Below are 144,179 nucleotides of genomic sequence, written 5' to 3'. Positions count from 1 at the left end.
GCTTGAATCTGTTATATGCTTGAGCTTTTACAAGTCATTGGGTTTGAAATGTGACATTTAAGGTCAAATCTCTGGACACAAATATTATGATAATAGTAAATAGTTGGCATTTATCAAATTCATCCATACATTGGGGTAACTTCTTTGCGTTTGTTATGTCATTTAATGATGACTCCTCCCAGCCCGCTAAAGAAACTAAGGAAAGCTCACTCCAGACTCCGGGGACTTCGCTGCATTTGGGTATATAACTCGACGCTGTAACATTTGGCCCTTTCCATTGACAACTGCCAAGAGGCTGAGAAAATGAAAAGAGCACATACCAAGATGTCCCGAGATGTCTTTAAAGCTTACTCATTGGAAACACTTTATTTCTCTAATTAAATTCATCACCTGAAACAGTATTCCTAGTTGAGTTTTCTTCATGGTGAACTGACTTGTGATGGGAGGTTGCTTTCAGAAACATTTCCTGAACACTCAACGGAATATCCCCTATGTGCAAAGGTATGTTCTTTCAGTGATAGAAAGATGAACAGTGACAAGCCTGTGCTGTCAAAGAGCTCAGAAACACGAACATCAGCACAGTGACCCTGCACATATAAAGTGCGACGTAGTTCCCCAATTGTAGCTCCTGAAGGACCCTTGAAAACCATCTCATCCACCCCGCCCATTTTATACACTCAACTCAACTCCAGGTGGTGCGTACAGTTCTCAGAGCTTCTGAATTCATGGGCTCCGTGGTTTAATATTAAATTTTAAACATCTACAACCTATCTTCCTTGTGTTGAGGGAGTAGTGTGTCTTGCCAAATATATGCAGTTTGTCAAGGATTTAAATTTTCATGGTTCATTTCACTCCAGTTTTACGTTTTTAAGAATACTGGGTCTTATTCCAGTCTTCCCTTCAGCAACCACTCCGTCCTCTGTCTCTGAGATGTTAGAGACACTGGGCATGGTCACCCCTCTGGGATGTCTCGGAAGCATCACCCACAAGAGGCAGCCAGCAGTTGTGAGGGCAAAGGAGAGACACGCCTCAGCAGACCAAGTCACATAAAACTTAATATTGAACATCATGGTTCAGAAAAGTCACTTGGACATTCCCTACATGAGGAATTACGTGGAAGAAGCAGTGGAATGAGCTGGGCCTTGAATAGCAGTAGGATTTATACATTTAGAAACTGGGGAGAAGGGAGTTTAGAGAGGAAACATTAGAAACAAAGGTAAGAATAGGGGCTGGGGCAGGAACAATGATCTCTCATGAAAATGCCTTTGCAGATTGTCCACCACTGTCCTTACACACTCGTCATCTGGCCACAGCAGGGGCCTGGGCTGGCTTAGGGACGGTGGTTTGGCTAAATGCAGGATGCATAAGTGAGTGCTGTGGATGAAACTTAGAGAGGAGGTTTGGGGGGAAATAATGGAGAACCAGACAAATTTAATTTCACTGTGTTTGTTAGCTAGATAGAAGCCCAGGAGGGTTTTTGAGCAATGGGGTGTCATGACTAAGCCTGGCCTGTTGGGAGATTAATCTGGGGAATCTGGGGGTAATATGTGAATTACACTGGGTAGAGGGTGAAGGGAGGAAGCTAGTTGTGGTGAATGATGGGCTGTGGCCCCCAAAATGAGGGGAATGCTGTGGGGGGTGTAGTTCATAGAGGGTCCCAGTTGTCAGGCTTGCTGTGGCTCGGCTGCCTTGGCCAAGCTCAGGGCCCTTGCACAAGCAACTCACATCAAGTGACTACTTTACGCAGGACTATAAAAGCCTGGACACTTTGTCCCAACTTGGGGCAACTCGGAAGGGTCATCCTGGCTTCTGAGCTTTCCGTGGGGTCGAGGCTGGGCTTAGGCTGTCCTTGGACCTGACTGGAGCTTGACCTCTCTCTGTCCACTCCTGCTTCCTTCTCCCTCCCACAGGTATCAATCCCGGAGGCAATTCTTAATAAATATCCTGCATCCTAAACTCCATCTCAGCATCTGTTTTCCAGGGAGCCCAAGCTGTGGTGCTCATCAGGACATGATTACACTAGTCTAGGTGATAAGCATTGAGGACATAAATTAGTGTCACTTGGAATAGAAAGGTCAGGCCTAAAAGAGTCAGCTCACCCTTTGAACAGATTTGCTGTCATGTGACATCCTTGGGGATGCTGTAATGAAGATTCACTAGGACCAGCTCTGTGTGACGGTAAAAATGATACAGCCTCGTCCATTCAAAGCATATGTGAAAACGTGAACGAGTGAATAAGTTAATGAATACATCAACAGATGGAACAGATGTGGTAAGTCCATTTATAGTTCCGTGAATAGAGTGCAACCAGAAATACAGATTCTACTGTTTGAAGGACGGTTGTAATAAGCCACAGAGAAGCTGACTGGCTGTCTTTGTCCTCGCATCTGATTCTGTGCTTGTATATACAAAGACTGTGACGAGGAAAGCAGCGCAGAACGTTTTCAATGAGATATTTACTGTGCTACAATTGCAAGTCCCATGAATGCTAATCAGGGACTTGAGATGCCCTAAATAGGTGCAGCTTATCCCGGTCCATGGCCAGCTGGGAAACCGGAAGTGGCCCTTTTCCCCATTCGAGGCACCAGCTTTATAAAAGGGTACGTTGAAGCTTCACCTAACCAGATCCAAATATTTGTAAGTGCAAAGCATCCAGGAATTTTTTTTAATCAACACTCTTATTTTGTGCTGCAGTAAAAATAAAGCCAGATGATAAACAGGCTTCTTTACAGTAAATGAACTTGCTCCATTAAAATGTGTCTCTTCCTACTAAAGATAGAGCACAAATAAAACCTGGATAATTTTAAACATTGCTAGCTGGGCACTGGCTAACTGACTTTTATCCTATTAAGAAAAGACAGTTTGGAGGGTAGCCTCATTTCTGCACTGATAGAGGCAGCTTTCTGCCCTGAGTATGTCCATAGCTCAGACATAATCATTCTTAAACACTAAAATACACTTAATACCCAAAGAAAATTCAGTTTTGCTCAATATGTTATCATTATCAAGGCCATTTTATTAATTCCACTAATATTTATTGAGTACTAAACATATACCCAATATCACGCTAAACGGGGTGATTTAAGTTTATGAAAGAAGAGAATCAGCCAAGAAGGAAGGAAGGAAGAGGGTGATGAGGAGGGAGGAAAAAAGAGAAAATGTCTAAGAGGAAGGAAGTTTTCCCCATTTTTAATGGAATTATAGTCAGTTTACAATATGGAAGGAATTTCTGACAGTGTTGATGTTCCTGAGGGTTCAAATACAGTAAGAACCGAAAAGCACCCATTAGGTTTGGTATCTGGCTCATTATAAGTGACTTTGGAAAAGCAGTTTCTGCTGGGAAGAGGCCAGAATGTAGTGGTTTCAAATTAAGGAAGGAAGTGGACACTGAAGGTTCTGAAGAGCTTTCGGGGAGCTTGATCTAGAGCAGAGGGAAAATGCAGGGGGTGACTTGGGGAGAGGAATCAAAGCAGGGGAAGAAGGTTTTTTCTGATGTGAGAGAACTGATCTCTGCTGAGAGGAAAAAACTACCGGAGAGGAAAAGGCAGAAAGCACACGAGAGAGACAAGATAAATGATAAAGCGAGATCCCCCGGAGGCTGCCTGGGATGGGGCTTTGAGGGTAGGTGTTGTGATCAGGCTTGGACAGCAGCCATAATGATACCAACGCTGGTAACTAGCAAGTACTGAGCGCCGCCCGGCACACCAGCATCAGTGGTACCTGGCATTTACTCTTCCCCACAAAAGGGTCGTCAGATGTGCGTAGGTATGACTCCACGCTTATAGCTGAGGAAACTGAGGCACAAAGAGGAGAGTGAAGATGTGGACAAGTTTTGAGGTGGGGGAAAGAAATCTGAGTGTTTACTGCTGGTAGACCTCACGTTGGCCCTCTAAAGCAGAAGGTAAGGGAACCCGCTGACAGTGAGGAGGAAGCCTGCACAGTAAGGGACGGGCTGGATGTTGAAAGTTGGAAATAGTTGTAAAGGAGCCGAGAGTGAGCTCTAACTAGAAAAGACAGGAGGCTTTCTAAGCAGAACCAGCTGAGGATCAAGATGATGGATTTTCACTAGTTCCAGTGGACTTAGCTGGGCAGGGCTGGCTCCTAGAAGCAGTCTTGACACCAGGACCACAGTCTTTCTCTGCACCTCTAAGAACTTCCAGTGTCCTGGGGGACCTCAGTGTCCACATGATAGGCCACAGAACAGGCCACCATCAAAGTTCCTTGACCCTCTTTATTCCAATTGCATTCCTTGCCACTTCATTTCACCCACTGACCCCATGCTTATTTCATGAACGTCATGAAGCTCACTGACATAGTATATGGACTGGGACCTCATTACGACTTCCAGTAACTTAAATTCTCTGTCTTCTCCCAAGCCATAAGGCCCTTCTCATCTGGTCCTGATCCCAGGTGGAATCGTTTTATTCAGTGATTGATGCTGCCCACACTACTGCCTCCGTATGTCCTTGCACACCCTCCTCTCTGTCTAGTATATATTTTCTATTTTTTTTTTTTTGGCTTGACAAAAGCTGTTCCATATTTCAAAGTTAGTGCAACATCAGCTTTTCTAGAAAGACTTCCAAGTCCCCTTGTTCCTAAGCTTTTTTTTTTTTAAAGAGTGGTTTTATTTTATTTTTTCATTCTATACAATTTTAAATTTATTTTTGATTTTTAACTTCTTTTTAAATTGAAGTATAGTCAATTACAATGTGTCTGGTGTACAGAGTGTGTCCCTGGTGTACAGAGTAGTGTCCCTCCCAGTCATGCCTAAGCTTTCTTTTAAGTTATGTGTCTCCCAGATGCATCCTCCCAGCTCTCTGCACAGCTTCTCACATCTTACCACACGATGATTAGTTTATCTTCTGGTCTGTCTCACACAACTAAATCATCAGGCACTTGAAGGCTGGGATTGGATTTTTTTAATGTCTGTATGCACATAACTTTGCATAGTGATTTATAGTTTATTAAGTAGTTGCTTAATAAACACTTGAAAGATATAACCAATTTCTTTTTAACATTCATTTAAAACCATACAAATGTTTCTCTACTCAGTATTTCCTAAACTGGAAAATAAAATTCTGAATCAGATACCCATTCATGGTGTAAGAATTTAATAAAACTAGACTAATATATTAATTTTCAGTAACTTGCACCAGAATTCAGGACTCTTGATGCTGCATTAACCCTCTTATTTATCATTTCTTAGACAATGACACATCACGTGCAATTCCTGGGAAAGCATCTCAATATTAACAGGAGCGATGGCTCTGGGCTGACAAAGTTAGTATACTTCAAAGGAAAGATTTTTTTCAGGGGAATTAGCTTTAGATTCTAACGCTTTGTGCTAACAATTATAGAGAAATTAACTGAGATCTGACCAGGGCTCAGCTTCGTTCTCTGCATTTTTTCTCTCTTAGTGATGCTCAGACCTGTCCTCAAAAGAGAAGAAACACTGTTCTCCCTCTCGATAGAACAGTTTGCTATTTAGAAAAGGTGATAAACAGCTGGTCTTTATTTATCTATTTATTTAATTGAAGCAGAGTCAATTTACAGTGTGTTAATTTCTGGTGTACTGCATAGGGATTCAGTTATATATACATACATACATATATATATATAGTTGGTCTTTAAAAGTTAACTTTCACTGGTGGAAGAGTTTCATAGCATTTCCAAGACAAAAAGTAACAGAATAGGGGCAACAACTTAGTACAAAAGTTTTGAGAAGTTTAGAGTTACATCATTCTAATCTGAACCTTTCTTACGAAGTCCCCGCTGTGTCGCTGCCTCCCTTTGTAACCGCTGATCTATGTCCAGAGTTCTCAGAGTGACAGTCCTTCTGACACAAGGACAGTCCAACTCTAATGTCACTGAGCTGCCTGCAGGTGCCACTCAGAGATGAGGCCAGCAGCTCTGCACCTGTCTTTTCTCTCTGGGTCACTATTTCCTCAGATGAAGAAGAAGAAAACTAACATTCTGTCATCCATTACGTGCCCGGCCTCATTTTAAGTACTTTATTTTATATTCTCTCATCTCCTCCTCACACAATACCACAATGCAGGTATTCCCTAACATTTACAGACAAGGAAACGGGGGGCAAGCCATGTTAATGAGAAATGGTGGGGCCCCTTGAAGTGAGCACCGGCTTTGGGTTCAAGCACTGATCATCACCATTTCTTAAGATATTATTGGAGGCCAGCTATTCACCCTTTCTAATCCCCAGTTTTTTAATATGCAAATGATGATGAGTAAATATCTCCTTTAGAGCAGGATTGTGAGAGTCAAGGTGACATACAGCGCCCAGCACAGTGCTAGGGCTACGGCAGTGCTAAGCGGATAATATGTTATTAGGTGTCAGCTCTGCGCATCTACTGTAGGGAAGTCAGACATCTCTGGCACTTACTGACCTGGTCTTGAACAGGTCGTTCTAAGTTTCACAAATTTCTGCCTCCTTAGTTATGAGATGGAGATAATACAGCTATTACAAAGCTACAGTGAGATCATTTGTATAAAAGTATTTGTAATAGTAATATTTTGGTGTTTTCCACCAAGATTACCATAACTTCAGTCACTCCTGCTATACCCCGTACGGTGCTTTTGTAACCAGGCCAAGAGCTTTCCCTACTCAATCTCATTTAAATTTCACTAAGCCCTTGATATAATGACCTTGATTATCCAGTATTAACAGATGAAGAAACGAAAGGGAGTTTAAATCACTTTCTCGGGGTAACACAGCCACTAAATGGTAGAGCAGTAACTCAGCACAGAAAGGCAGTTTACAAAGTAGTTTCCAGCGGAGACAGGACATGATGGCAGAAGTTAGCTGTGCCACGTAGCAGAATGTTTACCACTCATCAGCAAGCATTTGGAAATTTTCCCAAGAATTCATCCTGAAGCTTCTTACCTCTGAATTAACAGGAGCTGTGGCCAGAAATGAACATCCCATCATCACTCACCCTGGAAGGACACAGGCCCACTACTAAGGCAGCACAGGAAGGCCGCCACACACATGCCCAGAGCAAGGCGGGCCCGGACACGGATGGAAGAAGTGTTAGGTACTGGAAAGGGGCCCCTCCTTTGCTTCACACACAAATGGACTAGAAACCAGCTTTGCCAGCTTGTGGCTTTCACACGTTCGCATTCTGCACCTCATTTTTCATTATCTATAAATTAGAAATGACAATGTACATTAATGACTTCTTTAACTCGATAGTACCAACAGTGACTCATAAGCCAGAAGATCTGCATCAAAATAACTAGGGGGCCAGGGCATGTCTGCAGACCCTGACCAGGAAGGTACCATTAAAATAATCACTCGCTGCTGTGGGCCACCTTATGATCTGAATATCAAAACTGAACTGGGGGGCGGGGGAGGAGGGTACAGCTCAGTGGTAGAGTGCGTGCTTAGCATGCAGGGGGTCCGGGGTTCAATCCCCACTTAAAATAAACAGACAAACAAACCTAATTACTTCCCCTTCACCAAAAAACTAAAAATAATAAAAAGGAATAAAGAAAAAAGAACTGACAGGTTGGACCACACCAAAAATTATTATAAAAAAAAAAAAAACTGAACTGGAACTTGTTTCATGAAAGGCAGAAGAGCCAACACGAAGTGGGAAGCAAAATCACATACAGGTTGTAATCCGAGGAATGGGAACACAGAGCAATGCTGATTACTTAACAGCCCCCCAAGGGAGATGTGTTCAGGCTGTTGGGACGAGGCATGACATGACGTTTCCGTGTGTGTGTGTGTGTGTGTGTGTGTGTGTACATAGCGCTTCTTTTCTGGCTTCATTAACACATTGGCACATATGAACCCAAATCATTTTTGTATGACCTTGCTGTCATCTCACAGAGTGGAATGGAGGAGAGAGGGTCTTTTGAGAGGGAGCCTTCAGACAATTCTAGAATAACACCCAGCCCCCTTGTTCTGAGTCAAAGTTCACAGAGGAACAGCTGAGCTCACACAGCTCTGCCGACGGGGCAACAGTGAGTGCGTAGTAAAGAGTTCAGATACTTTACATCCCTAAGGTGGAGACTTTTCACAGGCTTCCAGCAGTTCCCCGTGCTGCTTGCCACCGGAAGAGAATGTGTTTGCCTTACATGGTCTGTCGCTCTGCACTTGTTTCCCACTGGGACACACCATCCTCTTGAGTCTGAGGTGACCCCCTGGGGGCACGGACCCAATGCTGTGTCTGGTCTACAAAGCAGAGCTATTTCCTCAGAAGGTGAGGCTTCCCCACGTACATCAGCCTCCGCCCACGCACACAGCGGGCACATTCTGGACAAGAGAAGTGAATGTGCTTAGGAATCGCCCGGGTGCCATGGAAGGGACTCTTGGACACTAATGTCAGCAAGTCAATGCCCAGAAAACTACGAGAAAATGTGCTCTTAAAAGAAATCCACTTTGTGGCCCCCGCAGGCCATGGGAAGGGGACCTATGCTAGAACTTCAGTGCTTCCCGTCGTCCCTCCCATGACCTTGTTTCTGCTTCCCGATTCCTCAGCGCTGGGGGATCCAGACTGAATCCCAGTGTTGCAAGAAAACTTCCTAACAAATTCAAATTGCACTTGAATGGCTTAGTCTGACCTAATCATTTTTCCGCTCTAGAAGCAACTGAACGTGAAAAGGAGCAGGACCTGTGGCCCCCCTCCCAACCCCTGCCTCTTATTTATAGAAATCTGGAGTCCCCCAGCCCCCCCGAGTCATAGAATAGCAGCCTCAAGCAGTCGGTTAGGACAAGCCTGCAGGCACTGGGTTGGGGGGGTGGCAATGACTCTGGCCACCTGTCTCAGTGATTTACTGAGATTATTCCTTCATTTCCCTTTAAAACTTTCATGGCTGAACAGAATCTTCGGAGATGGTATTTTGGAGGGGATGCTGGGCCCACCAGATTGCAGCCATTCTGGTTAAAAGCAACTTTCCTTTTTGTTACCAAGGCTGTTGCCCCCAGGATCAGACCCCTGCTCCCCCTCAAATAGAAACCAATTACTCTTATCTAAGTCTCAGGAGGCAGCTGCAGAGGAGAAACAAGGACTGGTTAGAATCCAACCCAAGGTGGTGGAGGATTTGACGTCCAGTGGACCCTGAGCCTCATCATATGCTCATTGTAATATATTAGCATGCGAAGTGACACACCTGCCAGCACCATGACAGTTGACAGTTGCCGTGACAACAACTGGAAAAGCCCATACAAGGACTGAAAAACTCAAACAGGGACTGACTGGCTCCATTACACCCGGAACGAGGACGTGACGGCAGAAGCCTCTCATAAAAGTCCATGTGGCCCAACCGGGGCCAGGGCTGTCTTTACCAGCCATCCTGGCTGACAGCGCCCCACTCAAGGACCTTCTCACTTGAGTGCTTTTTCTTCCCTTCTCCCTCTCTTCTTCCCTTCCATTTCCCCTTCTGAGCAATAAAGTGGCTCTTCACTTTGACCCTCTGTCCCTGCTGTGTGAATTCTTTTCAGCTGATGCAGGAAAAACGGATGTGGGGCGTGAGGAGGGCCATGTCCCAGGCTTCACTTGAGCCCCTGGGACGTGCCCCGCCAAGTGTGGGTCCTTGGCTTCGTGCAGGAAAGAATTCAAGAGTGAGCCACAGTTGAGTAGAGGTAGATTTATTTAAAGATACATCAAAAGTTAAGAGAAAGGCCATGAGGTGTGGGGGTTGGGTGCTCAGATTAGAACAAAAGTAGGTACACACTCCACAGACAGAGTGTGGGCCATCTCTGAAGAAGGAGAGAGAGAGGGGCCGCCATGAGGGGCCCTGTTGCCAGTTTTTATGGGCTTGGTGGCTTCATATGCTAATAAGTGGAAGGGCCAGTCTAACTAGCCTGGGGAAGGGGCTGGGATTCCCAGGAAGTTGGCCATTTCCCACCCTTTGACCTTTTGTGGCTAGCCTTGGGACTGTCATGGTGCCTGTGGGCGAGTTATTTACCATGCTAATATATCACAGTGGGCGTATAATGAAGCTCAAGGAAGTCAAATCTCTCACCATCTTGAACCTCAAGGCCTACTGAGGGTTGAATCTTTCGCCATTTTGGTGTTAATTGCTGTGTTATTTCTTGAATGACTGTGCCCTGCCCCCTTCCTGTCTCACAGCCAGCAGGCAAGAACCCACACTCCTAATTTAGGGGTCCCTCCATCCACCCACAAACACAGTGTACTCGTGTCCACAGCACAGCTCAGAACAGGAGATGCCCATCTGGATGAATGAGTGACGTCTTCTATTTACAAGGGATTTCATAACTTCAAATTCAGAAGAGCACAAAATAGACAACACATTCATGAAAGATCAGTTAGATACAATTTTCTCTTAAAGGTTGTCCCTCAATTACCCGTTTTCTTCTATCAGCTTGAATTCACTTATGTAAAATTCACTTTGAGTTATTTGAATTCACTGACATAAAAACATGACTAAATTCAACTTCCTGAAGACTCCCCAGAGGAGGCAGAAGAGATTACCTCACAAACCCCACAGTTAACAATTTAGAAGAAAAGACAGTTGACCTTTTTCAAGTCCTTTCTTAGCCAGGGACCCTGGGGCTAGAGGGAAGGAAGGGTTTTCTCTCTGTTCTTCAAGACACATCACTGGCACCTCGCTGATGCTCTTTTCCGTCCTTTCAGATTTTCCCTTGGGAATTTGAAATATCCCCACCCTTTCGGAGGATTTATTTCTCATCTCAAGAAACTTATAAGCAGATTGCCAACAGAGATTGGCTTTGCTGCATGAGGAATTCTTACACTAGGTCCTAAGAGACAAATAGCACTGTTATTTATTATGTAACAATGTGGAAAATATTCTTATTGTCATGTGTTATGCTACAGAGTGAGGAAGTTTTGTTTTGTTTTAAATTTAAGACAAATTAAAAATAAAGATAAACCACAGACTTCCATTATTTGCTGATTAGAGATCGGTCTAGGAATAGTACTCTCTACTCTTCTGTGGAATAGCTGGTTAATTATAATCAATAACTGAAAAATAATTTAAAAATCTACTATACAAGTCATAACCATTGATCAATAGTGATTCTGAAAAAAAGGAAAAATTACAATAGTTGGTGGTCTGTTTTGGAAAAATTTTAGCTGTGGTTGAGTCTACATCTCAGAAAGAAGACATTTGATTAAGGTTAGTCTATTTTGTTACTGGAATTACACCTTACAGATAAATGATTTAGATGGGATGGATGCCTTGATCAGTCAGGGTCCAACTGAGAATAGAGAAGCACTTTATCTCTTTTAAATAGAGTAAGTTAAACACAAGAAAGTGATTATACAGGGGTAGAAATAATTTTTTTTTAAAGCCAATAGGAGGTGGTGAGGCAATTTAGAGATTAGCAACAGCACGAAGGTAACAGGAGTCATTCCAGACTCTAAAAGCAAGGGCTGTTTGGAAGGTGCCAGAAGAAGGTGGAAGTTGCTAACTGAGACCTATAAACACAACTTTTTAAGCTGTAGAGCCGTGGTGAAGCTCTAACTGCTGCCAAAGTCCATAAGAAGCAGAGAGAGGGAAGGAAAGAAATAATCAAGCTTGTCCCTTCTTCCTGTCCTCTTCTTCCACCAATGACACCAGGTAGTCAAAGTGAGTGTGAGGCCAGAGGGAAGAGATCTTAAGAAACATAGGCAGGAAAGGCTAGGAAATGAATCTAAGAGAAAATGGAGTGTTGACCTGCATAAATGCTATTTTGATAATCTGTGCTATGAAGAGGCTAATAAGACATAAATTCAATGAAAAACATTTAGAAGGGACCTACTCATTAACTTTTTCTATTTGCCCTTCATCTGTCTCCTAAACTCTTCTTCACCAACATGGACTGAACAGACATAAGCAAATATTCCATCCAACAGCACCAAAGTACACATTCTTCTCAAGTGCATACAGAACATTCTCCAGGGTAGACCATATGTCTGGCCTCAAAGCGAGTCTTAGCAAAATTAAGAAGACTGAAATCACATTAAGTGTGTTTTCTGATGGTTTAATTATATAATCAATAAACATGATGCACCACATTATTAGAATGAAAGATAAAAATTATAGGTTCTCTCAATAGGCACAGAAAGAGTTTTTGGCAAAATTTATCACCTTTTCATGATAAAAGCTCTCAACAAATTAGGTATAGAAAGAACACACCTCAATGTAATAAAGGCTGTATGTGACAAGCCCAAAGCTAATATCATATTCAACAGTGAAAGATTAAAATCTCTTCCTCTTAGGTCAGGAACAAGACAAGTGTGTTCACTCTCACCATTACTATTAAACATAGCATGGGAGTCCTAACCAGAGCAATTAGGCAAATAAAATAAAATTTAATGTATCCAAATAGGAAAGAAAGAAGTAAAATTATCCTTGTTTGCAGATGACCTGATCTTATGTGTAGAAAACCCTAAATATTCCACCAAAAATTATTAGAGCTAATAAATTCAGTGAAGTTGTGGAATACAAAGCGAACATACAAAAGTCAGTTGCATTTCTATATCTTAATCACAAGCTATCTGAAGAAGAACAAAAGTTTTCTGCTTTCTTCTTAAATAGATAAGGGATACATTTATTACCTTGCTTGGAAGGAGACAAGAAGAGGAAAGCAAGGCCAGGTGGGGGAAATAATGGGCCACCTTTCTTGGAATGGAGGAGTTGGAAGTAGGTCCCAACATCCCCAATAATCTCCCAGGGAGAACGTCCTATTTTGTTCCAACTCAATGGATGCTAGTAACTACGAGATTCCTGGGGAATATGCCACATTTCTCTTGAAAAGGAAAAACAATCTAATAAAACATCATGTAGTTCCAAGCAGGGTGGATGCTATCAGCCCCCTACCCTCAAGCGTAGCTAGAAATCAGCTACCATATGCAAGCTGCCTTCATGATGCAGTGAAGCTGAGCTGGGCATAATGTCACCCCCGCCACCAGTGGCTGGAAATGGTCTTCATACCAAAGGGCTAAAATATTGGAAGGAATCAAGTTCTTTGATGTGAGTTTTAGCGACACTAAAAATTGGCCACTCCTACGGAAGATAGTCTGTCCAGTCTTTTGGGTTCCAGGATTTCTCTCTCTGCTGGGTCTTTGGACTCTGCCAGGCATCCTGTACTGTACCCAAGCCAGCTGGCTGGGACGTGCATTCTTCTCTCATTCCTGCCCCGCTTTGTTTCTTTGGACTCAGCTCTGTTTGGAGTATTCCATCGCTCATCTCAGAGAGAGATTATCCAGGGCATGTCTCTGCCGTCTGGTTGCCATGTCTTTCTCTGCTCTGCCCTCCTGAAGTCAAACCTTTGCTTTGTTTCTTGAACTTGAGGCTTTCCTTCTTGATGTGAACCCCAGTGGCCACCTTTCCTAGTATCAAAAACCTCTACCCCTGGTGGTACCTCCTCACTCCTGCTAATTCTCTCCTTCCCGGGATGAGAGAACTCGGATGGGAGCAAGGAGCTGAAATAGTTAAAGGATGCCCTGAGAAGATATGTTTTCTGCGGCTGGGAACTTCTTATACAGTGAATTATTCAATCCGTATTATCGAATCTCTACTCAAACTGATCTCATCTGTGCCAAACACCATGGAGGAGACACAACACATATCCATAGACCTGGACTCTAAAGAGTTTATGATCTAACTGAATAGATGTATAAACAAGTGAAAAGTCATTAAACCTTAGTTCCAACCTGGACTCTGTCACTAACAGCGTGACTTGGAGACTTCAGAGACAAAGCACTTTTCTTCTCTATAGCATATGAGTATAAAACTTACCTTTTTGGATTATTATGAAGATTAAATAAGAAGGCGAGGATAAAAAGTATGGAGCCTGACAGACACACAGTGAAACACTCCCATTTTTCAAGCATTGCCTCTGTAAGGGTCCAACCAGATAAACAGAAATCCCTTTGAGTTTTTGGAACAGGAAATGTAATGTGCACAATTAGTTACCCAGAAGATAGAAAACCTGCAAAGACCACGGAGGGAGGGGGAGGGAGCCTAGAGATTAGCAGCAGCAGGAAGCCACCGCCATCCTCTGGATGGAGGGAGAGGAGAAGAATCTGTGTTAAAGTCAGGGTCTCCAGTGAGAGATGGAGACACGTGGGCATGGGAGCAGGAGTCGGAGCCACAGAGAAGCTGCTCTTACTGCTGGAGAAGGAGCCCTTGGCACAAACCCAGGGAAAGAAATATCCTGGTTTCTCCCTTCCTTCTGCTCCCCGCCCAGTCTTCAGGGGATACCCCCCATTAGCGAATCCAGCTAGGTGGGGAGTAGGGTTTAGGGGTGTGTGTGCTGGAGACGGGAATGACATTGCTGGGGGACAGAAGTTCATGTCGGGGTCCTAGAGGGAGTCAGTCTAGGCCAGTAGCCAGTGATCATATTTAACAAAACCAGATTGAAGAGACAGGCAACAGGGAGTCATTGATTGTTGATTACTGAGCATGAGAAGTGTCAGCATGTGTGGTGATAGTGCCGAAGCCAGAGCCTTGGAAGCACTGATGGCATTTAGAGCCAGATAGATTTAGTACTTAAAATTTAATTGGTGGCTGGTCTTAATCTACTTGCTGGTCTTTCTGGGTAGTAAGAAACTAAATCCTGTATTTTTTTTAAGATTTAATTTTTTAGAGCAGTCTTAGGCTCAAAAACTCACACTTTTCATAGGAATAATATAAGAATGCAAAGGAGACTCAAGAGTTTTCATGATTTAGTCATAATGAAAATATACCTGAATTTACTCTACAAGTAGGACAGCATTAAATGGTTACTTACAGCACTTTTTACACAGCTGCTTTGAAAATTTATAATATCATAGAATTCAGCTCTCGTTTTAGTGAATTTTCTTATATGAAATTTCTTATATATCCCTGTGCAATCTAAACCCAGCTACCTCAAATGGCAGATTATGAATGCTTCTCCCCGCATAGCAAATTGGTAGCGGGGACATTTATACTGAAGAGTTTCTGTACCACTCTACAATGTTGCTTCTTTCCCATTTATCTTGCTTTCCAACTGGGCGCTGATGTATCTAATTTATTTCCTGATGCCCAGGACCTAACACAACGTGTGGCACACTGTAGGGACCAAGTGCATCTTTGCCAATTTGCGATCATTAAATTAACTGCAGAGTAGTCTTACCAATGAGGCCCCAAGGGGGTACAGTTTCTGTCTCTTGTGTTTCGCTGATGAATTTTCCAAATGGGACCTGAAGTAATGCTTCTGAAGAAGGGCGGACTCACGTGCTCTCTGACCTGCATTCAGATTTCCTCTGTACCATATAAAACTAGACTCTAGTCAAGTGAAATGGGCTTCTCTGACCTTAGCATTTGCACGTGTAAGGTGAGCTTCCCGTAATTACATTCAGAGAGCTGTGAAGGGGAAAGAAAATCACGTAGCTGGAAATGAGCAATAATTATTAAGCACCATGAGCCTGGCGCTGGGTCAGGGTCATCTGCGAGAATGTGACTTATTCCCAGTGGGCTACACTTTGGATTGCTTTCCGGGTGAAATGGAAGTCTCACTGAAATTGAAGCCACAACGTTAACCTCAAGGAAGCTGGCTAGGTTACTGCAGCTGCTTGGCTCAGTATTCGAGCTTACATGCCTTTAACGATTCTTTTCTTCCATTCATTTCCCACGGCACAGAGTCCACCTGGTTCTTCCTCTGAAACATGCCTTACATTTCACTCCTTCTTTCTATTCCCTTTCCCACCATATAACTTAGCCCCATGCTGGATTACTGCGATAATTTCCTCATCATCTTTTCCCATATATTTCTGTCCTTCTGTTTCCATACCCGCCTGCTTGATTCATCTTCCTGAATAATCTGCTCTAAACCTGGCTTTAATGAGAATTGTGGCTCCAAACTTTAGGATTTCAAAGAGTGTTTCCACTCAGTCTCAAAAACAGAACAAGAGAAAGGCTAAAAACTATTTTTACTTTTTTATTTAACATTTTTGTGCAATGATTTTGAAAATAGCAGGATAGACATCTTTCAGAATATAGGATGTTACATCAACTCAACAACTTTTAGTTACATAAAATTCATCAGTGTTTGTATTTTTGTCTTCTAACTGAGATCATTAAAAAACTTTACCATAGATCAGTATTCAAAAACATTAAAATATTTATGTCCTTTAACAGGTGTTTGGACCCAAGGGCAATCTCTAAAACCAAGCCTCAGTAAATAGTTGAGGAAGTTGGGGGTGGGAAGGCAGGATAAGTAATGAAAATACTTTCTCCCATAAGCTCTACTGAACTAGTCCTTTTTCTCCCCTCGTCCCTTCCCACCCCTCTATCCTAACAGAATGTCCCATCGTGCCACTCACCCGCTGCCACTGGGAAGATTTCCACCCCTCACTATCCCTGATCACATATACCTTGCCTAGCTCATCATTTGCATTGGGGTAAACAAAGATGGAAAGGCCATGTATTTCAGATCATGAGCTTTGGACTTGAGTAGCTCTGTGTTAGAAATCTCAGGTCTACAGCTTAACTGAGTGACCAGCAAGTTTCTTAAAATATCAGGGTAAAAATATCTAGTACACATAGTTCTTGATATATCAAAATGGCTCAATAATTGGCAACTCTTATATTATAACTTCATTTTAGGACATAAGAACAGAAATGGAAAAGGTGAAAGTGTTGTTTCAAAGCTGTTTGTAAGTGTTTAGTTACTTAGAAATAATTAAACATTCTGAGTCACCTTCTTTTTTTCCTTTCTCTTGAGCCATTTTGGCATTCCTTACTTTGTCTATATTGTACAGAGCAGAAACTATATTTCCTCTTACCAAATGCAGAGAATGAGTTCCTGATTTTTCCTAACATCTATGTTAATTGTCACCAGAGCTCTGACTTGTTAATGGAATATGTCACATCATTTCAGAGAAACAAAAATTATTTTAAAATTTGCCCTTAAGTATTAGTTCCATATATATATATATTATATATAAAAGCAAACCAAAGAGCCTGGGGGCAGGCAGATCTAGGAAATGAGAATCACAGGTCTAGTGGGGAAAATGCCCAGTAAATCCTCAGAGGGAGGCTGAAAGGGAAGCGGTTCTGCTTAAGCAGAATAGTAAAAGTCACCTTTGCTTATTCTTGCTGTTTCAGGGAGAGAAGAGGCAGACTTAAATATATTTGAGGGCTTAAAACAGAATGAAGTTGAGACTGTCTGGGTTATCTGACTGCTGGACTTTTTCAGTTCCACTGGATTCTAAACAGAGTCCATCTGTGTGAAGTGTTGAAAGCCCACACTGAGAAAACAGAGAACACAGAACCACAAAGACTCCGTGGAAAACAAACCAAATTGAAGACAGCTGATATGCAGGGTTTATGTCCTTGCATGTGTAAATGTCACCTGCAAATGTCAAAACAAGGTACATCCTGAGCCCAGAACCTTATGAAAGTTAGTTTAACTCTTCCGGAAAAATCTGTGAATATGTGAACTTCTGATACAAAATCTAAGAAAGCAAATTTTACATGGAAACATAGCACCAAGTTTCTATTTTAAATCTATTTTAGAGTGAAGAAGCTTGATCTAATATAACTGATCAAGTACTGATTTGTCCACTATCTAATTTGGGATATTTACAGAATAGTATATTTCTTTAAATGTGTGTGTGAGTGTGTGTCCCATACAGCATCTAAGTGCCTGCCAGCGAGGACTGGAATGATGTGAGAGATGTTGGTGGCTCATTCCCTCACCAGCAGGAAAGCTGCCAAGTGTGAAAAACAAGTCTCAGGAAAAGGGGCTGGAGTGAAGGCCAAGAGTGACCATCACGTAGATCAGATCATGAGCTGAACTGAGCTAGCTCAACCCTACGCCCTCTACTTTGCTGGAACTCTAGGTCCTTTGGATAAACAATGGGATCCTAGTTAAACCCAGGAAGAATGAGAGTGAAGGGCCACAACCAGAAGGGCAGCACAGAACTGTGAACAGCTTAGAACACTGCACTGGAAGCAGGTGAGTTTCAAGCCATCAGGCAAGTTGTGGGTGATGCGGAAAGGTAGGGTGGGCTTAGAAAGCATTTGTGATGTGCTCAGAGCTACCCACGGTGACTTGACGGTACCACTGCAGCATCTTCTTCATCACCTTTGATCTGTTACTGACAGAGCAGTGACCTCACCAGACACCCATCCCTGCCTATGAGCCAGTGAGGGCCATCCTTAAATCTTTCCCATCTTGAATCGTAGGGTATAATATCATCCTAAGATTTAGTTATGAAAATAATGGATAAGAAAAACCTAAGCTAGAGAGCTACAAAATGAAAATTTGATGGAAAGTTTCTGAGATATTTCTGTATTAGTATCATGGGAATTTGAGGCTGTTATCTAGGGAGGTTAGACCACTGAATTTTCTCTTACAATGTCCATGTAGCAAAGAATAAGGTTTTAAACGTATTTTTATTTGGCAGTTGGTTTCATGTCAAGGAATGACTGACCTCTGGAAAGCATTCTTAGCTTGGAGTTACTTCCTATCCATGAGCATGGAATATCTCTCCATTTGTTTATTTCTTTGATGTCTTTCCTAAGTATTCTGTAGTTTTCCTCACATAGATCTTGTACATATTTTGTTAGATTTACATCTAAGTATTTTTGGGAGGGGTGCTATTATAAATGGCATTGTTTTTTTTAAATTTCAAATTTCACTTATTCATTGCTGGTATACAGGAAAGCAGTTGATTTTTGTATATTAACCATGTATCCTGCAAATTTGCTGTAATTGTTTATTAGCTACAGGAGTGTTTTGGTCAATCCTTTCAGATTTTTCTGCATAGATGACCATCTGCAAACAAAGACAGTTTTATTTCTTCCTTCTAATTAATCTTTATACCTTTTATTTCCTTTTCTTATTTTATTGCATTAACTAGGACTTCATTGTGGACTTGAAAAGCATGATGAGAGGGGAGATCCTTGTCCTATTCCTGATCTTGGTAGGAAAACTGTTTCTCTTCTATTCCTAGCTTACTGATAGTTTTTTTTTTTTTCTTTTTATCATGAATGTGTGTTGGTTTTTGTCAAATGCTTTTTCAGCATCAATGATTTGATCAAGCGATTTCTTCTTTAGCCAGTTTATGTAATGACTTTTGAATGTTGAACCAGCCTTACATACCCTAGATAATCCCACTTGGCCCTGGTGTATAATTCTTTTCATACATTGTCAGATTCAATTTGATAATATTTTATTGAGGATTTTTTTTTTGTATCTATGTTTATGAGAGATAGTGCTCTGTACTTCTTTTTTTTCTTTTCTTGCAATGTTTTCTTCCGGTTTTGTTGACAATCTTCTGAATGAGATTGTAGAGAATTGGTATAATTCCTTTTTAAAATGTTTAATAGAATTCACCAGTGACCCATCTTGGCCTGGTACACTCTGTTTACAAAAGTTACTTATTATTTATTGAATTTCTTTAATAGACATAGGCCTATTCAGGCTATTTCCTCTTGTGTAAATTTAGGCAAATTATATCTTTCAAGAAATTGGTACATTTTATTTAGGTTATCAAATTCATGGGCATCGAGTTACTTATAGTATTTCTTTTTTTTTTTTTTTTAGATTGGTAATATAACATTTATTAAACTAATGCTATGGGTTAATAGAAACAGCAAGTAACCAAGGCATTAAAGTGCAAGCTATGTAAAATCCCAAGTAAAACCCCAAAGTATCTGGTCTTCCTACTCCACCATCTTGGTGACTCTCTCCTTTTTAACATTTCTTACAAGGCAAGTCTACTGGCAACAAATGCCCTCGATTTTTGTTTGAAACATTCTTTGTTCTTTTCACTTTTGAAGGATAATTTCACAAGGTATAGAATTCTAGGTTGGTAGTTTTCTTCTCTCAAAACTTTACATATTTCACTCCACTCTCTTCTTGTTCGCATAATTTCTGATGAGATGGATGTGATTTTTATCTTTGTTGTTCTATTGGATAAGATGTTTTTTCCTCTGGTTCCTTTCCATATCTTTTTCTTTATCTTTGATTTTCTGTAATCTGAAAATGATATGCCTAGATGTGGTTGTTTGTTTGTTTGTTTGTTTGTTTGCATTTATCCTGCTTGTTCTCTGCAATTCCTGTATCTGTCAGGGTTTGGTGTCTGACATTAATTTGGAGAAATTCTCAGTCATTTTTGTTTTAAATATTTCCTCTTTTCATTTCTCTCTTTTTTCTCCTGGCATTCCAATTACATTTACATTACAGCTTTTTAAATTGTCTCAGAGTTCTTGGACATTCTGTTCTGATTCTTTTCAGCTTTTTTAATGTTTGCTTTCATATTTTTGGAGGTTTCTGTTGAGATATCTTCAAGTGCAGGAACTCTTTCCTCAGCTGTTTCCAGGTTCCTAGTAAGCCCCTCAAAGGCATTCTCCATTTCCATTACAGTGTTTTCAATCTCTAGCATTTCTTTTTGTTTTTTCTTAGAATCCTCATCTCTCTGCTTACATTGCCACATGTTCGTGTATACTGTCTACTTTATCCATTTCAGCTCTTAGCCTAGTAATCGTATTTGTTTCCTGGTCTGATACTTCCAATATCCCTCTCATATCTGAGTCTGGGTCTGATGCTTGCTCTCTCCCTTTACACTTTTTGTTTGTTTGTTTTTTAGTATGTCTTGTAATTTTTTTCTTCAGAGCTGGACGTAGGTGTACTGAATAAAAGGAATGGTTGCATATAGACTGTCAGCAAGGTGGTGGTGCAATGTGGGGGAAGAGGGGTGCTCTGTAGTCCTACAGTTAGGTCTCAGCCTTTCAGTGAGCCTTTACCTCTGCTATGCGATCTTCACATGGGCTTCTTGATTCTCCCACTTCTTAGGCCTTCCCCCCAACTTGGGTGAGGCAGGATGACCGGAGTGGAATACGTTCCCTCATGCAGAGGCTAGATGGGGGTTGAGTATTTCCTTTTCTCCACATGCAAGACTAGATCCAGCTGGAGTCAGTACTTCCTTTCCCCCAGATCAGTTTGGCACTGATAAAGCCCCAATAGTTTAAGCTCTGGTTAACTAGTTTCTCCTGAACATAGACCTTATTAAGAGGGAGAGAATACGCTAGAATATTTGAGAAATGGTTTCCTTTCCTCTTCCCGTGCAGGATGCACTGGGGCATTTTCTCCTATATTCACTGTGAGAACCTGGTAGAGTTTCAGAGGGTAAAATTCATCAAAGTGTGGCAGCCCCCTGGTGACTGAATTCCCTGGAGTTTTCGCCTCTCAGACTGCCCACACCAAGCCACCAGCAATTTGTTAATTGAAGTTTTCCTACCCAACCACTGGTTTCCATGGAGATTTCTGCTGCAGTGGGTATTCGTTCCTTGTATTTGTTCCTTGGTCTCTCCAATTTAGGGGGCAGCAGTTTGCCTGTGACCTCACTTCTCATGGATCTGTTAGGCAGTTTAATAGAAATGAGCCCCAGGCAAGGGGAGAGGAAGGGGGAGGGAGCAACACAGAAAATAACAGTACTCCTGCACTCAGGATTAGGGGCTCCAAAAACTTTTACTTTCTCTAGATGAAGGCCAGCAAAGAAGCAGGCTAGGATCCAAAGCTGTGGCTGCACAGTAGAGAGAAGGAAGCTGCTTAACTTGATCCAATGCTAATTATAATGTAATTAACATTGCAGTTTGAGCCCCCTCCTGTAGGTTTCTCTGTGTGCATCGTGGGTAAGAACATGTGTACAAGAGGTGGACGTGCCTGAGCACAAGGAACATAAGCTGTCAGTCAGCCTGAGCGCTCAAAAAACATGAGCCGTCAATCAATCAATCACAAAAAACATCCCCTAAGCCAGGATATAAGAACAGGAAAAACAAAGAAGCAGCACCATTTTTCCTCTCTTGGGTTGGCCTGCCCCCAATTCCTGGTACTATAAATATATACTATATTTTACTACCTTTTTGCCTTACTAATAAAATCTTCTGTTTATATCATGCTGTCCATCTTCCATTAAAAATTCATTTTTTGGGGGTGATGAGGAACCGTAACTTTTATTCCCCTCCTCCCTGTAACGGATCTAAGAAAAGTTGTGGATTTTTCACTTTGCTCAGCTTTTCACTTGTTGTTAGGATGAAGTGGTTTCTTTCAAACTCCTTAAATGCTGGACCAGAAACTGGAAGTCTCCATACATTTTAAACAAATATATTGGACAAATAATATTGGACTGAGAACCACTTGGACTTGGATAGAGTTTGAGAGGGTGATCAGAGATATACAGATACATAAAATTAAAAAGAATTTTTCTCGAGGGGAGGGTATAGCTCAGTGGTAGAGCACGTGCTTAGCATGCACAAGGTCCTGGGTTCAATCACTAGTACATCCATTAAAAAATAATATATAAATAAAAAGAATTTTTCCAAAAAATGAGCAAAACCAGATTCTTAGTCTAATTTACAGACATTTAATGTACTCACAGAGTTTACATCCCTGTCTGTTTTCACTACTTACAGCAAGAGGCAGTAATCGCCCTGGAGGGGCCCACTGGAGGAAATGTTGTGTTATAAAAATAAACTTTCCACCTTTTTATTTTCTCTGTGACTGACAGAAACTGAGTTATCTTTGGAGCATAAAGCCTTTTAAAATGTATTTCAGGAATATTTTGGTATCATTCAGCTGGGAAAAAACAAATTTTCTCTCTCCCGATTTCCCTCCAATTCCCAGGGGCCTTCTAGGGCCGAATCACAGACTAAAAATAGCTTAGGCTAATTTAGGCTCAGTTAGGCAAGCTATTTATCCCATTGCACATAGCTGCTTTCTCTTTTTCCTTTTTGAACATCTAGTCATTCTGTTAATGCTGTGAAAGCATCTATGTGGAATGAACCAGACTGCTGTACATACTGAGTCATTTCTTTGAAAGTAACTCTCAGAATTCAGCTTTCGTTGAGCATCTATTATTTGTCTCTCCAATTGCATTTTGTTACACACTGTTACCACATTATGACCACAAATCCTATATCCCCTGTTTAATTACTGAACATATTCAATTACACAAACAAGCGCATTCTCAACATCTAAATACATTGGTTGTAACTGAAGAAAATTAGATAGTTTTCTACATTTTCCTTTCTTTGATTTCTAGGTTTCATGGTTCACTTTATATTGAGTATTTGCATCTAGATGTTTCTTTAGTTTTTTTTCCACATATATACAGTTTATTTGAGTGAAGATGCTTTCTTCATTTCTTCCTTACACAATGTGATCTTTATTCATTAATGCTTCATCCATACTTCGGTTTCTTACCCATTGTATCTTTCAAGTTCTTCCTTCTAATTTTCTTCAATTTATCCGAAATACGTCCATCGTCTCTAGTCCTTTATATGGCTTTTTATGAACATTCAGTTTGTGATTCTCTCAGTGTGTGGGATAGCTGGAAAGACCAATGGCAAGTGTGTACTTTCCATGGGGAGGTACTTTCTGGTTAAGTACACTCTTAACCACATTTTAAGTTAACTATTCCATCTTTTAGCAACTTCTGAGGTCCTGCCTCACTTCATCACTTCTGCCCCACAACAGGTTCTGGGGTGCATTATATTTTACCAAGTTAATAAAGGTTGAAGTAGCTGAATTAGCCAGACTCCAGGCATATTTTTGATGTGGCAAATAATCCTTGAGTACTAACTACATGCCAAGAATTATTCTCCAGGTACTGAGAATTCCCTGGAAAGATAGAAGAAGTCCCTGCACTCAAGGATCTCTTACTCCAGTCAGAGGAGGCAGCCAATGAGCAAATTAACATTAGGCGCTCTGAAAAAAAATGGGAAAAACAGGATCAAGAGTGATGTCTTGAATTTCTCTTTCGCTGGATACACATTTCTAACTTTGATATTCAGGGAGGGCTTCTCTGAGGAGGCAACAACTAAACAGAGATATGAATGAAGGCCAGGAGTCAGCTGTTCAGACATCTGCAGAGAGGAGCATTTCAGATGGAGGGAGCAGGGTGGACCAAGACCCAAAGGCAGAAACACTCTTGGTATATTTGAAGAAGAGCAAGAAAGGAAGTGGAAAGGCAGAACCACATTTGTGAGTCTCTGAAGGGATCATATCTGTTTATACCTCCTCGCCAACCTCAGAATCAAAGGGTGAGAAAATCGACTCCACCTCTTTAGTGGGAGAAACTACAAAGTCACATGGCAAAGGGCATAGACAGAGAAATGGGTGAAAAATTGAGATTATCTTAAACAACCTTCACCCACACCCATGTTTATTCACTTAGAACAGAAACAAAAACCAGGAATTAAGAGATGAATGATCTTTTCAGTTTTTTTTTTCTTTAAAGTATCAATGCAGCAAATAGCTTGTTTGATTTTTTAATATTAAATTCTCCTTAAATTCCTAGCATAAGGTAAATTTGCCCATGACGGACATGATATTTAGGTATTTATGGTTTTGGTTTGCTTATATGTGTTTTGGCTTCTGGATGGACTTCTGGAGATTCATGAATGCATAGTAATGAGTGAGACTGTCCTGTAATTTTTTATTTTTAACATTGTCTAGTTTGTTTTGATATTAAGACTGTGTTGGTTCTATGAAAGTAACTAGAAAGTACCCTCTTTTACTATTATGTAGATAACTCGATGTAAAACTGAACTCTTTGCTTCTTGAAATATTTGGTAGAATTTCCAGTGAAGTCATTTTGGTACCATTTTCTCTATGGGACAGTTTTAAATGCTGATTCAATTCTTGAATAATATAGAACTAGGAAGAGTTCCTGTTTCTCCTTGTGTTAATTTTGATAAGATGTATTTTCTAGGATTTTTGTAGCTTTTATATGGTTATAACCTCATTTATAATATTTTCCCATTGTTAGTGTCTGTAAGATGTACAGTGATACTCCCTTTTGTAGTTCTGGAATTGCTTTCTTTTGCCCTTTTTTTTTCCCCTCAATAAGTCTTTCATTAGGTTTATCAATTTCATTAGTTTTTAAAAAGTAATTGTATTTTTATTGTATATTTTTTACATTGAATTTTATTCCTTTATTTTCTGCTCTTATTATTTATCTTCTACATTTCTTTGGGTTTATTTTGCTTTTGTTTTCATTACATCTTGAGATGGATTCATTGATTATTAGTTTTTCACCACTCTCCTTTTGTAATATATGAATTTAAAGCTGAATTTTCTAAAATGTGCCTTAGCTTCATATCTTAATTATGAAATGTATTTATGTTAGTCAGACATGATGGGCTATTAATCTGAATGGCGGTGGCTTAGCACAGTAAAGATTTATTTTTCACTCATGTATGAGTCTAATGTGGGTCAAGTAGATCTCATGGGCCAGTCCCCTCCAGGTGGTCACTCAAAGATCCAGGCTCCTTTCATCTTATCATTTGGCCAACCAAACCTCCTGCTCTTGGGAAGAGAATTTAGGAGTAAGAGATTTATGGCTAGCTATTGGAGTGGCATATATAATTCTCACCTCTATTCCATTGGTTAGTGTTCTAGTCACCATTTCCGTATAACAAACTAGCCCAAAACTTGGTAGCATGCATTCACCATTTTATTACATTCACAGATTCTGTGGGTCAGGTACTCCAACAGGGTACATCAGAGATAGCTTGTCTCTGTCCCACTATTTCTGGGGCCTCAGCTGGTAAGACTTGATAGCTGGGAGTCCCTTCAAGACTGAGGGCTGAACTCATGACTGTCTCCATGCACGTCTGGCTGTGGGTGCTGCTTGTCAGCTAGGAATTCAGTTGGCAGCTGCAGCCAGAATACTTACATGTAGCTGGCAGTGTGGTCTGCGTTCTTCACAGCATGAAGGTCTCAAGGTATTTGGACTTCTAATAAGGTCACTCCAAAAACAAGTGACCCAAGAGAATTAAGTGGAAACAGGCCATTTCTTACCTTGCTGCAGAAGTTACACATCATTATTTCTGCTGCATTCTAATGGCTATACATAAGTCATTAAAGTTGATCCCAATTCAAAAGGAGGGACATAGACCCTGTATATCAATTGGAAGAGTGTCAATTAATGTACAGAAATGTTTGGAACCCCTCACAGCCAGTTATAGGCCCTTAAATGCAGAAGAATCTGACAAATGTCATTTCCTTACATGCTCAGAAAGAGGAAAATGAAACAGAGTTTGGTGAACACATCACAAGTAAATGCAGTAGCACTTTTTAATCATTTAGTGAATAACCTCTTCTAGTTTCCATTATGAGCTCCTCCTTGACTTTTTTTTGTTAAATATTGATATTTTAATATTCCAGGTGTGTTTATAAAGGGTATATTCTACAGTACATGCAGGGTTCAGCAAACTTTTTCTCTAAAGATCCAAATAGTAAATATTTTAGGCTCTCTGGACCACATATGGTCTTTGTAGCACATTTTAATTTATTTCATTTTTTCACAACTCTTTAAAAAAATGTAAAAACCATTCTTAGCTCACATTTCACTCAAAAACAGGCCACAGGCAGAACCTGACCCAGTTTGCTGGCCCCTGCTCCAATTCATTGTTCTATATATGACTCATAGGTCAAGTTTGCCAGTTGTGTTCAACCCTTTTATATCTTTCAATAAAGACAGATTTCCCGTATCAAATATGAAACGAGGCATGTTAAAAATCTCTGAGATTGTGGATTTATTTCTATTTGTAGCTCTGTTAGTTTTTGCTTTATACATTTTGAGGCTTTATTATTGACAATTATTATATAAATAATTTCTGCTTAACATCAGTAATATATCCATGGAAAATGACATTATACACAAAAACACTAATGGGGAGCTTATTTATCATTTTTTAATGGAAAAAGTATAATACAGCCATGTCAATGGCAAACTCTCAATTTCCTAAAATGCTATGAAAACACAGTAAAAAGCTTATTTGTAACTAGCTACATGGCTATAGACTAACATGTTAGGACACAAAATTTTCAAAACACCACTTTCCTAATCACCAAAAATCTAATTCATCTGTTAACCAATATCTACTTTGGATGAAGTAATAGAATCTCTCTTAGCACCAAGAATGTCTCAGATAAACATTCCTTTTGTTGACACTCTAAAAGCTTTTCAAAACATCTACTTTTCTAGCACAAAAATAATGCTACAGATCAACATCTCTTGTAAATATGGGTTCAAAAAGCCTAAGTAAACTATTAACAAACAGAATCCTGCACCACATTTAGAACATAATATATAATGGTCAAGTGGGATTTATTCTGGTACTGCAAAAATGGTTCACTATTAAGATATCCATTAATATACTGGACCATATTAATAAATCTAAGGGGAAAAATCATGATTGTCTCCATAGTTACTTAGAAAGCCTCTTTAAAAAAAAATTTTTTTAAACCTTAAGAAAATAGAAATTGATGGACATTTCCTTAACGTGTGCATGCACACACCCACATTTATGTATATTTATAGTTAATATATATAATTATTTTATAGTGTACTGGTGGTATTAACCAATGCAATTAGGCAACAGGAGACACCTAGAGTCATAGGAATTTGAAAAAAATAGTAAATCTATCTCTAGCTCAAATGACATGATGGTATTCCTAGAAAACTCTAAAGAATCAATGATAAACTGAAACAATAAAGGAATTCAGTAAAGTACCAGATATAAAATCAACCTAGAAATCAATGGATTTCATGTAAGCAGAAATAACTATTTAGGTAATCTAATGGAAGATAAACTATATTTAAAATAAGGTGATAACATTTTAAAACCTGGGAATGTGCTTAGAAAGAAATGTGTGAACGTTTTATGAAGAAGACTTTAAAACAATTTTGTAAGACACAGAAATAGATATGAACAAATAAAAAAGGCCTCTCTTGTATTTGACTATAACTCAGAGTCATAAAGATGTCAGTTTTGCTTAAATTAATTCAGAATTGTAATGTGACCCCAATAAAAATACCAACCAACAGTTTTTTCTGGAGTTAGAAAAGTCGATACCAAAGTTCATATGGAAAAATAAGCAACAAAAATAGCTACGAAAACACAGAAAAGAAAAGCTAAGAGAAGGGACTAACCTTACACTATATTAAAATATATTATAAATCTTCAGTACTTAAAACAGTTTGGCACTCACATATGAATAAACACACATTAATGGAATAGAATAACAAGTCTGGAAATAGGCGCAAGGACACACGAAAATTAATACATAATAAAGGTGGTATCTAAAAACACTGGGACAACAGTGAAGTTTCTACTAAATGGTGCTGGGGTAAGTGGATAGCCATACGGAGGAAGATAAAAGTTAATCCATATCTCGTACCATCCATGAGAATAAACTCCAAGGTCAACCAGATATTTAGATATAAAAGTAAAATCATGCAAGTGCCAGAAAGAGTAACTTCCTCCACACCCATACAATCTAACTATGACTCAAAACCCAAATTTGGTAAGATTTAAAGAAGCTGTACCACTGTCTTCTGGCCCTCTAGGGAGAACTCACTGGTCAACTGACCTGTTGTTTCCCTGTGTATGTGTCATTTTCCACTGGCTCCTTTCAAGACTCTCTTTGTCTTTAGCTTTCAGCAGTCAAGCTGTGATGTGCCGTCTTCCATATCACAAATTAAATTCCTATCAGACTCAAACCCGCCATATGTGGCAACTGATATCTCTGGACAAAATACAAAAAAAAAAAAAAATACACAAAGGCACTTCAGAGTGAATGAGTAATTCACTCGGGATTTCTTAAGAAGAGTGAAAATTTGAAAGAAGAGGTTCACAAGCAGTAACTTTTCCCCTCGTATAGCTTTTATCTGAGAACAGGCCAAAACAGCCACCAAGTAGGTTGAGTAAACCTCCAATGGAATATTCACAGTGTTTATGTCCTGTAGAACAGAGAGCAGAATTCAGGGCAAACTCAGCTGCTGGGAAGTCAGGGGACATTCCTGAAACAGAGAGCCAGAGTGGGTAATCCTCAAATTATGTGCCTAAACTCTGGCCAAGTCTTCAGCTGGCCCTTGAACTATGCATACACGGAGCAGACTCAAAGGAACAACTAAATATAAAAGGATGAGTTAAGATTTGCGCTGCCACCCAGGAGAAAATGTTTGCAATTTAACTTCAATCAAGTAAACTGCTTTCAAAACAAAAATATCAGGCTTTTTTCCAGCATCTCCAAAACATAATGTTCACACTTTCCGGGATACAATCAATAACTGATTAAAAAAATAATGAACCAAGAAAATGTGACCCATTTTTAAGGGACAAGATAATGAACAGAGATGATCCAGATGCTGGAATTAGTAGGCAAGGGTTTAAAGGAGGTGCTATCCCTGGGTGCAGTGAAGTAAAGGGAAATGCTGATGGATTTACAATAGAAGGACGCAGTATCCGAAGTTTGAAAATCACTGGATGTTTTCAATAACGAAATTGAGATGACAGAGGAACAGAGCAGAGAACTCAAAATAGACCAAGAGACTATATCCAATCTGAAGAACAATAGGAAAACAGATTGAAAGAAAGTAAACAGAGCTTCAAGCATTTGTGGGACAATATTGAATAGAATAACACACATGCATTTGGAGTCACAGGAGGAGAGGAGAAGATGGACAGAAAAAAGTAGTTGAACATATAATTGCCTAAATTTTATCAAAGTCTAGTGAGGCACAGGTTTTTAGATTCAAGAACCCTACATTTGCTTTTGATACACAAATCCTGCTGAAAGGAATTTACCCTAAAGATGTACCTTCAACAAGATGAAAAATACATATGTGTAAGGTTATTCATTACAGCATTATTAATAATCAAAAAAATCAGGGACATTCCATACATTCCAAGGACAGCGGAGGGGTAAGGAACCTCTTATTGCCCAGGGCCAGCTTAACGGTCACCTGGGAGCCACATCCTCCAACAGAAGAAACCCTCTTTTATCTCTGCCACCAAAATTAGTAACTAGAAGTGGAGTGACTCTGCAAACAAAACAAACAAACAAACCAACCAACAAAACTAGACTCCGTGGCATTTTCTCAGATGCCAGGTGGTGCCTGACAAGGAAACTATTAGCAGACGGTGTTATGTGGTAGAAAAAAAAAATGGCAAAAACCGTCACCTTTAATTACTCGGAAGACAGACAACATTGTTTTCTCATTAAACCTAATGAGATTTTAATTGTAAAGAAGAATTGAAAAGATGAATATTGATGAATGTTCATAGCAAATGTTGATTGCTGTTGGCTGTATTTGGCAATTTATGCAAGAAAGAGATGAGCTCTGAATAGTACTGGAAAGTTTGCAAGCAAAATTGAAAGAGAATAGTCCTGAAATTCAGAGACCTGTAAGGGTTGCTTTTCATTCCCATACAGTAAAATATGGAATTGTGAAATTATTTAAGCCCCTAGACCCACAAAAATCTCAGTCTTACATCAAGGACCAGCCTTAAATCCAAGGTGTGGCGGAGATGCTCACTGTCAAAACCCTGATGGATTTAGGTGGCATGGAGTGAATCCTTTCAAGGGAAGGAAAGGGCTAAGGGTGTGGCCCTCGCACTGCAGCCTGATCTGCGTGAGGTGTCTGCTCTCCCAGGAGGTAACAGGAGGGAGTCCCCGGGGTGAGGGTGCAATGAAACACGGCCGACCTAAGAGACGTGACCAGAAACAAATGAGGGTGATCACTGGCACATGAAACTGACTGGAATCAAAGGGAAAGAAATTTCCAAATTCTGAGAAGAGTGCTCTGCCAAAGGAGCCATGAGTCCACAGAAGAGCTGGAACTTTTGGCTGCTTCCTCTTTAAACACCCCCAGGGATGAAGCGGTTTGGTGGGTGGCATCAACTCTCTGAGCTAAGTATATATTGACATATATTAAGTTTTTGCTTTTATTAATCAATCCTAGAAATTGTTTCTTTTATTTCAACTGTTGGTGAATGCTTAGGCTGGCACTATCCACCTGAAGAGTATATGTATTTTTAAAAAGTTCACCTAAATCTTTCTCTGGTGGGTTTTAGGGCTTTTAAAATTACATACAATTTTTTAATGCCTTCCATTTATTTTGGCAAAGGTGGAGACAGAAATCTCTTACCCAGTTCCACTTATTTAATATTTCTTCACTTCCCTCATTGAATTAAGATGTGTTGTCACACTATAAAATCTTCTATGTCCTGAGGTCTTTGGTGAAACGCTCTATTATATTCTTTCAGAGTTTCTATTTTGTGAATACCAGTCTATTTGTTGCGCTTTAATTAAGTCATTTAATGTTTAATAGAGCAAGTTCTTTTCATTGATTTTTTTTTTTTAAAAAATTGTCGTACTATTCTTAGAAAAAATGAACAGTAGAGAAAACTTTTCCCTAGAGGGAAAGGTAATAGTGAAAACACTACATTCTGTCTATTAAGTTCTACATTTTAATGCCAGTTTCATCACATTACCAATGAAACATATTACACAATTTGACGTGGGCCTCGGACTCATTTTAAAATTTGGTCTTGGCAAGGCTTTGCAGTTTTCTTTACATAGGTGTTACGGTTCTTGGTTAAATTTGTTTCTGTTTATTTTATATTTTGTAGCTTTTACTATGTTTTGACTGGCTTATTGCTAGTACATAGGAAGACGACAGATGTGTCTGTTTACCTTTAGAGTCTAACGCTGTTCCAAACACATTTCTTACCCTGTAGCTCTAATAGTTTTCAGCTAAAAATCTCGAACTTTTTACCGCAGACAATTACATCATCTGTAAACTAACCGTTTTATGTTCTTTTTCAAAGTTTTCCCTCTTATGTATTCTGTTTTATTTAGCTTATTGTAGAAGTTCTTGGCCAATAGATAATAGTAATGACAGTCACATCTCTACCTTACTCCTTACACTGATGGAAGCATCTCTGGTATTTCCCCATGTGGGTTTTATTTGAAATAGATCTTCTTCACCATGTTAAAGATAGGCCGGTTATTCTTAGTTTACTAACCTTTTCTGAAAAAAAAAAAATCAGGGATAGATTTTATCAATAGTGTATTTTGGATCCATTGAGATGATGGTGGTTTGTAAATTTCAGACTTTTTTTTTGAAAAAGATCTTATGTTCATTTAATTAGCCATAAATACATTCATTCATTTTATAGCATACGTGAAAAACTGAGGTCTGGGCTGCATCTGAACATGTCCAGTGACAGGAAATTGATTACCTATAAAGCGGCTCCATCCTTTCTTGATATGTCTCCATTTACATAGCCTGGTGACGTTGATCCTTAAATCAGATCAGCAGTCTTCTTAACAGTCTTCCTACAAATCATCCCCCCACTACCCAGTCCACATTTTTCCATCTTGCTGAGGAATATATTACACCATGCCCTTAGCCAATAGTTTACTGAAAGCATTCTAATAATTCTATTAAAAGAGAGAGATTAATTTAGTCAAACACAGCTTGTTCTACGCGAAACCATGGTAATCACAAGCGATTACAAAATACCCATATGATAATGTTAGAATTGTGGATATCTGCTTTAAGCTCAAATTAAAGCGAATATTAAAATAGGTTGCTGTTTTAACTCTTCTGTTTCTAATATTTAACATCATGAAGTTTTAATATCCATAGTAGAGAAAGTAAATGTAATTATTACAACCCCTTTATTTTAAAAATTAAACACTTAAGGTTCAAATATCTGGTATCGCCTGCACTGTTTCACTCAAACTACAATATACAGGGGACCTTTATTGACAGACAATCAGACCTTCTGAAGCTTCTAGGGTATTTTGGGTTTTTCCCCCCATGGATTCTACATGCATTAGAAGTCAGGGCTCTGGGTCTCCATGCTTTTGAGTTGTCTAGATGAATTTCTGACTAAACTATTATTTGTAGCTCTTGGCCAACTAACCCCAAATTGCATTTCCCAGAAAAGCTCTTGTGTCAGTGATTTCCCATCAGCAACAACATCCCATAAACTACAGATGCCCAAAGTCTTCCATGTAACGCCTTCTTCCTGAGTCATTAAACACCTAACAATGTTTTCTCAACACTTTGTCTCTGATGCTGGTAGCAATGTTGTTTTCTTTCCCTTTGGGCTCTTAGCCTGAGACCTTCTAGAGCGCAACTCTTTTTCTTTACTCATTTTTTTTCAAAATATTGTGTTATCGTAAAATCAATCAATCTAAAAAACTGCAGGTACATATAAGGAGGCAATAGTCCTCTCTTAATGGTGTCCCTCCCTCTCCCCACAGAGACAGAGACACATAGCCCACCTTTATCTCCTCCTCTTGAACTTACAGCTTGGTGTTTTTTTAAATACCATAAACATACTACATACACATAACATAAAATTGCATAGCAACTTTTAACTGTGAAAATGATCATTTCTTCATTCATCCAACAATTTTTTTTACTTTTTTAAACTTCATTCACCCAATTTTCTTCATTACTCCAGATCCACTCCACAATGCCACTCTTGATTAAAAAAATATATGAATTGGTTGAAAAGTTGTTTTCATTTCACTGTTTTTTTTTTCTAATGTAATTGAAGAGATAAAACTGCATAGGTAAGCATAGAACACAGAAAGTTAGAGATTGAGGGGTACCTAGTAATTATATATCCACTTACTGATTAATAAAGGAGGCAGAGAGAGATTAACTGTCCTCTCTGAAATCATACAGTTTCAGTTAGGAGAATGGTTAGAAGCCAGGCTTTCAGGCTTCCAATCTAATGCTCCTTCCACTTCATCATATCGTAAACTCATTCAGAATCCTCTAATCCTTGGTACACCACCCTGTCCCTTCTGGGGAAATGTCCCTGGGATTTATTGGTCCAATACTAACTATATTTCAAATAACAGAGAGAAGCATGTCTTATCTTGCAAAATGATAAGTTGATGTCACATTATAAGTTTACTGTAATAATTTTTTCAGTGTGAAGGTTGTGAATGAAAAACAGTGTTATAAGAAAAGGCACAAATAGCTCAACTCACTATAACAACAACAATATTAATTCTGTCTCAAGTTTTGTTTTTAAGTTAGAGACTAACACATCACTAACACAGCCAGTCTCTTCTAACTTTGCTTTAACTCACAGAACTGGAGTCAGGTTGAGAACATCTGAATATTCCTTCCCCCACTAAATTGTTTCCTATACTTGATGTTCCCAAACAGATTACCTTGGCACAATTAAATTAAATATTTATTAACTGATTCATTCAACCATCAAAGCTACCGAGTTCTTACAGACAGCAATTGTCATAAACAAATTTCAAGTAGTGTATGTTATCGCTATGTATAATTATCAGGCAACAGTAAGAATTTTAAACTATGGCTTCACATCTTTTTGATAAAAAAATCAAAAAAAGGGACTCAAATGGGGAATAGCATACCACAGAATGATGGTGGTTAGTCTTTCAGGGCAAATGTTCTCTTAGTGGCCAAGAATGTTTTCTCATTTTTTCTATACTTCATCCATCCATCCATTCATTCACTCATTCCACATACCAGTGACAAATACAGACAGCACTAGGCCCTCAGAATACAGTGGTTCTTGTCCTCCGTGAGTTTTGGATCTTAGCATACGGGCGAAGTCAAATGCTCTAAGTTTGTGACCTCTTTCCTCCTCTATCAGGTTGATGACTTTCACATTTCCAACATCCATTTTATTGTGCACCTGTTTATGGGAAGCAAAAGTACTTTTATCAACAGAATTTCAGACTCTCTGGCTTTCCTCAATCCTATTGAGTGGGTTTCTGATCTTTTCACGTCTGGTTCCTTGCCCCGTCCATCTCCACTTAACTAGCACCTGCTTGGAAAGACCTCTTTTAACCACCAATGATCTACTTAGATAGTCTCCTTACTGTCACATCAACTTGGCTTATTTTTATTGTAGCTTTTGTCTCTGATACTTTCTCGTTTGCTTGTTTGGTCTCTGTCTCCCTCTCTTCCTTGAAATCTCTCCAAAGGCAGACAGGGCCTTATCTGGCTAGTTTGCCTCTGAATCCTAAAATGGTGTTTGGCACACAATTGGGATCGATTAAGTTATTTGTTGAATGAATGAATGGATTCCTAATTGACGAGTTCTTGAGCTACTACAGATACTGATTCGTCCTTGTTGAGAAGTTTGGCACTTCGCACGTGTATGAAGATTAAATCAGAATTTAAAACTAAGTCTTAAAATTAAAAGCAGTGCGGAAATGTGGGAACCATCTGGCAGAGAAATAATTCCGGCGTTTGCAGTGACGGTTGGAAAGTTTTTCTCTGAAGTAAGCAGGTTGTTGGGCTCCATCGGCATTATCGGAAAATGCTTGCCTATTTTGGTTGATTTGCTCAGAAACTGGGAACATCTGGCACTGGGAACACAGAACGTTGTTCATTTTGAAGTGAAGAATTGCGATAACTTAGGGGATTGGCAGTGGGAGACAAAAATGCCCTAAGAAAATGAAGGCAGTCTGGAGAAATGAGAGGCTCCTGTCTCTTGGGGAAAAAAACCAAACAAACAAAACAGGTTTCCTGGGTTCTTCGAGTCTTACTTAAGGGAAGCTTCCTAGAAAGTTCTTAATTGGTATGGTTTCTAAATAAGCAGGACCAAAAATAAAAATAAAAAAGCGTGTGTGGCTCCACCTAGTTGAGGTTCATCTTGGCCCTCAAAGTTGTAGCTACCCTGGCTACACCACAAGCTTCGGTTGCTTTCGGGAACGTCGCTCCGATCCCTTTAAAGGTGGGATCATGACGGAGGTTGCGGGGGAAGAAGGCGGGAGCCGAGGGCTGGAGAGTCTCGGTTGACATAGTAACTCTTCAGCTGCGTCTCCCTCGCTGTCGGCTCTCAGGCTCCGCCGCCACCCGCCGCCCCGCCTGCGCTCGCCCGGCCCGGGAGCCCCGGCCGCCTCCTCGCCGGGGTCCCCTCTGCCGGACGCGCCCAGGACAAGGTCCCCTTTGCGATCCCTTCCGTGGTGACTTCTCCGGGGCCGGCGGGAGAACCGCTCGCAGAGCTCAGCCCGCCGGGCGTCCGCGCTCCTTGCCTCTCACCCTCGCTCCCCGGGCACCCGTCTGTCGCCGGGCCGGGCCGGGCCGACGGGGGACGCGGACCCTCCGCAGCGGGTCCCCGCTGGAAGTGCCAAGGCGCGTCTCCCGGGAGCGGGACCCAGGCCTGTCGGGCGTTCGCGCCATGAACCAAAGTGCAGCGTTCGGGCCCCGGAGGGGCGGCTCTCCCCGGGTAGCGGCCGGGGCCGGCGCGCGGCGCAACGACAGCCAGGACTACCTGCTCATGGACTCGGAGCTGGGGGACGACGGCTGCCCGCAGCCCCCGCTGCCTCCCTACGGCTACTACCCCTGCTTGTAAGTGCGGGCGCCGCGGGCCGGGCGGCCGGGCGGGCGGGCGGGAGGTGTGCGCTCGCGGGAGAGGACCGGCGGCTCCGCGCGCGTCCCCACACGCGTCCCTCCCAGGGCCGCGGGAGCCGCGCTGGGACCCCAGTCGCCCGGGCGAGCACGCGCGGGTAGGTTTACCCAGGAGAGTGAGACCGCGGGTGCCGACGCCACTGCAGGTGAGCGGGGGTCTGGCACTTTTCTCAGCCTGGAAGTCATCCCGCGTCCTCGGAGACTGAGTCGCTGCGCCAAAGGCATGATCTGGTGGGAGACTGATGCACGTTCGCGCCGCCTGTGTCACTTAGCCTCTGTGGGAGCGGTGACCAGAACTCTTAAGAGTCCCGGGGGCTGCCCTGGCGCCCGCCCGGGAACTCGGGGACCAGCGCGCCCGCCTTCCGCGCGCGGCCCGCCGTAGCCCTTCGGGCGGCGCGCTCAGGTCCTCAGGCCGCGGGACCGCCGCAAAAGTTAGAAGATGCGCGTGTGGAGGGGCGGGGGATGGACTTTCCCTGAGACGTCCTCTCCCCCGCCTGTTTCACTGGGTTAAGTCGGAGAAATAGAACCTCTAGGCTTCCCCACCCGCGGCGAGAAGCCTTTACAAGGGCCTAGCCTGTTGCAGGTGCGGAGAATCCTAACTGCAGAAGCCAAAGAGGGTCGTTTGTTGAGGACTCTGAGTAACTACGAGATTTTTAGAATCTGCAGTTTCTTTATGGGAGGGAAGAGGGTGGCAGGGGCAGGCAGAGAGCTGAATGAGGAAGAAGTCTCTCCTCCCCCACACGCCCGGGACCGCTAGTGCAGCTGGCAGATAGCGCGCCTCTTTGGCCCTTTGATTGGGCAGTCTGGGTTCTTCACATGTCACATCCATCCGCGTGCGGTTTCCCGAGGAAGGCAGTTCTCAGCAGCGGCTCTACAGCAAGGAGCTCTAGAGGGTGTGGGTGGGTGTGTGTGTGTGTGTGTGTGTGTGTGTGTGTGTGTGTGTGTGTGTGTGTGTCTTTTTCTCGGTTTCTCTGTGTCTCTGTCCCTCTGTCTCTCTGGGGAGGGCAGGGCAGGATGCATGGGTGCGTCTTCAGATCACTGGTCAGGGCTCCCCAGAATCAAGGCCTGCTGTGGATCTCGTTCGCAGTAAGAGGTGAGCTACGGGAAATGGTGCATCGAATTTCCTCCCAAGATTTAAAAGAAAAAAAAAAGGAACTGGTTTCTATCATCTATGTGCTGCACAGTTTGAAAGCGTTTACTTTTACTTATCTTTTTCTCCTTTAAAAAAATGAAGATATATTTCACGTACCATAAAATTCACCCGTTTAAGTTGTGAACAGTTCAGTGGCGTTTGGTATATTCACAAAGTTGGTGATCATTCTAATTCCGGACATTGTCATCACCCCCAAAAGAAATCTTGTATTTTATGTTAAATTAGAAAATGTTTCTGTCTTCTAGTACAGAGCTTCTCAGACTTGGATGGGCACATGAATTACCTAGGGATCTTGTTAAAATGAAGATTGTGATTCCGTAGGGTTGAAGCTGCCCAAGATTCTGCATTTCTAACAATTTCTGAGTAGATGTGGAGGCTGCTGGTCCATGGACCACACTTTGAGTAGCAAGGAGATAATATGCCAAGAAAAAAACAGAAAAAGAAATCAACTCTGGGTATTCTGAATGCAACTATTTCCAAATTTACTCTGAGGGTATATGTTTAAAACATAAATGGACTTTTTTTTTTAAAAATTGGCTTAGACTTGAGATCTTCTAAGCCTGAGGGTTATGTTTGATAATGTTACCTGCGGCAAATTAAGTGACTTATGAAGGCTATTTTTTTTTTTTAAACTTAGACTCTCCCATAGACAATATCTTTTCTTTGTTCTTTTTATCACTTGATCATTCTATGATCACTTGTTGCTGTGTGGGGGAAATAATTTGATTTCAAAAACTTGTGGTTATATGTTACTAGTGAGAGAGACTAAATAAAGTAATAATTCCAAGTTGTCCTGAAAACGTTCCCCAATGCTTTCTTCACATGTGGTTTACTCCCTTACTGATTTATCTAGTTTTTACATTATCTACTATTTAGAGAATAGGTAGTTTTCTCCCTTAGTTCAGGAATCCCAGATAGAGCCTGGGCAGCAGAGAGATGGATAGAAATACTTTAATGTACTTCAATTCATAATGAGCACCCCTGTGCCACTTCAGAGTTACGATAATAAATTTAAGAGTAAGCCATGTTTCAGAATAAGAGTTTGGTCTTGTCTATATCTGTTACTTCCAAAAGATTCTATAGTTACTTTTCATCACTGTTTACTCTGGCTCGGTTTTTATTTTTTCCAGTTGAATAATCAAGGAACTGAAACATTTCGATCAATAAACAACAGTATTTCACACCTATCATGTATGAGAAGGAGCTAAAGAAAATCACTTCACTCTCGTGGAGAGTGCAAAGAACGCCTTCCATATGCTTTCGACCTGTGACTTAAACAACTGCATATATTTTCCTAGGGGGAGGCAGATTGTAAGCGAAAGTGGCAGTCACTGGTAGCTTTAAATATGGGGATAGCCATTATCTCAAATCATTGAGGTTTTTCCATTATAAGATCACAGTTTTCTTTCAAATTGCCATTTCTGTGGGGACAAATTCTATGACTCTTACTAAAACATTCTGTTTCATAGTTCACTTGTATAGAAACATTTTTACATGTATTAGTCTTTTACAACTGAAAATTCTGACAAATTATCTTGTTTGAGACCAGTTACATATTCTCAGGCCTCCACAGTGTAAGAAATAACATTTTGAGATGGTCTTTAGAAGAAAAAGGTTCAAATTCTCCCTTTTTTCTGCTTTTAATTAGAAATCAGTTAATACAGTCTACTGTGATCAGTTTGTAATGGTGATTAGCAAGAAATGGTCCATGTCCTGCCAGGATCCCAGGAGATATATCAGAGAGTTACTTCATTTAGAGCTTAAAAATATGTCTCAGTCTGTCACTTCTGAACATGGAGAAGAATTCTGTACATAAAAAAAATGTTAAGAGTTTCTAAATTCTCAAGATCGGAAACACAGTCCAGCTGAACTTTCTGCTTGGAAAAGACTGACTAATTAAGAATAACAAAACAGTTAACTGTACACCAAAGCTCTGGCAATAGAGTAGACTAAATATTAAAAAAAAAAGTTATGGTTTCAAACAGCTAGCAATACTGGATAAAATATTTAAAATGACTTTAACATGTACCCAATTTTACAAAAAATAAAAGAGATTACTATGTACCAAAAGCAAGGAAGTTAAAAGCCAGAGCTTTTAGCCTGTGTACCATTGCTGTGGTTGCCCCAGGAATTAAGGATCTGGGTGACCAGGAGGTTGGAGTCTATCGTCCATATGAGATGGAGAGAAGCTAGGGCCTTGTTCCCAAATGCTACAAGTTGGAACTGAGACATCTCTGTCTCCTGCATAAAGCCAGGACCCATATTTTAGTGAAAAGTTAGGCTAGAATAATATGCCATTAGCCCAGGGTGAGAACAAGAAACTCTGTGAGTAAGAGGAAAAGAATCTTCCCCTAAGAATTTCATTCTTTAGGCCTGCCCGTCACGTGACTCTTTGTTTTTTGCTTTTGTTTTTTACGCTATGTAACTGACCTAGAGATCTTCAAGCTGAAAAACACCCTGAGGCTCCTAGCAGAATAAAACAGAAAACCATCCTGAAAGAATTGTACCCACCATCTAGACTGCCAAGGATTTCCAAGAAAACAGCAAGCCCTGTGAAAGATACAGCTGACAAATACCTGACAAAACACACAGAAAAACAGTCAACAATACACAGAAAAACAATCAGCCAAGAATGACAGTTGGCAGACAGTACAATCCATGAGCGAGCGCTAACATGAGACTTAACAGCAGTGTTGGAACCTTAAGAACTTGAGATAATACAGCAACATGAAAGAGAATATAAAATGGGTATATGTAACATGTTGACAACATACATGGAGAAATTAAACCCTAAGAAAGAATGACTTGTATTTTCTTAAAAAAACAGACAAATAGAAAACCTGGTAATGAAAAATGTAATTTTGAAATAAAAACACAATGGAAGGGTTAAAATTCAGATTAGCCCTGGTATAATCAATGCTAATACCCAGAATGCAGAGAAATAAATGGAAAATATAAGCATAATTGAGTCATGAAATCAGAAAGTAGGAGTTCCAGAAGGTGAAAATAAAGGGAGGAGAGAGGTAATATTTGAATAGATAATAGGTGATAATTTTCCAGAAATGATTATTTATCATGTTTATGAAGTACAACAATATTAGTGTGATACAGAAACATAAACCCATTTAAACATATCATATTGAAACTGCAGAACACTAAAGAAGAAATATTAAGAATGAACCAAAATTATAAAATATTTGAATAAGCTTTAAAATTCAGAATATATATATATGGAAATGTACTCATAATATACCTTCATACCTGGGTTATCTAATGTGTAGCTGGTAAGAACTATGATTTTTCTTTTGCATAAAGCGCTGTTTATTCTCTAGTTACTAATGTAGTTTTTTATACAAAGTCAGTGCTCCATTGCTGGTAGGATCTCTTTCAACATGGACATGAACAAAAAAGGGATCCAAGGGTCTTAGGAGAACCCAAAGAGATTTGTAACAGTATCTTTTATTTCACATGATGAAAACAAAAATGACCTTTTAAAAAAATGTTTTAATGAGTGAGGGATCTTTTAAAACTTTTATTGTTCTCAGGATGGTTTTATTCTTTCCTTTTTTAATTTTTTTGGGGACAGGGGTAGTAATTAGTTTTATTTATTTACTCATTCTTAATGGAGGTACTTGGGATTGAACTCCAGACCTCATGCGTTCTAGGCATGTGCTCTAGCACTGAGCATTATCCTCCCCTGATCTCAGGATGGTTTTGGATGAAACCCATCTATGAGCCCTAGGACCCGGACTTTGAACTCCTGATTTAAGAGAAGAGAACCTCACGTCAGAGACCACAGATAAATAAAATCCCCCAACACAGCCTTCTTTTCTCCAGGCAAATAAAATATGCGTTCAACTCACTTATGTATTAAAAGAAAGAAAAATTCAGACTGCAGACTAGAAAATGTTTTCTGACCTTAATTGCTGATAGAGTACATGGTTGAAGAGTGAAGTTAGGGTATGGACTCAGATCTGAGAATTACATTATACTGTTATATTCTTACTATCCCTCCACCATTTTTGCTTCTGTATGTTTGATAAACATATCCACCCAGACCTCGGTTACACTTACTTGTTCACGTATCACTTTGTAGCGAACTGTGTCCAGCAAACAGAAGGCATACATTAATTTATTCTTCAACAAAGACATGATCCTCTCCCCAGAATTTATTCTAATAAGGAATAAAGTGAGGCCGGCTCTTTTCATAAAATAGTGTCTGAGTCCTTTAAGGAAGGCAGAAGGCTGAATGTCCTCATGGACAGAGATACCCAGATCTTATATTCCAGCTGCCTGTCCACTGAGACTCACCTTCTTCTGAGGAATCTGTCTGTCACTAGTCACAATGCCGCCACCATGCTGCTCTCCTTTTAGCTCTGCCCCGGGCTCTTGTGAGGCTGTCTCTTTATCAGTACTTGTCAAATGCTTAGGGATAACCAAAGAGAATTAACATACAGAGAAAAGCTCCTGGCTGGCTATAATTGTCTTCCAGTTCAGATACTGAGTCTCCTAAGGACTGGCCCCTGCCTAGCTCCAGGCTTCATCCAGCTGGCAGAGAGCTTCCTTCCCTCCCTCTCTCAGATGATCCCAAACAATCGACCCCTTAAGTCAGTCTCAGCCCAGACAGACAAAGGAATACTGCTCCCCAACTCCTCTATTCAGTGTACGATATGCCTTTCAAGCTCCATTTATTTTCCTGGCATCTCCTTATTTCCTGGATCATTGACAATTAGGTATGTCTCCTTTTTTAAGCAGAGACCCTGCCACTTACCCACAGAGGTATAGCTTCACTGTCTGACCCGGAGGGCAGTTACTTTAGAACATGACCGACCCGTGGCAGTATAAGGGATTTCCAAGTAAAATCAAGAGGCTCATTTCCCTATAAGAATGTACTTACAGTGACAAATAAAATCAATCAAAGGGAGCAGGTGTGATAGCCTGATTTCTTACACATGGGATGTAGTGGTTTAGAATTCAGAGAGAATCCTGGCATTAGTGTGTCCTTGGGAAAACCTAGCATCTCTACCCAGAAAGCAAAGACCTAGACCTTGGTTAAGGGTTCGCAGTCTGGAAGCTGCTGCGCTAGCAGGGGAAAGCGAGTGTGAAAGTCACCTTTGGATCTGCTTCTCCTTCGTTTAGGAATTAGCATCCCCGAGCCTCCATCTGGGTAATGACGGGTCTCCTTTAATTGACCACTTCGAAGGTCTGTGCTCTGCATGACAGAAACCACCTATTTCATTTCCAAACCTCCTCAGGCTTGAAGTGATCAACATCTGCTGATAACGATTTATTATCATGAAACATCTTTTTTAGGGAGGGCTTCATGTTGTAGGTTGTGGAGCTCTTGCCAGATGTGCTGAAATGGCCACATTTATTCTGTAATGGAATGTTTGTTTACATCAAGGAAGACACTGCGTAATTTTTTTTTCTCTAGAGAGTCATGTTCCTTGAGTTATAAGAAGTAACAGCTTCATGAGACTGTTCATCTTTGTCTCTTAGAGAGCAAATCACAAGAGGAAAACATTTTCTTGTGTCCATTCTTGTTTTTCTCTTTCATAAAAAAATGCTAAATATAATTGGATCCAGTTGGGGAAAATTACCATTTGTGATTGCTCTTTGTTTAGGAATCTTCTGCTGGCTTTCAGCACATGAAGTGCTCATCTATATGCCAAATTTCAATTAAACTTTGGCATCTAAAAGTTTGTATGCTGTTTAAGACTCAAGCTATTGGAATGGATTGAGTCACATTTCTCAGAGAATGTCCATTTGGAGCAGTATATAGAAATGAATGTTACAGATACCCAAACAACATGTATTAACTGCGGCTTAAATGTTCTCTACCTAATTCAGGTAACTCAGCCAGGACAGAGAGGAGCAATGATGCTGATGAGAGTTACTTACAGTTCAATGCAGGTTGCTGTTTCTGTAGAGGATTAATCCAAAATACTGGCATGTGTTTTGGGGGGACTAATAGTTTTTGAATACCTACTCTGTAGCAGGTCCTTTCTGAGATGTCATACAAATGTAATTTGCTCTTCAAAGCAGCCAGTTGGCTATTTTTAATGTCCATTTTAAAAATGACCATGCTGAAATTTAGAGATGCTAATTAAGCCATGTTCAGAAAGTTACATAGCTGGTAAGTTGTTGTCAAGTAGACAAAACCAATTCATTTTCAAGACTGCAGACTGGACCGTGTGGACAGAAGGGCTGGCAGAATGAGGGGCCCCTTGCTCTCTCAGCGCCCCATTCAGCCGTGCTCGTGCCCCCGCACGGCTGGATGCGTGGCTGGGAGTGCTCTCAGGGAGCACACTCATCACCCCTTCTCCTCTGTCTTCTCATAGGTGTTGCCAGTGACCAGGTTCTTGTCTCGCTGCGGAAAGAAATCAGCCACAAGACGTAGCGGTTAAAAAGAGTAAAGTGAGGATTTGTTAAGGGATGGATAGTACACTCTTAAGGGGAGAGCGGGCAGGCTCAGGTGAGCGGCTGCCCTGTGTTTCTTTGGCAGGTTGGTTACATAGAGCATAAAAATGAATAGTGGAACATTCACTGGGGAGGGAAGGGTCTGGGGTCGTATTCCCTGATTTTCATCCCAATTCCACTTTCCCGAAGGGAGAGGGATTTTTGTCCTTATTTAGTCGTATCGGAAGTGTCATGGCGTCGGTGCATGATGGGTACTTCTGATCTGCAAGGCTAATTTTATTGAAATGAGGGCATACTAAGCCAAAGGTTACATTCAGACACTGGAGATTCCTGCCTTTTCTCACCTTTCTTTGTCGGCCTCCAGGCCACTTGTCACCCCAAAGTGTGTGACCGCTTATCAGCCTCGAGGTTCCTGCTTTTCTTTCTCTGCCCAGGGACCCCTGGTGCTCACATGGTCTATGGTTTCCCCCATTTGGCCTGCACCCCTCCTTTCTGCCCAATTCCTGCCATTTGACCTGCGTCCCTCTTTCTCTGCTCACATCTAGCTATCTGCCTGCTCTAACACCTTCTCTTTCTATTGAGATCTTGATCATCTATGAAGGTCAAGTTATACATTCTACTTCTTTCACTAATTCATTAATCTGTTTATTCATTTATCTTTGTTGACCTTACATAATTATGTCAAGTCACAATAAAAATAACAGCTAGATTTATCAGGGGCTCCTGTGTGCTAGGCCCTCCTCTGAGTGCTTTATAGGTATTGCAATCTAACACTTCTAATAAATCTATGAGGTGTGCACTTTTATAATCTCCATTTTACTGATGTTTTACTGATAAGAAAGAAAAAAAAAAAAAAACCACAGCAAAGAGAGGTTAAGTGACTTGCCGAGGATTACACAGCCAGTGGTTGATAGAAATGAGAAGAAAGAAAGGAGGGAATGGAAGATTCTTTTATCACTTATCTAGGTAAACAGTGAAACTAGGTTTTGAAAAACGGCCAGTCTTTGTCACCAAAGGAAGATTAAGGATCTATCAAAACTAATTAACCTGCAGATTACTTACTAATCTTACCAATCAATCTTACAAATTGATGGGACTCTTGAAATCTTGCAAAAGACAAGTCTTTCTCTTTATCATGTGGATAAAATTACTTCTATTCTATAAAGCAGGTTGTGGCAGAAGTACTGACCTGACTTGAACGGTAGCGTGGAATGGAGATTTCATTGCAGGGTCTGCGTGATTTTTGAAGCATTTTATGTGGTATTCATCCAAAAGTGTATATTGCCAGAAATCAGTGACTGCACAGACAGTCATGTTAAAGACTGATTGCCTATTCAAGGCAGATTTCATGTTTCAGTTGCAGAAGCTTTGCAGCACAAAGAGCATTTTGTCCTGGCGTGTAGCAGGTCAGCACAAAACCTGCCTTGCAAACTGGGAAGAGTTCTCTTCATGGGAATTCCTAACAAAATTATCTTGAGTTATAATGAGAATTGGAAATGACATGATTTCTAAAGCTTGTTAAAAAATCCTTTTGGGCAGTTAAGCTGTTTTAGATCAAACTCATTTTTATTATTTCTATGTTAACCTCTTGGAAACAGACTTTTGTGTTGGATAGGATGGAGGATGGCGGTGGTGGCTGATTCCTAGGCACTGAGAGAGTCCTCTCTCTTTCCCAGGAAAATGTTTTCTTCAAGACCTGTTTCTTGGAGGGGTATTCAGAAAAACTATTGAAATAGCTCTCTATACTTATTTAGATATCGATTTGGGTCATATATAACTCTTGTGCACATTTAAAAAAAAGAAAATCTGAACAGGATACATTTGGTGAAGGTGTTCCTAAGGCTTCTTCACATTCAGAGATGAACGTCCCTGAGTCACTTCTCAGCTCAGAAGTTTCAGTGTCCATATTTCCCCACACCATCTGGTCCTCTGTGCCAAAAAGACATTGGTGATGCAGCATTTCTTTAAAGAATCCAAAGAACCCATGATAGATCACAAAGCTTTTGGTGCTGGGTAGTTAAGCTGGGTTTGCAATTATTTAAAGCCAGCCTATTTTGACTTAGGAGTTTCTGAAATTTGCTAAACAAATCTGATTCACCACTGTTCCCCGTGTATGTGCCAGTCTCCCGATACACACATGCACAAACACACATGTATCCGTTTTTCAGGCTTGAAAGGAATGTTTAGCTATTGTTTCCAGGGTTTATTCTCAAGCCATTGTCATCCATTCTGAAACTTTGGCTGCCACTGCTTTAAAGCTTGCACGTGCCCTAGCAGTTGAAAACTGTCGTGATAATGACTGACACCTGACTGGAAGTGATCGCAAGAAGGCTTAGATGACGAGACATGCCCTGTTTCAGAGAAGTTAAAGTGGGAGAAATATGTGTCCTAGAGTCAATGACATACAACATTTGGTGTGCTAGAGTTGGGGTAAATGAAAGAGAAGATGAGATATGAAACATTACAAGGCAGACACTATCCTTCATTATCTGTCCAGAATTTGGGAGGTTTGAACTATAAGACTATGCTGGTCTTTTGCCTTATTTAATTTCTATTAGCTCATTTGATCCTCAGAGCAAACTTGTATGATTGGTGACATTACTTCTCCTTGTAAATGAGGGAACAAATTCAGAAAGGTTAAGTAACTCACCTAGGACTTTATGGCTCTCAAAAATCTGAACCTGTGCTTGAACTCGTACTTGACTGCTTTGTTTGCTTGTTTGTTTGCTTTTGAACCTCCTTCTCTGTGCTTCTCGCCTTCACTGGAATGGCAGCCCCAGGAGGTCAGGGCTACAGTCTGGAAACAGTGACTAGCACTTGGTAGGGACTCAGTAAATGCTGGATGAATGAATACCATGTCTTCCTTATACAAAGTGATTCCAGTGGATTGGAATCAAGTCTCTAAAATTCTTTTCTCTCTAAGCCTCATACAGTTTTGTGAGACTTTGCCTTTAGGGTACCATGTTTTTTCATCTTAACCTTTTGGTAAACACTAGAGTATTGAAGTTTTGTATTCTTGCAGCTTAGGTCAATTAATGAATTCTAAGAGTTTTGTGATATGTACTTGATTCCTAAAATGGTGCTGGTTAAATATTTTTAAATAATCCTGCAAATAAGAAAATTTGAGTGTAAACTATTTCTTTTTATACATTGTGTTGATAGAACACCTATGGGGATTAATCGTTTTTGTTTTTGCTAAAATGGCAAGACGAAAGGTACTTGACTTTTTATTTAAGTTGAAAGAATCTGTGAAAACTGAACTTGCTAAGACCAAAGCTCATTACATCCAGGAAAGTCTTAAATACTTATATGAAATAATCCAGCATAAAATCAAGAGAGAAGAATGGTTAAGGGAAAATGATCGAAAAGTTACATATTAGTGATAATGTAACTTTGATTTAGATCACGATGTGTCTGAGCAAAACTTAGAAAACCATTTAGCTGATTTTCATGGCGATCTGTCTTCTAGAAATTAGCAATTATTTTCAAATTGTATTGCAATCCCCCTTATACTCAGAGAGATTTAGAAATTATCCTCACCCTCCTTCTTACATGCGAGAATCTGATATACCCACACTAGAACACTGCAGTGAGATATTACTAAAGGAAAAGTGTTGCACATTGACTGATGTAAACACAGGAAAAAAAAAAAAAAAACTAGCAGCCTCTTGTCTAAATATGGCCACCAGAAAGTTGGGATTAAAAATGTGTTTATGAATGGTTTGAAATCTGGCTATATATTAGAATCACTTGGGTAGTTTTTTTAAAACATAGATTCCCTAAGAATTATGAGAGTCCAAATAAATCAGTATTTCTGGGGGTATGGCCTAGGAATAGTATTTTTTTTAAATTTCCCCAGTTGATTCTAATATGTAATCAGTTTTGGAAACCTATTGTTTCAGCTACTTTAGAGTCACTGTGAAAACCAGAGTTAGGAATGGAACCTAATTTCAATCAAGAAAACTATTACTGTGTATTCATTCATGCACAAACATATGAGATTAAAAATTCACTTTTCTATCTAAGATCCAATGATCAGATATTATGGGATAAATTGAAAAATAGTATATTTTAATTCAGCAAATTCTCATCAAATACTTGCTATACACAAGGTGCTAGTCCTGATGTATTTTGGGAGAATAAGCGATTTGTCTATGTATTATGCTTGATAAGATGCCAGAGAGTAATGTGTAGTTTTATGAGAAAGTAGATAACAAAAACTACCTTTCCGGTTTGTTTCTTAAAACATGATGCATAATTCTATATTTAAATTAGAGGAGAAGGTGATTTGTTTGAGTTTAACTTTTATCTTAATGTTGACCTTCTTTCTGATTTGAATTATCTGTATTTTCAGAAAAGATGGAGGAAATTTTTCTTTTTAAAATCATCCAAGATTTTATGGGTAAAATTTTCCAAAAGAGTGAAGATTTTACTATGAAATAAGCTTATTATCATGTAACTGGGCTTCTTTTTCTGAATATTATGAGATTTTTGCAAAACTTTTTGAAATTCTATCTCCAGTGATATTGTAGAACAGATCATTTTTGATGGTCATCCTGTTATAAAACAACTTGATTCTGCATAAAACATAATTTATATTTCTTTGCTTACAGGAAGTACTGGAAATCTTCAATCCAGCTCCTGTATATGTACACAAGCAAACACACACATGCCTAAGTCATAAGGTTCTTTCAGAGCTGCAGTGAATAGTGAGCTCTCTTGAAAGGCAGAATTCCATAAATCAGGTGCTGATGTCAGCATTGTGGTCAGGAGATTCTGCCTTGGACCTAATAAACCTCAATTAATCCTGGTCCCCTAGGTTCTCTACAAATTGGTCATCTTTGATTGTGGGTATATATTTAATTTACTTAAACACACAAGAAAACAGCCACCATGAGTGGGAGTCAGCAGAAATAATAAGCAATATATAAAACCCTTAAGGATATCAATATAAATATTAAAGATAAGGACATAAAAATGTTTGAATTGTATAAAGACAAAAAGATGGAATCCCAAAAGTGAACAAGCAAAAGAAAACTATCAAAAATGAGCAAGCAAACTGAAAAACAATGATAACACTACAGCTTTCAGAAATTAAAAACAATACTGTTGAAATAAAAATATTAATGGACCAGAGTTATTTGTGGAAGGTTAAGTGCAGCTAGCAAGAGAATTAGTAACCTAGGAGGTAGAAACTGAAACGTTTCTCAAAATGAAACAGAGAAAGACAAGAAATGTAGACTATGAGAGAAGTTAAGAGAAATAGGGGCTAGAATTGGAAAGACCAGTTTACAAATATTCAAAGTACCAAAAGCAAAGAATAAAGGAAATGGAGTTGAGGAAACAATTAGAAAAATAATGGCTGTTTTTCAGAATTGATGAAAGATAAGAAGCTACAGAGCTAGGAGCCACAACACATATCAAATAGGAAAAAATAAAAATAAATCCACACCTAGATACAAGGAACTGAAACTATATAACACCAGATTCATTAAGAAGACCTTTAAGCAGCCAGAGAGAAGAATAAAGATTATGTACGTAGAAAAGAGAATTTTTTTCTAGCAAACATCCCAGCAGTAAGAATGGAAAGCAGAAGATAAGAGAATGATGTGTCCAAAGTCATTTTCATTATTTTTGTACTCAGGAGCATTCTCTTCCAAGAAAGAGTTTGAAATAAAGACATTTTCAGGGGAAAAAATTAAGAGTTTATCCCCAATATACCTACATGAAAAGAATGTATAAAGGATACACTGCACTTCAGAAAGATGGAAACTTACCAAGGGGATGGTCTGCAATATTAAAGAAATTAGAGCAATGAAATTGATAAATATGTGGGTAACATTAAATGTTCTCCTATAATATAATAATTATGTCTAATTTGTGGGTTTGAAAAGAGGACAGAACTAAAACAATTTTATGTAAACTGGGAGGGAATTATCAGACTTTAAAAATTCTAAAGTCCTTATGTTGCTTGGAAAGGAATGAGACTTTAGCTCTACATTGTAAAATTTCAGAGAATGTCTATACAAAAACAGAAATAGAGTATTTAACTGTACAAACCAGTAGAGAAAATAAAAAGAAAGAGGAAAATGAACAGGCAAACAAAGAACTGGGGAAAAAAAAAAGAAAACAAGAAAAAAGAAGCTTAAAATTAAAAAGGATAAATTCAAGGCAAAAATAAGATGCTAGAAAAACAAGTTCATATATATAGGTTAAGATTATAAATATAAACTAACTAAATTCACGGGGAAAAATCATCAGAGATTTACAGAATAGATTTTTCTCAATCCATTTATTTTTCATATAAATATAAGGCATACGTAAACCATAAGGACATGGAAAGACTAGAGACTGAGAGGAACAAAGATGTATCTGGCAAACGCAAAGAGAAATATTGGTAGGTATAATAACATCAAACTAATGTTTTAGAACAAAAATCATTAGTGGGGAAATAAAAACAACAGTAGTATAATAAAAGGTATAATTCATTTTGTAGGTATAGAAGTTAAAACTTGCATAGCCGTCATAAAGCAGTCTTAAAAACATAAAGCAAAGATCAAAGGAACTGTAAGAGCGAAATTGACAAGTCTGCCATTAGAGTGGGAAATCCCAATTTTTGGTAGGTGGAACAAATAAAAATTTTTAAATAAGGAAAACTTGAAAGTAAAATTATCAAACATGATTTGTTGGATATATATAGAAGCTGGCTGTTCAAATAATATCTATTTTTTTCAAGCACACGTGAAACATTCAAATTAACTGAGATTAGACTTTATGGTCTAACACATACATTTTACTAAAAGAATATGTATCTCGTAGAAAGACTGATCACAATACAATTGAATTAAAGGTGAATAAAAAATAAAATTTCCATAAACTTAAAAATTGTGTGTATATTTTTATATGTGTATCTATACATACACATACACACATACACACATTTCATGGACTAAAGAAGAAATCATAATACAAATTTTAAAATACTTAAAAAATAAATTACAATGAAAATATTACATAGGAAAGTGTAGTAGTGGCAGTGAGATTGGTACTTAGCCTTACATGCTTAAATTAGAGAAAACAAAAGCTAGCAAATAATTTTATTTTTATAATATTATTTCTCTGTGTTTATTCTCTTCTGTGCTCTCTCTTTTCGTAAATTGAACACTTAACTAATGAATAAAATTTTTAAAAACAACCAAATAGTGGGGATCAACAAATCTAAAAGTTTATTATTTTCAAAAACTAAGAAAGTAGAAAAGACTTTTTCATTACTCAGCATGAGAAAGAAGGACATCCTGCCATTTGCAACAACAGGATGGACCTTGTGGGCATTATGCTGAGCGAAATAAGCCAGAGAAAGACAAATACTGCATGGTATCAATTTATGTGGACTTAAAAAAATGTCAAGCTTATAGAAACAGAGTAGACAAGTGGTTGTCAGGGGATGGGGGTGAGGAGACAGGAAGAGGTTGGTAAAAGGTATGAACTTTCAGCTATAACGTGAATAAAAGCTGAGATCTAATGTAAAAATGGTGACTATGGTTGATAACATTGTATTGTATAATTGAAATTTTCTAAGAGAATTTAAATGTTCTCACCAAAAAAAGGAAAGATAAACATGTAAATATGTGAAGTGATGGATGAGGGATGTGTTAATTAACTAAATGGAGGAATCCCTTCATAATACATATGTATATCGTATCATCCTGCCGTACCCTTTAAATACCTCACAATTTTATGTGTTAATTATACCACAATAAAGCTGAAATAATGGGGAAAAAGACTGCCATTAGCATAAGGTTGTCTATATAATAAAGCCCCCAAATTCCATAGACAAATATTAGAAATAATAATAGAGTTCAGCACATTGTTATAAGATCAACATAAAATCAAATGCATTCATTTTTTATCAGCAATGAACTGTTAGAAATCACAGAAATTATTATTTATTGAAAAAAACAATACTTAAGGCATTGGGAATAAATCTAGCCCAAATGTGCATGGCTTTAATGGAATAAAATTTAAAATGGTACCGAAAGATATTAAAGAATGTTCATGTAAATGCAAGTATGCTAAACCATCCTCACAGATATTAAAACTATTTTAAAGATGTCAGATATTTTCCTAAATCTATAAATTTGCCATAATTTTGATCAAAATTGCTAGACCTTTTTCTTTTCAGAAGATTGACAGGTTGTTTCTGATATTTACACAGATTTGCAAAGAACCAAATGATAGCAAGTTTAGTCCTGAAGAAAGAAGCATCTGGAGGGAATTGTATCAAATATCCGAATATATCTTAAGGGTATGATAATTAAGCCAGTGTGATATTGATGTGATAATAGACTCGATTGCATTAAACGTATATAAAAGAGGTGTCTTGGGCAAATCAATGAGGTAAAAACTGATTTTTCATTAAGTTGTGACGGAGAATTGGACATCCATAGGGGGGTGGAAAAGCAAACACTGAATCTCTGCCTCACATCCTACACAAAAATCCACTCCAGATGAATTTTCATTTAAGAGGCAACACATCTGCTTTCATTTTCTTCTAAAATTTTTTGTGACTTTGGGGTAGAAAAAGATTCTAATGACACACCAAAAACGTCACAAAACATATATTAAAAATTGATAAATTTAATACATAAAAATTAAGAAACTGCGCTTCCTAAAAGATACTATAAGTGGAAAAGCAAGACAAAACTATACTAGAAAAAGATAATGACAATATGCAAATACTGCCAATTTATAAATTCCCTTAAAAAAAAAATGGGCAAACGCACACACAGCTTTCTCACAGATGCAGAAACACAAATGACCAATAATCGTCCTTAGTCATGTTAATGATCTGGAAAATGTTAAAACAATCACAAAGAGATGCCATTTGACATCCACCAAATTGGCACCAAAAAAAAAAAAAAAAGAGCTTGTTAATATGGAGTATCCATGACGAGGTACATCAGGGAAACCCTACACCCAGTTGGTGGGAGTACACATCAAAGGGAAACAACCTTGTTAGATAAACATTTGGCAAAACTTAGTAAGGTGAAAATGAGACTATCGTGCAATCCAACAGTTTCACTCTCGGACATACACCTAAAGCAGTGGTCTTGACTCTGTTCATGTCTGTTACCCTAAAAGAACGTAAGAAATATACACCACCACACATCTTTAGTTTAACGTCTGATACTTTTCATCATAAGCTTAAATGGTTGCAAAGAATGTAATTGCCAATTATTGTGAAAATTCCCATTTATAAGTAAAAGTGATCCATCACTTTTAAGATTGTATTTTCATCACCATTAATTTAAAAATGTGTAAGTTCTTTAATTAAAGTTTTTTAATTCCTTTTACTTGAAATCATATTTCACATAATGTAACCATCATGTTACAACATATTTTTTTCTTGAAGCCTTTTTATTGATAAACCTATAAAAGTTTTCTGAAACAAAAGCAAATCTATGTAAAATTTTTAAAGTAAAAAAATTCTGAGTTGTTATTACAATTAATAATCACAACAACAATAACAGCACATACAGCATTTCCTATGTTCCAGGTACAGTGCTAAACACTTTACATATATTAACATATACCACTTAATTTACATTATTTATGTATATCATTTAATACTTAAAATAGTCATAAAAGGAACTTATTATCGTCTGCATTTTACAAATGAGAAATTTGAGGCACAGGGAGATTAAGTAACTTTCTCAAGATTTCACAACTTGTTGAATAGTGAGTTCAGGATTGAATTCTAAACGTTTTCCTCCAGTTTTCAGATTTTTTTTGATCAAAACTTCACACATTTTGATCAATAATAGTTTTGTTTGTTTACTAGTGACTAGAAATGCATTTCTTAAAATGATGGATGGGAATATTTTTGGTACTCTGATTAAAAGAGTTTAAACTTTGGGACGTCTATTTAATGTTAAAAAAAGTCTTTACATCTTTGGGCACTAAGAATGGGTGAGAGTAATGCCTTTCCTTTGTAAAGTGAGAGAAGGGGGATTATGGAAAGGGAGGTGGAAAAGAAAAGCCAGTATGACAAACTGACTACAAGAGTGTTCTGGGGGAAAATCCAAGGGAAGTTTTAGGAAAGAGTCCGTACAGATATGTCCTTGCACAGCTTGGGGTGCTCCAGTTTAAAGACAGAAGCTTGTGTGCTGAGCATCACCTGGGAACTTGTTAGCATTTCAAACCATCAGGCTTTACTCCTTTACTCCAGACCGACTGAATTGGAAACTGAGGATGGAGTCCAACAACCTGTGTGGCTTTTAATTTTTTTTAATGTACAGCCTGATTTTGGACCCCTTCGAATTGCTGTGGGCTCTGCACAGCTCTTGGGTCATGGTGACACTTTGTACTGTGGTTACTGTTACCTCCATGGTAACTTAAAGCCCAATTTTAAAGATCTTAAAATGTAAACAAAGAAAGGGTCCCTTCGACTGAATGATGCCTGGTCTTGCCTTGCCAGGAGACTGGCCCTACCAGCGGGCGAGCATCGTGGCTTCCCCCTGCGGTGCTGCTCTCACCCTTTGGTACTTAGTCACGCGGGAGGGGTTGAGTAAAGACTTGCCGAGCACACGTCAACAATGGGCTGCTTTGTTTGTCGCTTGTTCTCTGGGTTCTTACTTTTCTCTTCCCTTCTCTGGCTAGACAGAGCCTCATCCTGAGGAAACAGTCGACGCGTAATAGGCATCTGTGGATTCACTGACTGACTATGAAAGGGGCAGTAGGCTGCAATCAGGAATTGGAGCCAGTTGGATCCAATTGAGTAGGAATTGAGAACTTGGTGGTGTCTTTGGCTGTGCAGAAAAGGGAAGTAGCTCCTGCTTCTATCCCTGGACCACAAGAGAGGGGATGAGTGTCCTTTGCTATGAGAAAGATGGGGTTAATGTCAAGACATAAGGAAATAATCAGTCTTTGATTGACCAGTATTTATTTGTCTCTCTGTTATCTGAAATCATGTTGTTTATCTTACTTTTTCCCATTGTATCCTCACAAGTGTATAATCTCAGTGAATAAGGGACCTGGAGTCCCTTTCTACCATATTTCTAGTGCCTCACATGACACCTGTTTCCTGGCAGGTAATCAATAAATAGGTTTTGAATCAATGATTGAATAAATGCGTCAGCTGAAGTTTAAGTAAAGCCTGAGAGGAGTTTTTGTGTTTGGAAAATTTTTTTTACAATAATCAATTTTTTTTTTAATAAATTGTGGGTTTCTTTTTTTTTTAACATTTTTTATTGATTTATAATCATTTTACAATGTTGTGTCAAATTCAATAATCAATGTTTTAATCGATGTTTTAATTTTATTAAATAAAATGTATTTAATTTTACTTAATTTTACATTGAGTTGCAAAATTTAAACCCTAGTGTTTCTCAAGTTTTTATTTAAAAATATTGATTTTTACCAACTTGTGGTTGCCACGAGGGCAGGGGATGGGAAGGGACAGACTGGGATTTCAAAATGTAGAATAGATAAACAAGATTATACTGCATAGCACAGGGAAATAGATACAAGATCTTATGGTAGCTCACACAGCGAAAAAAAAATGTGACAATGAATATAAACATGTTCATGTATAACTGAAAAATAGTGCTCTACACTGGAATTTGACACAACATTGTAAAATGACTATAACCAATAAAAATGTTAAAAAAAATTTACCATGAAAAAAATTGATTTTTATTGAGCTATAATTGACATATAACATTATATTAGCTTCAGGTGTACAACATGATTGGCCATGTGTATATACTGCAAACGGGTCACCACAGTACGTCTAGCTGACACCCATCACCACACATATTACAAATCTATTTTTCTTTGATGAGAACTTTTAAGATCTACTCTTTCGCAACTTTCAAATATGCGGTATAGTATTATTGACCAGTGACCATGCCGTACCTTACACTCCCAGGACCTATTGATTTTATAACTGGAATTTTGTACCTTTTTATCCACTACACCCATTTTGCCCACCCCTCACTCCCTGCCTCTGGCAACCATTCATCTGTTCTCTGAGTTCAGTTCTTGCTTTTGTGTTTGGTTATTTTTTAAGATTCCTCTTATAAGTACAGCAGCCTGTGTTTTAACAAGCTCTCCAGGTGACTCTAATACATATGAAATTTTGAGAGCCACTACCCAAGAGAAATTCTTATCCATGTGCCCCAGAACATATGGGAATGTTCAAAACATTGTTTCTAATATTGAGCAATTATGCAGCATTCCTGAGAAGAAACTGTAGGCTGCCTGTAGGTCTGCCAAGTCAGAAAACAAATTAACAGCAGAGGATATTAGCATAGCCTGAACCTCTCCATTTCTCTCACATTAGTTTCCTAATGGGGAGGGTGTATGTGTTGGGGGGCGTTCGTTGGCCCCTTGCAATGTGTGCATGGATGGGCATTCTCCATGTCTATAGCTCCAGGCAGTAAACATATAACCCTATTTTCTCCCAGGCCACCTTTTCCTCACTCTAAATGTACAGTAGAAAGTGGAATAAAGGAGAATACTTACTGTGAAGCTGGCTGAGCATCCCTAGCAAAAGGATGAAGAGACCCAATCCGCTCTCACCTTCTCTCTACATCCTCTCCCTGCGCACCTCCTCCTTACGCTGCGCCACCTCGGCCCCTCCTCCCATCCAGCGCTTCTCTTTCCCCCTCCCTTGAGCCTCATTTCTGGGTACCGCACCCTCCCCATCCTCACTCCACGCAGATTTGACTTTTAAAATTCATCAATTCAATGGCTATATGGTGAACGCCTATTATGCAGTGAACCTCGCAGTAGGAACAAGAAATAAAAAAGATGAACAAAACATACATGGTGTTGGTTTATGGAATCTAGATTCTAGTCCTAGAGATAAACAATAAACAACTTTAAAATTCTGTACTGTTTTCCTACCTAAACTCTGATCACTCTGCAAGTCTCCTTACAATTCATTTCCCTGATACATCAACCCACCCCCATCCTCCAGGACACATCTAGTCCACGGGGATCTGTCACTGGATGTGTAAGCACTGCCTGACTCACCACGTTCCTGTCTTAATTCCATCCCCAGTGACCTCTGTTGTTGTTACTATTATTATTATTGCTGTCAGTTTCTATCGCAGCGCTGTGCGGGGGAGCTTCCTGCGGTGGTGGAGGTGGTCTGTATCTGCCCTGTCCAATAGGGCCCTTGAAATGTGATTAGTGCAACTGAGCAATTAAATTTTAAATTGCTACTTGTGGTTAGAGGCTGCCGTATTGGACAGTGCTATTCCAACACCTTTACATAGGTTAATTTTCCAGATTCCTGGCAGAGGAAACTTTAAAAAAGAAAACACACTACGTGCCCAGGCACTGTCCTAAGCGTTTTACAACGATTAACTCACTTAAACCCCACTCTGACCCTGTGAGGTAGGATTTAATGGACATGTTTGCAGTTTAAGATGACACGTTTCTGGTATGATTTGTATTTGCCCAGTCATTGATTATGCTGCCTTCTCATTAATTCTTTTGCTTCCAAATCAGATTTCATTCTTTTTTAAGATTTTTATTTTTTTTAACAGAGGTACTGGGGATTGAACTCGGGACTTCATGCATGCTACCATTGAGCTATACCCTCCCCCAAGATGACAGTTTTAAAACATAATTCTCTCCTAATGATGACTTGAACCTTGCCACTCAGTGGGAGAATCAGCAGAACATGTAGCATCTTATTTGGAACTGACCTTCTTTGTTTAATTGTGTTCCTGTTTATTTTTAAATTTCCTTTTTTGCTTCATTGGAAAGATAATGCTTAGTTATAAGTAAGTTTTACACATTGTGATAAACTGTGTACACAAAAAGGTGGGTTTTTTTGTTTACACAGATTTTTTTTTTTTATGAAATTACTATCTATGTGACTTTTTCACAACCACTCAGGTGGAATATTCTGGGTCTTTTATCATAAATACCCAGAAGGCACCGCCTATTTTTACTTTTATTGTATTTTCCCTCTGAGCCACCCCTGATGCTCGGCACGTCCCAGCCCATCCTCTCCCTGCCTCTCCCTCAGGACCCACACCTACAGCCCCCCACACGCCCACAGTCATGTAACATACCTTGCAGGCTCCGACTGCACCATATTTACATTTCCCAGAAACCACACCTCCACCCACTAACTCCGTGGAGATTAGGAAATGTAAGCCCAGGACATCTAAAATAATTTTCTTAAAGTCACACATAGGTAATTGGCAGAGCTGGGATTCAAACCCAAGCAGTCTGACTCCAGAGTCTACAACCTTGAGATAAGGTATTTTTTAATACCCACTTCCAATATCCTATTCCAAAGGGTCAGAAACAAGGACAAAGGAATGTTTCCTATTATATTTCAACTCAAATAGGTAGGTGGCTACCTACTTATGAGTGTGAATTGCATTATTTTATTTTGCACACTAGGATTTTTGGTAGGACTACCTGGGACCAAATTTAAGCCACTTATTCTAAAACTTCAGGTTGTATAGAAAGAAGCATTTTCATGAAAGAAGTAAAAAGGAAAGAGAATAGAGAAGGAATTTTTCAAACATAATTTGCAAAGGGATTTACCCTGGCAGCATTCTGGGGCTCAGGATGAAGTCGTGAGCTTCTTGAATTTAGGGACTGCCTCCAAATGACAGTTCCTAAATATATAACTGCTCATTCAAATCCTTGCAAGTCCCATTGAAATTGGGTGATTTCCCCTGGTTTCTTTTCCTCTTTGCATCTCTTTCTTTCTTCAGTTACAACCTTAATTTTTTAATTCCATATTTTTCCTTTGCCGTGTCTTCTATGACCTGGCCTATCTTATTTCTGGAGGATTAGAGGAGGAAAATAAATTAGAATTAGGAACCATAGTCATAGTCATAGTCAAAGCAGGTTTGGAATTTTCACAACTCAAGATATTCATTTCACTACAGGTTCACTTCACTCATCCTGGCAACTGAGACCCTCTTTTTGTGATGCTGTGGCATATGTTAGGCATTTGTGAGGTGTGCCTCCAGGCAATTCATTAAGAGAAAGACTTAAAGGACCCAAATCTCAAAGGAATTTGATTTTTTTAAAAATTAAAATTTAGGGATTTAAGGTAACCCCTGGAATCCCCTGGTATGTTTTTTCCTGAATGGAAGAGAGAGCGGAGGGAGGTGTGTGTTGAACACAGGCTGCACCTTTTATTTCCAGCCCAAGGAAGCTCCTCTCCCTTTTCGTATCTACCAGATCCGTTGCAGAGCGGAGGGATAAAGGGATGTGAGCCCCTGTTCCCGACTGTACTCAAGAGTCTGCATGAAAATTAAAAGAAAAAAGTGGCAGTGGGGTGGGTTTTGAGTAAATAAAAGAGTTGGCTTGAAGCCCCTGCATACAATCCTTGAGTGCCACTCCCAACCTAAATAAAAGACATATTGTACGTATTTGTAATGAGTTTGCACCTGTACTTTTAGCCCATGGCGTATCAGAAACAACACTTGAGAAGGGGGACACAGTACTTGAGACTTCTTACTTTTCTGTTAATAGCTTTCAGTTTGCCTAACAGGTTTATATTAGAAAAACAAAAAAGATGAGTTACTCAAATAGAATATTATTAGTGTAGGAGAAAAAGTCCCACTTATCGCATTGATATTTTATTGGCAGCGTTGTATAATCGTGGGCATTTATAACGCTATCCTTGAGTCATCAAAAGAAACTTGAACTGAGCATTCTGAACATAATTTTAAAAAGGGAAGATGTAGGCAATGCATTTTAAAAAGATTTAAAATCCAATATAGTTAAGAAAAATGTTCATGCTGTGAGACATGAGCATAAACTGTTAATGTCCCTTTATGTGGACTAACTTGTTGACACCCATCGAATATAACCTGAGCCCTCGCTGTGGGACAGCTCGGTACACAGGCTTCTGAAGTCTGACTTCTTCCTTCCTTTTCCGTCAGCTCTCCTCACCTCCTTCCCGTTCGTCGTGCTCTCACAATAAATGAACGGATACTTTTGACTGCTGCACCTTTCTTTAGGTTAGTCACTCTGCCTACATTACCCTTGTCTTCTTTTTTATCAAATGCACCCTTCAGGCTCCTTCCCCGAACCCTCGCCTCCCCTCCGGGCTGGGGTTGCTTCAGCTCAGAGCTTTCATCATGTTCTGAGCAGGTCGCTTTCATTGCTTTTGTAACACCACGGTTCAGTGCTTCATTCCTGCATCTGCTGTATGGGACTTCTGGGTGTTCCAGGGCAGGGGCTAGGGCTTACTAACATACTTGCTGGTTGAGGAACAGTTGTACACGATATCTAAAAATGTCTGAGGCATGGAAGGCTGGTTGAATGAATCCATGTTGCCAACTCAAATGCCGAGGCACGTAATGAAAAGAAGCGAAGCAAGTCTGATACCGTAGAGGCAGGGAGTGTTGAGGATGTAATGACTTGAGAGGATGCCTCATATGAAAACGGCAGTCTTCACTTAGCCCTGGTCATTGTTACCTTGAGGCACTACAGGCTTGTGTTTCTAAATCCTCTGATTTTTAAAAAGAAGCTAGGAATAAGATTTTATATGTGAAATGTTCTAATTTTTTAAGCCCTAAAAGGTCCAGAAGGACTATAGGCCAGATCTAACTCCCATACTGACAATTTTTAAAGATTTAGAATGAATTCAGGGTCAGTTTCGACGAAACCTTAATTAGAGATTGAATAAATTTTGCTTGTTAATATACCACGGTAATGAAACCTAACCACTCTATTGATCCAAAAAAAAAAGGAATGTTATTATATCTTGATGACATACAGGTTTTAATTTTATGTTTCAGCTTGGACTTACAGAGGTCACTTTTCCACAAAATGGCCAGATACTGCTTTAAAAAGGAACTGTTTAAAAAAAAGAGTGAATTGATGCTTTTGGATAAATAAATCATGAAAAATTACTGTCATAAAAATATTTCCAAATTATCAATAAATTCTGTTAACTCCCTGGTAAACAACAGTTCACCTTTACTTAGAGGTACATCCATAGTATGTCATGATTATTAAGGTGTAAGTATTTGCTCTTAAAATCTTTAAAGATAACTCTATGGAAAACCACTCCCTAGGGAATAGCTGGGCTAGTGCTCCTCAAAGTTTTATGAATAAAATTTTATTTATATAATATTTTCAATATTTTATATCCCCAACCACGGGGAGGGGGGGAAGGCTAGTTCTCATACAAATCTGGTGCAGCTCACTGTAAGCACAAATACTCTTTGACGTCTGTTTTGCATTAAAAGTGTGCATCTTATTCCATAATGTTCCCATCTTCATCTGAAAAGAAAATAGCTTTCCACGACCCCTTCTTCCAAAAAGACGTAATACATTTGTCCGTAGCTTTGTGTGGCTTTGGGTCTTGCCACATGCTCGGGGGAGCTCAGTGCAGGACAGGGAAAGCCCACAATTCACATCTGTGACTCAGCAGAAAATGTCAACCCAACCCCTCCCCGAACTCAGACCACGAGCGAGTACGCTGAGCACACAGGCACTTCCCAGACAGGAAAAGGTAGCTGGGGGAGCCAAGAGGAAGGAAGGATTTAAAATAATGCAAGGAAAGGAAGGTCCATTTCAGCATGGTGGAAGATGGCAATGTTGAAAAGAGAGGTGTTCGGAACGGAAGAAAGAGGATGAAGCCTCCCGTATGTTCCATGACCAGTTGACACCAAGCGTAAGGCATCCTGCCGTTGAAGGTTAGGTGAAGAAAGCCGATTTCTTCAACAAGAGAGTCAATTATATCACCCAGGGAATGCACACTCCACATCCATAGCCTGTCACAGAGGATGCGCCCCAGAGACAGGGCTTGGCACAGAGCGAGTGAGTATCAGTGAATATCAGGTCTCACTGTGCTAACACTGAAAATCACAAACAGTAGGAAACAGGAGGGAGTAAATAGTAACGCAGCCTGGAGTAACCTGAATCTGTGGAATAGAATCTTTGTGGCTTGTTTTAAGGCTCCATAGTACGGAGATCAAGACAAGCTTAGAGAGGGCAGTAAGGGGGGGGAGCAGGGTGGGTAGCACCCACACCCAGGGCAGGGAAGTAGGGCTGGGATCTGTTGGGCCTGTTGAAGGAGCAGCCAGCTTCCGTGGCTGAGCCAGCTGCTATCTGAGCTTGGAGATTAAAATAACTTTATTTAATTTTTAGTTAATAAATAATTTTTGGATTGCTTGTATTTCATTTTTGTTTTCAACTTCTTCATCGCTGTTTGGGTGAGGCAGAAGAGAGAAGCAGAGAGACAGATAACTTGTCTCTTCTCGTTGCCTGGCCCTGGGCAGCCGCCAGCGGAAACTGGCAGGGGTGTGGGGGTACTGTAGAGGTCAATGTCCCTCTTTGGAGCCAGGAAGACCCCCATGTACCCAAGCCATTTATATTTTATAGTTAGAGTCATGCAGGCATGGGAAATATGAAGGATTCCAGTCTACTCAGGCCATTGTTTAGTCTCTTTTTTTTGTGGGGGAGGGCAGGGCAGGTAATCAGGTTAATTCTTTTCAAATTTTTTTTAAATGGAGGTACTGGGAATTGAACCCAGGACCTTGTGCATGCTAAGCACACACGCTACCACTGAGCTATCCCCTCCAGCCCTGTCCCCTGGGCTCATTTTCTTAATAGGTTAACTTTCTGTTGTTGCTCAACTTTTAGATAAGCTTAGGTGTCTAGTTAATATACCAAGCATAAAATAAATGAAAACAAAAGTTTTGAAACATGAAAATATGCAAATCAAAACTCTTTGGGTGCAGCTTCTCTGAAACTGACCCCATGAAAAATGCAGAAGTAAAAACGAACAACTTCCATTTTCAGTTCTTCCTGTTGCAATGACACAGTATAGAGTCTCCTACATCCCTTCCATTGCATAAACTGGTCTGCCTGCGTCAAATGCAAACCATCTTCCTTCCTCTTGGTGTGGACAGCTGTCACACAGAATTGGAGTCTAGCTTTGGTTAAATAGCTTGTTTCATTTTTGGACAAGTTACTGAATATTTTTAAATCTCAGTTTCCTCATCTGTGACATTAGTATAATATTTCTTTTCTTAGGCTGTTGGGAAGATGAAACGAGGTGGTGAATTTTTAATGCCTGGTCTATAGTACAAGAAGAGAAGGAAGGAGAGAACTATATTAAGAAAGCCTACTTTGTTAAAGTTCACTTGGATTATGGTTGGTTTTATAGAAATCCTATGTGAGCCCCATTTCTGAAACAGTAGCTTGAATGTGTATGGCGAGGCTTCTGTGCTCTGAATAGCCTTAAGGAATCTTAAAGTCATAATTGGCATCTCCTAGACACAGTTTATATGTGAGAAGTATGTGTGAATATATTTGAATGCAGCCTATTTATTGACATAACAGTTTTGATGTTGGGCTTGGCTAGAAGTCTCATTTTAGTGCCTCTTAGTTTGCTGTGTAATCATTTATATCAGAAATGAATGAATCGGGGGAGGGTATAGCTCAGTTGGTAGAGTGCATGCTTAGCATGCAGGAGGTCCTGGGTTCAATCCCCGGTACCTCCATTAAGTAAGTAAATAAATAAACCTAATTACCTCCTGCTTCAAATAAATAAATACTTTTTTTTTTTTTAATGAATGAATGGGAAGAGAGAGGCAGCAGGCTAGGGGCAGAGAGTGCTTACTGAGACCAAAGAAAATATAACTGTGTATTCCTGTTCCCTTCTCCTTGTCCCTTTATTAGTGTAGGTCTGGCCTTTTCGCTGTCTCTTAGGACACAGGTCAGAAACACTCACAGAAAGATTACCACCTGGGTGCCTGTTCGGAGAGCCTGTCTTCTGTACAAAGCTTCTGATAACTCACTGCTTTCTAAATTACAGACAGGAAGAGATATTCCTAAAATGGAGCTGTGACAGTAATTGATGGGCCCCCAGGGCTATGCTTGCCATCACTGCAGGGATCAGAAATCCTCCTTAGTCTGAATCAGTGAGGTTCTGGGGATTTCTAAATCAAGTACTAGGATCCTGAAAAATGTTCCTGGCATCAGAGCTTTTGTTCCCTGTCATTCATCCCATGTACACTTTGGAGAACGTGCGCTACTTTGTTATTTCCCACATCAAAAAGGAAATTTTTACTGTGGTAGTTTGTGAATGCCTGGGAATCTAACCCCCCTCCCCCCATCCCCCCCCCCCCCCGCTCCTAGGTATAAAGATATTTTGCGGATATTGAGAACACTGGATGTAAAAGGCCTCTGTGAGTCTCTTTCTTTGCTATCTCTCTACCTAGGACCACAGCCCTGAGACTCTGTCTTATTTCTCTTCTCTTAGCTATTTATTCAATCACTTATTTATTTATTATCCCTTTCACATTCACAGTGGTCACCCAGTGTTTAGACCCAAGTTCCTCCCTCTGAAGACTACATTTTAAAAAGGAAACCTGACAAACACATGAGTTACGCAAACAAAGTAATTTTAAAGAGTGGTAAATATTACTTCAGTAAAATCAAATTGTGCAGTGGGATAGAATATTGGATGGAGAGCTACTTTATCTGGACTGGGCAAGGATGTGCCGTCCGAGGAGCAGAGAGCTACATGTCAGTCTGGAGGGAGATTCATTCCAGGTAGAACAGAGAGGCTCCGAAACAGGAGTGGGCCTGGCATATTCCAGGAACAGCACTGACAACAAAGCCACTGTCCCTGGAGCAGAATAGAAATTGGGGAGAAGCGAGAGCCATGTATACTCAGACTGCCAGTTACCTTTTTGATTTTTTTTCCCCTGATCTACCTTGGGGAAGACTTTGACACTAGTTGAGTGCAGTGGGAGACTATTAGAGTTTGTTTGTCTTTTGCTAAAATAAATACATGGTTTGATTTTATATTTTGAGAAAAAATTTAGACCTCTGTGTAGGAGGCAAGAATAGATACACAAGAGCAGTTAGGGAATTACTGTAGGAGATCAGGGAAGTGGCATTGGGGGCCCAGACCCAGATTTTAGGAGTAGGAACACTGATAAGTACTGGATGACAAATATATTTTGGAGGTAGAAATACCAATAAACTTACTGATGTATAGCTATTAGATGTAGGGAAACAAAAGAGATTGAGGACTACTCCAAGTTTTCTGGTCTTAGGTGGATGGTGGGGCTATTTGCTGGGTTAAGGAAGATTGAGGAACAAGAGAAATGGAATGGAATGTAAGAGTACCACTGATGCAGGAAAAACGGATGTGCGGCGTGAAGGGGGGCCATGTCCCAGGCCTCGGTGGGGCCCCTGGGACGTGCCCCGCCAAGTGTGGGTCCTTGGTATCACGCAGGAAAGAGTTCAAGAGTAAGCCACAGTTGAGTAGAGGTAGATTTATTTAGAGAGGTACATTGAAAGGCAAGAGAAAGGCCATGAGGTGACGGGGCTGGGTGCTCAGATTAGAGTAAAAGTAGGTACACACTCCATGGACAGAGTGTAGGCCGTCTCCAAAGGGGGTGGGGAGAGAAAGGCGGCCATGAGGGGCCCTGATGCCAGTTTTTATGGGCTCAGTGGCTTCATATGCTAATAAGTGGAAGGGCCAGTCTAACTAGCCTGGGGAAGGGGCTGGGATTCCCAGGAAGTTGGCCATTTCCCACCCTTTGACCTTCTGTGGCCAGCCTTGGGACCATCACGGTGCCTGTGGGCGTGTTATTCACAATGCTAATGTATTACAATAGGCATATAATGAAGCTCAAGGTCTGTTAGAAGTTAAATCTCCCATCATCTTGAGCCTCAAGGCCTCCAGGGGTTGAATCTTTCACCATTTGGATGTTAATTGCTGTAGCATTTCTTGAATGGCTGTGTCCTGCCCCCTTCCTGTCTCACCATGTTGGTCATATTAATTTTAGATAAGCCTTTTGGGCATCAGGAAGTAAGATCAATGAGACTGGAGCTCAGGGATGAGGCCAGATCTGGGGATATTGATTTGACGTTTAGAGCCAGACACTGGATGAGCTCTTCCAAGAAGTGAGTAGAAACAGAGAAAAGAGAAGGGAACCACAACGAGGACCCTGAATGTTCGTACACTTAGAGGTCAGGCAGAGGAGCATGGACTGAAAAGGAGAAGCTTGTAAGTTAGGAGAAGAACAGAGGGAATTTGGTATCTCAAGAACTTAGAGAAAGTACATCTTTCAAGAAGGCGAAGTTCTTGTTTGTGTCCTTGATGCTGGGACAACAAGCAAGCCAGGCGTAGCTGAACTGACTGTTGAATTTTCCGGATAGACACCAATAACAACCTTGGTAAAAAGTGTTCACGGCACTAAGTAGTTGAGTAGCCAGTCCTGGTTAGAGTAAGTCGAGGAGAGTGTAAGTTTGAAAGGATGGAGAGAATAGGTCTGTTCAAGACTTTTGAGAACTTTTGGTCTCTGGGGGAAGTATTTTTAAACCAAACTTTCAATGTCCCTCTCTTGCGTCTTTCCTACATTAACTTGTTGAAAATACAGTAAATCCCTCCTAAAGGGACTAGCAGTTAATAGTTTAATTAGAAGAGTGGATTGAAGCAGAGGATTATGAAAACTGCTTAAATTTAAAACATACACTAGGACTGATTCACCAGTGTTTAGGTGTGGCGTCCAGGTTTTTCCTTGAGCGTATTCATTACTCTGGGCCGCTGATGGGTGCTTCCTGTCTTTCTCTGGTCAACCACGCTAAAATGCGTAATTTTTATTCCAGTATCAGTGAGACATTACAAACCACTCCAGAGCAATCTGAGCATAGGATTCTTCTAGAGCTTTACAATTTTAGATCTTTATGCTCAACGTACTTGTTCAGCAATTTTATCTATTAGACTCTCCCTTATGATGCTTTCCCAGAGTAGTCAAATTACCCTACAAAGAGTCGACAAATCTTACTTTACGTTCCTCTTCTCTTAATAAACATACATGACTGATTTTTGTTGGGGCTATTGGAGCAGAAGTGCCATGTACTGTAGCCACAAGCATTCTGTGCGCTAAGAGCATCAGTGAGTTTGTTTTCGAAATGGAGGGCATTGGTTAACCCAGAGTTTATATAAGAGGAGATCAGTTAAGACAATATCTTGCACATGGATGTTGGATTGCGCCTTTAAATTGGAGAATTCAGATGGATTAAAGAACATAAGGATTTGGAATCCCACTAAAAATGTTTGACTGTGGTTTTATGTGTTTGTAAAAGAAAAGGAACATTAATCAAAAGCAATTAAGGTCTAAGAGTAATGATAATAATTATATTTCTGTTCTCATTCTCTAGTGAGAGACATATCACTTATACAGACGAATAAAACGTATATGGATAGTTTACATAATAATTGTAAAATGAACTTCATAACGTTGCAAAAACCCAACAAAAGACTCCCATGGGCCTCTTTCCTACTGGACTTTTATAGTGGTCATTTCTTTGTTTCTTTTTGTCTTTTAACACCTATGTATTTATTCTGAAACAATATACTTTGTTTGAACTTTATGTAAATGGATTATGCCATTTGTATTTTATTTCTTGTTTAATTTGCTTATACTATGACTTTGAGATTCATTAATTTGATTTATAGCTCTAGTTAATTCATTTTCATTACTGTATGATATCTCATTGAACAAATGTACTATATACACATTTATACAATGGGGTAAATATATATATATATATACCCTATACATCTATTATTAATAGGTATGTGTGTTATATCTAGATTTGGACTATTATAAGAATACTGCTATGGACATTCTAACTTTTTTTATGTTACATTATTTTTTGCATCTCAGTGTATGTTTATTAGAGTGGCAGTTAGGTCAACTATGGCAAGCATTAGAGTGACAATTTACATTTAAATTAGTTAAGATTAAATAAAATTAAAAATTCAGTCCTTCAGTTGCATTGGCCACATTTCACGTGTGCATTAGCCACATGTGACTAGTGGCAGTAGTACTGGACAGCACCATTCACAGAACATTTCCGTCACTCCAGAAAGTTCTATTCCACAGCCTTACCCTAGGATATATAATGTGCCCAGGAGTGGAACTGTTAGGACCTGGGATGGACATATCTTCAGCCTTACCAGATGGTGCCAAACTGTTTTTCAAAGAGGTTATGTCCTCGTCATGTATTCCACTCAGCCATATATGAGAGGCTGGGACATTGTGCTGTGCACCAGAAATTGACACATTGTAACTGACTGTACTTCAGTTAAAATTAATAAATAAATGAGAACCCCACTCCTGACTCTTCCACACCCTCGGCAACACTTGGCTTAGGGCTCAGCACCTAACGCTGCCGGAATGAAGCACCACAAATGAGGCGGCTTCAGGATCAGGCATCTGTCCACCGGTGCTAGTGCTGGAGGCTAGAAGCCCGAGGTCAAGCCGTCAGCAGGCTTAGTTCCTTTCGAGGGCTGTGAGGAAAGAGATGTCCCGGGCTTTTTCTGGTTTGTAGATGACTGTCTTCTCCAGGGGTCTTCACGTTGTACTCCCCCTGAGTGTGTCTCTGGGTCCAGATGTCCCCTTTTTATAAGGACACCAGTCATATCAGGTTAGAGCCTACCCTAATGGCCTCATTTTAACTTGATTATCCTTGTAAGGACCCTATGTCCAACTAAGGCCCCATTCTGAGGTCCTAGGGGTCAGAACTTGAGCAGATGAATTTGGAGGAAAGGGGCACAGTTCAGCCCATCACAGGTATTTTAGATGTCTTAATATTTGCCAATCTAGTAGAAGTACGATGGTATTATTTTGTAATTTTAATTTTACTTCCCTTGGTTACTGAAGAGGTTGAACACATTTTTGACATATTAGTGCCCATCTGATAATCTTCTTTTTGGTCAAGTTTTTTACCCTTTTTTCTATTAGGCTGCGTACTTTTTTCATATTTCTTTTCCTATTCTGGACACTAGTCTTTTTTTGACTGTAAGTGTTGCAATTATATTCTTTTACTCTCTAGTTTGCTTTTACTTCATTTTTTTAAATAAAAATAAGTTCTTAAATTTAGCATCTAATTTAATACACATTTCCTTTATGAACGGTACTTTTGTGTCTTGTTAAGAAATTCTTCCTTGCCCTGAGATTATGAATAGTTTTTTTTTAATGAAAACCTTGTAGTTTTATTCTTCTCATTTAGGTCATTTTTCTACCCGGGATTGTGTTTTGTTTTTGGTGGGTAGGGGTAAAATTTTATTTTCTTTTTCCAGTAAAGAAAATAAGTTTTGTCAGCATCCTTTATTGAAAGTTATTTTCCCCCAAATATTCTATATTAAAAAAATGTCCATAGGTATGTTTATACTACTTTTTTTTGTTCCTTTGGTGTGTTTTTCTACCACCATATATCACACATTCTTTATTACAAAAGGTTTACAATAAATCTTATCTGATAGTGAAAGTCTTTCTAACTTGTTCCTTTTTCGTCAAGAGTTTCCCATCTATGATTGATATTTGCATTTCCTAGTTTTTTTATAGCTGTCTTCTGATAGACTAAGTTCCCTTCTATTCCTGTTTTGCTAAGAGCCTTTTTTTTTTCAGTCATACATAGAAGTTAAATTTTATCAAACATTTTTCCTGCAGCTGCATTTTACTTTTTTTTGAAAATCTCCTGCTTCCCAAATGATGTGCTAGATGCTTTATATACATCGTGTCTAGTCCTCAAATCAGTTTTGCAAAGTAAGTATTATTCTTTCCAGCTTGTAAATGGGGGGGATAAAAAAGCTCAAAGAGGCTAAGTAGTGTCCTTAAACTTCTAGGTACTAGATGGAAGAGCTGAGCTTCTGGCCACTTTATTCACTCATTCATTAATTTATCAATGTATTTCATCAGAGACTTGTCATTGAGGAACCTCTGTTTTCCCTTGAAATCTTTGCAGTTCCCATCTTATCTCCTTGTCACCTGAGTCTGAGTACAGGCCTACCTTGGAGGTATTGTGGGTACGAGTCCACTGCATAAAGCAAACCACACAGATTTTTTGGGTTTCCCAGTGCATATGAAAGTTATTTGTATACTCTACTGTAGTCTATTAAGTGTTGAATAGCATTATGTCTAAAATAATATAATACCTCAATTAAGATACCTAATTGCTAAAAATACTATCATCTGAGTCTTCATAATCTTTTCATTGGTGAAGGCTCCTGCCTCCATGTTGCTGATGGTTAGGGTAACTGGTAATTTTTTAAAAATAAGACAACAGTGAAGTTTCCTTCATCAGTTGACTCTGTCTTTCACGAACCAGTTCTCTGGAGCAGGCAATGATCTTTGACAGCATTTTTCCCACAGTGGGACTTCTTTCAAAATTGGAGTTGATCCTCTCAAACTGCTACTTTATTAACTAAATTTATGTAATATTCTAAATCCTTTGTTGTCATTTCAACAATCTTCACAGCACCTTTATCAAGAGTAGATTCTATGTTAAGAAAGTACTTTCTTTACTCATCCATAAGAAGCAACCCATTAAAGTTTTATCATCTTAAAGTTTTATCTTGAGATTGCAGCAGCTCAGTCACATCCTCAGGCTCCACTTCTAATCCCAGTTCTCTTGCTATTTCTACCCGATCTGCAGGTACTTCTTCCACTGAAGACTTGAACCCCTCAAAGTCATCCATGAATTTTGGAATCAACTTCTTAAAAATTCCTGTTAATGTTGACATTTTGACCTCTTCCCATGAATCACAAATTGTCTCAGTGGAATCTAGAATGGTGAATCATTTCCAGAAGGTTTTCAATTGACATTGCCCAGATCCTTGAGAGCAATCACTATCCATGGCAGTTAAAGCCTTGTGAAATGTACTTCTTAAATAAGAAGACTTGAAGGTCAAAATTACTCCCTGATCCATGGGCTGCAGAGAGGCTCTGTGTTAGCAGGCATGAAAACAACACGAGTCTCATTGCACGTCTCCATCAGAGCTCTTGGGTGCCCAGGTGCCTTGTCACTGAGCAGTAAAATTTTGAAAGGAATCTTTTTGTTTTCTTCTGAGCGGTAGGTCTCAATAGCAGGGTTAAAATATTCAGTAAACTGTTCTGTAAACAGATGTGCTGTCACCCAGGCTTGGTTGTTCTATTTACAGAGCACAGGCAGAGTAGATTCAACATAATTCTTAAGGGCCCTAGGATTTGGGGAATGGTAAATGAGCACTGGCATCAACTGAGACTCACCAGCTGCATTACCCCCTAACAGGAGAGTCAGCCTGCCCTTTGGAACATTGAAGCAGGCATTGACTTCTCCTCTCCAGCTATGGAAGTCCTAGAGGGCGTCTTCTTCCAAGATAAGGCTGTTTCATCTACACTGAAGATCTGTTCACCCACGGTCTGAGCTAGATCTGGATAACCTGCAGCTTCTACATCAGCCCTTGTTGCTTCATCTTGTACTTTTATGTTGTGGAAACAGCTCCTTTCCTTAAACCTTATGAACCAACCTCTGCTAGTTCAAACTTTCTTTCTGTAGCTTCCTAACCTGTCTCAGCCTTTGAAGAGAGTTAAAGCCTTGCTCTGGATGAGGCTTTGGCTTGAGGGAATGTTCTGTCTGGCTTGATCTTCTAGCCAGACCACTCAGACTTTCTCCCTCTCAGTAATAAGACCATTTTGCTTCCTTATTATTGGTGTGTTCACCAGAGTAGCACTTTTTATTTCTGTCAAGAACTTTTCCTCTTCATTCACAACTTGGCTAACTGTTTTGTGGAAGAAGCTCAGCTTTTAGGCTGTCTCAGCTTTCAACGTGTCTTCCTCACTAACCTTAAACATTTCTAGTTTTGATTTAAAGTGAGAGACATTCAATTCTTCCTTTCACTCAAACACTTAGAGGCCGTTGTAGGATTATTTATTGACTTAATTTCAATATTGTTGTGTCTCAGGGAATAGGGAGGCCCGAGGAGAGGGAGAGAGAAAGGAAAATGGCTGGTTGGTGGAGCAGTCAGAACACACCCATATGTGTTAGTAAAGTTCGCTGTCTTACATATGTGGGCGTGGTTCATGGTGCCTCAAAACAATTACAATAGTAACATCAAAGATCACTGGTCACAGATCACCTGAACAAATATAATAATGATTAAAAAGTTTGAAACATTGTTAGAATTACCCAAATGTGACCCTGAGACACAGAGTGAGCCAATGCTTTTGGAAAAATGGCACTGATAGACTTGTTCCATGCGGGGTTTTCCACAAACTTTCAATTTGTAGAAAACCATAATATCTGCAAAGCGTAATAAAGGGAGGCGTAATGAAATGAGGTCTGTCTGTAGAAAGAGTTCTAAAATGTGATGCCAAATCCATCACTCTTCTGTTTCCTGTGAACTCCAATAATTTGTCTCCACCTTCTGTGGCTCTCCATCACCCTGTTCACAGAATGGAACGAGTTGATAATCGCAGGCAAAACAAACAGAGTCCCATGTGCTTGCAAACTGGGTGGTTCTGGGGGTGCTCACATACTTACAGGGCTGGATGATCTTCATGAATCAAAGCTAACAAGTTCCTAAAATGCTGTTTGATAAGACAGAGTTTCTACATACAGCAGACTACTGGTGCTTCCACTCCATTCCTTGAACAGGTCAAAAAGTATCAAGTGATTTGAAAGCCACTGGGCAAATATCTGCTTTCCACATTATTTTATGGCTCTGGACATTGAGGTATGGAGTCTAGACAAGCCAGTCACTTGACTTTCCTTCTAACATTGCTCTTAATCCTAAACATGTCATTTATTGAAAAGAACTGTGTATGGTTCATGGGACATGTATACGTTTCTAGCAAAGTTTGAGCAAAGTAAATTCCCACAGCATTTTAAAGGATCTCGATAATCCAGTTGGCATGGAATTAATTTTTGAAAAACTTTTATTGAGTTATAAATTACATACAATAAAGTTCACCCCTCTTAAGCATACAGTTCCATGAGTTTTGGCAAATGTATGCAGTCATGAAACCACCACCAAAATCAAGATATAGAACATTTTATCATCCCCAGATGTTCTGCTTACCTTTTTGCAGTCACTTTCCTCTCTTGATCCCACCTCCCTGTAATCACTGACCTATTTTTTGCCCCTATAATTTTGCCTTTTCTAGAATGTCAGCCACACATTAGCCTTGAAGTATGTGACTCTCATAAGAGTTATGCTTCTGAATGAGAAACAGGTTGTACTAGACTTTATTCACATCCATAATCACACAAATGGAATCACACATACCTTTTGTTTTGGGATCTTTTAGCTCAGCAGAATATTTTTGCCTGTTACTGCATGTCTCAATAGCTTATTCATTTTTATTGATGAGCAGTATTTCATTGGATGAATGTACCACAGTTTATTCATTCTCCAGTTTCCCAGATCTTATCAATTATGAGTAAAGCTGCTATGAGCATTTGCATACAGATGTTTGTGTAAACATATATTTTTATTTATCTTGCAGCAGGATTGCTGAGTCATAACTTTATAAGAAACTTACAAGGTGCTTTTGAGAGTGGCTGTATAATTTTGCATTCCCAATAGCAATGTATGAGTTCCAGGTGCTCCACACCCTCGACAAACTCAGTATTGTTGGTCTTTTTAATCATCCATTGATAATTAACTTGGCTGATTTTCCTTTCAAGTGCTTAGTGGTCATTTGTATATTTACTTTGTTAATGTGTCTTAAATCTTTTGCCCATTTTTTTTTTATCATTTGTCTTATTGAGTTGTAAGAGTTCTTTATATATTAAAAAAACAAGGTCTTTATCACATACATAGTTTTAATTATTTTCTCCCTATCTGTAGTTTTTCTATTTTCTGAGTGTCAAAGAACAGAAGTTTTTAATTTTGATGAAGTATAGTTTTTCAATTTTTTTTAATGGTTTCATACTAAGAAATCTTTATCTAATCTAAAGTCATGAAGATTTTCTCATATGTTATGTTCTAAAGTTTTATTTCTTATGTGGAGATCTAATGTCCCTAGTATGTTTATCTATTTAGGTTTATCTTTCATTTCTACTTTTTACCATTTATGATTATACATATATTACATTCACTAAGTATAATGATAGCTTATATAAATCTGGCTCTAAAGACTTGTTCAACATTTGTTTAGACAGTATTTACTGGCCCCAATAGCAAAATATTTTTACTTTTTAGTAGACACTGTTCTTTCTTCGGTTATGTTTTGTGTTCTTCTGAATAGTGTGACTTCCTAGGACTCGTAATAAAGCGTTTAAATTTTAGCTAATGAAGCACTCTCTCAAGGTGAAGCTCATGATAAGCATCATTTGGTTTCTGACTATCAGCCGGGTGTGACTGCCGACCTTACTGGTGATTATCAACTAGTTGAAATCAGTGTTTACACAAGACAGACTTATAAAACTACCCAACAAAGCTAAATCTGTCCCAGTAAGATGTGTTTTTAAAGTTTCATTTAAGAGGACTATCTTCATCAGGAGAATGGAATAGTGACCATTTTACATCTTTCAGTCATAAGGAGTTAGTTGGCAATATTTATGACTGATCCAGTATTAATTTGTTCCCTGTTTAGCTGGGTGGCCCATCAAGTGCCAGTAGACCCTGTACTTCTGTTTAACTCTGTCCCAGCTGATTGTGCCCTCGAATTACAATGGTCGAGACACTAGAGACCAAGACACTAGATACTAGAGATAATCAATAAACCGAATACAATAATGGCTCCAATTTCAATTCTTTTAAGAGTTTCTCTAGGGATCTGTCTTCTCTTTCAGTAGAGCATCCACCAGCCAGTCTGCCAGTAACATTTTAGACTGGACAACTGTCGATCCCGATCTAAATAGTCCCAGAGTTGCACGATATTTTCAGATACTCCAGACTTCGAGATACAGTATATTTTTCAATGTAATAGAAACTACATGAATGGCTCCTGGTCGGAGGAATTCTGCTTCAGGTCCTCCCTCTCGGCCACTGGAGAACACATTGTCATTAACAACACTAACACACGTGTGTTAGCACGCTCTAAGCTTTAGTTCTTGGATTACTGAGAATACTAACAGGGTAATGCTGTTTCTCTCCTGCACGAAGTGGTAACTGGAAAAGGCGTTCTCCAGCCCAACATCCTCCAAGGTGTGTTTTGCAGTCCTTGGCAAAAGTAGTCATGCGTGGAGCCCCTGATCTGAAATTGTAGGTGAAGAATTCCCTCATCATATCCCGTCCATTCAGCCTGCCCCTGGCCTAGGCTTTCGGTCTCATATATACCACAAGAAACACAGCCTTCTTACATATGGCAGCAAAGTTAAGCAAGAATTAATTTTATCATGCTCCAAACACATATGATAAATTCAGACACTTCACACTGCATATCAGCCCGGGGAAAATGCATATGACAAAAAAAATGTTTAAATATGTATTGTAGAAAATACCATGTCTTCCCTTTGTTTCATGTCTTGAAGAATTATAAACAGATATACATCACTATATATAAAACAGATAAACAACAAGGACTACTGTATAGCACAGGGGACTATATTCAGTTTCTTCTAATGAGCCACAATGGAAAAGAAACTGAAAAAAAATATATATATGTATGTATGTATATTTATAACTGAATCACTTTGCTGTACACTTGAAACTAACATTGTAAACTGACCACACTTCAATTAAAAAATAAGAATTAAAAAAAAAAGAATTATAGACAGTAAAAGATAACTGCTTTAAGTGCCTAAGTCTACTTGGTTCCCTATTTTGTTTTGTTCCTTATCTTCTCTCCATCAGCTGACAGGTAGCCTTCCTGCCACAGCCGGGGAGCAGAGGCCTTAGCCGGCCTTCCGTGTGTCTCCCCCACGGTGTTACTTCATTTCCACTGCTGTCAACTGTTTCAGCATTTCCCAGAAAAACAGGAAGTTTTACACATAGGCATTGCTCAGTGCTCAGAGGAACTAGAAGAAGTTTTGAACAACTGTTTCACCTTATATAACTCGCTTGATTCCTTGCTGTGTTTTGACATAACTGGAGGCTTACAGATGTTTAGTATTTCAAATATATAATTCATCACAGCAAAGTAAATGATCCCACTGGAACTGCCCTGATTGACTCGGAATGGGCCGTTGCCTTTACCATCTGCCAGTTTCTCAGCATCGATGTACCTAGTCGGTAATATACACGCGGGTCTCGCTTCACAAAACCCCAAATTCATAAAATGGATAGTCAGGGCATAATTAAATATGCTTTCAAGTAACTCTTTTTATGGAGTAACTTATTACTAAATTTCTTTACAAGAGAAGCTGCTACTGGGTGATTGAAATATGCCCTAATTTTTGAGTCTTATTTATAAGAAGTTTTTCAAATGTATGTCTAGATTAGACCCAGAATTCTGAGGAGATGGTGCCAGCAGAACACACCTGATATTTTAAGTGTCTTTGAGTTCCCACATGTAAACAACCAAGGCAACTATTTAGCAAAACCAAAAACCAGTGGACAACATTTACAACAAAATTGATGACAAAGTATCTCCACAAACCCCAACAATGCGGGCGGCTGGGACAAACCAGCACCAGCCACAGGGCCCGCGTGTTACCTGTGTCTGTCCTACAGGAAGCAGAGGAACGCTCAGCGTGGCATCTGAGAACCTGAGAACATGTGAGCTCCCAGCAGCCAGCCGGTGTTTATCAGAAGGTCCGGGCCAGTTTGAGCACCATAGCTGCACCTGGGAGGGTTTGGCTCACTCCTATAGTGGGGAGTAAGGGGCTTAAAGCGAATCCTAAACGCAGGGGCAGTCTGGCTTCTGTGAAATCTCAAAACTGAGCTTCTTGGGGGACAAGACCTCCCAGTGAAGAGTGGAGTCAAAATCGAGCATGGTAAGGATGACAGAAAGGAAAAAGAAAGGTCAGATAAAAATGAGTGAGCCTCAAAAAGACATGGAGGAAACTTAAATACATATTGCTAAGTGGGAGAAGACAGTCAGAAGAGGCTACACACTATAATGTTACTATATGACAATCTAGAAAAGGTCAAACTGTGGCAATAGTAAAAAGAATCAATAGCGTCCAGGGGCTAAGTGTAGGGAGAGAAGAATGGGCAGAGATTTTTAGGGCAGTGAGACTGCTCTGTATGATATTATAATTTTGGATATATGTCATTATGCATTTGTCTAAGCTCATAGAATATGCAGCACCAAGAGTGAACTCTAATGTCCTTGGGTGATTTGATGTGTCACTGTGGGTTCATCTGCTGTTAAGAAGTGTACCACTCTGGCAGAGGATGAAGATAACAGAGGATGCTGTGCATGAGTGGGGGCAGGGATGTGTGGGAAATCTTTGCTCTTTCCATTCAACTTTTTTCATGCACATAAAACGGCTCTAAAAAGTAAAGTCTATTTTAAAACATGAGTGTGTTTCTTTTCAATTATGGCCATAAAATATTGCCACAAATGTAATTGCTACTTAAAGCAACGTAAATACGTAATCTCAGAGTTCTGTAGGTCAGAATTCTGGATTCTCCCTTCTGAGCCTGAACCCCAGGGATCAGGTGTTTGGGCTCCTATGGGGAGATTAGAGGAAGAATCCACTTTTCTTTATTCAGGTTGATGGCGGAGCTCAGTGCCATGTGGTTGAGGACTGAAGTCCCATCTCCTTGCCATTTGCTCCAAGGATCGTTCTCCACTTCTAGAGCTTGCTGGCATTCTCTGGTCCCTGGCCCTCTTTATCTTTAAAACCATCAACGGTGGCCTTCTTATGTGGGTTGAGTCCTTCTCCTGTCTCTAGTCTCTCTTGTCTCTGGTCCTGCCCCATCTTCCTGCCTCCAGCCAGAGAAAGTCCTCTGCTTGCTTGCAGGTGGCTCATGGGATTAGATTGGGTGTACACAGATACTCCAAGATAGCTCCCTGGATTTTAGTTTGTGGCCATAACTTTAATTACATCTGCAGGTGCCTTTTGCTGTGTAACATACGGATTCCAGAGATCAGGACTCCGACAGCTTTGCGGGATCATTCAGCCCTCCACTGGGGGAGGGGCATAGAGCCTGGAAATCTCAGACACAAGATGCTGTACAAAATGACAGAAGAGGGAGCTCTGTGACACTAAAAATTTACCGTGACCTGTGCCTCCTTCTAATAATTCAAAGAAACCAAGCTCACATAAAAATGGAAACAGAAAAATATATGCTTAGCCTTTTATTTCAAAAACAAGCTAAATGAGTTTCAAATTCAATGTAAGATCTGAAAGAACAATATTCACCAAAGAAAATTTCAAAAAGAAGGTAACAGAACTGAGGTATTAGAAATAAAAGAGAAACAATTCAATACAAAAGAGAATAAACACAAATGAGTGCACCTTAAGAGAAATGGACAGTGGAAAATGACAACATATTAAATATTTAAAAATAAAGAAAAAAATTAAAGGATTAGAAAGAAAGTTAAAAACACTGATAACAGGGAATGAAGATTTGATGTAAAGGTTACTGAGCTCAATGGAAAAATTATAAACAAAGAAAGAAAATGGGAAAAAACCCCACTAACAATAGTAACTCAAGATAATTTTTCTAAGAATATGCATATATTTGAAATTCTATATTGAGAGCACACTGAGTACCTTAGAACATCCACCTAGAATGACCAACATCAAGATATATTCTGGCAAAATTACTGCAGTTCAAAGGGAAAACTAATTTGGCATCTAGACAAAACCAGCAGGTGATGCATAAGGGAAAGGTAACTGGGTTATCATCGGACCTTTCTTGACAGCCATATGTTAGGGTAACTAACAGAAAATGGAGTAACACAAATTTAATGTACTCAAGGAAAGAAATGTTAGCCAGGGATTTTATAGTCATCAAACTGACCTTCCAATAGAAAGAAAGTAGACAAATTGAATAGCACACAAGAACTCAGAGAATTCGTCCCCAAGATTTCTTCCTGAAGAAGCTTCTAGAGAATGTGCTCCTGACTACAGAAATGACCAGAGGAAGAGCAACATAAGACCACGTGGTGGCAGTAAGTGTATAGGTACTTACAGGGCTCGGACTAAATGATGCTGAAGGGGAGAGAGTATCATATATAACGGCTATGTGCCTAGACAGAATATTGTCCAACTATCAAAAAATAGATGGAGAGTAAAAAGCACATATTAAAAAAAAGAAAGAAAAAATAACCCATTTTCAGTAATTATATAGCTAACTAGTACTATTAATACTGCTCTATTTTGAGACTTGTGTGTAATGTGGGGAAATGCAAATGAATATATATGGGATATGCTGTTATCCCTGTGTCCTTGAGACACAGGATTCTTGGTGCAGATGAAAGAGATAATATAAGAGACGTTAAATGAAAAACTGTAGTCTTTTTTTCTACCATTTTTTATTGATTTATAATCATTTTACAATGTTGTGTCAAATTCCAGTGTTCAGCACAATTTTTCAGTTATACATGAACATATATATATTCATTGTCACATTTTTTTCTCCGTGAGCTACCATAAGATCTTGTGTATATTTCCCTATGCTATACAGTATAATCTTGTTTATCTATTCTACAATTTTGAAATCCCAGTCTATTCCTTCCCACCCCCTGTCCCCTTGGCAACCACAAGTTTGTATTCTATGTCTATGAGTCCGTTTCTGTTATGTATTTATGTTTTGTTCGTTTTTGTTTGTTTGTTTTTGTTTTTTTAGATTCCACATATGAGCGATCTCATATGGTATTTTTCTTTCTCTTTCTGGCTTACTCCACTTAGAATGACATTCTCCAGGAACATCCATGTTGCTGCAAATGGTATTATGTTGTCGTTTTTTATGGCTGAATAGTATTCCATTGTATAAATATACCACCACTTCTTTATCCAGTCATCTGTTGATGGACATTTAGGCTGTTTCCATGTCTTGGCTATCGTAAATAGTGCTGCTATGAACATTGGGGTGCAGGTGTCATACTGAAGTAGGGTTCCTTCTGGATATAAGCCCAGGAGTGGGATTCCTGGGTCCTATGGTAAGTCTATTCCTAGTCTTTTGAGGAATCTCCATACTGTTTTCCACAGTGGCTGCACCAAACTGCATTCCCACCAGCAGTGAAGGAGGGTTCCCTTTTCTCCACAGCCTCTCCAGCATTTGTCATTTGTGGACTTTTGAATGATGGCCTTTCTGACTGGTGTGAGGTGATACCTCATTGTAGTTTTGATTTGCATTTCTCTGATAATTAGTGATATATAGCATCTTTTCATGTGCCTATTGATCATTCGTAAGTCTTCATTGGAGAATTGTTTGTTCAGGTCTTCTGCCCATTTTGGGATTGGGTTGTTTGTTTTTTTCTTGTTAAGTCATATGAGCTGCTTATATAGAGAAAATCCCTTTTAATAGGACTAGAAACAAATTTCCTTTAAATAACTAGTTTATGTTAAGGTAGTAGCATCTTGGAGTGAAAATGAGTCAACATTTCAAGGTTATAAGCAACTGTTTAACGTTGGGCAAGTTACTTCAGGCCTCAGTTTTCTCATGTAGAAAGTAACTAGATGATTTAAAAAAGTAATTTTTACACATTTCCTCTTCTAGAAAAACTTAAGGCTGGTACCTGAAAAGTGAAAAAGTTGAAAAAGCCAATTTCTAAGTGCCCTTCTGACACTTCTAGTCTGGGCTTCTACCATTATTGCCCTGGTGGATACAGAAATGTGTCCACACATTCAGACGTTTAAGTAATTAGCATTCACTCAGTGACTGATGGCATTAACAAAGAATCGCAGAGTAGGATGCAGAGAGGAAATAGGACCCTTTGGCAGGGTTCTCAATTTTAAACTTACCAGCAAAGCAATAAAATACAGTTAATAAAAAATGGTGTGAGTTACGTCTATAAGAACTGAAGTTCATTTTTACCATAAAAGAAGAAGGAAAAGATAAGAATAACTTCTCTGTGGAAAAGTTGAGCCTTATTTTTTTGTTTCACAGTAATAAAAATAAGATTTAAAAAATGAAATATGACATCTGCAAACCTCAGTTTACAATCTTGCTTTACCATTTGTTATTAGTATGAATTTAAGGAGTGTTCTATATGTCATAACTAGTTCTAGGTACTGTGGAGAACTAGAAACATTTTTAGGGTATTCAGGCTTAACTTTTTTAGTAGCTATATTAAAAAAAAATACAAAAACAACACTTTTCTGCATATATACCATTCCTGATCCAGATCCCCGAACATCCCTTCACGTGTAAAGTGGAAGTAACAAAGACAACTTTACCAACTGAAAATTAAATTAAAAAATCAGTAAAGTGATTGGCACAGAGAAAACCTTAGTAACTGTCAGTTCTCATCCTCCCAGTTCTAGTCAATTTAATATGTACATTCATGAGAGTTGATCCAATTATTTTATTTTATTTTTTGTTGGGAGATAGTTGGCATATGACCTTGTGTTTACTTTAGGTATGGAGCTTAATGATTTGATACCTGTATATCTTACAGAATGATCACAATAAGCTTAGTTAACATTCATCACCACACATGGTTACAAATCTTTTTTTCTTGTGATGGGAACCTTTAAGATCTACTCTTGGCAACTTTCAGTTACCTTGTAATTGGTAGCTTGTAACTTTTGACTAGCTTCACCCATTTTGCCCACCCCCCTCCTTTTCCCATTGCCTTTGGCAACCACCAATCTGTTTTCTTTATCTGTGAGTTCAGGTTTTTTGTGGTTCTGTTTTGTTTAGGTTTCACATATAAGTGAGATTATACAGTATTTGTCCTTCTCTGTGTGGCTTATTTCACTTCGCATAATGCCCTTGGGGTCCACCCATGTTGTTGCAAATGGCAGGATTTACTTGTCTTTTTATGGCTGAATAATATTCCACTGTATATGCATATCAATTTCTTTACCAATTTAACTGTCAATGGACACTAAAGTTTCCATGTCTTGGCTATTGAAAATATTGTTGCAGTGAACACAGGGCCATAGATATCTTTTTGAAACAGTGATTTCATTTTCTTTGAATGCATACCCCTCAGTGAGATCACTGAATCATATAGTAGCTCTGTTTTTAATTATTTGAGGAGCGTCCATACTGTTTTCCATAGTGGTTGTACCAACTTACATTCCTACTAAAATTCACATGTGTTCTAATTTTATTTATGTAAATTTTATATAATTTTATTTATAAAGCTAGAAAAATAGTTGTAAATATGTAGTAAGCTTTACAACTTTACTTGGCACGACTGGTATGCTCAAAATCAGACTCTACCAAGTTGCCATATTTCATTCTCGCTGAGGGTGGGTAAATATATTTGAATTTATAACAAGTAAAATTATTTTTAAATACAGTAGAATAACAATTAAGACTATTTACTGAGCTCTTATTATTATCAAATAATAAGTACTTTTTATTATCTTTAGGTCAATGAGAATCATAAGAGTACTTACTGCATCGGGTTGTTAAGATTACTTGAGTTAAGACTTATGGAACACTTAGTATCATGTCAGGACTACAACTGGTATTTCCAAATAAAATACATACAATATTGTAACCCTCCCAACAATCTTGTGAATTAGGATTATTATAATCCTTATTTTGGAGGAAGCCAGAGTCATCAAAAGGGCGGATCAGAACCTGAATCCACGTCTGGTTCCCCTAGCATTTGTGCCTTAAACCACTGTGAGTCTGAGGCATTTGATGAAAATTTATGAATTTGGTCACAGGATGAGGGAAAAAGTGAGCAGTTTTAAAAAGTCAGACATTATGCTGCTAGGAATGGTGTAAAGGATAAAGTTATATAGATGAGTTTCGAAAGTCATTGGGGGCAACATTCAATATTTATGATGCTTTGTAACACTTTGCCCTATATTTCAAAGGAACCAGCCTATTTTAAAGAGGGCATTGTGAATTACTGGAAGATCTTAGTTGTATAAGTAAGAATGTAAAAATTGCTTGATTTAGTCTTGTGACCATTTTAATATTCAGGTATAAAATCATTTTAACCCACGGATTCATGATCTAAAACCTGGTGTGTTATTATTCAGATTACATCCTTCTGGGCAGGAGAAATCCTAAATGAATAGATTGCCATTTTGCAGGAAGTACAGCAAATGTGGTTACGTCTACAGAGTAGTCTGTCTGCCTTCCCCTCAGCTGACTGAATGATGCAGGAACTTGATAAAAAGTCACCCTTACTCAGTAAATACAGGAGACACTTCTTTTCATAATTTAACTCTCTGACAGCACAAGAAGTTTGTATAGTATGGTTGTTACACATTTGGTGATTGATGCTAAGTGGCATTCTATCTGTATAGTAAAAAAATAAGTTCTTGATATGGAATAAAATAGTTTGGGAAACTCGTAAGAATGTGATGAAGCAGGATGCTCTCCATCCATTTTTCTCTTCATACTCTTTTCTTTCTATTACTTACTCATTCACTTGCAGATTGATAGACATTTTGTCTTGGCTTGTGCTTGGCACTGGAAAATGGAGACGAGTTTGGGTTTCAGAGCACATGTGTACAGGGAGGGGAAGGGAAATTCACAATAAGAGGTTGAAGAGAAAAGGGTGGAACACAGTCTAAGAGCAGAGCAAGCAAGGCTGAAGTGGAGAATATACTGAAGACTTAAAAAAAAATTAAGGCAATGAAAATGCCTTTTTAGCCATGTTTCTTTACAGAGCAAGGAGAAAAACAAGGAAGGGTCACTCTATCATCTTGGGCACGTGGTGCAAATTTAAAAGATGGCATTGGGGGAAAAGAAGCCATTTAATGACTGCTTAGCTTCCCCCTTGTTTACTAAACAAAACATACTTAAACTGGAGAGCTTTGAACAATTATGGTTTAGAAGATTGAAGTCCATAAGAGATGAGGCTGAGGCGCTGAATTACCATAAGCTGAATTTCATGAATCACCAATTTTATAGTAACCCTGCAAAGTGACTACTGTCTCCCCGCCAACTCATCTGCCCATTTCACGGCTAAGGGATCTGATGCTCAGAGAGGTGGTCCAGCAAGTAGGTGGCAGAGTCAGGATTCCCAATAAAGCCTGTCTTTCTTCAAAGCGATGTTCTTCCCCATATTTCCCAGAACTCCCCAGAGTTGCCCCAAGCCCAGATCCCTAAGGATTCAGTTTTCAGCAACCGTAAATCTGTCCTTAACATTGTAAACTTGAATTATATAAGCTCCAGACGTCCCAGAACAAAACCCCTTGAGCTGGCGACCCAATAGTTGAGTTCCGAAGCTTGAATCTCCTAAATCGGAATCCTCAGCTCGTAAGGAGTTACCTAAATTTCCATCTTTCTGCCCTAAGGTATAAATCCTAAGAGTTGAGCTGAGATCAACAATGGAACCCAGACTCCAGCTTCTATCCCTGAGCCCTCAACCTTCAGTTAAAATTAGCCAGGAATAAGAAGTCCCTTGGGGGAGGGACATTCGAGCCATGATGGACATCTTTCCATCTTCTCTGGACCACTGACTTACACAAGTATGGTCCTCTTTGCCTGGGGTGCTTTTTCTCCTCTTCCGTCCCTTCTGCTGACTTCTTCCTCTTTCTTACAATAAGTCAAATGTCTTCAGAAGGGTTTCCCTGACCCACAGATTGAGTTGAAAACTCCTTGCTATACATTTATGTAGCACATTACGCCTTTTATTTAATAATATGCATCACCTTGTAATCTTTCATTTACTTCTCTCCTTTCTGCCATGCCTTACGTGTCTTTCCTTGCTGTATCCCCCATGTGCCTAGCATAGTGCCTGGAACAGCAAGTATTTGAACTGATGGATGAGTGAACTGTGACGATCCTGATGGTGGAGGTGAGGTTTGACACTGGTGTCTAAATTCATGCTGGATTAGCAAAGAAAGACATTCCACAATTTTGGTTTCTAAGTCAATTAACCTATGCACTGCATCCTCGAATCATCTTTCTCTATATTTGTACTCGGTTTTACATTCCAAGTGCATACAGGCTTAAAGCCCACACTGTGAACAGTTGGATCTAGCCCCTGCGGAAGGTGCTGGAAGCATGTTTCAGACCTATGATTGAAGTCTGTTTCTTCAGCGCTGTTATCTCCAGCAGTCAGCAGCTTCAGCTTGTGCTGAACACGCAATTAAAACAGCTTTGCATGTTTTTATGACATCACATTACCCTCCTTCTCACCCGCAGAATCAGAGTTGTTCATCCTCAGCCTCATGTGAATATTAACTTAAATGCGGATGGATGAATCTTAGTTAAAGGCTCATTTTTTAAGATAATGGACAGCCTGACATTGAATGTGGGTGTCTTTCCTGACAGATAGTTTGTAGAAGGGAAAAATAAGCTCAGTAAGGTGTGAACAAATGATGCATCAGTGACTCACAATGAAAAATCATACACTTACCATTTTCCCTGTGCATATGTGGTTTCTGAAGGAGATAATAACGGCAAAGTCAAATTCACTTAACAGAGCATGTGTTGGGTGTTGCTGGCTTGGCTTTCATGGTCCATTCTCCACCCTTTGCACCCTGCCCTCTGCCTGGGGATTGGCATGAATGCAGACCAGTGTGGCCTGCTTCAGTGGGCTCCTTTTTCCCCAGGCTTTGGGTTGGGTGCAGCCCATGGGAAGGGGCCCTATGGGATGTCAGGGGGCAGGAGAGTTAGGTCAGTGTTTCAGTTCCCCTGGCTCTCTCCTTGAAGGTCGGCTGTTACCCTCTACCAGTGGCCCTTGCCTTACAGTTACCCTATTTAACTGCTTGTAATTGCTTCCTCCTTATGCCCCTTCAGACCTAAGCCTACACTGCATGGCGCCATGCTGGATTTCCCTAAGTCCTGCCAGCACATCCGTAAGGTCTCCTCATTAAAGTCCTCTAATTACCCAAATTAGATGATCTTTTTCCCACCTGGAATCTGTCTTATACAGAAGTTATTTGTGGAATGGGAAACATGCTTGTGTAATACATAGGACCACAGTAGCTACTGATAATAGAAGCAGAAGGTTTAAACCTCTTTCTTTGATCAGATAATTGGGATATGTTTCCCTTATATTACACATAAACTTCTTAATACTCCCAAGAGTACTCTATCAAAATAGATCAAAGTAAATGCGTGTGCCCAGAGAGCTGCCAAGGAGCATCGCAAAGAAGGAAAACAAGACACGTGAAATAAATTAAACCACCAACTGGAGGCTGAAAAGAAACAGTGACATTTCAGACCTAGTTGTTTTATAAAAAATTAAGTTTCTATAACGTATTTATCCATTATTGACTCATGTTTTCAAAATTCTCTCACATAGGTGGGCTTCTAATTTATACAGACAAGATTATCAATTGGCGATAAAAAAAAAACAAACAAAAAATATGTAACATGCACAAGACATTTTTCAGTCACACTTTTGCTGGCTCCCAACTGAAAGTTCAGTCTTCTTTCGTTTTGCTTCTCAGAGTGATAAGGCGGTGGTGCGATGTAGTGTGACTGATCAGATCAAAAGTTAGAATTTGATGAAATGTGAGGAGTCCGTGGGGAAAATCGAAGCTGATTGAATCAAAATAAAGAATTGTTATCTTGAAAAACAATCTGGATGTTAAGGGGATTTGGTAATGCATTGTGAAGATGGGTGGTTATGCTCCATGTGCGGTGTCAAGGATAGACAGAGAAACCAATAGATGGGAAAGAGTATTAGTGCTGCCCTTAGGAAAGAAAATCTCCACTTCTGAACAAGTTACTAGGATGCCATTTAAAATAGAGCATTTCGGCTTCCTTCATTGCCTATTTGGCTTGCTTCTTATTTGAATGAATACAAACTGTTACATGTACTATAGGACACATTGTGGTTCAATCTTTAAGTTGTGTTCCTTTTTTATGTATCATAGTGGTTTGCTGTTGGCTTCTTAGGGAATGAACAGGCTTTGATTTTCATTCCTTTAATAAGAAGGACTCATGCATTTGATGGTTGTGTCTGCAGTGTTGGGGTGTGCCTTTCTCCTAAACACTGGGGATCCAGTGGTGAATAAGGCAAAGCAGTTCTTGCTCTCCTGGGAGGAAGAAGGACATCTACTCTAACTGTTTATTGCTCCCTAACCCAGAGGAAGGACCAAGGGTGTGTGGGCAGAGAAAGTTGAGTAGAAACACTGTCGTTGTCATAAAATTAGAATAAAATTACTTTTTATCATTCATCCTCTAAAGTAGTAAGCAAAATTGCTAGTTGTTTTGTTGGTTAATCTCTAAATATCCAAATCTAATTTTCTCCATGGATAATTGTGCATGTAGTAAAATACACACTCTGGAATTTTCTTTATTTTCATCTTCCTAGGATGAATCTGTAAGTCTGCTCTGTGGCTCTTCCATGCCGTGTGGAATAGTTGTGTGCCATTTATGTTTTCAACACTCCTGCTTTAGTGGAATTGTGCTTTATTTAAATATTTCAAGGGTTTGGGAAGCAAAAAAAAAAAAAAGTGAAGCTAGATACTTAATATGGAGCTTCGTTTGTATAGGAGCAGTTCCCTTTGACAAAAGTGCATCATATTTGAACAGGATGTAGAGGAAATTACTGCATATGCTCTGGCCTCAAGTTCATTCGACTCAGAAGCCAATATGTGTTGCTGGCATTTTCAATAGAGATGCATTATTCCTGCTCTCAGTATCTGGGGCAGCAGGCACTACTTCATCAGCAAAAAGAATCAGGAAAAATGAGGTATGTGAAAACCGTTGTTTTCATGACCTAGTCAGTATTTGGGTGCCATGGGGGGAGTGGCTAGTTACACTCTTTCTAGGACTGGTACTTGTGTGTATTGTGTAAAACAGATTGTGAAAATGCAGACGTGAAAATGCAGGTTACTAAACATTCAGCCACAGCCACTATGGCCAAGGGGATGAGGAAAAATTCTTAATCAATATTTTCCTTAACTAGATGAGCCAGCTTTGCTAATGGGGGCCTGGTATTTGGAATGAAAACGTCTCTTTTGTTGACACGGTGCTTGGGGCTGTTGTGCCTTGTTCTGGGAGAGGATTTTTCTAGGTGACATCTGCTGTTAACGAACAGTTCTACAATGCAGCTTCGTAAAATCCCCTCTCAGGGTGGTAATATGATCTGACAACATCTAGTTATCTTTCTTGAACGGCTTCAAATGTTTGTCATTTAAAAAGTAGTTTTACACATTTTGCTTTGTAGTTGAAAGTCAGGGATTAAGCAGCATGACTTGTGACCAAATACTGTACGTAGAGCCTTTCGTTGCTTCTTTGGAGACAGCAAAGCGTATATGTGTTCTGTCAACGGGCAAGCAGATTTCCCTGAATCTCACTCCTCACGCAAGGAGTATGGCCAGCACCTCGCGTGGAATACTTATCCTCCTAAAGCCACCTTAAATGTCTCTGTAAACAGTCCGTATCCAGCTTTCCTGTTGACAGAGTGCTAGAGAGATGATGACAACCCAGGCCTTTTTATAAAAATTTGTCTTAAATTTATGTCATTGCATATCATTTAAGATTTGTAGCAGCAATGACAGAGATAGGAGAAGCTTTAAAACTTAAGAAAGCCTTTTCTCTGGAAATTGCTGTTTCTTCAGAAGGATGGAAGTCATAGGTATAGAAGCCATAACAGTTTAGAAGGAAACAAGATATGTCCTTAGGATTAGTGGCTTGACAGGCTAGAACTTGCCATTATTCAAATTAATAGCATTGAAATCATAAATCATTATTTTAAAATACTAGAATTAAAGATGTCATGACTCAGGCTTATCTGATCTCACTGTAAGTTTAGAAGTGTTACAGGAAAAAATTAAACATTGGACACTAGATTAAAAACTGAGATATGAGTAAAGTTACTAATTATAATTTTTTTCCTTCTATAAAAAGACAAAACCCAGTTACAACCATTATTACTGCAGTCCTTGGCTTTGCATGGGTCTTCTAAGTGAAAAATTATGATAAAGTCAGTGTCCTTCTTCTTCATGTAAGTGTATGTTCCTGTGGCTGTAAAAATGAAATCCAAATGTAAGTGCTTTCCACATTTATAATTTCAATTGACCCTAGAAATAATTCCGTGAAACAGACTGGACAAATCGCATCTCCCAATCTTAGGGAAGAAAAAAAATGAAAATGGGCTTGGTTCTTGGTCTTTTGGTAAATTGGTAGTATTTTGTGTCAATTTTGTCTTTTTTTTTTTTTTTTTTTTAGTTACACAGAAATAGTTCCACTCCCAGTAATTTCCTCTCACTTTGATAAATCCCCTAACCCTCACTCTTTTCTCCTTTAATTTTGTAGTTGTTCTTTTTCAAAGCATTTTCCACCTTCAGCAGGTGCTTCCCCTCCCCCTCATCTTTGAGCTTCCTCTTGTCCACAACAGGAACTGTGGAAAGTAATAGATGCAGAAGACAAGAGAGGAAGTGGGAGGCTAACGAGGTTATTAGAAGCCAGAAAAGTGACAGAGAAAAGGGATGAGGGTTCAGAATTTCAGAAGGAAGATGATAGATGATTGTTACTGCAGCGAATCTTGGCGACCTCTTGTCTCTTCCATGTCATCCATCCTGTTAACTCTGAAATAAAGCTGCTCTTGTGGAAACTCACCTCTAAATCAAAAGTCACCTTTTGCCAAAATCAACATTAGATTCTGGCAGATTCTTATAAAAGAAAATTACATGCTTTTTGGAAAGACAGTAGAAGTAATATTTATTTTTTTTAAAGGAAAGGAATATCTACTAAGGATCACTAGTTATTTGAGGAAAAACGTTAATATAAAATATAACACAGGCATGAAAAATAAAAATATTTTTAAAATTTAAAAACCAATTTAGGAGTAAATTCTCTGAAATGTTCTAAGCTGTGTAGAGTTTTTATCACTCGTGTCCCCAGAATTAGATAAAATATTGTGTCTTTGAAAGCAGAAAAGATATTATAAAAAGAATTTGAAGAACAAAAAATGTTTTAAAAATTAAAAGTGTAATAGCAGGAAAATTTTTTCAAAAGCTATGCCAGAGGATAAAATTGAAGAAATATCTCAGAATATAATGCAAAAAGGTAAATAATTGGAAATGAGAGAAAAGATAAGAAAATTTAAAGATAATTCCAGAATGGCCAGCATCAAAAAAAAAAAAAAATAAGGCATTAACAAACACAAGGAACACTGTAAGCAGGAAACAAAATTATCAGCGAAAGAAAAAAGCCAAAAATCTTTCTCAGGAAAGAAGGACATATTTTTCCACATTAAGAGATTTATCGAGTATCCAGAATGATAGAGGGAAAGAGATTCCTTCAATTAAAAAAAATCATGTAATTGCAGGGCACCAGAGACAAAGAGAATTTCCAGAATCCTACTCCTTGATAACAACTAACAGAAACAAGAACCTCAGAGAACAAGGCTTTCACACTTATTTTCAGCCTAGAATTCTCTACCCACCCAGCAACCAGTGAAGTTTGGCGATAGGACAAAGTCCTCTTTAGACATGCAGTATTTCAAGAAATTTACTCCCTACGCCTGTTTCCTCAGTCAGCTACTAGAGGATGTGCTCCACCCTCCAGGGGTAAACTAAGGAAGGAGATGGGATACAGAAAATAAGGAACTCAACACAAAAGCAAAGCAAACAGCATCCTTGGAATGACGCTGGAAGATTCAAAGACAATGTACTGTCACCACGTCTGGACAGCAACTGGTCCAGATGAACAGATCAGAAGGTCATGAAGAGATTCTTCAACAACAAGTTCATACTGTACAGCACCAGGAACTATACTCAATATCTTGTAGAAACTGATGGTGAAAAAGAATATAAAAACAAATACATGTATGTTCATGTATGACTGAAGCATTATGCTCTACACCAGAAATTGACACGTTGCAAACTTACTATATTTCAATAAATATATATATATACATATACAAAAATAGAAACTAAAATGGAAAAAAACACATAGTATGTTGAATGTACTAAAAGTGGATTTATATTAAAGGAGGAGAGAGTTTTGTTGAACGTTTTAATTACATAGCATATGAATACAGAAAGAGGATTTTTAAGTACTGGGTTTTATGACACAGGGAAGCCATCCCAAAAAAGACACCATTGTCTCTTATATACTACATGTCATTAGCACCTACACTGTCAGTGTAAACAGCTACCTAACAAAAGTCATGATATAACTGTACTGGAATGACAAGGGACCATGAAGCATGTGTGTGTGTGTGTGTGTGTCTGTTGTGTGAGAGAGAGGGAGAGGTGTGAAGGTAGGTGGCAGACTACAAAAGTGAGCTAGATACTCAACTTTCATAACAAGAAGTCTGTAGGAAATACCAAATCTGGAAAATAAAAAAAAAATAAGAGTGTTACCAAGCTATATGGGTATAAAGATTTAAATGATAAAGTAATCAGCTAAAATAGTTGAGACACATTGCCTCTGGGGATCAGGATACGGGGAAAATACAGAACAAGGTGTTGCTTTCTTTTGTAACAAGCTTTTAGAGTCTTTAAAACATATGCATGTGTAACTTGGATAAAATTAAAAATAGAATTGGAAACAAAGCAATAGCCATAGACAACAAAATAGATGTAGACGTCATTTCCTTATTACTTAATAAAAGTTACATATACAGTATTTAAACATATATCTCAGAATTTTTATTATTATTATTATTATTATTATTATTATTGTAGCGTATGTTTGGCTATGGCCGTTGATGTCATTTGTTTAATTTACAAAGTTAGCTCTTCAGTAAAACATCAGCCTAGTTAGTTCTGAAGAGGCTGTGATTGGCTAAAGGGTTCACTGTTGAAGGAAAATCTACAAAAAAAAGTTGTGAATATGGCAGCGTACTCTTCACCTCCTTAGGGAGCCACAGCCTACCTCTGGGTTGCTCACACTTTGCTAACTTCTTTGGGCATCCCACTGCTATGGTCAACACTGCCCAGAGATTTGTTATCAGGATGAATAAGGGTCAGTGTGGAAAGAAAGGTTCTCAAGGCATGGCTCCATTGGAAGGGAAGATGGCTTAAGGGTGTTTGGGTCTATTTAAATTCTCTTTATTCTGGGAAATTTGTGACAGTCTTTAAACAGGGGTGACTTTTAGAACTTTTATAAAGAAAGGAAGCATCTATCGCATCCATCATCAGTCACACCTTTCTTCTTTTCAGGCTCCCTTTGTAACCTGGCTCTTCCGTGTTCTGCAGGAACTTGTCCTCCTTGGGTTTCTGGTTAGTGATAGTGACAAAGCTTCAGCCCTTCAAGCTCGAAAAGACCTTAAGACATAAAGTTATGACTCAATAAGGAGAAACATCCTCATGGCAGCATTTTGATCAGGGGAGGAATCACTCTTACCACAGACTGAAAGCCAGCATTGAAGCCTGACCACCTCTTTGACCACAATCTCCATCACAGACTCATTCCTTCCCACTTACTAGTTGAATCACAGCTTTCTCAAGTTTCCAGTGATTTTTAGAACAATGCCTGGTAGAGTCCAGTCCATTAATTGTCCCTGTTGATGAAACCTATGCCGTAGCATTTAGTCGATCCCTGTGCTGGAAAAAGCTCTCCACCTGCACCTGAGTCCATCCCACTCTCCCCAACACACTGTCACACTCTCACCTGATTCCTACTGTCCTTCCACCTTCATCACATCACTTTCTCCGGGAAGGTAGTTTAGATGCCCCTGCTATAGGTTTATCATGGCAATTGAACAGCTGATAAGGTAATGTGCTAAATGCCCATTTTTCCCTTTGGACTACAAGAGTTATAAAGATGTAACATACCATATAAAAATATTTTTCTTTTGTTTTTACCATTGCTTTTTCTTGGCCTTATATAATGCCTGACCTTGGAATACGAGGGATTCAGTAAATATGTGTTGATTTGAATGGATTTGCTATTTTCTCTACTTGTTTTTTATACTTTTACACTCGATGTCATCATAGTGACTAATGATGGATCTTTCTTACAGCTATGCCTTCTGCAATTGAAAAATAGATGGGTTTTTTGTTTTTTGTCATGGTAACTGTTTTTTATTTTTTATTTTTTAATTTACTTTATTTTTTAAACATTTTTATTGAGTTACAGTCATTTTTGTAATGTTGTGTCAAATTCCAGTGTAGAGCACAATTTTTCAGTCATACATGAACATACATATATTCATTGTCACATTTTTTTCGCTGTGAGCTACCACTAGACCTTGTATATATTTCCCTGTGCTATACCATGTAATACTGTTTATCTATTCTACATATGCCCGTCAGTATCTATAAGTTTTGAACTCCCAGTCTATCCCTTCCCATCACCCCCCACCTTGGCAACCACAAGTTTGTATTCTGTCTATGAGTCTGTTTCTGTTTTGTATTTATGTTCTTTTTTTTTTTAGATTCCACATATGAGTGATCTCATATGGTATTTTTCTTTCTCTTTCTGGCTTACTTCACTTCGAAGAAAAATACATGTTAATCCCTCTGTGATGGCACAGAGAGATTAGGGGAATTGCAGGAGTCTCCATCCCAAAGGAAAATGCTAAAATCTGCAAAGTGCTTGGGTTTCTTAAAGGAGAAGTTCTTGGAATCCATTAACAGATAAATGCATCCTCATTTGTATTATAGCTGGTCTAGAGATGAGGAGACTAGAGACAGCATCTAATATACTTGAGGCTTGCATTAGATGACTGGCAGTTCATTTGGCACACTGAAATGCTCTTAATACGATTTGTTCACAATCTTTCTATTTTGTTACAGCCGGGGCACTGACAATAGACTGGCCCACCGGCGGCAGACGGTTCCCCGTGAGAAGGGGAGAAGGCTAGCTAACCGAGGACCAGCGTACATGTTTAATGATCACTCAACAAGCCTATCTATTGAAGAGGAACGCTTTCTAGATGCAGCGGAATACGGCAACATCCCCGTGGTAAGGAAGATGTTAGAAGAATGCCTCTCCCTCAATGTCAACTGTGTGGATTACATGGGCCAGAATGCCCTGCAGCTGGCGGTGGCCAACGAGCATCTGGAAATCACAGAACTTCTTCTCAAAAAAGAAAATCTCTCTCGTGTTGGGGATGCCTTGCTTTTGGCTATTAGTAAAGGTTATGTTCGCATTGTGGAAGCCATTCTCAGTCACCCGGCTTTTGCTGAGGGCAAGCGGCTAGCCACCAGCCCGAGTCAGTCTGAACTGCAGCAGGATGACTTTTACGCCTATGATGAAGATGGAACCCGCTTCTCCCACGACGTGACCCCAATCATCCTGGCCGCCCACTGCCAGGAATACGAGATCGTGCACACCCTCCTGCGGAAGGGCGCTCGGATTGAACGGCCCCATGACTATTTCTGCAAGTGCAGTGAGTGCAACCAGAAACAGAAGCACGACTCCTTTAGCCACTCGAGGTCCAGAATTAATGCCTACAAGGGCCTGGCCAGCCCAGCCTACCTGTCCCTGTCCAGTGAAGATCCCGTCATGACAGCGTTAGAGCTCAGCAATGAGCTGGCCGTGCTGGCCAACATTGAGAAGGAGTTCAAGGTAAGCCTCTACCCATCGGGGCTTCACCCTTGCAAGTCAAGGTCAAGGTGCACTCACAGGCTCCCACTGCATGGTCACACTGCGTTAGGTATCATAGACAGTGGGTAATTTTATATGTTTCTTTCAACCGGCCCTTTAGTACAATTATACATTATAAAAGCTGTGATCAGTACCACTTGGAGATGATCTACTATATCCTAGGAATTGTACCTTTATTATGCCTGCTACTTATGGCAACCTTGAGAAGATCTTAGTGCCTTTTCAGATGGAGAAATGGACGTATAGAAAGGTCCAAGATCAAGTGGTAAACGACAGAGCTGGGATCGGGTTCCCAGGTACGCTGCACTCTTACAAGCCAGGTCTTCTCTGTTTCTATCATCAGAGCATGGTGATATGCCTCAGAGAGGTCAGAAAGATGGATAAGATAAAGCAAGTCACAGTTTGACTTGAGAGACAGGTGCATGTGTTAATAAACATGGTATGAAGAGAAAATGGAACTACTAGGGAGGGCCAGAGGCAATGTGCAGAGGAAGCGATATTTAATTCAGATTAGGTTTCTGGGAAGTTACGTGTAAGAGGGCATCTCGGCTGTATATGACAGAATGAGTAAGATTTGGGAAGGCAGGCATTGAGGGAAGAGAGATTTTAGGTCAAGGTAACAGCCAAAGCAAAAGCTTGTAGAGATGAAGGAAGTAGTCACTGAGAGGGCACTTTGAGCAGTCTCTGAATAAAAGCTCAGTGGAGACAGACGGTGTCAGATGCTGCCATTGTCTGCGTGATTTCTGCCACATTTGGAGAGGATGAAGGTTTCCTAGTCCAGAGTCATCCACGCCCACCTGCACGCATGCGTGGGCCCTTCTAAACTCCGTCCCCAGGTTATCCGACCCGCCTCACAGTGCTCCCCACGTTCTGCTGGACATTCTTGTTGTTTAGAGTGTGCTTTTCCCCCTTTACCCGTCTACACACCGCTTGGAATCAGGCCTGATTCATCAAATACAGTGTTTTGCAAAGATAAATGTTAGTTTTATTTTCTCTATTCTATATGCTGTGAGAAAGCATGTCTCCACACTCCACACTTTGGGGGTCTCTCCTGTGCAGTTTCTCAGCACCTGTGTCACTGAAGGAACCCTGTTAACCCCCAGCATTGTAGGTCATATGTCCGTCTATCTTCGGCTCCTGTCCATCCAGGCAGGGAGAGGAAGGTACGTGGTGGCTGGAACCCTCCAGCGGCTCCCAGGTCAGAGGACCCTGCTTTCCCTACCTCCCTGGCAGCAAATGATCTCTTACAACCCTGTCTCCTTCTTTCCTACTTCTTTACTCCCAGGACTTAGGGAGTCAGAGAACTATGCCATCTTTTTTTTTTTTTAATTGAGTTATAGTCAGTTTACAATGTTGTGTCAAATTCCAATGTAGAGCGCAATTTTTCAGTTATACATGAACATACATATATTCATTGTCACATTCTTTTGAGAACTATGCCATCTTTAAATGAGAGAAGTCTCTTTGAAATCTGATTATTTTTGTCCACAATTTTTTTTTTTTTTTGGCAGGAGGAGGTAATTAGGTTTACTTATTTATTTTATTGATGGAGGTACTGGGGATTGAACCCAGGACCTTGTGCATGCTAGACATGTACTCTACCACTGAGCTACACCCTCCCCCTTGAAATCTGGTTATTTTTTTAACTGATATTTAATTTTGATGAAATGTCACTGCTTAGGTTTCAACGTATCTATTTCTGTTATTGCCTGCTTGTTCACGCACCTCTCTAAGCTGCTGAAGACTGTGACATTTTTTATCCGTTCCTTCATTCACTTGTCTACATCTTTTGAGTCCCTGTTTTGTACCAAATGCTGTATAGAGGAGAGTTGAGAATGGAGATGGAGATGGAGCACAAAATGCAAAGACACTTCAGACAGTAATCTTGCCCTCGATTAGTATGTAAACTAATAGGAGAGGAAAGTGTAGTAACTGTAATATAAAGCATGACCTTGTGGAGTGAGGAGTGGGTAGGTGGGCCCAAACTGAGATGAATCGCATCCAACCAGAATCATCATGGTCCCAGAACGCACTGCACAATGTGACTAATCTCCGTCCAAGGTTATCTGACCGGCCTTACAGTGCGCCCCACCGACGCTCTGCTGGGCATTCTTGTCATTTAGGGTGTGCTTTAGGGTTACGGGGATTGAGGGATCCGGACAGTCCTTGATGTTCACCACGCATTTTTGTCAGCTCACGTAGGAGTGAGGTATACAGATCATTTCTCTCCATTCATGTTCTCCCTGTGTGGTTCCACTGTCTTCACCAGTTACCTAGAGTCTCTCAACGGGTGCACACTTTGCTTAATGCCCTGCCTCTGTGAAGGGTTAAAGGCAGAGAAAAGATAAGCCTCTCTGAAAACATGAATCTCTTTAATAGTATGTTACTCTTACTGTCTTTTTTTTTAACATTTTTTATTGATTTATAATCATTTTACAATGTTGTGTCAAATTCCAGTGTTCAGCACAATTTTTCAGTCATTCATGGACATATACACACTCATTGTCACATTTTTTTCTCTGTGAGTTGTCATAACATTTTGTGTATATTTCCCTGTGCTATACCGTGTACTCTTACTGTCTTTTAAAAATCAATCTCAAATATGAAATTAGTTTACTGTTAAAAGAGGGCAGCAGTTTAAAAAATATTTTGAAAAGTCCATCCTAGAACTTGACAATTAGCAGTTTTTCTCATTAGAAACATGACTCAAAAAAATCGCTGGATGACACAAGGAGAGAGGCCATGTCTTGACTTTAATTTTGTTTAAAGCCTTTGGCAAAGACAAAATAAAAAAGCATAATGTTTTCTTTCTCATCAGACATGATGCACCAAAACAAGTATTTTATGCTCCAGACTAGTTTGGTCCACGGAGACCAGCACAGCCTCAGATGAGGAAACCGCGCTTGGCTTTGTGTGTAAACTCAGGGGAGCCACACCCCCCACCCCCACAGGGCTGCCTGTGACTCTAAACCGGCTCCCAGCAGCCCAGCCTCAGCTCACGGCAGGGTGAGCCCTGATGGGGCTGGAGAGACTGGTGTCTCTGCTGAGGTTTCTTGCTAAGGCTGCTGCTCTACCCTTCAGAAATAACTTCTCTCTTCTTACTGTAAAATGATATATTTGACCTTTGAACAACGTCAGTTTAAACTGTGCGGTTTCACTTACGTGGATTATTGTCACTAAGTATGGACTACAGGACCTCATGACCCCAGGCTGGGTGAATCCGTGCATGTGGAACCGTGGATACTGAGGGCCCACTCTTGAGTTACATATAGTTTTTCGACTGCGTGGAGTGTTGGTGCCCCTAACTGCCACTTTGTTTGAGGGTCAACTGCGTATAGGCATGTTAGAAAATAATCATATAAAAATATAAGAAAAATTTAAAAATCAGTCCTAACTTTGCCGCCAAGAAATAAATACTGCAACTGCAAACACGCCAGCACAGATCCTTCTAGTCTTGTTTTTTAGTAGTCAAGCCCCTTAGAGTCTCAGGGAACAAGGACGACAGAGGCTGCACCAGCTGAGGTCTGGGCTGCCTCACAGGGACCCGAGAGATTGGCTGCAGGCAATCAGTTCTTTCTTCAAATTCATGGTCTTCAAATTCTTTCACTTCCTTTTCACCTGAAAGACATTTGGAAAACTCTATGCTTGTCGCACATTTTAAAATCGGCATCTAAAATTTTTCTTGTGCAGTTTAAATATTTTTAAAAGATGTAATTTCTGCATGGTGTAAATATTGACATTTAAAAATAGAACTCTTAAATTGCTCCTTCAAACGTTTCCTAGGGGCCTCTAAATGCTATGATTTTATGTGCACCATCACCTATTTAAAAAGATAAGTGAAAACCTTCTTTAACATTTAGAATAGCTACATCTTTTCTTTTCTCCTGAAACTTATCAGTCCAATTTCCTCCACAAATGTGATTCCTATTTTAATAGATTTTTATTGTAAGGTCTGTTATAAATCACTGTATTCTATATATTCATATACATACACACACACATTATATAACAGATACGCAACATGTATATGTACATATGAAATTTTAGAATTTGTTTTACTGTCTGTTATTATCCAGCTCTAGGTATTCAAAATATTCTAGAAAGAGTTACCATTACATTTATTAACAGTACATTTGAATAAAACTACATAAATTGAACATCATTGTTCAAAATAACAAATACATACAAATTTTGGAAAACAAAATTTAAATATATGACAGACAGTTCTTATTAGAAATGCATTTTTAGTGGAATGAATCATGTCCACACTTTTGTTATGTATTTAGTGGAAGAGAAAAGTCTGTCCTGCTAAAAATAACTTGCTATGACAGCCAGAATATTATTTTCATTTTTGTTAATAGGTTATATGATTTATTAAAGATTTTATGGAATAAAATTACAATGGCGATGACGACAGTTGGAATAAATATTTCTTGATGTGATTTGATAACTGCCTTCCTGAATTACCCATACCGAATCTGAAAGAAATCACATAAAAATTTTACTCATTTGTTTTAGTTAATATCCTGTGAAAATTTTGAGTTCTGGAAACGACTCCAAGTCACATTAAAAAGAATCCTCTTCACTAACTTTTTCTGCTTTGCCCATTTGAGATGTCTTTCTTTTAAGCTAATGATACATCCAAGAGATGAGTATTAAGAATACTTTGAAAGAATCACATTTAAATATGTGGAAAAGTGACTTCTGTAGTCAGTATTCCCTCCTGATGCCTTTTTTTTTAAATTTTTTTGTTGAGTTATAGTCATTTTACAATGTTGTGTCAAATTCCAGTGTAGAGCACAATTTTTCAGTTATACATGAACATATATATATTCATTGTCACATTTTTTTTTCACTGTGAGCAACCATAAGATCTTGTATATATTTCCCTGTCCTATACCATATAATATTGTTTATCTATTCTACATTTTGAAATCCCAGTCTGTCCCTTCCCACCCCCCCACCCCCTTGGCAACCACAAGTTTGTATTCTATGTCTATGAATCTGTTTCTGTTTTGTATTTATGTTTTGGTTTTTTTTTTTTAGATTCCACATATGAGCAATCTCATATGGTATTTTTCTTTCTCTTTCTGGCTTACTTCACTTAGAATGACATTCTCCAGGAACATCCATGTTGCTGCAAACGGCATTATGTTGTTGGTTTTTATGGCTGAATAGTATTCCATTGTGTAAATATACCATCTCTTCTTTATCCAGTCATCCGTTGATGGACATTTAGGCTGTTTCCATGTATTGGCTATTGTAATAGTGCTGCTATGAACATTGGGGTGCAGGTGTCATCCTGAAGTAGGGTTCCTTCTGGATACATGCCCAGGAGTGGGATTCCTGTGTCATACGGTAAGTCTGTTCCTAGTCTTTTGAGGAATCTCCATACCGTTTTCCACAGTGGCTGCACCAAACTGCATTCCCACCAGCAGTGTAGGAGGGTTCCCCTTTCTCCACAGCCTCTCCAGCATTTGTCATTTGTGGATTTTTGAATGACGGCCATTCTGACTGGTGTGAGGTGGTACCTCATTGTAGTTTTGGTTTGCATTTCTCTGGTAATTAGTGATACTGAGCATTTTTTCATGTACCTATTAATCATTTGTATGTCTTCCTTGGAGAATTGCTTGTTTAGGTCTTTTGCCCATTTTTGGATTGGGTTGTTTGTTTTTTTCTCCCTCCTGATGCCTTCTTTGGCATCCCTTCATTCAAGACGGATGCATTCTTTGACAATTGTTGGCAAATGAAGAAGCAAAGCACATTAAACAAAAATGATCATTGTTCCTATAACCACACTGAGCCATCCATCTAAATTCAGAATGTCCCAACACGAACTGACATGTTCTGTTTTTATTATTCGACTTCATCTTCAACAGAAATGTCTGTTAGGGCAGGGGACTATAGAAAGTCCCTCAGGGTCTATGGTACCTGGATTAATCGTTAAAAGTGAATCTCTGATTGATTGTTTGCAGCACGGCTGAGTGAGAGTGGGGAATTATTTTGTCTAGGAGCAAAAGATCTGTTTTCAAGGAAATTAGTTTTTGGACAGTTGAGGGTCTGGAAATTAATTCCTTTAAAACTATCAACGTTCTATGGCCCTTTAGAAAGTCTGCACATATTTCTGTTTGAAGGCAACTGATTTGTTTTGTGAGAGTCAGATAATGAGAACTTTAACAAAGATTTTGTGAGCTCCAACATATAGCTTCTCCGAGCTCCTCCCAAGTTCTCCTTCTCGTATTAACCCTTTTTAATAAGAGACAGAGGAGTTTCTCTGAAAGTTTTACTCTTGTGCCTTGAATCTTCTAAACCAAACAAATTGTACTTATTACCCATATCAGCTGGCTCCACACAGAGCTGGCTCCACAGCAGAGAAATCTAACAATTAGATGGAATTACCAGAATGAGGCCTGAGAAACCGCAGATCTTTGAAGAGAATGGGGAGAAGCCATATTCAAAAGTTTTTCACCCATTCAAATTCAAATTTTATACTGAATTTATATCAATAGTTTTTTTGCTTTGTTAGCATGAGACTTCAGCCGCCTTAAACTTAAGCCTGAGCTGAGCCGAATTTTGGCCTCAAACGGCAAATCAATGGGAAAGAAAAAAAGAAGAAAAGAAAATCCAGAACTTTGTTTTTGATACCGACGAAAGAGAGCAAGCATAGTGCCTGGCTTCTCCTTGACTGGAGACTAAGAATAAATGTAAAGACAAAGAGATCAGTACCAGAGATGGTTTTTCTGCAAAGGCATTCTTCTAAATTTGGAACTTCCTTTTCGTATCTCAGTGTAGACCTATGACTTCTGTCTCTAAACTGTTTTTCGAGTGTATTTGTATGTTAGAATGTTTGGGGTAATGAACAATGTTACCTTTAATTACCCTAAAATTACCTCTGTGCATCAGGGATTGGCCTCTTCCCTGTCAGTCTGCATAAGTAGTTTTGCTGAACTTTTCTAGTTCCTTTATGTCTTCCTGAGGGTCCATATCCAAACATGCCCATGACCGTCCAGAGGCCTCCACTGTTGACTTAATATAAAAAGATTCTCATTCTTGATACAGAAAGAAGAGCTAGAGGTTAAAATTACACACCGTAACATATCTTCTACTATGTAAATCCAACTAAGATGACCCTTTGAAAGGGTAATTTTTACAGGAACTTTTTATATCTTATACTCTCTAAACTCTGCTCTATTAACCCACTATCAGTCATCTCTTTATAATTCAAAGGTTAATAGGCGAACACCCACTTCCAATTTATTATATTTATGGTGTCGGCCTGTGAGCCAAAGGCAGAATTAAATCAACCTGCCAGCTTCACTTTTTCTTTCAAAAAAACCAAAATCACAGTGCTACATCTGGCCAATGAACTACTGCCAACATCTCATTTTTTTTTAAAGTTGAAGTATAGTCAGTTTAGAATTTTATGTCAATTTCTGATGTACGTCTCATTTCAAGTGAATTTACATGTTAATTTAAGAAAACTTAAAATATGAAAATATTTGTAGGTGGACTCCCAAGGTGAAAAAAAGCATGCATTGCTAAAAGCAGAGTCTTGTTCTTTCTTTCTCTTTTTAATTGATATTTTTGGTTTTTGTTTTATTTTGTTTTTGCTTGGCATATGTCTTGAGAATTAGCAGTGAATTGGAAACAGTTGTTTAAGTCAACGTATTAAACAGCACAGAGCTCCTGTACTTTGCTTTTTTAGTCCACATGGGTTCCACTAAAAAATGTTACCCCACACTTGAAGGATCATACTTCTCTTTGAAATATCTAATTTCACCTGAGCCTTTTTGGAATTCTCGGGAGCGTTGGTTTTGACTCTTACATTTTTGCCTCCAAGAGGACTAGGAATTCATCCAGAATTGAGTGCTACATACAAGAGAGGCTGGATGCATTATATTTTGTCATAGCTCCATGGGTTCTTATGAATGTTAAGAAATGGCTTGTTTGCCGATCTTGCCTTTGATGATATAAATAAATTATGGTTTATCAGATGCTTGCTGCTCATCCCTATGCTATGTACTTTGGTGTGTGTTTCCTTAACACACATTTAATCTCTCTGACTCTCCGTTTTGTCATCGGTAAGTGAGAACAAGGACAGCACTTAGCGCACAGACTGATTGTAACTTATCTAAAGTCACGTGGCTGAAAAATCTGCTCACAGCTGTGTCTAACTCTAAAAGCCCAGGCTCCCTGACCACTGTACTGGAGGAGAGTAGACATGGGCCACGTGTGCAATTCCACGCTTCCCAGTTCTTCCCCATGACCTTACCTGACTACTTCATGAAAGGCGTAGATCTGTTTCCTTGTGACCCTGTCCATACTATCTGACCAGACACCTGTTTAGAGGCAGTTTGAGCCATTCTCAGTTAAGACATAATTTTTTTTATCAGTTTGCTTTTGTAGAATCTGTTTGAACCTGCATTTTAGCAAAGTGTAGCCTGTTTAGAAGTTACTGAACTATATGGTATCACTTACACGTGAAATCTAAGAAAAGAGACAAACTTATTAACAAAAGAGGAACAGACTCACAGACACAGAAAACAAACTTACGGTCACCAGGGTGGGGAGGGGGTGGGAAAGGATAAATTGGGAGTTTGAGATTTGCAGATACTAACTAATATATATAAAACAGATAACAAATTTCTACCGTATAGCACAGGGAGCTATGTTCAATATCTTATAGTAACTTATAATGAAAAAAATCTGAAAGCAAATGTATGTATGTATATGTATGACTGAAGCATTGTGCTGGACACCGGAAATTGACACAATATAGTAAACTGACTATACTTCAATAAAAATATATATACATATATAAATCAACAAAAGAAATAAAGAAGTTACTAAACTTTATTGAAAGGTCACCTGGCCTGATTTGCAGTGGGAGCCCGAGCAGGTACTTTGCACATACCCAATAAGAAACTATTTTCCACATAGACTCCCCCAAATATTATCTTATGGACTCATGTTCAGAGCTGTTCACATTTGTCTCGCAGTTTTCTCTCTTGATCACTGCAAGGGAGCTTTTTATCCTACAACACACTTCAAGATGGAAGAGACAACTAATTCTAAATCTGCAAAACTAGCTTTGAGAGTAAACTCTGCCACTGAGGCTGTGATCTCAGGGGATCTTAGTTTGATGATGTGCAAAATGGGAATAATATTTGCCTGGCTTGACTCCTAGTTCTTCAAAGATCAAAACAGAAAAGCATTCTACAAAGAAGAGACAAAGTGGCATGATTCTTACAGGCAAAAGGTTTCAAGCCAAACAGGGTTAGGTTTAAAGCCTCTTTTTGACACTTAGTGGCTGCATGATCTTGGACATATTATTTAACCTAAGTGATCAAGAGACGGTGAAGATTAAGATAATATAATCCACTTGCAATACAACAAGCTCTAGCTGGTTTTCTTTATTATTATTGGGTTATAAATAGCCTTATTTCAACGTAAGGGAATAAAGAGGAAGGAAATATTAGAAAGACCTGAGTGAAGATATGAATACATGGTGTATATAAATTCAAAATGAGTTTTAGGTGTTTAAATATGATCTGAACTTTCTAAATACTGTTAGGTCATCAGCAATAAATTACAGTGAAAGCATTTTCATTAAACTTTCTTTTCTCTGAAGAGAAGAAACTCAATTTGCAGGCCTTATAGTAGATCTCATTTTTTGGACCCTGTGTTTGGCACATAAAGTTCCTCAAAATCAACTTATTCAATAGACAAGTGATATATGTTTGCTTTTTTTCTGGAACCTTTCCAAATGTCCTTTGTTTCTCAAGTTTACCAACACCATTTACAAAGTCTTCTAAAGATCTGGCAAGTATATATTATGTGCCCAGCTGATGAAGTTATGAACACGAAAGATACGATGTTTGCAAAATAGTACAACCATTCCGTGGGAAGGTTTTGCTTACTTTATATTTCTCCTGAATCAACAGGTGAGTCTGGCACAGTATGGTACTTTTTGGTAACTTTGGTCATGCTTTAGACAAATTGCTCCTTTTAGGCTATGAAGAAAATCTTTACAGTGCTAAGATATTTCAGAGATCACTCAGCAGAACAGCATTCAAAGCATGTTAAAAGAACAGAGAACCTAAAATAGACCTTCTTTTTGTTTTCTCTATAGACCATCGAGTCACCAATAAATTCTGCTGCATAGCATAGTAAAGTGTACTAATTCTGTATTACTGTTTTTTGCTTTGCTTTGTCCTTCCTAGAATGACTACAAAAAACTGTCCATGCAGTGCAAAGATTTTGTTGTTGGACTCCTCGATCTGTGCAGAAATACCGAAGAGGTAGAGGCCATTCTGAATGGGGATGTGGAGACACGCCACAGTGATGGAGACCACGGGCGGCCAAATCTCAGCCGTCTGAAACTTGCCATTAAGTACGAAGTCAAAAAAGTAAGGTCAGGCATGAAGCCCCATTTACATCATTTCAGTTTTGATTGGTGCTAAATAAGGATGAAGGGCTGGCATGATTAGACTGAGCTGGGTTTTTCTAATTAACAGCTGTACCAGGCAGGTCCTCTAACAAATCCTAAGAGCCCGGTTGTGAGGCATTTAAGCTACACCAAACGCCAGTCTTTAAAATCTAGACTGGTTTATGTGGTGACTGCCACTTTCCTTTACTGAATGATATAAAAATGACTTTGTGAAAAAAAAAATGACTTTGTGGGTTCAAACTGCAAGGCATTTGTTATAGAATAGGAATATCATTATTTAAGACTCAACTCCATTTTCCCATGTATTGATATATTCCAATCCCAGACCAGTGCCTTCAATTCCTTCTTTAGTGCATTTGAATTTCCTGCACCTTAATATGTGGAATATTTTTAGTCTGTCTTCACGCCATGCCCTCATCCCAGACTGCTTTCTTAGATGTCTTAAAAAATCAGTTTTTAATGATCGGTTTTATAATAAAAGAAATATAGGCTTGTGGTTAACTTTAAAACAACATAGACACACCCCTTTTCTATCTTCTTAATTCTTAATGGAGAGTAGTTAATCAATATTACATTGTTCTCCGTAAGTTTATATCTTGGACACCTTCACATATCAGGAAATAAACATCCACTTGATTTTTTCCAAAAGCTGCGTATCATTGTTATGTTCATTTAATCAGTTTGCTATTTAAGGGTGTTTATTATTTTCTTTAGGCTTTTGTTATTTCAAAACATTTGCTAAATTTCCCTCCAAAAAAAGGTGTGCCTGTTTATACAGATGCCAACAGTGTATGGGAGGGCTTGCTTCTTCCAGCCACAATGGGTGTTATGAAACCTTACCATTCCGAGAAGACAAGCATTGTCTTGTTTTAATTATCTTCAAAGTTAACCATCCTTAAGAGTCTAACCTTTTAATATTCTTTACAAGTTGTTATTTTGGGTTATTGCTCTTTGTAGATAAAATAATGCTGCTCTCCGTCTCATGTAGGGTTCACTCGTAAAAAAATAAATATGGGAGAATAAAAAACTTCTGGAAAAGAAAAGTAAAGTTCAGTTACAAAGTTTTCTTATTGAAAGAGTTTCTGTAACAGGAATAAAAAGAGATATCAACGGAATAGAAAAGGCCGTCAGAAAGACATACCCCTACGCAAAGGGGAATTTAGTATATAGTAAGTTTAGCATTTTAGGTCAGTGCAAAAAAAAAAAGAGTATACTTTTTTTTAAAAAGAGTATTTAGACATCTGGACTAGCAAAACCGTTACATAGCTCTTTCTAGATGATGAAAAACGTGTCATCATAAAAGTCTGATGAATCTTTGTATAATACTAAATTTCTAAAATTCTTCTATCCTTTGAAAGAAAGTCCAGTAGGCTTATAAAGGAAGTTTGATAAACTGGAACCTTTGAATTTAGGTAATACCTATGAGAACCCTCTCCCACCTTGCTTGATACCCGTCACCCAGACATTTTGTGTCATTTAATTCTAACAATATTTTTCATGGGAAAGCACAGACCAAAATGTTAGAGCACAAGAAAAGAGTATATGCTGAATCCTTCTTTAATCGCCCTGTTAAATGTTTTGTCACTCCCCTGCCAGTTTGTAGCTCATCCAAACTGCCAACAGCAGCTTCTCTCCATATGGTACGAGAACCTCTCTGGTTTGCGGCAGCAGACCATGGCGGTCAAGTTCCTTGTGGTCCTCGCCGTTGCCATCGGACTGCCCTTCCTGGCTCTCATTTACTGGTTCGCTCCGTGCAGCAAGGTATGTCTGGGAAGCCTGGACCTCTGTTCTTCCCGCGAAGTACATCTAGTTGTCTGTATCAGAGCCGGTGAAGCAGGGGAAATTCTGTTTCCCAAATGAAAATTTCAGGGAAGTCAGAGTTGGGTTTCAATGGTCTTCTTGTTTTGAATATTACAAAAATAACACATACTTGCTATAGGACATAGAGAAAGAAGTGGAAAGAGAAAATTAACCTGTAACATCATCACTCTTAATATGTGAAAGAAAACCTCAGTTAGTATGTTTTCTTTTTGTCTTCTCTCTAGTCACACCTATGCATATATCTTTGTGTTTTTAATGAGGTTATATTATGCATTGTGCAGATAGTTCAAATAACATTCTAAAAGAACATGTTTCCTCTTGTTATTCCTCCTCTGGCAAAATGTGAGATGAAAGTTTTTGTTTTGTATTTATTTTAGCTAATATGACCACAGAAATCTTAATATAAATGAAGGGCAATTGTGCAATTACTAATATAATGCTTGTTTCAGTGAAGAATATTTATTTTAGGGACAGAATACATTGTAACCCGACAACAAAGACAGCCTGGTTTTTCTTTTGTGTTTTTTGTTTTGTTTTGTTTTTTGTAAGCAAACTCTACCAGCCCAGACTGGTGAAATTAATTTGTGCAAATGGACGTAGCCTTCCATCAGTGCAACAGAGCAAGTTTGGAAAATGTTGCTCTGCCATTTTGTTAACCTGCATGGAAATTTGTGTGCCTTACATTGCCAACAATCTTAGTCTCCATGTTTCTGAAGCCACATTTCTGGAACTGTTGAAGTTTTAACTCTGACAGAATGAAATCATTCTAAAGCTATGTGGCTAAAATGTCTGCTGGATCATCTGTCACATGCTGTGTAGATATGATAGTTGAGTCAGTTGCTGTTCTTAACACATGACTCATTTTTAAACACTTGTAACATGTGGGCGCAAACGCATATATCACTGTTACCAACATATTTTCTTCTTATTACGTAGTTACACATTTGGTGCTTTAACCTTACAGAAATGTTTTTAAGTGGTTTATAGTAGAAAGCTGGTGCAAAGCCTTTTTCACATGGTGGGAACTTCATAATTACTTCTAGTGCTGGTGTTAGGAACTGATGGAAATGGGGTATTTTCTCATGACGGCCAAAATCTACCATCATGAAGTTTTTCCCTTAAATTTATAAGGCCAAAAGCCCACTCCTATAAATCAAATACAAAGAAGGAAAATAAAGTGAGAATAGTGACATTTACTAGAATTAGAAATTTATCGCCTAGATTTTGTTCTAGAAACTTAAAATTTTTCTTTTCTTCCCTTTTTCGTAGGAATGACAGATTTCACTTTGGAAAAAATACTTTTTAATTCTCCTTACTATAACATAGGCTCCATCCATGTGTGTAGTCTCTGTTCTGCTTCTACTCACATTTCCTGGGCCTGCAGAGATTTAAGCTGAATTAAACGTGGGAGGAAGGGTTTCTGAATTATCTTTGTTATTATTCTGTGATCTGTTAAATTGCAGTATCTTTTCTAAAAGTGAATAATTGTCCTTCTCGATATGCAGGGAGTTCAGAAGCGCAATGCCTTCCAGAGTGCTTGGTGTTGTGACAGACTATCTTTGATATTCCTTAGAGCTACACGTTTCCTAAATTTTGATTGAATCCTAATTAACCCAATTTCCTTCACTATTTCTTCTTCCCCGGCCATGTTTCTTTCTGGCATCTGTTTTCCATCTTCGTTTATGAACACTGAGGCAAATTATCAAATTAAAAGGACACTGTCAAGGTATTTTTTTTTCTTATGTCTAAAATCTCCTTTACTGATTATTATTTAGTGTTTAAAAACATGATGATAACATTTATTTTACAGTTTTTTTTCTTTGGTAATTTACGTAAACATTACAGCTTCCAGACTGATTTTTATTTAAATAGGGGGCGATTGCTCAAGCTATACAGCTTTTATCTAAAATACTATTTTAAACATTAAAAAAAATTCCGAAGCATCCACGAAAATTAAGCCAGATCAAATTGCTGGCTTATGCACCTTGACAGAGTCCCTGCTTCTATTTCAATTGTGGTTTTCAGGGGAAGGGTATCGCTCAATTGGTAGAGCGCATGCTCAGCACGCATGAGGTCTCGGGTTCAATCCCCAGTACCTCCTCCAAGCAGAAATCAGTGAAGAAACCTAATCACCTCCCACTCCGAAAACAAACAAGTAAAATTTGGTTTTCTTTCCTCAAGTCTGCTCTTCTCTGGAAGAAATTCTTTTTGTCTTTTACTTGTTCTCTTTTTCTATCATAACCCAAATATGTTTTATACTCGTTACAATAAAAGTAGGTTATAGAGTGATTTCAAATCATTTTGGCTTAAGCTAGCTTCAGCCTTTTCTGTTACTATTGGTGTTGAATAGTTAAGTATTTGATCATCCATGAATGCTTAAAAAGAATATGCTATACAATGCTTAAAGGCAAGTATTTCCTTCAGGGCTTACCTTGAATCGTTTCCAGGTATATCAGTTGTTCACTTTGTTTGGTTATTTTTTAGAAACTTGTTTGCATCACAGAATATTACAGATGACAAATTTTACTGAAATGAATAACTCACCTCGATTCCTAAAGTCCCTTGAATGGTGCTAGACTCTCCCTTAGTTTAAGGAGAAGAACAACTGTCAGTGATTTGTAATAAGAAAGAGGAGATACAAATATCCAAACACACCATTTAGGTTTCCTGTCAACCAGCTTTTTGTTGGTTTTCCGGTTTTGTGTTTACTTGGTTTTTTGCTTAATTTTTTCTTTAAACCAGAACGTTTAGTCAGCCACAAAAAGGCCTGGTTTGATTATTTTCTCTCCCTTCTGAATCAAAAAAGGAGTCATATTACATCAGGGCCAGGGACCTAGTGAGGAAGGGAGGCCGCCAAGCCAGGAGTGAGGCCATCAGACCCCCTTCCCCGAATGACTGAGCCTCGGCATTGGGCGCGTCCAGACGGCTCAGCTCGGGTCCCAGAGTCCTCAGGCTGGAGCCGCTGTAATGTGGGTGGCTTTATTCTCACCCCGTTTTATGTCCCCAGCCTTTTCTCTTCTTCTTCTCCTATGTTAATTTGTGCTCTCCTGACTTTTTGGTAATTTTGTATTTTGAAGTCCACCTCTGATTCTGTCTGGAGCAAGGCAGGGAGTAAATGTTTTCCATGGTTTTCACTACCAACAGGCAATGCCCCAATCCCAGTTTTCTACGGCAGTCAAATAAACTTGAGAATTTTTAAAAATTGGTTTAAGATTTATAATAATAGCTTTATTCACCAGGGTGATATTGAACCTTACAATAAAGGATTAAGTAAATCTTATATACATGATTAACCCTTGTATAAAACATGATTAAAATAAATCATATAAAACATGCTTACATAATCATGATTGTAATAAATCTTATATAAAACAATGTAGAATTAAAATTGTATATGTGGTATACCACGGAAAAAGAAATTAAATACACATTAACGTTCATTTTTTAAGTCCATATTAAAAAAAAAGATAGCTGAGGACGATAGGCAAAAGAAAATCAAACCTACCTTTGTCTCCTGCTTGTTTTAACTTTATCTTCACTTGATTATTTGAGAGTTCTATTTTAAACAGGATCTTAAAAAAACACAAAAAATACTCTTTGATTTAAGCTAATGAGCATTCTCATGGAAGTATATTTTTAGACATCATTTTTACTGCAAATTTTTACACTGTAACTTTGGACTGGCTCTGCAATATATCTAACTAAATGGACCCATTGGCTTAAAACTAGATAGATTGATTGACTTAGATAAAGACACACACACACACACACACACACACACACACACACACACACACTCTGATCTTCTGCCTGGCCTGAGATTCTAAATATCAAGAGAGAAGGGACTATGTATGATTTCTTCTAGCTCTAACTTCTATGATTTGGAAAACCATACAGATAAAGTTTATAGGAACAGAGAACTTTGACTGTATTCCTTCCATGGTAGCATTTAGCTTTTTTAAATCTTAGAAAAGTTTTTCTCTAAGAATTTTCATACTTTAATGAGAAAATATGAAATTGTTTTGTAAACCAAATAGAAACATTAACTCTGAATAAGTATGCCTGGGTACATATTCCAGCTCTACGACTGATGGGCTGTGTGACCTTGAAGCAAGTTTCTGGACCTCACTTCCTCAGATTCTTCTTCTGTAAAATGGGCGTTTTAGTCACACCCACTCCTTTGGGTTATTGTCATGATCTCATGAAATTAACAGAGGAAAGCACTTAGAGCAGTACTCAGCACATACAACTACTGGCTAAGTTTTGGTGGTGTTATTATTCATTTATACATTTTTCTGTAATAGTAAACTCATTTGAAAAGCTGTCTAAAGCTTTGGGCCCTCTCCAAAGAAGGAATCCCTGTGCACACATACTGAGTTTTGTTTACCATTTTAGGTGATGCACAGAGCCCTTGAGACGCATCCTGGACACAAGCCACCCGCTGTCCCAGCTAGGAATCGTGCGTCTCAGGTGGAAATGAATCCTGTGCCATAGACGCACAAGGACTTTCACTGTCTCCATCTTTTCCATAAAGACTCTGATTTTCACATCGTTTAGGAAATTCACTCATTGCCAGTCAGCTAGTGAGGGAATAAAACTGGAACCTGAACCTAAAATGTTAGACTTTCAATCCAGTGTAATTCCAGGACGTTGATCAGGACGTGATGGGAACTGCCCTGCTGTCCTGTCCTTGCCTGGGAGTTCTCTCCTTGGGTCGCTTGACTTTTACTCCATTTGCAACATCACCACCCACATAGCAGCATCACGTGAAGCCCGCCTTGCACCTGTGGCAGTGAAATACACACGGGGACAGCAAGCAAGGCAAATATCAGCCCAGGGTGTATACACTGCAAGGGAGACTCCACTGAATATGTTCATTGCTGCTTCCTCAGTGTGTCGTGCCCACCAAACTAGTTTGCCTTTCATGAATAACTGTTATACTGTACTCTGCCCTTTGTCATGATTATATTAATAAAATAGTATTTTATCAGTATTATATATAATATTTTAAGAACCTAAATGTCATTAAGTAAAAAAGTTAATTTATTAAATTATCAGTCCAGAATATCAGCATATGTAGATGAGTAATATGATGAAACTTTTATAGCTGCATGATTATCTTAGCAGAACATTGGAGTGTACAGATGTTTATTCTGGTGTATACACATGTGTTTTGCAAAGCATACCAAACAAAGCTAAGATTTCCTGTTGGCGTGTGTCTTGGCAGATGGCAAAGATAATGCGAGGACCATTCATGAAGTTTGTGGCCCACGCAGCCTCCTTCACCATTTTTCTGGGACTGCTAGTCATGAATGCAGCTGACAGATTTGAAGGCACCAAACTCCTTCCTAATGAAACCAGCACAGATAATGCAAAACAGCTGTTCAGGATGAAAACATCCTGCTTCTCATGGATGGAGATGCTCATTATATCCTGGGTAATAGGTAAAGACTGCTTTTCTGTCATTTGTTTTCGCAGCCTCCGCAGTAGGACTGAACGACACTGTCCTCACCCATCAGTGATAACGAATGCTTACAGCAGGATACAGTGCTCCACACAGACAAGACGTGCTTTGTGGTTGTAAAGTTCAGTTATCGTGAGCTCACTGTCGACGCCACAGTCTGCTCACATGCCACGTGCTTTTTAGATCCCTAAGAAAAACCTGGGAAGAAAAGGGACAGTATAGTATTAATCAAACCCTGCCAGTGATGAAAAACTGCCTTTCATACTTTGGGAGGGCGGTAACTTCCAGTTTAAAAACAACCACATGATTTTATATTGAGATTTAATAGAACCGGAAGGTAGGAGCCACTCACATTTATCGAACATCTGCTATGTACCAAGAGCTGTTCAAGGCAGTTTACATACATCACATCACGCAGTCTCTTTGTGCCTCGGCATTCTAGTCTGTAATATAATAATAACGTGTACACTGCTGCATTAACGTGAGGGTTACGTGATTTGCTTTAGGTCTCCCAGACAGTTAGTGAAGCAGAGGGAATACAGTCTTCATTACTAGGCTGTTTGTCTTTAGAATCAGCCATCCATGTGGCTTGTCATTAAATACAGTGCAAATAAAAAAGATCTTTCTATTGGATATTTATGAATGAGTAAATTCGGTAGCTGTTAAATACCTAACAGCTGCCTTGGAAAGTGCCCTTGTTAGGTGATGAGTTTACTGAAGTGAATGAATTCCAGTCCTTACGGTCAAGGAAGTTAAGTCTCGTGGGAGGAGTGGGGGCTGATCAGTAAGTAAATCAGTAAAGAAAACCTACGTGGCAGACACTATAATTGAGGGGCTGTGAGGGTGTTATGAACACACACAGTTTTGGCACCTAAACCTCAGTGGGGTGGGATGAGGGAGGGACAGAGGAGGCCTCCCTGGACAGCATGTTCAGCCTGAGGCTTTGAGGATTGGGAAATGTTAACCCGACCGAGAGTTTAGTGGGGAGTAAGGACACTGCGAGGCATGGATGCAAAATGTTAGCTGCAAAGATGTGGAATTAGGTCCACTTGCAATGTTATGAGTTAGGCCGAGCTGGAGCACAGGCTCGTTGGTGGATGTGGGCGATGGGAGGTCAGGGCAGTGAGATGCCAGAGGATGACTTTTAGCTGCTGGTGATGTGACCCGCTGCATTTTAGAAAGGTCACAGCAGTTGTGAGGTGGAGGGTGGCTTTGAGGAGGGGTGAGCCTGAAGGCTGAGAGACAAGTGAAGTGATCCCCGTGAGGACAAGCAGGAGGCCCAGAACCCAGGGGACGGGGGAAAGGACTTGGGAGCTTCTTAAAGGATGCACTTCAGAGAACGTGGTGATATATTGCATGTGGAAAGGGAGGGCTGTGGGTTCTGCCTTGGGTTACAAGGTGGGGACTGCAGTTCTCTAAGAGGAAGAATGTAGAGGGAAGATCATGCTTGAGCCTGGCAGGATGAAAAGCTGGTAAGTTTGGGTTGTTACTGACTTTGAAGCGCCCATGGGATTTCCAGGTGAAGATGTCCGCTCAATAACAGAAAATGCGAGCCCCGGGAGAAGCCAGGCTGTGGATAAAGTGTTGGCAATCCTCATAAGGCCCTGACTGTGCATGAAGTCACCCAGAGTTGATATGTGGAGAGTGCTAAGGGGCGAGGGCTCAAGGAATCTCTACACAAAGCCGTTGGGGGTCTGTAAGCGTGGTTCTCCCCAGTGACCTGGAGAAGCATCAGCTGTCAGCTTTATGTCACTTCTAGGGCAGGGGATGTCCTCTTGATTTCCTCATACTGGGGCTGATAGGATGATCATTCAAAATATTATGAAGCACTATACAAATTACCATATGATCATTTAATTTTTTTTTAGGGTTTTTTTGAGGTATAGTCAGTTACAATATGTCAGTTTGTGGTATACAGCAGAATGTTTCAGTCATACATATACATACATATAACTGTTTTCATATTCTTTTTCATTAGAGGTTACTGCAAGATATTGAATATAGTTCCCTATGCTATACAGGAAAATTTATTTTTTATCTATTTTATATATAGTAGTTGGTATTCACAAGTCTCGAACTCCCAGTTTATAAACCCTTCCCACCCTCTTTCCCCCTGGTAGCCATAAGTTTGTTTACTATGTCTGTGAGTCTGTTTCTGTTTTGTAGATAAGTTCATTAGTGTCTTCTTTTTTCTTTCTTTCTTTCTTTTTTTTTTTTTTTTAAGATGAATGATATCTTATGGTATTTTTCTTTCCCTTTCTGACTTACTTCACTTAGAATAATGATCTCCAGATCCATCCATGTTGCTGCAAATGGATTTTTTAAATTCTTTTTTAAGGTTGACTAGTATTCCATTGTATAAATATACCACAGCTTCTTTATCCAGCCATCTGTCGATGGACACTTAGGTTGTTTCCATGTCTCGGCTATTGTATATAGTGCTGCTGTGAACATTGGGGTGCATGTATCTTTTCAAAGTTGAATTCCCTCTGGATGTATGTCCAAGGTTGGGATTGCTGGATTCCATATGGTCGTTTTAAATGAGTATGAGGTAATTCAGCAGCACTGAGAGTTATTCAAAACTTCTGAATCACTTCATTTCCTGGATGTGTTCTGAGGAGAAATATAGATGGTGTCTTAACGTGTCAATTGCCTCACCGAAGTAAACCTTAGGTAAAGAAGGGAAGAGGAATTTGATTTTCCCCTAGTTCTTTTCAAATTTAATTGACATTTACCTTATACCATAAACCTATAAGAAATAAATTATATTTTACATTGAATATTTGATTTAAAATAAGAATGATCATTTGGACATTGCCTTTATCTCAAGCTAAGAGCCTATAGTTATAGGGGGTTTTTTTAATGTGTTATATGTGCAAAGTGCATAATACAGTGCTTGGCACATAGGAAATGTTTAATAAATTACAGACAACTATGATTATTATTAAATTCTTCATGAAGAGTTCATAGGTCTTATATGGAAGTGGTGTTCCTACTGAAAACATATTAAGCAAGATATGACTTCAGTTCAGGTTTAAACTTCGAAAGCATTAACTTTTATGTAATGGGATTAGATATAATGAATGTTAATTTTATTCTTTATCAAATATAATACACTCTCACCATACTAATATGTTATTATAAAGACCAGAAGTTTTTCTTTTTTCACTTAGAAAGCTAAACCTATAATATAAGCTTTTAATTTTATGAATAAAAGCATTTTCCTTGGAATTATTGGCCCCAATAGCCTTTGCATTTGATATTCAGAGGTCATTTCACAGTGTTCATTTAAAGGGAAAGCAATGAACAACTCAGAAGGGACATATGTTATGGCATATGTTAGCCTCCTGGTTCAATTTCTGACACTGATATTTATTTTTCTTTTTGAAGTTATTCTTGAAAGAAGGTTGTTGTACCTTCTGGAAATATTAATAAGAAGTGGCCTACTTAGGTCAGATGCCGGTTGGCTTGAGGGAAAAGACTGACATTACTCATCACAAAAAGCAAATTTATGTAATTTTCAGTAGACAGAAAGTTGGAAGGCTGCATGATGGAATTGACATTCCAAGAGATCTCAACAAGGCTGAGTGGTGAGCTCAGACCAATGAGAGGAAGTTTGGCAAGAACATGGAGAGGCGGGGGTCAGGGGGAGACATGCTGGTTGACACCTCACATGAACAGGTCCTAAGGAGCACTTTTAACTTAATGTCCAGTGTGAACTGCCAAGGAGGCAAATGCAATGCTGGATTGACTCAAAACAGGAAGCCTGCCCTTGGGGCAAAAGTGGCAAAAGTCTTCAGAACATGGTAGCTGAGACCCATGGCCAATTAAATTCCTGGAGCCCTGTGAGATACATTCTTGTGTCCATTATCCCATGGTAATTAAAATATCATATTAAATGGCTGCATAATCTGTGGAAGTGCCATGAATACTTCTATTTGAGTGTATGAGTATGGGTATGTTTGTAGGTGATTATTATAAATAATTCTATGATGAACATCCTTTAAATATATTTTTAATGTACAGAATTAATGGATCAAAACATGTTTGTTGTTTGAAGGCTCCTGGTGAACTTTGTCAAATTGCTTGATATTGTCGGACTGTGGAACTTGTGGGGACATGGGAGCTATGGCTGGATGGGTGGGATGAAGCCACATTTTGAAGAGTTTTGAATGTCAGGCTTAAAACTTTCAAATTTGTTTTCTTTTATTGAAGAGCTAAGGCTGGAATGAAATTGAATTGATTTTTAAAAATTGAAGTATGGTCAGTTACAGTGTGTCAATTTCTCGTGTACAGCACAATGTTTCAGTCATACACACACATACGTATATTCATTTTCAAAAAAAAAAAAAGAAAAAAGAAGACACTAATGAACTTATCTACAAAATAGAAACAGATTCACAGACATAGTAAACAAACTTACGGCTACCAGGGGGAAAAGGGATAGGCAAGTATTAACGGGGAGTTTGAGATTTGCAAATATTAAGTACTATGTATAAAACTGAATTGGTATTTTAACCTCTCTCCAATGCAGGCATGATATGGGCCGAATGTAAAGAAATCTGGACTCAAGGCCCCAAGGAGTACTTGTTTGAGTTGTGGAATATGCTTGATTTTGGTATGTTGGCAATCTTTGCAGCATCATTCATTGCGAGATTCATGGCATTCTGGCATGCTTCCAGAGCACAGAGCATCATTGATGCAAATGATACTTTGAAGGACTTGACAAAGGTCACATTGGGAGACAACGTGAAATACTACAATTTGGGTGAGTTTACAGCACACAGTCAACATGAGTTCATGAAATGCAAGATTTTCTGATAAAAGTACATGTTTGGTTACTACTCAGTTCTCAGAGTAATTGGTTAGTTTCCAGTTTCTTCAGAGTTTATCTGAGGAAGCACCCTTTCTACCTTTTCCCTTGATTTTTCTTCTGTCTGGAAACCTCTCTTAATCATAAAAATCATCTCGCTTTATCTCTGGGATCAGTTGGCTAACTACCAAACTCCATTAAGAATGCCTGTTTATGTCTTGGGTTTATTTTTTTTCCTCTTGTCTATTAAAGATAGTACGCATTTAAGTACCATTTCCATTTAAGGCATGTAAACTATATGAACGCCAAGGGACTTATTGGAGGCTCTGGAGGGCTACCAACAAATGACACTCCTTTTTCTCACCCAAGCTCTCAAATAGATGAGAAATAAAACCAGAAGCTAACACGGAGGCCAGATCACCACCTCTAATACTGGCAAAGTTCAGAGTGGGTGACATAATTCTGAGTCTGTTAGCCTCGGGCTCGGTAATATCGCACCCTAGGCTTAGGCAGACGTACCCTCCAAATTCCAGACAGCCATGGACAGGGCAGTCCTCCCCAGATGGGGGTGTGGCAGCAAGTATATGATCACGTGAGATTCCTCCATGGAGGACCAGGGGAGAATTCTCAAGAGAAGAGCGGAGCTGAAGCAAATATGCATGATTATCTGTTCCTATTTAGCAATAAAGTCATTTAGTGAAAAGTCATGCCACCTCCCCAGAAAGAAAGTGACTAGTGGATAGAAATAGGATCAGTTATTTGCTTGGAGGAAATCTCTCCTTGCAGAAATCTGGGGTGAGGAAAATAGATTCCCATTGAATACTTACTTAGAATCCTCTAGTAAGACATTAGTTATCATTCAGTTGACATCTCTGTGGGCTTATTGACTATGTCACATAGGGATTTCTTTTTTATTATCAATTTTTTGTGTTATTTTAATATTTAATTAGCAAGTTTTAGTGCATAATGGAGGGCTTTTGTACAAGAATGTGTTGTACCACATAGGGAATAGAGCCATTATTTTATAACAAATATTTTTAACATACAGAATTTTTAAGTCAAAGTTATCTCTTTATATATTATAATTATTTTCAAAGCACTATAAAAAGGAAATTGCTTTTATTAGTTTATTGTACCCTTTCCTAATTCCACTTCTCAGAAAATAAGCAAATACAAATTTATAATTACATTTTTTCCTCTTTCTTACGCACTGCTTTGTATTTTTCTTCATAATGGTTTCTTAATTAGGTTTTTGATGACCTGATGTAATAATGCTAGAAAAGTTCATAAATGAATTATTACTATATTTTTATGATAAAAATAGACTTGAGTGACCGATATAAATTACTTTAATAAGTTTAAATAACTACAAGTAGTCCACAAGCCCAAAATTACATTACAGTGTAATTACAGTTTAAGACTAAATAATGATATCATTTATTTAGGGCCTTTTTTTTTTTTATTATAGTTTAAGATTAAATAGTAAATGCTACCATTTATTTAGTGCCAAGCACTTTCTAAACGCTGAATGTATGTTGACTTAACTGAATTCTTACAACAGGTGACAGAGGTAGGAGCAGTATTATCTTATTTATAAATATGAGAAAATAAAACTAAGTTAAATAACTTGTACTAGTTTTTCCAGTTGATTTTAGAAGGAGAGCTAGATGGATAGATAACCGAATTTTAACATATACTGAGTCCCTAATTTGAACTCTTAACCATTATGCTATACCCTTGTGGAAAATTGCCAGCAAACCAGGGTGGTCATTTTCTCAAGAAATTCTGAAGCTCAAGTACACCTGACACTTAAAGAAGCCCTTTAAATTAAGAGACTTCCATCAGGACCAGGATTGCTAATGCAATTATATTTCTTCCCCAGAATAGAAGTTACCCAATTAAAACACTTAAATAAACTCACCGTAACTCTTGTCTTTCCTTTTTCCTAGCCAGGATAAAGTGGGACCCCTCTGATCCTCAGATCATATCTGAAGGTCTTTATGCAATTGCTGTAGTCTTAAGTTTCTCCAGAATAGCTTACATTTTACCAGCAAATGAAAGCTTTGGACCTCTGCAGATATCACTTGGAAGAACAGTAAAAGACATCTTCAAGTTCATGGTCATATTCATCATGGTGTTTGTGGCCTTTATGATTGGAATGTTCAACCTCTACTCCTACTATATTGGTGCAAAACAAAATGAAGCCTTCACAACGTATGTGCTTTCAGATATTTTGATCATGGCAACTGCAGACTAAATAAATGTTAGCTTAAGAGTGTTCATATGTATCGATGGGATAAATAATGTTTTGATAAAGACTTCATCTCCAGTTACTCTTTGGCAAAACAAATGGATTTTTTAAATTTATTCTTTATTGAAGTATAGTCAGTTACAATATATCAGTTTCTGGTGTGCAACATAGTGCCCCAGTCATACATATATATACATATATTTGTTTTCATCTTCTTTTTCATTGAAGGTTATTACAAGATATTGAATATAGTGCCCTGTGCTATACAGAATAAACTTGTTTTTCATTTATTCTTATATATAATAGTTAATCAAAATGAGTGGATTTTAAAATGAGTTGGAAGAACTAAAAAATATAGGTACCTTCTTAATATTAAGTAATAATACCTAACATTTTTAGAGCCAGGAACTACCTCACACACATCCTTTTATTACTGCTGTTACACACACAAAAAAGAGGAAACCGAAGTTCAAAAAAGTTAAATGACATGCTGAATGTCGCACGGCTGCTAGTACGTAGAAAACCCAGGACATGGTCCCCCGTCCACTGACCCCAGCATCCGTGCCCTCACTGCTGTGCCGTGCTTACTAGAGATCCCTGGGGTGCTGGCTATGAGAACGGCTGCCTCCTGATTCAGTTTGTCAGATCTTAATCATTGAGAAGATCCGAGTTATCAAAAGTGACAAGAGTTTTGACTTATGTTCACCACTGACACACTATTTTTTTATAAAGTGTGTTTGGAAAAGATCACTCAGATTTTAGGTATTCAGTGTTACAATGAGAGATATTGGCCGAAGCATACGTTATTGTTGTGCATAGTCCTGTAAAGTTCCGTTTATCAGAGAAATGAAACCACCCAGGCTAAGCAGAGGGGCTTAGCTGTGGTCAACGATTACGCCTAAAACATTAAAATTCCTAAGACATGTCAGTGATTTTGGTGACACTGGCTATGTTTATATTGTCCTATTTTCCTCAAGATATCTTAAGACATGTACTATTATTATCTATTTATTGGCTATTAGTGGAAGGAAACCACTAATAGCCAATAAATAGTTGAGCAGGAAACCCCCAAATAATAAATTGCATCATTTTTATTAAGAAAGTTAACACTTCCATTGCCAAAGCTATGGATTATTTAAATGTTAATATCTGTGGTTATGAAGTTATGCCAGCATTTATTGAGTGCTTATTATGTGCCAGATAGTGAGCTATGTGCTTCCTCTAAACACTATTACCTCATCCTGCAACAATCCTAGAAAGAAAGTTATTGTACCCATTTTACAGAAAAGAAAACCGAGATTCAGGGAATTAAAGAATTTGCTTATGAATACCTACTAATTTTCAAAGGCACTAAATCAACTCACTTTTATTATAGTACCGTTGTCGTTTATTTGTACACTTTATCATTTCCCTTCTCGCCTTCTTTTTCCCCAGAGTGGAGGAGAGTTTTAAGACACTGTTTTGGGCTATATTTGGACTTTCTGAAGTGAAATCAGTAGTCATCAACTATAATCACAAATTCATTGAAAACATCGGTTATGTTCTTTACGGAGTGTACAATGTTACGATGGTCATTGTTCTGCTAAATATGTTGATTGCAATGATCAACAGTTCATTCCAGGAAATTGAGGTATAATCTCTACACGTTTGTATACCACATGCCTACATGTTTTAACTGTTCCAAGAATCAACTCGGCAGTGGTGGTGACAATATAGACTGCTTTCCCTCTGTTCTTTCCCTTTTTATACACTTCTTTTTTTTTAGGGTTTTTAAAAGATGCTTTTTTTTTTTTTAATTAACACTGTAAAAATAACTTCTTTTTTTTGTATAGTGCTATGAGGGTTTTTTTTGGAAATTTTTTTAATTCTTATTTTTTACTGAAATGTAAGCAATTTACAATGTTAGTTTCAGGTATTACTGACTTCTTTGCAGACTTTAGAGCACAGAATATCTATAATTTTTATATACTTTATCTTCAGTGCTTTAGAAAATTTTAACACTTTGCTTTCAAATACATCATCTCTGGGTATGGTGGGATATAAGGTATATGGAGGAGAAGTGTGTGATTTATTGTTATGATTTAAAGTACTTTAGAAATGCTATATCAGCATAAATTTACATTTTATTCAAAAATTATTGCTTACGATTACCACTATTCTCCAAATCTTTTTTTGAGTGATGTCCAAAATTGACCCTTTCTCAAATTAAGAGTGATAGTGTAAATTTTTTATTCCAGAAATCTTGGTGTCCCAAATTAATCAAAGTAGTGATCTGTTGCAGAATAAGAGAGTGAATAATCGTTCAGAGTGTCTTTCAGAATGTAGGAAAATACATTGATATCTTTCAGTGTGTTTATAAACACATGCAAGTTTTGAGATGTTTAGTTCTGTTAAGTTTGATAAAAATTTAGGCAGATGTAGGAAAGAGTGTGTGAGTAGTACATTAACATTTTTGAAAAAATCTTGGAGAAGGCTTTGGGGTCTGAGAGTGTGTGTAGGTATCATTACTGCCATCCAGCCACACAGTGTTAGAAGCATCGCAGTGATTCTGTGCACGTGTTTCCTTGCTAAACTGTCATGTTTATCTGTATAGGACGATGCTGATGTGGAATGGAAATTTGCAAGGGCCAAACTTTGGTTTTCCTACTTTGAGGAGGGAAGAACTCTTCCTGTTCCCTTCAACCTGGTGCCAAGTCCAAAGTCCCTGTTTTATCTCTTACTGAGGCTTAAAAAGTGGATTTCCGAGCTGTTCCAGGGCCATAAAAAAGGTTTCCAGGAGGATGCCGAAATGAACAAGGTGATTTGGCTTGATAATTTAAAATTGTATTTTTTAACGCGGAGACCATTATAACCACCATACCCCACCCCTTTGTAAAGAAGAAGTGCGTTATCCGTCATGCCCACCCATCCCCAAACGGAGTCACTTGCCTATAGGAGTAGGTACCTAGTCACTTACCTAAAGGGGCAGGCCTTCGGCTTGTGTCCGTTTAATAGGTGCACACTGGACATTTCCTACTTAAAGCTATAAGAAAGATTCATGCAATAGAACTGAAATAATATATATCATTATCCGGAGTGGGTACTGAAAGGGAGTGCTATTCTGGGCCCCATTTTTGCTCTTGTGGCTACACGCCCCTCACTTCACCTTCAGTTTATACAGCCAGGTATATTTATATACCTCCATTTGTACAGCTTCAATTTTTTGCACCTTCAGTATACACAGCTAGCTGATTATGACTTGGGGGAAACTCTCAGACTTTTAGGTAACTTGTACACTGAAAAGTTCTGAAATCAATCGCTCACGTGTAATGTGGGACACCAGGCTCGGTATTAAGTAGTTCAAGAAAGAAAAATCTAAGGTACTCATTGGAAACATTTATCCCATGAGGCAGTGTAATCTTAAGAAGTCATAAAAGTGCTCAGATGAGGGAGCAGAATGATCGCAGTGTGCTCAGAACCGTGCAGAGGATTTCACTGAGAGCGTGTGGAATGCTGTGGGTAATGCATGTGGGTGGGGAGGTTACTCTCTGCAAGGGAGTCTTCGGGGTAGAGAACTCTACATCCAGGAGGGGCACTGAGAGACCAGATGCCTCCAGAGGAGGAGGGCCAGGAAGGGGACAGGTGTGGATATGGTGTCCTGTGAAGGGAAGTGAAGGAGCTGGCTGCTTCATCTGTAGAAAGGCAAATTGACGACTGAAGAGCAAAAAATGAGTATCTTTACAGTTCCCAATTTTGACAAGGAAACACATTGGCTTTTTTTCCTTCAAAAATAGGAAGAGAGGCAATGGGCAGAAGTTGCAAATAGTTCCATCTGAGTTCTATGTAAAAACAAATGTGTAACAAGATCTGCCCAACAGAGTGGTAGGTTGTCTTATGAAGTAGTGAGCTCCCCAATATTGCAAGTAATCAATAAATGCTGGAATGACCTACATTAGGAATTTATAGATTTTCCTACACTGGGTGGGCAGCAGAGCCAAATGATTGTAAAGTTTCTTTGCAATTATAAGATTCTATCATTGAATAAAAAGGAAACGTCCTAATTTCTGCTGTATTTGCTAATTACTACTTGAAATTCTCAAGTTAAGCTCCCTGAGCTCCAATTTTCTCAAATCTAAAGTGGGAATAAAAATTACATCTACACCCTGAAGATCAGATCAGATAAATATGTAAAAAGTGCTTTGAGAATTCTAAAGACCTCTTTAAATATATTATGGTTATTTTGTATAGGAATTTTGGGGGGAAATGCTATCTTTGATGCTCTCCCAAATGTATAACTTACAGAAATCAGTGGGTTGAGTGGCAAAAATTTCCCTCACTTAATGTTATTAAGAGTGTAATTTACAGGTGTGATTAGAACTACATCCTGAGACAACTCAGTGTCCAAAGGAAATATCTAAGTACTCACCAGAGGGAAGACCCCAATAAGACTGTTTCTCTCATTGAAACTTGCTGGAGAATTAGACCAGATGGCTTTGAAAATATGGAGTAAAGAAAGAGTGAAATTCATTTTATTATTCCAATTGTCCAGTTGGTGATTGTACTCATTTAACTCTCTGTCTTTAAAAGAGAAATGAAGAAAAGAAATTTGGAATTTTGGGAAGCCACGAAGACCTTTCAAAATTATCACTTGACAAAAAACAGGTAAGATCGAAAAAAAAAAAACGAAGGCACGCATGGAATCAGGCTTATCTTTTCAGAGAAAAGGACAAAAGTTCAGAAGCAATTTTAAGAAACAGTATACACATTAAAGAAGTATTTTAACAATACTCAAAGAATCTGTTATTGAGAGGGGGGAATTAAGTCTATGTCCAATTAATCAGCAAAAAGAATGATGTGGATGTTTAAGACAGATACTAAACACATATCGGGGGGTACTTATGGGTGACGGGATATAGGAGTTGTGATGTAAAGAAGGAAAAATTGAAATAATAGAGGGGTCTGTTGGGGACTTGATGGAGATACAATTAACTTAATTCTCGGCAGCCCAGTGATGACCATGCACACCTAGCAGAGCCTCCCTACTTGTCAGTAATCAAGAAGCTGTCAAAAAAGACCCCCTGAGAATCCAGCGGCTACTGTAGTGAGTGCAGCTGCGTGAGCTCCCCAGTTTGGAGGGGCAGCATCCCCGATGAGGAGGACTTTTGCTTCATTCTTGCAGCAGGCACATAGTAGGGGTGCAATAAATGCTTGTTGCTGAGGGAAATTATATGTGAATTAATAAGGAGAAATGCAATGTACAGATAGGACTTGCATTCAGTTACACATTAAACAAACAAACAAACAAACCCAAAATCATGCTGTTGTAAACCAGGCAGTTGTTTCTCCCCCTCTCATTTAACTCTCCAGAGCTGGCGGTGCAGGACCGTTGTCAGGGGTGAATCTCTGATTCTCCTAGAGTTTTTGTCATCGTCAGGGGCAAGACGACAGCTTCACCTCCAGATGTCACACCCACTTTTCCGGCCTGAAGAGGGAGTAGGGCCAAGGGAAAGTGGGCCACGCTAGCCAGCGGAGTCTGCCACCGCCCGCCTTCCAACAATTCTTGTTATTGTATCTAATTAGCCAGAACTGGGCTGCAGGGTCACCCCATGGGACACAAATGCCAAGGAAGGGTGCTATTAGGTTTTGTTTTTAAGCTAAGTATGTTACCTCCTCCAACAAAACAGGAATACTCTTAAGTCTCGATGCAGTATCGATCTAGTAAGGGCACTGAACTCAGTAGTCAGAAGAGGGGGATCTCATCCCATCTCTGCTCCATCCGCAATTCATTTAACTTCTCTGAACCTTCACTTCCTCATCTACAAAATGAGCATGATCAAACGGTACAACCCATCACACTAGATTGTCATGAGGATTCAGTCGATGCTTTGCAGATGACAAACACTCTTACACAAACGTGAAGTACTCATTATTGAGAAGTGGCTCATTTTGTGATTTGCTTATAAATAACCCAATAAAGATGTTTCACAAATAGGTCAGGGTGAGCTGGATTTTATAGGTTTCCAGCAAGAAACTACTTGGGTTGGAAGTATGATGACTACACGATGACAGTAAATCACTGAACACATATGAGAAAAATTCAAGGGCAATCAAAATGCCTTTTTTCCCCCTTTCTAATAGAAACTATAATATCTTTCTAGTCAAACGACTTTATTTTCTTTGGGGTTTCTTCAATCACATAGAAAATTGAAATTTGTTTCAATCATCCAACAAACACATTTTATATCTTTTAACCAAGGCTTGGATTACTTTACACTTTCTGATAGAGTGTATTTCAATCCCAGATGGAAACAAACTAAGGGCTATACTAAGCCTGTGGTGTCTGATCCCGGTGGTGGATCAAGAGAATGTGGATTCCAATGTCAGCTGAACCCTTTTGAGTGACTGTTGTGGCAGCCGTGGGGAGGTACCGCTCATGTCTTTCAAGAGAGAGGCTGCTTCAAGGATTTCGATCAGCTGCATCTTGGAACGTCCCCTCAGCTTCCCCTCCATGGCCGTGCTCTTTAGGGAAAAGGTCATTCCCAGAATGACTTACTCATGGACCGGTTAAAAGTAATATTCAGCAAAGTATCTCCAGAAAAAAAAAATAGAGCAGATTAAACCTAACCATGAAGTTGTCCTAAAGCCACAGCGTAGATATTTATCCTTCTATTTTATGCTAATAGCCGTTGACACTCGGAGAACACCTACTATCTCTCAAGCTCCGCATCCTACACACCTCAGCTCTGTAATCCCCGCATTAGCTCTGGGAGGTAGGTCATATTATTTTCCCTATTTTATACAGGAGAACCCTGAGGATAATAGAGGGGAAATGACCTGCCCAAAGTCCCATTTCAGCCACATGGCAGACCCAGAATTCAAATCCACATCTGCTTGATTCCAAAACAGGAGCTTCTCTGAGTCCTGTACCACGTGGCTTCGTTTCACATGTGCATCCCCTGCTGACTCATCGTATTGCCTCTGCCTGTTCAGTGCCCTGCTTTGACCCCAGCCTCAGGCCAGTCCCTGCTTATGGGGAGTGGGAGACGCCCAGAACTGTTGCTCCGTCCAGCAGCATAATAAATTCCCAAGACTGAGAATTGCTTGTCCCTCTTATTAAGAACAAACAAGTTGTTAGGTGTGCATCCCTCTAACACTGCAGTGAAGCTACAAGATGAGAAATGCTAAAATCAAGCTAATTAGCAGGAAGTGAGAAAAGAAAACAAAAAGAGTGCAGGAAATGTGGCAGAAGGTATTAAAAAAAAAAAAAAAGAATCAGAGGTGCTTCATTCAGAATCGGAGTGTGTATCTCCACATGAGGCAGGAACAAAGCTTAGACCCAGTCCCTCCTGCTTCCCCTCAGCAAGCACCCTCCCCCACTCCCATCGCATCACACATTCAGTAAGAACCCTCGATAAATGCCCAGATCACTAAGGTTTAGACACTGTGCATATTGTCAACTGAATTCCCTCAAGTTCCCAGTCTATTTTAGTAGCTGTGCATCAAAACAGATATAAATTAGAATTTTCTGCCACCAAGTGGTAGTAATGCTTCTTTGCACCATTGGGTAAGTTTCTTCTTACCTGCTGTTTCTTTGTATTATTCAATTTTTAAACATGTATTTGTTGAAGATTTACTATGTGTTAGAAACTGATTGGAAATTTTTACTGAACAAATACTGCATTTGCATCCAAATTCATATATAGATTTAGAGCAGAATTATTCACATAAAAATGATCCAAATGAATTTAGAAGTCTTTAATCATACACCATTTAAGCAGACCAGTGGTTCCCAAGGAGGAGTGATTTTGACTCCCCACTACCAGCAGCCCAGAGGGCTCTGGTAATACCTGGAGACATTTTTGGCGGTCCCAACTGGAGAGGGGAGCGGTTATTGGCATCTGGGGAGTAGAGGCCAGGGAGGCTGGAAAACGTGATACAATGCACCGGAAGCCCCCGACAATAAAGAATTACCCAGCCAAGAATGTCAAAGAATGTTGCAACTGAGAAATCCCCGGACTCTACCCACAGAGCGCATGCAAAGGGCAGCTGGGTGTTATGCTAAATCTGTAGCTGCGATCATTGGCCCTTCGAGAGCCACACTCTGGAAAACCCACAATTATGCCCATTCTCAAATGAATAGAATAGCATTTTCTGGCTTTCCTGGCACTGTTAGCTTCTGTGCCATCCAATGTGTTAGTTTGCAAGATGTCTGCCTCCGGTCTTAAAACCAATTCTCCCTGTTTCAGACATATCTTCACCATGTGGTTGAGCTGCAACCATCTGGTTCATGACTCCAGGTTATATAGCCTGTCTTGTATAGCGAGCTGCCCAGAAACCAAGCGAATTCCATTAGTGACCCAAGTGCACTTCCTCCTTCCTTCGGTTCACCAGCCAACAACTTTTGAGCACTTGCCATCTGTTGGGCAGTGCTGGCCCTGGGGACCCGAAGCTGAACTTAAGAAAGTGCCCCCTTCCGCGGTGCCTAGGCGGATGAATACATAATTGTCAATCGTGGAGCATGTTGTGGAGCATACACAAGGAAGGCCTCCCTTGCTCAAGATCTGTCTTTTCATGGAGTGGGCAGAGAAAGCCGTCTGAGTGAGAAGCTCTGTTTTAAGCTAAAAATCCAGAGGATCGGGCAAAGCAAGTCAGCCAGGCAGAGAGCTGGGAAAAGAGTGTTTCAGGAACGGGGAATAACAAACCCAAAGGCCTTAAATTAGAAAAAAGCAAATGAAAAAAGTCCTGTGTGGTGTTACTGTGAGTTTTTTTTTTAAAGGATTATTGCCGTAGGCATGGTGTGTGGTAGAGAGGCTTTAATTTGGGATGATTTAGACATCAGGTATTAAGGTCCACATATTCATCTCTAAAAAAATCCCAAAGAAGTGTAATTTTTCACTTTCTTATTTTCATGAACGCCATTTGGATGTGTTAGTGGCCTCTAATGAAAGGAGATGTCAAATTGCAACCGTGCCATTTTTTTTTCATTTTTCAGTTTTATTAGGTAAAATTGATACAATTTGACTGCACATATGCAATATATTGCATGTAAGTACATATATACAATATGCTGCCCATATTTTAAAATTTACATATATGTACTGTTCATTGTTTCTGAGAACAATTTAGAGCTTTAGCTTTTTAAACTTACATAGTTATCAAAGGAATTAAAAGCCAACCACAAAATAAGAATCAACAGAATGCAGTAATCCAATCATAAAGGACAGTCCAATGTGCTTACACATATTCAAGAAATCAATCATCTAGATGGTATGAATAATAAGTAGTTCATTTGTGTCCTTTTTGATTCAGATTCCACATATAAGTGATATCACATGGCATTTTTCTTTCTCTTTCTGCTTTAACTTCACTTAGAATGACAAACTCCAGGTCCATCCATGTTGCTGCAAATGGCATTATTTTATTATTTTTTTTATGGCTGAGTAGTATTCTATTGTATAAATATGCCACATCTTCTTTATCCAGTCGTCTGGCATTGGACATTTGGGCCGTTTCCATGCCTTAGCTACTGTAACTAGTGCTGCCATAAACATTGGGCAACCATGCAATTTGCAACCATGATTCACAACCATGAGGCTGTGAGTTCATGAAGGGGTGGGCATGACACCCAAAGATTCCCTTTACCTAGATCCTTTCTGTCCAGTTCTGAACCTGCCCTCACCCTCCATGATTTATCATAAAAACTGGCAGATGAAAGTGACTTGACTCTGGTTATTGTGTTTAATGATGTCCTTAAGGCATAAATCAGAGCTTGAAAGCCAGGAATAACTCTACCATTATAAAAATAAAGGAATAATTATATGATTTAAAATAAATATTAATAACCATATTATTAAAATATGATGGAGGTTGCATCAAATTCATAAATTATTAAAATATGATGGAGGTCTCACAAATTCATAAATCAGTAGGACTGGAAGGACTAGAGAGGTCAGCTAGAAGAGCCCCTTCATTGGCAGAAGAGATCAGAGTTTCGGCCTCTCCCCTAGTGAGCCACACGCAGCCAGCTTGTGGCCGAGACAGATTTGGATTTTCAGGTTTCTGTCAAGCGCTCTTCTGGAGACCCCAAGCTGCCTCTCTGGCTAATTTGGTCAACTGTATAATTTGATCTTAATTTTTTTAAGTTAATATAAAGTAAAAGATACATTTTGCTGACTCTTTTAGAGAAGGTAAAAGAAAAAGGGAAAAGCCCACAGAAAAGGATGCTATCTTAACAACAGCTTCACGACTGTATGTTGTTTGCTATGAGTCACATCCGCCTTGCCATATTTTTCCTGTTACTATCACTCAGCTAGATCATAATTATTTATGTGGAGGATTAAGTACCCAGAGCCCAGCACAGGTAGGCATGACATATAGAGGACACTCAGCTCACACCTGTTTAATGGATGTACGTGTGCATAGCTACTCTAATTCAGCGTGTGGCCTTTTAAAGTGTCAACGCATTGAAGTTAAGTCAAGGATTTTAACCCAATCTCATTGAGCTTTACTTGTAGCAACTTAGATGTCACTGGGAGATATAAATCTTGGCTGACTTGGTATGTAGTCCTGAAGTTTCTTTTCTCCTGGAAAACGTTGTGCATCCCCCAAAATACATATTTGGAGATGCTGTGTTTTGCTCCGTTTCTCCTACTTATTTCTTTGGAAAACCATTTTTCCCTTTAGAAAATACCTTAAAGAGTTTTTAATCGTGCTCCTAGAGTGTTCATATGGTACTTTACCAGCTTTCTTGAAAAGTGCTTTAATTCTTTGTTATTTGCCTCTTCAAGAAAATATATTACTTGAAAAGTGCTGCCCAGATAGAATACTCTACAGATCCTAAATTTCAAATGGATTTATTAGTGCTTTCTTGGTACCTGAATTCTGTTCCACAACAAAGTCTTACCCGGGTGTTGGTTCTTTTTTTTTTTTTTTTTTTTTTTTTTTAATGAGGATACTGGGGATTGAACCCGGGACCTCCTGGATGCTAAGCATGAGCTCTACCCACCCCCCCACCCTGGTGTTTCTTCAGGATGCACATCACTCTGCTGCAGGTGTGGATGGTGTAGTCAATCATGCTGGCCTGTTGATCCCTCATCAATGGGTTTCCAGGATCACTGCCACCACTTTCCCAACCTGTTTGCCTCTTCCTCTACCAAGGATGTATCTGCGGGAAGGTTAAAGCATGATTCTTGTGACGACATGATTGACAGCCACGAAGTCTAGGAGAATCCTCAGACAACCTCTGATAGCCACTGAGAGGCTGAACACACCTAAAGGCTCTATGATGTGTCTTGTAAGACAGAATAGTAAACAAAGCTAAAATGGTGTTCTACCTATAGATAAGATCGTGTTGTGTATATGAGACTGTTTATCAGCTCACATATGTAACTAATAAATATCACATTGTTTAAACAGTTAAATAAGGATCTATTTCTGATTCTTTTCAAATTACAGTTTGGGCACAGTAAACAATCCAGCATAAGGAGCTCAGAAGATTTCCAGTTAAATAGTTTCAATAATCGTCCGAGACAATATCAGGTAAGCATGAATGTTTAAAGTCTGGTGATTTGTAACATTTAGAAACTCAACCTATATGATTCTTTAAATGAAAATGAACTATTATATTTTCTCAATATCAAAATAATGCACTAATTCAAAAGATATTTGAGTAACTACCATGTGCCAGGCACTTTCTAAGTAATAGGGATACATAAGCAAAAAAAAAAAAAAAAATAGATGAAGTCCTGGCATCATGGAACTAAGAGTCTACATGTTCATGTTTTCTTACAAAAAACATAAAGAAGAGAGTAAAAATCACCTCAAGCCCCACACTGAGAAATAAAGACTACTTACTTTTGGTGGATATTGTGCCAGATGATTATATGTATGTATATTATTTTACAAATAGCTTAATACTATTCTAGAAATGTATATGTAATATTATATAAATGAGTTAATAATACTTATATAGTGAGTAATAGTTTTTCACTTCACAAAATATATTCATATTAATTTTAATGGGTGTATAGTATTCCTTTGTACAAATATATGATAATTTATTAAAATCATCCCCTATTGATGGATATTTAGGGTTTATTTTTTCTGCTATTATAAGTAGTACTACTCTGAGAAAGAATTTTTTTTAATGTAGGTGCTGGGGATTGAACCCAGGACCTGCTGCATGCTAAGCATGCGCTCTACCACTGAGCCATTCCCCACCCTAAGAAGTACTACTATGAACATACTTGTCCATGTATCCAATTATATCCTTAGAATAAGTTCTTGAACTGGAATTTTACTATCTACCATTTAACGTTGGGCTTAGGCAGTAAGATTTCGTGTAGCTGTACATCCACTCAGGAACCCCTGCACGTGTGCTAAGCTTCTTACTTTTCATGAAAAGTGCGTAGCAAAAGCAAACATCCTCATGGTAGAAGCCGAGGTCCCACACTGAAACTAGTCATTCCTAAATGATTAGCAAGTATGCAATCAAAACTGATCACATTTCTTGGTAAGGGAGGAAAAAACATAAACCAGAGCACATTTACTGACGTTTCCATTTCCACACTCAGAAATGCTCACCCTTGACCCGCCCAGCGGAAAGGCCGTGTCCTGCTCTAAAACCTTTCAAGTAAAAGACAAGCAATGAAGATCAAGGATTAGATGTTTGCTCTAACCCTCACTCTTTCCTCAAGAATTAACTTTTGAGTCATTAGCCCTGGTGATGTGAAAATTGCTTTTAAAATCTGGAGATAGTTTGCATTCCTTACCAGACTGATCATCTTCTTCTTTCATAGCTAGGACTTCTAAAACTGCTTACTAAAGAGAAAGACTCAGAAACAATTCCAAATGAGAGATTTACCATGAACATAAAACTGAGACGGAGTTCTCCTTTTTTTTTTTTTTTTTGTCTAGAAAATAATGAAGAGGCTCATTAAAAGATATGTATTGCAAGCCCAGATAGATAAGGAGAGTGATGAGGTGAATGAAGGTGAGTTGAACACAGGGACAAGCCAGCCCCGAGCGGGAGCTGGGGCCTGAGCTGGGGCCTGAGCTGGGGGAGCGCTGGAGAGACGGGCGAGGGAGGGGTGAGCCTCAAGGGGAGAAGGTGGGATCTCACCAACCATCAACCCCGCCCCCTACTGGGGAGCTAGGCTATTTCCCCGCAGCTGGGAGCGGATGCCACTGCTTAGATAGGTAACGTCAGTCATCCTTGGTATATGTGGGGTTTGGTTCCCGGACTTGTGTGGATACCAAAATCCCAAGTCCCTTCTGTAGGATGGAGTCAGCACCGCAGTCCGCCCTCCGTGTCTACGGATGTGGGACCCGTGGATGGGGAGACCGGGCTGTGTTATTTGGGGGGGGGGCTTGGAGAGACAAGGAAGTGGTTGAGGACAGTGAGGCCCGTGGCCCCCAAACCTCGTAACCTCTGCCACCAGTGCTTCCCTTTCACTTACTTTAGGAGGAATTTATTGTAAGTTCTCTCTCTAGCCTTTTCATTAACCAAAATATTTAGCCGAGAAAATAGAAACCTGCCTCATTAAAAAGTGATTTCCCTTGAAAGGATTCGGAATACAGGTGTGTGTGGAATTAAGACTGCTTTCAATCCACCCCACAATCACTGGTTCCCCTGCGTTATGTCTTGACAGTTGACATCTTACCACTCTTGTTTTTCAAAGGGGAACTGAAGGAAATTAAACAGGACATCTCAAGCCTCCGCTATGAACTCCTTGAAGAAAAAACTCAGAATTCAGAAGACCTGGCAGAGCTTATCAGAAAACTTGGGGAGAGATTATCGATGGAACCAAATCAAGGGGAAAGCAATAGATAATGCAAAGACTTTCTTTAAAAAAATTTATATTTATTTGTCCACTCGAAGCCATATTATTTTCTGATTTATTTTTTTAAGTGCCAGTGTGACTACTTTTTAAACAAGGAAATGTTCAAAGATAAATTGGGTCGTGCTTTCATTTGGAACGCTACTATTTAATATTTTTGGTGATTAAACTTCATTGTTCAGACTAAAGGTTGCAGGTTGTGAATGAAAAGTATGCCTGGTGTCTGGTGCTTGTTTTGGAAACTGCTTTCTTGGGTGTAACTATCGTGATGACGTGACTGCTTGGAGTGTCCACCTGGGAGCCGTTGCCACTGGCAGGGCAGACACTCCGGACTGCGGTCTTTCCTCTGGCTGTGATTTCGGGCACCTCCTCGACTGCTCTGTGGATCCCCTGATGGTGACTTCCAGATCTGACGTCTAGAGGAAAATAATCTCTTGCCGTTTAGAGAATACTGTTTAATCCTCTACCCTGCTTAGTCCCCACAGAATATGATTGATAATGTCTGTGTAAAATGGGGTGAATTCTTTCCTAAATTCTCTGTTTCATCTCTGAAAATGTTATAGTTACCAGTGAAAAAATGCTTCCTTCACCGAACCCTGGAAATGGTTCAGTTGTGTGTGTGTGTGTGTGTGTGTGCGCGCGCACACACACACTCATATAAAGTGCTTGTCTTATTTTCTTTGCAGCCAATATAGACACTCAGAAGCTTTTTATGGCACATTTTTCATTGTGACTGAAGAATTATTGGCCAGATAAGAGCCCTTTATCGGAGAAGTATCAAAGCCACAAACAAGTGTGGTTATCTTTTCTAGTTACAGCACAGTTTGGGGCCATTTCTGGGGGACGTTCTGCATGAATTCCCATATATGACATCAAATGCAAAGGAAAATAGTGTTGAAGACATTTACAAATACTTACTTGTTACGCTAAGTATATTCTTCCCTCCCCTCAAAATATATAAAACAGGAATTTGCATTTGTGAGCACTGACCAAGAGGTTGCTATTACTCACTGATGATGAGAGGTGATATGTGAAACTAAAAGACAGAAATGAAGGTTTATCTGTTTAGCTGCTCAAAGACTCAACATTTAGATGCTGCTGGCCATCGACTGGAAGTGCTACTTTAAATTCAGTCAAGAGAGGCTTCCAATGCACATTTTAAGTATCATTTTAAGGATAAAATGGTCACAGAGAACCTGTTTAGCCCCAACTTTGACTTCGTTTAAGTCAAAGAACCTTTCTGTAACCAGATCAGAAAATCTAGCTGGAATTTTGTATTCGGTGATTTTGTGTCTGTGGGTACTGCTTACTGAGAAGTTATTCAGTGATCCAGAAAATGTCTGTTCACAAACGTTTTGTGACCGTATTTGAATCAGAAGGTGTAAAAGCCAATCAACCTCACACCAAATGCACTATTGGCAAATTAAAGTCACCTACATGCACAAAGCTTGCCTGCTGTGCCGTGCGGGAGATCGGCCTCCGGGCCAAGGAGCGCTCTGCAGCAGCAGACGGGCTCGACTCTAGAAGACCCTAGAAGGCATATTTAGATTCCTCAGTGCCTTTTATGTTGGGTTGACGTGACAAGACACGCATTTGAGGAAATGCAGCAGGCGTGACTATGGGTTCCTCAGTAAAAGGCGCTACCACCAAGCGCCACCTGTTCCTGTTCAAAATTAAATGTCCCGGCGTCAACACATTTCCCTCAAAGGGCAGCTGGATTGGCATCGCTTCTGATTTCCTTTTCATTGGACAATGAAAAGAGACACCGAGCATATTTTAAGAAAGGCTTTGACAATTCCAGCAAGAGCTTAATTGCAGGCATATTGGCAAAGGGTGGTCAAAGCACAACCATCCTTCAAAAGTCTCAAGACCCGTGGCTTTACATCCTGCATTCATGTTGCAGTCAGGCTAACCTTTTAGAATTCGGTGATTAGGAAGTTTAAATGTGTTTATCCAAAGTGCTCTCCCTCATATTTCTCTGAGGTTTGGCGCTTTCTGGAAGTTTGGGGACCACAAAGAGGCTAGGACAGTGCTGTCTGACACTCTGATCACACACTGCTCCCTGCGAGTCAAGCCCTGCCCGTTCCTCGTGGCGAACCCACCGCCAGTGGACAGAATGAAGTCCCGGATTTTGTACCCCAATGCGTGGTTTTACTCTGCTGATCTCATGACCCTGAAACCAAGAAATAACACAAATTCAAAATGGCTTTACAAGGCATATAAAAATGAATCATCAGAATCTACCATCTGCTGAAAACTTTGCCAGGGATTGAAAGGAATAGAAAATGTGTCCAACCTCAAGGACCTCGCAACCAAGTAGAGAAAGGACACCCAATACACGTACAGGCAGTGTTTACTGAGCTCCTGCCATGTGCCAGGCGCTGGGGACACTGCTTTCCATGCGCTGTGGAATTTAACCTGGTTTAAGCTGCATGAAGTTAGAAACAAGACAACAGAGGCTTTTAGTGGCTGAGTCGCTTGCACATAGATTGAGTGTCAGAACCGGGAACAAAGCACAGCCCCTCACGCAGGGGCCTCACACTTACCTGGGATCTTGGCTGGCTATTTTGGAGTGCGGTTACCTTGTTTTGAAGCTCATATTTCAATCTCTACGTGAGAAAGAATGGGCTGCACCCAAAACCTCAAAGTTCCATTATATACCCAGTCCAGAGACACACAAGAGCGTTCGTCGAGGAAAGCGATGGGTAAAGAGAAGATTTGGCCTCAAAGAGATGGTAGATACTAAAAAGCATAAAAGATGGAGATGGATATTAAGGTGTGGGGATGGTTTGAGCAAGGCCAAGGACTGGGCATGCGCGTGGGACACTGAGAGAGAAATAGTGAGTTCAGTGGCTATGACGTGGTGAGGAGAAAAGATTGACTTTATCTGGCCTATTACACGTGTCCAGCACTATTCCAGTATGAAAGAATAATATCACTATGTGAATAGAAAGAAACAAACTAAACTTTCAATTAAAATGGAGAGACAGTGAAGCAGTATTCGCTAGCCAGGCAGTTTGACCCATGAGTGCCCTCACAGAATTACTGTCTGGACCCATTTCGAGTTTCAGGTCAAGGAAGAGATGTGTCTCCGAATGGCACATTCTAAGTATGACCTGCATCTGTTCTGATTCTAACAGGCAGGTCCTTCTTCACTCTGAAACCATCCTTTGTCATCATGTGTCAGGCGGGGTTTATGCAAGTCATGCCAGTGGTCCCTGCACCTCCATTGAATGGTGCTGGATCTGAATGCCTACGCTGGATTTGAGACTCTGCCCTTTGATGTAGGGCATGCAGGTTGAGTCACTGGGGAAGCAGAAAAGGGTATGAATTCCTGCCCCAGACCTCTGCGTTGTACTCAGGAAACTTACCTCAATGGCTTTCCAAGCGAACAAGTTAATCAAAGGTTGTGTAGAATGCAGGCGAACAGCTCAGCATCCTACCATGGATGGAAGTTGAAAATTCAGCTAAACATCTGTTATCCTGCAAAACACTGACTTATATTTTGAATCTTTACTTGCATGTGTGACTAGCTGAGATTACAGATCCACCACGAACTCTGTGAAAGACCCGGGTAATTAAGGAGAATGCATTCTTTCTCTTAAATCATTAGCGTGATTGCTTGAGGTCTCCTCTTTACTCTGTATTTACAGCTACAACCATCAACGTTTCTACAGACACTTTCAAAAACATTTCCCCAGGATGATAACATCATATTTACAAGTCACAAAAAGCTTTCATTTTGGAATCAATTTTTGCAAAGATTTTTTTTACAGTTGAGTGAATAACTAGAGATGCTGACCATGTGATAGTTTTTTTTTATATTTGTGCCATTTGATGGATAATCAATTTATCCAGTATAAATGGGTCAGAAGGATATTGATTTGTGTTTTTCAAACTCTTTGAAAATGACATTTCAAATAGCCAACTTATTCACTGGTGAAGGGAATTATCCCTACTAAGGAGATCATATTAGTCATAGTACTGGAAAATAGTTTTTTAGACTCAGTATTTATAGTGCTCCCTATGTAGAATGTCATTATATTGAAGTAAAAACCAGGAGAAAAATTGCGATGTTAAGAATGCTTTTTTTTTTTAACCTTCCTTCTTTTTCTAATGCCCATCCTGCAAGCCATAGGTTTTTGTCATCATCCACTGATAAACTGTAGGAACAGCATGTAAAAGGCAGACAGACAGACATGTCCTCTAGTAAATGCACAGAACATTATTAATTGTTTCCCTAAGTTATTAGGGAAACCTTGATGATGACATTTGAGAAGTGAGTCTTGAACTTCCTTGCCATGCATTTTTGTCCTAATCATTGTCCATGAAAACAGGCTTTCATATCACCACAAGGTCAGTCTCACAATGAATTAAATTTACTAATTATCGTGTCTAAGACTAAAAGTACTAAGGCAATGCTCTGCTTTTGCCTTAACCTTTTCAGTGTTTTGTGTTTCAGTCATCTGACATTTATCCCCAACTCTTCTTCATAAAACAGACTCTCCTTCAGAATAATTGGAAAAGGTCAAATTTCCGTGTTACATTATAATTCAAAAAAAAAGGTAACATATATTGTTGCTACTAGTAATATACAGAAGAATGCATACACACATTCCACGTATATATATAGTTTGGCGTGATATTCAGTCTATAACCATGTAATGCACAGATAACATATTCATGTCATATCTGTACGATCAAAGACATTTTTCAAAGCATAGTTATGATCCTACAAAAAAACCATTAGGCTTACAAATCTGGATTTGGTTTTTGTTTCTGTTCTCACTTGAGCCTTTCTTTCTTTTTCTTATTTCAATGATTTCAGCTTTTTTTTTTTTTTTTTTCCCCTCGTCTCTGTATGTTACCTGCCTCTCCTACTGAGTTCTTTTCAGCCCAGTAGCTCACAGTGTAGGATCCTGAGCCAGGACACGTGGGCTTGAATCTCCGCTCTGACAATCACCAGCTGTGCGTTCTTCACTAGGTTTCTTAGCCTTTCTGGGCCTTATTACCCCCCAGTTCTATAGATTAAAAAAAAAAAGTTAACATCATCTCCTGCATAAAGTTTCTGTGAGGACAAAATAAGTTAATACATCTTAGGCTCAGAAAATGGTACTTGGCACAAATACGCATTCAGTTAGTGTTGGCAATTGTAAAGCAAGGATGTAGCTCTCAGATCCCTTTTTCTCCCCTGTCTTAAATCTCTCCCTCTTAAACCTCATAAAATCTAATGAAATTTAGGTTTCAGTTCACGTGTCTCTAATCGGTTGGTACGCAGCATCTGGAGGATCATGCTAAGAAGAAATCTGAGGCCCCTGCTGCGATCAGCAGGAAAGAAAGCTGTAAGAAGAGACGATTAACAGAGTTTGCCATGCACGTGGGAAGTTGGCCCTCATGCCCGCTACTTGGCATCCCTGAAAAAAGAAATCATATCTCAACAATATTTAAGAAAATCTCAAGGCATATTTATTGCTTTTGATTGTAATAATTTTGTATCATCTTAAAACAGTATCATAAGATGGTTTGGGGCAGGTACCATGTTGGATCGCACGCATAAAACTTGTATTGAAGACCTGTTATAGTCACTGCAGTGTGCTGGGTGCCATCGCCAATCGCGGTATGAGAAACAAAACACAGGTAGTCGATTTATAATCAATAGTTTGATGATGCCTATTTTAACTCATCCTAGAGAACTACACAACGCTTGAGAAGAAAGTCTCCAATGTCCACAGAGCAGGAAAGGAAGCCTGGGCTCATTTGCGTCAGGTTTCATTTGCCCGCTACGGCCAGTGGTTTCCTCCTACTTCTTAGCAGATCTACCCAGCCCGGGTAAGGAAGTTTGAGCACTGCTGGCGGATTTCCATCTCCCTCTTAGAATGTAAGCAACTTGACTCATTCACGTCACACTTCTGTTTAACAAAAGTTATCCTTTGGCTCAAGAAGTAGTAAGGAATTGATCAGATGCAAACTTTTACCTTATTAATTCATTTATGGGTTGAGCCTATTGAGTTTTCTCACAGACGTGGTCCAGACTTTCATGACTGACTCATGGGATACAGTTAACCCTCGGCTGTGTCACTGGCTCATTGGGTACTTAGCTTTACCCACGAGGAGGACACAGCCTGTCTCAGTTTGGGACCCAGTTACTTTTCCTCACAAATCCCCACCTCAGGTCTGACCCTGGAATACGTTTAAACTTTTCTCTCTTAAACCAATGACATCTGACTGATGGTTTAAGAGCTCTGGGAGGCTTTATTAAAAACAAAAACAAAAACAAAAAAAACTTTTGTGTGAGGAGTGGTTAACGTGTAGAGCTTTTTGAATGGCCATCCCTCAGGACAGCTCAGAAGTCCTGAAATGTTGTTTGTGATTGGAAAAATGCATTTTATATGTCACAAGATCTGCACTTCTTTTTAACAAAAATTTATTCTCTAAGCAATCTGAGCTAAGGCTGTGACATTACAGGATTTTTCCAGCAGTTCACTAATGTCCAGTGTTAGAGAATCTGGAGTTAACTGTAGCCTGTCTGCAGTCGACTGTAACCAAGGATATAATCTGCATCATCCTTTTCTTCCTCCTCCTCCTCCAGGCAGGGGCCAGGCCTGCAGCCTGTTCATATTTTGCAATATAGCATAAAAACTGCAAACATATTAGTACCAAATGCACTACCAGAAAGCTAAAGTAATGCAACATTCAGTAAGTTTTGACTTGCGCTTTCCAAGAAGAGTATCTAATACCACTTTCATTACAGAGACTGACTTTTATGCAGCTCCTGGGATTTTGTGGGTGTCAGCAATAGATGGTTTATTCAGTCTTTTCACTTTAAATTCAAACAGTAATGACACAGTTTCTGCCCTCAACGAGCTCTTAAGCAGACCCCAGAGCCAGACATGTCAACTTGCAATGGAGCATCAAGGTATGTGTGTAGCGGGAGGGAGCGGAGGGTGCGTTATTTCAGGTCACACAGGCTTCTGGCGGGAAGTAACACACATTTCAGACAAGTCCGCATTAGGCTGAAGCATCGTCCCTTCCACCCTCTGGGGACAGTGGTACCAGAAATACACCCGTGTCCCGGCATGCTGCTTGTCTTAAAGAGCGCTCCCCAGAGAGCAGCCTGGGAATGAGGCCGGGCAAGCTGTGTATGAAGCAGGTGCTCCCAGGCGCAGGAGAACCTGATGACGAGTTGGGGGAAGCAGGACGGGGAAGGAGAAAGCCACACAAGATGTGATGCAGCCCAGCTCCCACGAGGGGCCCCTTCAGCCTGGTCCTGCAGAGGAATTCTGAAGCTCCACCTCTGGACCCTCACACCCTGGCCCACCAGTCCTTGGCTAAGGGCTGCCCCAGGCAGACGCAGACTCCCAGGCACCTCCCGAGGGCGTCCCCGCAGAAAGCGCATCACATCAGGCGCTTAGAAGCAAAAGCACTCAGACGTCAGGGAGGGACATGCTGTAAAGGCGTCTGCCGGCATCTGGAGAAGCACTGACAGCATCCTGTCTGCTCCCAGCGTACAGCACCAAGGGCAGTGTGGTTTGCAACCAAAGATTGCGTCAGAATTCTGCCGTGCCGCTTGGTTTTCTGTGGATCTTCACAAATTTGAGAAACAGTATCTGTTTTTGAGTTTGCAGAGGAGACAGATAAGATCTTCTTCAAGTCAAGGGGTATCTGGGTCCCTCGTACCTGGGGTTACACCAGGTGACCTCTGTATCCACCAGAAGCAGGGCTGTTTCCACAGGTAGCGGCTCACTCCATGAGACTAAGTGCTGAGAGTTCCACATACATCCTGAGCCAGCATACCTGCGGGGGCCACTAGGCCCTTCAGATCGCTCACCAGGTGGCCTTCCCATAAGTGGAGGTATAATATGTCCCTCTGAAATGTAATTTTAATCAGGGTGAAACATGAACCAGTTATGAACATCAGCCCGAACGAATTTATCTGGACCTCTAAAGAATGAGACCCAGAATGGGTAACTTCAGATGAAAGCGGGTGGGTCCAAGAAAAAGATCCAGACTATGGGGCCGTTCAATTAGGCCACTTTACAACCAAGAACCTCATACTGGTATCCGTAGGGCACAGCAGAAACGTGATAGGGGGCTGTGGAGCATACGAGTCAAGGGCAGCCTTAATAAAATGTATCAAGGAGCATCAATGACTGATTTTTCCTCTAAACGGGGGGGGGGGGGAGCACATGATGCCATGGCCACCAAAAAGACTCTGCATGACCCTTAGAGAGCCAAGGATTCATGTCGCAGGCACTTCCAGAGTTCCCCGCACATCCTAGGTGCTTGCAAATACTTGCTGAATGAATACATTTGCTGGGTGACTGTGCTGGGTGCCACTTGCTGCTCTGGTGCGGTTTGCTACACCCCAGGAGAAGAAAAACAGAACAAGTCCCCGGCAGAGGAGACTCCTGAGCGAGACTCTTTCGAGCCTTGCTGGACACACGCCTTGCCACTCAGGCCCCGGTCACACAAGCGGGCTCCGTCAGCACGGAGGTCTAGTGAGGGACTCAGACCTCTGAAGTCGGGGGGCTCTCTCCGCCTGGCCACCAAAGGGGTCCACTCACAGACTGACAGCACACAAATCTGGCTTGACTCGGGCTCTCTCCCTCCCCTCCACCCACTTCTCGAGGACTCTATTCTGGTTCCAACCTTCCGGGCATCACTCTTCATCTCCACCGGAAGAGAGATCAGGGACGAGAAGAAGCTGCTTGGGTGACAGTGTCTTGGCTCCCTCGGTTTCCTCTATTGTCAGAGGAGGGGAGAAACCCTTGCTGTACACTTGACATCCTATTATTATGGTAAGGAGCAAAAAAAATTTCTCTAAAGTGCTTTAAAATTACCCCAAAGAGCAAGGCAGCTTCCCCGAACACAAACTCAGCAATGGCATTCCACTCCTTAAGGGCTGTCACTTGCTGGGGATAACTGAGACTCTTCCACCAAAATCTCGTTGCCTCATTGAGCACTAATGGGAAGAGCGCAAATAACTACCCAGCCTCTGACAGGCTTCCTGGAAGGAGCTGTTCTGCAGGTCCACCGACTCTTGTGACCACTGTGGCTTTTTCCTTTCAGATTTCCTCTTTCATTCTCTCTCTTTTTTTAATTGACATGTAATTGGCATATAACATTATGTTAGTTTCACTGGTACGACATGATGACTCTGTATTTGTATATATTGTGAAATGGTCACCACGGTAAGTCCAGTTAACATCCGTCACCACACACTGTTACAGGTTTTCTTCTTGTGACAAGAGAGCATTTGAGGTTTACTCTCTTAGCAACTTCCAGACACACAACACAGTGTTATTAACCATAATTACCCTGTCGTACATTACATCCGACTTGGGCTTTTTGTTGTTGTTGTTCCCATTATGCCTGGCTGCTGGCCGAACCACAGGGTATTCCTCCCGTATCAGCAGGTCACACTGACACGGTCTAGGCAGGCTGGCGACAGGAGCCTGCTGGCGCTGGTCTGTGGCAACGTGGTTCAGAGACACGCACAGCACTTCAGAGACAGATCCGGAGGGAGACCCCAAGCTGCCACTTACCAGCTCCCATGTGAGCTTGGACAAACTTCGAACCTTTCTAAGACTCATTTTCCTCAGCAGTTTAAAAATGCTTCCCCTGTGAGATCAACATGAGGATAAAATAGGATCACGTATGATGTGACTCATATGTGGAAAGAAAGAAAGAAAGAAAGAGAGAAAGAAAGAGAGAAAGAAAGAGAGAAAGAAAGAGAGAAAGAAAGAGAGAAAGAAAGAGAGAAAGGAAGGAAGGAAGGAAGGAAGGAAGAAGGAAGGAAGGAAGAAGGAAGGAAGGAAGGAAGGAAGGAAGGAGGAAGGAAGGAAGGAAGGAAGGAAGGAGGAAGGAAGGAAGGAAGGAAGGAAAGAAAGAAAGAAAGGCAGGCACTAATGAACTATTTGAACACAAAATAGAAACAGACTCACAGACATAGTAAACAATCTGATGGTTACCGAAAGGACAAGGACTGCGAAGGGATAAATTTGGGAGTCTGAGATTTACAAATGTTAGCCTCTATATATAAAAATAGATTTTAAAAAAAGTTTCTTCTATACAGCACAGGGAACTATGTTCAATATCTTGTTAAAACCTTTAATGAAAAGAATATGAAAATGAATATATGTGTATATACATGACTGGGACATTGTGCTGTGCACCAAAAATTGACACATTGTAACTGACGATACTTCAATTCAAAGCAAACAAACAAAAAAACAAAACAAAAAGAACATGTACAAGAAGCACTTTATCTCTGAGGATCTGACAATTGAGCATCTCTGTCAGAAATCGGGGATGCAATCCTCAGACACCCAACTCTTTTACCTCCTGTCTTCCCCACACACCCAGCTCACTTTTGAGATGCCTGTAAATCCCAGGACGAGCCTCAGGATGTGCATCTGGGCCAATAAAGACACGGCTGCGACGTGTGCTGACTCTTGCCTGGGAGTTGGGGGAGGGGAGTGGTCCAGAGGCACATGGCGACACACACAACCCATTTCTGTCTATAGGCTTTGGTTCATCTGGATTCCAGTTTTCGTCTCTGAACTTCACACATACTTTGCCTTCAACACATGGCTGCTCTTTCTGATGGGGACATAGCTTCATCCTGGGCTTTATTTTCTGATGTCCTCAGGGTCCTGATGGCAGGACTTAATGATTACAACCCCCAACCTTATGCCTATTCCTCAAAGTTACCACCCCACAGCCGAGAGGCCTTGCTGCTGAGACTTTTTTTTTTATTACTAAAGTCTAGTCAATTTACAATATTGTGTCAGTTTCTAGTGTACAGTATAATGCTTCAGTCATACATGAACATAGGTATATTCCTTTTCATATTCTTTTCATTATAGGTTACTACAAGATTTTGTATATAGTTCCCTGTGCTATACAGAAATTTGTTGTTTATTTTATATATAGTAATTGTATCTGCAAATCTCGAATTCCCAATTTATCCCTTCCCAATCACTTTCCCCTAGTAACCATAAGTTTGTTTTCTAAGTCTGTGAGTCTGTTTCTGTTTTGTAAATAAGTTCATATCTTTTTTTTTTTTTTTTAAGATTCCACATATGGGCGATATCATTTGGTATTTTTCTTTCTCTTTCTGGCTTACTTCACTTAGAATGATGATCTCAAGGTCCATTCATCCATCCATATTGCTGCAAAGGACATTATTCTATTATCTTTTATAGTTGAGTAGCATTCCATTCCACAGCTTCTTTATCCAGTCATCTGTTGATGGACATTTAGGCTGTTTCCATGTCTTGGCTGTTGTAAATGGTGCTTCAATGAACATTGGGGTGCAGGTATATTTTTGAATTAGAGTTCCCTCTCGATATATGCCCAGGAGTGAGATTGCTGGATCATATGGTAAGTCTATTTTTAGTTTTATAAGGAATCTCCATACTGTTTTCCACAGTGGCTGCACCAAACTGCATTCCCACCAGCAGTGTAGGAGGGTTCCCCTTTCTCCACAGCCTCTCCAGCATTTGTCATTTGTGGATTTTTGAATGATGGCCATTCTGACTGGTGTGAGGTGATACCTCAT

General features: G+C 39.4%; 1 protein-coding gene and 1 long non-coding RNA gene across 4 annotated transcripts; one reads left to right on the top strand and one right to left on the bottom strand.

Moving 5' to 3' along the window:
* Window positions 1–31,815: 31,815 nt before the first annotated feature.
* Window positions 31,816–36,399, bottom strand: LOC141578910 (uncharacterized). Its single transcript, XR_012509802.1, has 2 exons — window positions 36,294–36,399; window positions 31,816–34,461 (listed from the first exon to the last, which is right to left on the bottom strand). It is a non-coding gene; the product is annotated as an uncharacterized LOC141578910 (long non-coding RNA).
* Window positions 35,487–132,804, top strand: TRPC6 (transient receptor potential cation channel subfamily C member 6). 3 transcript variants are annotated; one of them, XM_074372932.1, is made up of 13 exons: window positions 35,488–36,125; window positions 93,187–93,961; window positions 104,224–104,409; window positions 106,047–106,211; window positions 111,499–111,715; window positions 116,270–116,503; window positions 118,498–118,762; window positions 120,234–120,429; window positions 121,393–121,596; window positions 123,366–123,440; window positions 130,233–130,316; window positions 131,694–131,769; window positions 132,458–132,804. In XM_074372932.1, the coding sequence occupies exons 1-13, from the start codon at window positions 35,956–35,958 to the stop codon at window positions 132,607–132,609; spliced, it is 2,799 nt and encodes a 932-aa protein (XP_074229033.1). In that variant the 5' UTR covers window positions 35,488–35,955; the 3' UTR covers window positions 132,610–132,804. The 3 variants fall into 3 exon arrangements, with proteins under 3 accessions (XP_074229035.1, XP_074229033.1, XP_045364970.2); XM_045509014.2 differs by lacking the exon at window positions 35,488–36,125 and adding an exon at window positions 37,145–37,278; XM_074372934.1 differs by lacking the exons at window positions 131,694–131,769; window positions 132,458–132,804 and having other exon boundaries at window positions 35,487–36,125; window positions 123,366–123,437; window positions 130,229–130,316.
* Window positions 132,805–144,179: the final 11,375 nt, after the last annotated feature.

Source organism: Camelus bactrianus, chromosome 10 (assembly GCF_048773025.1).
Source record: "Camelus bactrianus isolate YW-2024 breed Bactrian camel chromosome 10, ASM4877302v1, whole genome shotgun sequence".
Taxonomy (NCBI): Eukaryota; Metazoa; Chordata; class Mammalia; order Artiodactyla; family Camelidae; genus Camelus; species Camelus bactrianus.
Note: the sequence above shows the minus strand (reverse complement) of the source record. Positions and strands in the feature narration are given on the sequence as shown.

Bases quoted from the DNA above. Each gene is read 5' to 3' on its own strand.
- TRPC6 (XM_074372932.1), top strand. From the start codon at position 35,956: ATGAACCAAAGTGCAGCGTTCGGGCCCCGGAGGGGCGGCTCTCCCCGG. The intron at 121,597-123,365 runs GTGATTTGGCTT...TGTCTTTAAAAG, and splicing joins AGGATGCCGAAATGAACAAG to AGAAATGAAGAAAAGAAATT. The intron at 123,441-130,232 runs GTAAGATCGAAA...TTCAAATTACAG, and splicing joins TATCACTTGACAAAAAACAG to TTTGGGCACAGTAAACAATC.